This window comes from Aulostomus chinensis, chromosome 10 (assembly GCF_037954235.1).
Source record: "Aulostomus chinensis isolate RoL2024-O1b breed Wild chromosome 10, RoL_Achi_v1.0, whole genome shotgun sequence".
Classification (NCBI taxonomy): Eukaryota; Metazoa; Chordata; class Actinopteri; order Syngnathiformes; family Aulostomidae; genus Aulostomus; species Aulostomus chinensis.
Genome location: NC_141329.1, coordinates 6544952 through 6689130, shown reverse-complemented (window position 1 = coordinate 6689130; position 144179 = coordinate 6544952). Strand labels below are relative to the sequence as shown.

Here is a 144179-nt window from a genome sequence, read left to right as displayed (position 1 = left end):
GTGACCTGTCCAGGGTGAACCCCGCCTCTCGCCTGAAGGCTGCTGGGATAGGCTCCAGCCCCCCCACGACCCTTAACAGGATAAGAAGTAGAAAATGGATGGATGGATGGATGGATGGCTTTAGGAAGCAGTATGGCAACTTTCACACGTGATGTCTGTATTTTACTGGGGAGAAAATAAGCCTCAAACAAATGCTCTATTTATTAATTTAAAATCCATAAACATGTTTCGATTAATACAGACCTTCCTTTCTTCTTATTTTTGTTTTTTATTGAGTTTCTGAATCTTTGCACCTTTTTACTCTCACTGAGAAAATGTGATTTAAAAAAAAAATTGGATTATTGTGATACGACATGATTAGAAGTTTAATCTTGAGAAGACTGGAATTTGGTGCTCTGCCACGGCAAGTAAGTCATGTAATACTGTTCACTACTTATTCTTTTTATTCTTTTCTTTTTGTATTTGAAAGCTACTTTTTCCCAAAAGAGCAGATAACCAGACCAATTCAAATGCACACGAGAGAGAATGTTGCTTACTGGGGAATATATGAGGAAGAGGAGGAAAAGAGCCGTGGTGATTTATTAGAGGTCCAACGCTTGAGGTTCTTGAACCAGTTTCCCCTCATATATCATGTTGCTATATCATGACCTGGATCACTGAAGTAATGCGCTGTAGTCATAACAATAATACAAGGGTGGAGTTTGAGCAACTGAGGAAAGACCTTGCAGATGTTCCTGTAATACCTGACAGTGTAGATCCAGGGGTCCTGACAGGGTTCCAGAGGTGTGTAGACATGCAGCACTGTGAAATGGACATTCACTTAATACAGTATAATGTGTGAAAATACACCGCAAAGTATTTAAAAAGTATGTGAAGTAAGTTATAAGAAACTCTTTTTTTAAAATATATTTAACATGTCTTCACTCCCAGCGGCTAAGACGGAGCCTTCCTCCGGGATTGCTGAGGAGAATCTCATCCACCTGGACCACCACCACCTCGGCCACTGGGCTACCCACCATCGAGCCAGGCCCCGTACGCAGAGACCGCTCAGCCAGCATCAAACACACCCCAGACAGGTACTGGCTCATTACACACACACACACACACACACACACACACACACACACACACACACACGGTTTAAGGTTACAGTGATTAATTTATCTAAACTGTTTCCTGGCATCCATCTAGTGAATCATGGAAGAACTCGGTGATGACAACCATCTCAAAGAGCCGCTCCATGTCTGCTTCCTGTGCTGCCTCCGTCACCTCGAACCACCTCTACAGCAAACCACTGGGAAGACCCGGTGGGTGCAAAAATCACAACAAAGATGGATCTCATTTAAAGTGTACAATGAGCTCAGTATGTTGAGTAAAACTTTGATGAGTTACAAACTAGATTATTCAGAGTTGATCTTTACAAATTTTTTATGAATCATGTGAGTCATAACTGCACATAAACTCTTAACTTCCTCTCCAGGTTTCCCCCCCTCAAACATCTCACCTCTGGGCTCTCCATGCCCGTCACCTCCTGTCCAGGGTACTCCCGTCTCCAGCCCCACCATCAAGACATGTCCTGTGCAGCTTCCTGAGTTGGCCGGGCCCCTAACAGAGCGGACATCTGGCTCTGTGGCCCCCAAGAGCCACCACAGAGCCTTAACTCACAGCCAGAGTGCTCCAAGCTCTACCACCCCTCACTGGCGGCCTCCTTCACTCTGTGGCAGGTACGCAACATGCCACAAGAATAATTTTTCATAACAGTTCTAAAAATACCATAAAATCCACAAATGTTAGAACAAGGCTTCAGAAGCGTTTGTGTCTTGAGTGTCTATTTGCATGGAAATGAGGGAAATAAGTCACTGAGAGGACAGGAGCTGTTTTGGTTATCAGATGAGAGAGAATGATCAGGGCAGTCCAGCATTCATCTCTGCCTTCTTCCCACCAGCTGTGGCAGGCCGTTCAACAATCGACTAAACCACGGGGTGGAATCTGTCGACAAAGGCGACAGAATAACCCACCCAGGTAAACAGCAGCTCTCCTCCCGCAAGCATCTCAGGTTCTGTTTGGTATTCTGAACGCTCCTCCAGCAGCAAGACCGCCCAATCAAAAAAAAAAGCGAAGAAAACAGAATGATGGCCAAGTTTTTCTAACTTTTTTTTATACAGATCGCAGAAACACTACAAATCTAAATACTAATCAAGACGGGTTACACTTCAGCCTCTGTGTTCCTCTTTTGCCCTTCGCATGGACTGGTTAGCTGCCTGGAGCTCGTTCAGATGTAATCAGTCAATACTGCTGAAGGAATTTTTCACTCAATAGTTGAGTGATTATAATCATTTCTACCCAAACATATGGGCAAACAGGTTAAAGAATACAAACATGACCCTTTAGTCAAATTCTTTGTTTCTAACATGTATTGTTTCCCCTCAGATGAGCGTGCAGTAGCCTCATCAGACTATGACAGCACCTACGACAGCACCTATGAGACCAACCACAGTGACAGCAGTGACTTTGCACAGAATGAAGAGGAGGGAGAAGGAGGCAAGAAGCCACCTGAAGCAAGGGAAGGTTGCAGGGAGTATCCAGCAGAGGGCATTGTTCTGCACCCGCTCCTGCCATCGCCTGAGGTTGGCAAATTCACAGGTTTAGAAATGTTTAAGGGAACATTATATTCAGTTTCATTTTTTTTAAGCCTCAAATTTCATCTGCAAAAGATCTTAACTGCTTCTTTCCTTAGCGGTCATTACAGTAGATATCAGAAAATAACAAGTTGTACCTTGGTTTTGTGTGTGATGGGGCTGTTTAGTAGAAAATGTGTAAAACACTAATTAAACATGAGATTTTCTTTTTGGGGGGTATTAATAGTCAGTAAGAACACTGGACTTCTCATAGCGACAGCAGCAAATAGGATAATTTCAGTAAAAACTTCTCACATCACTTTGAACCAAGATTTTTCTGTTTTTGACAGCTTGGACACACTGACAAATCATGGAACATAAACAGACCTAAATACCCATCTGAGAACTCAAGATTTAATACTTCAGAAACCCTCATCACATATGACATTTATTGAAAAAATTGAATTTCTTCTGTGATTTTTATTGTCAGCTAATTAAAGTATAAACTGTCTTTGACTTCTGCTATTTCCCCTCTGTATTTCTGCCTTGAACCCACAGGACAAGGTGATCTTGGCCCCGGAGCCTCTCGTGATGCCGGGCCTGGAGCCTCTCATAAGTCAACTCAACAACTGGAACTTTCCAATTTTTAATCTAATGGAGAAGACACATGGCAAAACAGGTTGCATCCTCAGCCAGGTGAAGAAGACTGATTAAGACAGAAATGTCAGACTCATATGAAAAATAACCTAACAAGATGCAAACAAATAAGATGAACACGACCTGAAAAATCAAATCTGTACATGCAAACATACCAGAGAAGCACGAATCGGCAATGTCAAAATTTGTATCTGCTAAAACATGCTTCTAGGTTGGAATACCTACTATAACAACAGCATTGGGTTTCTCTGGGTCACTTAAATAAATTATTTGAGAAACTAATCAAAAAAAGGTTGGATGGTTCTTATCGGGCGTGACTAAACATCGAATCCCCTGCTGAGGAGAGTATGACACCTCATTTGATCTCTTTAGGTTTCCTACAGGCTCTTTGAAGACACGGGTCTGTTTGAGACCTTCAGGATTCCTGTACAAGAGTTCATGAACTACTTTCACGCTTTAGAGAACGGATACAGAGACATCCCTTGTGAGTAGAAGGTTCCACATGCTTGACAAATTGTTCTTGTGAAAACTGTTCTGCCGGCATTGCTTTCATCTGCCACCAGATGGATGTATTTCCTTTTCAGAGAAATAAAACTCCAGTCACAGTGCTGCTCTCTGCTTCACCAGCTTCAGCTGTCTGGCTACATGGAATATCTTTCCAGTTAATGACATTATAGTATGAAACATCAAAAGAGAACCATATCCTGTCAATCTCATTGATTTCATACATGAATTTTCTGACATATGACATATGGTTGTAGGCTATATATATATATATATATATATATATATATGTATATATATGTATATATATATATACACATATATATACATATATACATATATATACACATATATATGTATATATATATGTATATATGTGTGTGTGTGTGTGTGTGTGTGTATATATATATATATGTATATATATGTATATATATATATACACATATATATACATATATACATATATATACACATATATATGTATATATATATGTATATATGTGTGTGTGTGTGTGTGTGTGTGTGTATATATATATATATATATATATATATATATATATATATATATATATATATATATATATACACACACACACACACATATATATATATATATATACATATATACATATATATATATATATATATAGACAATTTGGACAATAGTCTCCCATATGTTAAAAAAAACAACCAAAACAAAACAGAGATCGGTTTTAAGAAGTGCAGCACGGTGGTGCAGTGGTCAGCACTGTCGCCTCACAGCAAGAAGGTTCCGGGTTCAAGTCTCGGCTCTGTGTGGAGTCTCCATGTTCTCCCTGTTCCTGTGTGGGTTCTCTCTGGTACTCCAGCATCCTCCCACAGTCCAAAGACATCAAGAGGGGACGAGGCTGATTGATACTCTAAATTGACCGTAGGTGTGGCTGTGAGTGTGAATGGTTGTCTGTCTATATGTGTTGGTCCTGTGATGGACTGGTGACCTGTCCAGGGTGAACCCCGCCTCTCACCCTGAATAGGCTCCAGCCCCCTCCACCACCCTTAACTGGAAAAGTGTACGAAAATGCATGGATGGATGGATGGATGGGATATTCCACATTTGCTTTAACTGTATTCAATCACCATGAAATTATTTTTAATCATTATATGTACACTCCTCCCCTGCTTCAGCATGGTATTCTTGTAATAGGAGAGACTGAATGTAGATTATACCATTCTCTTACAAGAGAGACATTTGAAATTTGATCTTGTATAATGCCTAAATTAGAGCTGTAATAATTTAATATTTTTGATTTAATAACAGTCCAAATCAGTAGCACTGCAGTCCCTGGTTGTAAATCCTCTTTTATAAATAGGCTAAACTTTGGTATGATGTAGAAATAACTGGACTGCTCCCTCTCCATGACAAGTAACTAGCCTCTTCTCATCTTCTCATTCATCTGCCAATTACTGCATTTGAGACTGTTTCGATCCGTTCGCAGAAACCATGACTTCGGCATGTCCGATTTCTGTGTGGAAGGTCACAACGTTCAAACCTGCTCGGTCTGAGTAGCAGCAAGTATGAGATGGTGCACTGTGGTTTTACTGCCCTACTCTGCTTTGAGTTAGCAGTTTATTTTACTCTCATCAGATCACAACAGGATCCATGCCACTGACGTGCTGCATGCTGTTTGGTACCTCACCACTCAGCCCGTGCCAGGCCTGCCCACGCTGCTGACTGAGAACGGTATCCACACTGGTGAGCAAGTTTTAGTACACAACGAATCCTCAAGTTCATTGACTCCTCAGCAAACCAGTATGAATGTTTCCGGGTGCAAACCATTCATGTTGTAAATAGATGACTTATGTTATTATTGTACAACCTCGTTATGTCTGAATTCAACATTGAAGTTCAGCAGGGTTATAACACGTGAGTCAGTACAGTCATACCAGTGTCATGTGTTCAGAGAGACGGACAAAACAAACTGCCAGTGAGTCACAGAATGAGTTGGAACACACTCAACAAACAGCAAACACAAAATGAGCATATGGAGAAATATCGTTTGTATGTATATATTTCATTTTTTAACAGAAGATTTGAACTGTAATTATAGCTTTGTGTAGTTATTGTATCATGTATTATATTTTAAAACACAAAAATGACCCGATGCCCCAAAGTGTGGATGGATTGTTGCAGAAGTTTCAAGAAATCCTCACTAAACTTTACTTTCTGTTCTCAGATTTCACAGTGGACCAGTTTAATAGAATTACATAATCATCCATTGTTTTTAATTCTGTTGTCTTATTTACCTTTACAAAGTACCACACATCCATCTTTTTTTCACTTTTTTTTGCATATCTTTTGAATGTTCTGTGCTCCTGTAATTTCACCCTCTCTCCTTTTTTTGGGTTGTTTTTAATAATGTTATAACTCATTCTACAATAGATAGCATCATTCTAAGAGAAGCATCTGTCTTTCTGCCCGTAGACTCTGAGAACGGCATAACACCAGGTGCTACAGGCTTCCTGGTGTCCAAGATGAACTCTGCGCCGGAGGAAGGCTACGGCTCCTTGTCTGGCCTCATCCCTGGCCTGGAGCTAATGGCCTTGTATGTAGCTGCTGCCATGCATGATTATGACCATCCAGGGAGAACCAATGCCTTTCTAGTAGCAACCAGTGCACCACAGGTAAATCAGTGTTGGATTGTAGCTGAAGAAATCACTAGTTACATAGTTAAAGAGTCCCCTTCCATAATTAAACCGTTCGTGAACCTGGAAGAAAACAATAATGAACTGAGTGAAAATCTCCCAACAAAGCATTCCCAACAATAGCAGAGAGTATGTTCTCACATTTCTGCTTTGGAAAAACCTAATGAGCGTGCGCGCGTGTATGTAGCAGCATTATACAGTAAAGCGGACTAAAACAGGAGCACAGCAGCTTAGATGTAATTATAATTACACTGTGACCTGAGCTCTGCTCCTAGAACAGCATTTTCTCCAGCTAATGCCGTTGAAGCAGGAGGTCTGAGGCTCAGACTGCACCTATACTTGTAGTCTGCTGTCAACTCCGGAGGTACACTATGACACGTTCTATTTTACCCCCTAAGAGTTGTTGTTTCTGGGATAAAAGGGCGAAGCTGTAGTCTGCATACATGGACATAGTTAGGTTATAGCTATGCCAAACCAGCCAATATACTTTTTGGGTGCTGTGTCTGATACAGCTCAGAGATAAAAGCCATTGGCCCTGGCGCTGGGAACACATGATGGTTCCCGGCTCACTGTTCAACAGAAATATTGGTCACCTCACACCAGCTGGGCGACCAGCTGCGTGAACTGGTGGGAGGTTTTCTTTAAAGTCAGTACTGCACATTTCAGGTGATGATTCATGACTCATGAAAGCATGAGGGTGTGACCGCGCCACAGCAGCTCCGTGGCTGTGCCCGATGGTGCGTTGCTCTAGAATACTTGTATAGTTACATGTCCTAGTGGGAAGAATCACCCCTGCAAGGCAACATGGTTGGCTCTGGAAAGGTACCGCTGTGTTACTTCTCAGGTGTCTGTGACTAACTGTGTGACATGTAGGCCATGAGCGAGACAGAAGGCACCAGACAGAGACTAGTGTGGGCTTCTGTTGGTGGAGATGGAGGAAAGCACAAGACTAAAACCTACCTGTGAGGAGGTCCAGCTAAGTGTCTGACAAGGTGTCCACCCGGCCGGTCCATAACTGCCGCCTCTCACCCGCAACACCCCAAAGGCCCCCCACCCATGCAGGAATGTCAGCACACAACTAGCATAGCATTAAACATGTTTGCAGATGCATTCGCATATCGTTTGCTTATGCAGGAAAAAAAAAAAAGTGCAAAAGGGTGCAAAAGAAAATCTTTCATGGCTGCACAAGTGCTCAAAGTATAAACAGTTCTTAGAAGGCAAATCCTATACAAACTCCCAACTTTAGGTTCATTCACAGTAGTACGACACCATGGTATGAAAATCCATTATACCGTGCATATCTGTTTATCTATGGTTTTGAATTCCGCTGAATGAGTTTTTTTGAACTGTTATGTTCAGTTTTGTAGCAACCAGCCTCTGTTGACCAGACCCATTTTCTTCTTTCTGTATTATTTCTTTCTTTGTCACTATTGCATGTTAGATTTTTCTTCTATTTAGCTATTGTCAGTACGAATATTACTCAGTCTTTTATTCATATGTTCGTCATCAGAGAGCTACTCATTCATGTTGATATTGATTTTTCTCATTTTCTCTTTGTTTTTTATACATGCAATGTTAAGATCTTGAGTTTTTTTTCTCTTATTTTTTGGTTTGATTTTGCCTGTTTTGTTTTTGCCTCTGTCCTTAAGTTGTCGTAAAAGTATCTTCTGTAAACTGTATAACTATAATTTGAAGAATAGCAATGAAAACAAGCACAACCATTGCTTTGAATTGAAGTATTTGAGTAATACTTTCCTGAGAGAGAAATGTGTCCATTCCAATGGCAGAATGCGTGAAACGGTCAGTTGTAGACCTAACACTGTCAAGTCTGCTGTTAAAGCTGTTAGGTTTAGAACCTAAGACTGAGTTTGAGTGTTCTTCCCACATTCTTTTCTTTGTTCACCAATGCAGGCTCTTCTATACAATGACCGTTCGGTCCTGGAGAACCACCATGCAGCTTCAGCGTGGAATCTCTTCATGTCTCGTCCTGAGTATAACTTCCTGGTCAACCTCGAACACGTGGAGTTCAAGCGTTTCCGCTTCCTTGTCATTGAAGCCATCCTGGCCACCGACCTGAAAAAGCATTTTGACTTCTTAGCCGAATTTAATGCGAAGGTAAACAAAAAGTGACCAAATGTCACCGAATTGCAATCATTTTAGCAAATTGTATTTGGATGTTTGCTGGATGGCGCAACAATGAAGAATTGCACCTGAATTATCATTTCGATGTCACATCATGGGCTTGAATTCATTCTTATAGCCACATTTCAAAACATACTGAAATGTTTTCACACACATTTCTCTGTGACTAACCTCCAGCTGCTCCCATGGAGGGAAACATGGTGAAGAGGCAAAGCAGGGCTCTGCCTCATCTACCTTTTGCTGTAGATGATGACAAATTTGTCAACTCTACATCTATTCACACACCTGGTTTGACATCATTCCTGCTGAGACCATGATGTGTACAGTCGTGGAACGCTGAAACCCAAACAATGAGTTTTTGTTCTAATGCTCTCTATCAGCACTTCCCCTGCTGGCATGTTTCACTTCTGGTCAAAGCAGTTATCTCGCTGGTTGGGTTTTGAAAGGTCAGCAGCAACTGAGGTCAAAGTTGAAATAATTTCGACCTTGAGCGCAGCGCTCGGGTCTATCGCCATGGCAACCTCTAAATCCAGCTGAAGACTGTTGATGTCTTTGGTATTTGCTCAACGTTTTTTGTCAATCTTACTCTTATTTTCACATACCTTATTCTTTTAAACTATTTTTTTGTGATATTTTGTATGCAAGTAATGTATACAAAGACGTTGTTGCTGCTCTTTATAACATTTATATTTATGACAAGGTGTACTGAAAAGACAGAAATATTTTGATAAGAAAGCGGGTCAGCATTTGTCAGTTTCTATAAGAATATTCAGCATGAGGTGTTTCTGTATGTTTTTCCTTGATGCACTTGAGATTGGCAGAGATCTACACGTAATAAGGGGGCTTTAGTTGAACATGTCCTCTGTTGTTGTGATAAAACTTCCTGGTTGTCAGTCAAGTTTTCACAAATCTCATGAACCTCCCTTACAAATCTTCCCAGGTGGGAGATGAAGGAGTCTCCAGTATTGACTGGACTAATGAAAATGACCGAATGCTGGTGTGTCAGATGTGCATCAAGCTGGCTGACGTCAACGGACCGCTGAAGTGTAAGGAGCTACACTTGCAGTGGACTGAGGGGATTGTCAACGAGTTCTATGAACAAGTATGTTGGACATTATAATCTTGAGGAACCCCTCAAAAAGGTGTTTTATTTGTAATTTAGAGATTACCCTGAGTAATGTATAACATTTTGAATTGTTGCTTTTTTATATATTTCTTTACTTTCCTCATGAAGTTATCAGTGTTCCCTGATCAGAAGTAGTGCAGCGACCTGCATATTAATTTATGCGTAGACTGACTCCTGGCAACAAATCCTGCTGTTAACCAACAATGTCTCTGATTGGTCGACTCAGGAAGAACAGAGCCTAAGTGATGGAGATAACATCTGGTTAGCCAGAGACGTATCATTACCTGCCTAGCAACGGCAGGTAGGGAGTAGAGGCACTAATGTAAGACTGACGGGTAGAATGGTGTTTTTCCTAGAAAGTATCAATTATTCTAAATGAACGATTTATGTATTTGATGGCAAATGTTAAGGCTTATTACATACAGTCCCTCAGGCAATCAGCAAACTCATAATCAGCTTCTTTTTAGTTTATCTTCTTTTAACCTGTATTCAAAGAAAAGAACATTATGCAGTAACAACAAATCTGCAATCAGGACAGTGCTGATTTCTGAAGGAGATATCCCCCGACCGATTGGTATGTTGTCTACTTTATTAGCTCGTCGCAGAATTATGTATGTCCATTGAGCCAAGAGTAGGTGGGAGACTAAAGGTGACTGTGTTTGCCCCCTCAGAAGAGAGGCAGAAGACCCACGTAAATCATATTTGACAGCGTTTATTGAGTATCTTAGAAATAGACACCACACCGCATACACACCACATGCACCCTTGAACTCATATTCTATTCTGCATCACACCATTTTAATATTCAGATGTTAATAAGAAAAAAAAAACTCTCACTCTGACTGCTACTCTGTCTGCCTTACTTACTTTATTTACAGTACACACACACACACACACACACACACACACACAAATCCCTTTTATGAATCATTAGTGCAGTGTACTGACGCATCCAGGTTGCATGTTGCCATAGCAATAGGAACACTTGCCCCTCTGTCCTCCTGCTGAACTGCTTTGAAATCCCTGACATCAGAAAGCAGTATACGGCCGTCACGATATATGAAAGAACCCTAATCAGACACAATGAAACGCAAACTACATCCACTTTGAGCTATAAGTGATTCTTTAAAAAAAATCCCCTAAAGTAAATTTAATACTGGAGATGAAATAATAAAATAAAAATATTTATTCCACCATTCTTTTTTATTTTTCTGGGCAACAGTGTGTTTTGAAAGTGGTGAATTTTATAGTAACTGATGGCTTTTATCTTTGTGTGGAGAAATACAGTAACATCAAGAATGAGATCCAGACATGAGATTCCATCCATCTTAGATCATTCATATATGCCCATCATATCTCCACCTTTTCGGCTGAAAATAACAAAATAGAGGAAAGGCATGAATAACAAGCATTCTGAGGACGAGGACGGAACAGCATGGCTCCACTTTGCTTTCTATTCAGCTGGCCTTGTTTCAAGTCTCTCATACAGATGAGTCCTTCAGCATCTGTGGTTTCATACATCTGATCTGGTGTGGAAAGTGCGCATAAGCTCAGCACATGCTGTGGTCAAGGATGGTCGCTCAGACTAATGAAATGAAATACACAGACTGTAGCCACCATCACCCATGCGCCAATACTGAGGGTAATTAATTCACCGAAATATAGGGAAATCTAAATACGATGGAATTATTCTTTTTATTAGAATCATTATTGTTATTATTATAGATATTGTGATAAGATAGTCGGTGGCACGTTGGTGCAGTAGTTCGACCTTTCCCCTCACAGCAAGAAAGTTCTGGGCTTAAGCCCCGGCTCGGGCACGGGATCTTTCTGTGTGGAGTCTCCATGTTCTCCCTGTTTCTGTGTGGGTTCTCTCTGGTACTCCAGCTTCCTCCCACAGTCCAAAGACATCAAGTGGGGACGAGGCTGATTGACACTCTAAATTGACCGTAGGTGTGGCTGTGAGTGTGAATGGTTGTCTGTCTCTATGTGTTGGCCCTGTGATGGACTGGTGACCCATCCAGGGTTAACCCCGCCTCTTGCCCAAAGGCTGCTGGGATAGGCTCCAGCCTCTCATGACCCTTAACAGGATAAGTGGAAGAAAATGGATGGATGGATGGATGGATGGATGATAAGATAGTCTTTAGGCCACGATAAATGTTTCCAAATTGCAGTGTCGTGACAGTCCTAACTGATGCCAAAAAAAATCAGCCGTAAAGTTTGAAAGGATGTTTGTCTATTTATGGACTTGTTGGCCTACTTTCAGGGGAGCTTCACTTCTATGTGAAAGCCTGAAATGATTGTAAAATGTTGAGTGCTTGCATTTTGTAATGTCAATATTTTTCATATAATTCCGTGCTTTCCTTCATTACATTGAAAATTGTTTTTATGAAGCCTGGAGGGAAATACATTCAAAAACAGTTGATGAAACATTATTTTATTTTTATTTTATGAAATGTGTATTTTTTTGTTTTTTGTTTTTTTTTCCTTACATTTAAAATAAGTGAAAGATTTTGTTTTTGAAATGAAATTGATCTGCAGGCTTTAACCTTTCGTTCTGTCAGTGATTATAAAATTCAATTTAGTTGCATGTTTGACCATTGGAAAAGGAGTAATTGTGCCATGTTCTTAGAAACAAGCAACAAAAAAGGCTGAATGAATGAAAGCATAAATAAACATAACGATCTGCTTAAATAGTTTTTTTTTTCTATTATGATAATGACTTTCAACTAGACAGAAAAGGAAATTGGTTTAATCTCCTCTTTATCCTCTACCATTTTGGATTTAACAAAAAAAGCAGACAGTTGAGGAAATTGCTCTCTCAAAGGTAAAGGTTACATTTCTACTGTTTTTGTGTGTGTCCACCTAACATGAAGTATTTGTTATGCGTGGACCTTTCTAGGGTGACGAGGAAGCCAGCCTGGGCCTTCCCATCAGCCCATTCATGGACCGCTCTGCTCCACAGCTCGCTAAACTGCAGGAGTCTTTCATCACTCATATAGTGGGACCTCTGTGCTCCTCCTATGACTCAGCTGCTCTCATGCCAGGACGTTGGGTGGACGCCCCTGAGGGACAAGACGAGCCAGAAGATGTAAAGGAGGGTCACGATACAGAGGAAGAAGAGGAAGATATGGAAGAAGAAGATGAATCTACGAGTTCTGACACCTCACGTATGTAAACCTCTTGATTATCGGTGCAGTTACATTGTTGCATCTTGATTTATCTGCTCCACCAGCTCAGTGTGTGTGTGTGCACTCGCGTGTTTTCCGAGGAGATATTAAGCAGGATACTCAGTGTTCTCCTGCTGTTTACGTCACTAGTATTTTCCAGACATGTCAGCTGCTCTGCATGCAAACCGACTGTCGTTTTAATTACAGGATCATGGACGCACATGGATTTGATTGATCTATTTTAATGTACACATATAATGTATTGTCACATCGCCCCTGACACTGTGTTCATTTTAATCATTTCTAAACACTGTGTCCATCTTTTACGTCACTCTGTGTGGTTTCCGTTATTTTATACGCCAAAAGGCACAAAGAGGGGAAAAAAAAGGAGACCAACCGTGTAAAAATACAGTAAAAGTAATGTCCACAAAATAGCGCGGCTTCTCTAACTGTGTCCATGATGTTTTTCCTGGACTGGTGTTGTACAGAGAGCCAAGCAAAAAGGAAGGATAGCAGGAGGAAAGTGTTCTGCCAAATCACACAGCATCTTCTGGAGAACCATGAAATGTGGAAAAGAGTCATTGCAGCAGAAGTCCAGGAGGAGGCCCAGAAAGAGGAGGCCAACTGCATCGGCAGCCCCACTGACCCGATCACAGCCATTCACGAGGAAGAGGAGGATCAAGCAAGCAAAGAGGAGGAGTTGACTGACTGCCTTGATGAAAGGGAAGAGGTGCCGGCAATAGAAGACGAGGAAACTCTTCCACAATCAGAGACTTCAGGGGAAAAAGAGGAGGAACCAGAGTGATAGTATGAACTTCGACCTCCTCTAAATAAGAGTCTGAACATTGTCTAAAAATGTTTGTTACTTTCCTAACTAAAATCTTGATATGGTAGCCAGCACATCACTTTGACACAACACTGTAGAAGATGTTTTGGGTAATATGTGCCTAATAAAAACAGGGTTAAGGACAGGGAGGATGCATGCCCAGTGCATCAAACGAGGGTAGAAGAGCGAGAAGCGCACTGGAGGTGACCAGAAGTAGAACAAGAAGGAGCTGAAAAAGAAATTAACATTTTTTGTAGTATTAGTGGTAGTAGTAGTACTAGTAGTAGTTATGGTAGTATAATAGTCTGGATCTGGTGCCCTGTCCCAACCTAAGCTTCCCATTCTGCTGTAGGGGCACGACCATGATGATTCACAGAGTCCCTCCACCAGTGTGTAACACACTGTCCCACGCCCTCCTGTTCTTCTTGTTGCTCCCATGCTTGCAGTGCACAGCGGAGCCTGTTGAGGATGTGCAACAAGCCCTTTCTCCGTGAAGACAATGGGATGAAAGCCAGGGAAAAGGCTGTATCCACTGAGGCTCGGCCTTGTGGATTTCAGAGGAAGACGGAAACAAGAGCCAGTTGTAGTACACTGCAGACACACACTTGCACAGACACACATAACATTATAGGAGGAACACATTCCATTCTTGGAACAAAATAGGAAGTTTAACAAAGAACCCTGTTGCTCTGAAAGCTTTATTCTTGCTCAAGGAAAAACATGCAAAACAAAGTTTTGTTCGTGTCTAACAATGATTGTCTTTAGTTGCATGTTTTCTCCTGGTTTATATTTCAGACACCTAAACATTTCAAAGCCACACCTCAGGAAGGCAGACACTTGTAGAGAAAAATGACAAAGGGACTTGCAGTGTCCTTGTTCTTTTCATTTCCACTGCCTCAATTGTCTTTCTGTGCTGGGAGATGGACACACTGATGTCATCAGAGACTCGTTCTCTTTGTGCATCGCAAAGGAACCACAAGGGAAGCAAGGTTATTGATCATGTTATGTTCTGTATACAACTTGATTTAATTTTGCCTGCTCTCTGTGTCAGCATCCCTCTGGTTCCCACACCACAACACAGCAGGGCTTTTGACTTATTACATTCAAACTAATGTGACATTTTTGATACATAATATGTTTCTTCCCAGCTTGTTTTTTTAAAAACAATGTCTCACCAAAAAAAGTGTATTGTGCCTTTTTAAGTACTCACAAATGAGTGTCTTGATCTCACAAATACTATTTTTCCTGGTGCATTACTTGTGTGTGATTCAAGAATGCAGAAAGAGACGGCCATGTTAATTTAGCTTGAGGCTAATAGCACCGCAACCCTGTCTAAACGTGTCTGTGTACAAACTCAGCGTCCAGCATCATCCATGTCTTTTTCGTCCATCCGGATGCTCAGTTAACACTTCCAGTCTGGAGATGCTGTGAACAAGCACCGACCAGAGACATGCTAATTTGTTTGTTTTAGTCTTTGTGGATTATAATGGGTGGATGAAGAAGATGTAAATTGTACCTGATGATGAGTTTGAGAGTTTTGTAGATTTACATTTTTGGAAAGTTTTTGTAGTTGCTACAAGCTAAAAATACGGTGGCTGGCTCTTTCTGCATTCTGGTTTCACAAAGAAATGATTTAAAGAAATCTTTGTGAGTTCAAGGTACCTATTCATGAGTACTTGAAAGACAAAATACAGTTTCTGAGTGAAGAATTGCTTTAATTTTTCAATATTACGTAATTAAAATAGTACCTGCTTCTGTGCAATATAATGGTTAGACTAATATGTAGGCCATGGTTTTCAGAAAGTAATCCAGTAAGTCATTGTGGCCAAGGCCAGAGCTGACTCACTACTCCAGATCACCCAAGAAAAACATATGAAAACAAAACAAAAACTAGACAGACTGACACAAACGCGCGCACGCACACACACACACACACACACACAGGGGTTTTTCCTTAGACTTACAAAGCATTGAGCGCCTCATTGACCTATCTCAAGCATGTCAGGGCTTCAAGTAAGTCAGTTGTTCCTGGTGAGCTAGTCGGCAACTTAAATGGCAGCCTGTGCCATCTGTGTATGATTGTGTGTGTGTGTGTGTGTGTGTGTGTGTGTGTGTGTCTGTGTCTGTGTCTGTGTCTGTGTGTGCGTGTGCGTGTGCGTGTGTCTGTTTGTGTGAGAATGGGTGAATGAGGGAACTCTGTAAAGCACTTTTGGTACAGCGAAGATTAAAAAAAGCGAGCTAGATGCTGTATGTTCATTTTATTGATCTAAAGTCTGGTTTGTGAAAGTGGCCTAACTCACATTGAACAATCTAAACTAAAAGAGTGGACATGTCTTACACAAGCAGAGGAGAATCTCAGATGCTGGGTTATTCTCTGTGACACTGTACGGTGGTATTTCACCTGTATAAAGGAAATCAGATCATGTTGCATTAGTAAACCCTCATTAGGAACAAGTAAAAAAGAAATGAAACCTCTGTGTAGAAACTAAAGATTACTGAAAACATCTGCATGCTGCATCTCCTTTTGATTTTAAAGGAACACATTTGAGTTGATGAACTTTTTTGGCCACATGTGCCGTTGACTGCAGGCAGGTTTCATTGAAATCAGCTCATTCTGGACAGACTGTAGTGTGTAGCCTACCAGGTTGTGTCGTCGCTCTTCTTTGATGCCCTGGAGAAACAGATTTGCTGTGACGGGAAAGTGTGAACAAGGTGACCGGACTCAGTAATGAGGCTTAGTCAAGAAAAGGACAAAGGGGAAGGAGAGACCTTTAAATTTGACTTTTAACAGCTCAGGAAGGGTCAGCTCATAGTTCATCAGATTCAGTTGGATTGTTTGAAGAGATGCCAGTTTGGTTGGATTCAAAATCATGTGACTATCTCGTTGTCTGCGGTACAGGGATTTAGGCTTAGTGTAAGATTGGAAAAGCAGCAGGACAACATAGTGGATTGATATCCTGAGATATAAGGACACTTGGTGTCTGTTGATCTGTAACAGGTATTTGCACACAGAATGTCTGAATGCAACTGAAAGTCATTCTTGCATTTTGACAGCGCTTGTATTTTTGGAGTATAGCTGCTTAGACTTAAGCTGGCTCGGGGGGGGATTGACCTGGAAACGTGTTAGATATGTTCAATCTTGGTAGCTTTGTGGCCTGGTTGAAGCATTTAAGTCACACTGAGCTGTATTGCTCCAGCTATGTAACAGGTAGACAGAAAGCTGTGATTTGGTTTCCAAATTCCCATTGCTAAAATAAGGCACATGCAAAATCCCCCTCAACGCTGAGATGCATTTATCCGAGATTTGTACTGCAGCACTAGGGATTGCTAATCATGCGCTGCATGTCTTTATGTATGGAAGCTTGTTTATGCCAGTAGAATGGAAAAAAAAAACCCTCTCTGTTCATCATATTTAATCATAATCCAGTTAATCTATCAGTTTTAGGGATATCCTGCTAGCAAAAAAAAAAAAACAAGCAAATATATGTGATTTATAATTATTTTGATACAATAAAAGAAACTACCCATCCTACCCCAAGAGATTGGTTAGATAGTTTTTCATAATCCATCCAACAGACAAAAAAAGTAAATCTTACCTCTTTTGCAAAATGAATAAGATCTAAGATAATACAAATATTCCCATGGTAAATCATAATTATGGGACAAAAATCAAAATGATAAAATGAAAAATAATATCTGCAACTAATCCTTTTTTACGACTTTTTATCTCATAATTAAAACTTTGGAAAATGTTTTTTTTATTTTTAAGGTTGTTATATTTTCTTTTCTTTTACTGGAAAGAAACGTGCTTCCATTTTTATGTCATCACTTCTTATTAACTCAGCTACACATACCCTCTCAAGCGAAGCAAGTCAAAAATGATCCATTATTACAATGTTAACTGGGGGAGAAAATATCCGGGGGGGGGGGGTGGTTGTTTAAAAAAAATAATCTGATATATCATGACAGCAAGAGAGGAGCATATGATAGAAATACAAACAACGTCTTGGATTTAATCCCTTTATGCAACTCGTCATGAGGCTCAATACATTATACACACATGCTGGATAAAAACACGCTAATCAGTCTGTTAAACAGACTTGTATGCAGACACTGTTTTTACAGGCTGAACCTGCCCTAGTGTGACCCAACTACTTAACTCAATTAGAGTTTTGCTAAGGTTAATACCATCTAAATCCTCAGCTGTATCCATTGCACTGTTATCAAAATGCCCATTGTGCAAAAGAGGGCTAAACTGTGCAACTCAATGCCCATGATGCTTGTTCGAGTGCAATGGTAGATTGTTTTTACTTTGATAAAGAAAGTCTGTGTATGAGCTTACTGTTTGTTTCAGTCGAGGGCTGCAAATGGGTCACAAAAGACTGCATATTATTTTTCTATCAAGATTATTGCATAAGGAAAAAAAAAACTGTTGAAATTATCTTAACTGATTTCCTCTTTACCAGCTTCAATTCTGAATAATGTGTTAATTTTAAGTGAAGTTACCTCCAGTGTTGATATTTTTTTCCTAAGACAGAGAATGTTGCTTAGCAACAAGGAGAAAAAAAGGAAAGATAAAATGGTGTCTGGGCCCTGAAAATGTGCCAAAACGAGTGGCAGCAGTGTATTTCTAACATATGCAACAAGCAGCAGCACCCTCTGTGGACCAAATGTCTTCCAGTAGCATCTCCTTACATCGGCTTGTCATGACACCTGTAGACATGTGAACACACCAGCTAGCATGCCAGAGACCTACCTAGCTGTTGGTCGTGTCAGGCATAGAATGAATGAGCATTTCTGAAGCTCATTACAGCAACATACTTCTGAAACTTTTGGTGGTTCTAAAAATAACCAAGACTGTAGAGAGCTGTGCAAGTCGACTGCCTGTAAACAACACACAAATGAGCATGAGCTCTTTGTTCTGTAAATATCCTCCTCACCACACAGTATATTAGTGGCTCACTTGTGCATATTATTGCAATTGATATTTCTGGCGTCTCACTCTTTTATCATCCCATGACCCACTTCCAAGTTATGGGATTTTATATATTTCACAGTCCCTTTTCTCTTTGTGATCAAAAAATTCAAAGCTCTTAAGGATTTGAGTTTGTCAAAAAAAAAAAAAAGTTGCTTCCCTCTCCTCCTTTTTTTCCATCCCTGCCCCACAAACTTTGTACGCCAGCAATCAAAGCAAACGATCCCAAAAATTCAAGCGTGTGCGCGCGCGTGCGTGTGTGTGTGTGTGTGTGTGTGTGTGTGTGTGTGTGTGTGTGTGTGTGTGTGTGTGTGTGTGTGTGTGTTGTCAGGTTACTCATATGGTCCTGAGTGAACCACCTGGGACAGCTTTTCAAGTTGTTTCTACAGTTTCGGCCAGCCAGTGATTTCCATTCATTTGTCTACATTTGTAGCTCACTTTTGAAAGGTGATCGTGCAATTCTTTAAAGTCTCCTTTCCAATGCGACATTTGATAATGTGTGATTGTTCTTCTTTTTTTATTCCAATTGTGATATATTTCATGTTTGCTTGATAGCAGATGTCAAGTGGCTGTGCTCAAGCTTTGAACATGTTGGGTTGAGCGGAAACCAGTGGTTACCTGGAACAAAAGAACAAAAAAAAACAGGTTCACCTTACCAGCTGTCATGAAATTCTTGTTGATTTCACATGAAACTGCTTGGAGGATCAAGTGAAATGACCATTCCTCACTTTTATATGATGATAACAAACAAGGTCACATGCCTCTCTGACCGCCAACCGAATTATTTTATAGGCAATGGACACTGAGAATATCCTTTGTCCAGCATAGCAGACATGTTCTCCCACACACGAGCACCATGTCTCCCACATTTCCCACTTTTAAGCAAATATGCTCAATTGACATCTTCCGTAGTCAGACATGCAGATAGATACTCTCATCAGTGCATGCAGGGGGGGGAGCCACAGAACACGGCTGAATACTAGTTAGCTTAGCGTAGTGAAAGGTAGTGTAGCATAGAGGTGTAACATAGAAGTGTAGCCTAGCTTGTCTGCTCAGCTTCCAAAGCCTGTAGTTATTCCTCTGTGTATTCTTGTTCAAATAAATCAGAATTATATTTTTTGTTTTTATGTATCCGACTCTAAAATTACAGTATATCATAATTTTAAAACTGCTATTTCAGAGCTATTTTTATACACAATCCTGGTTACATAAATGCACCATTTTGGTGAAAAGTGTATTTGATAACTTGTGAAGGTAAGATATTCACTGGGCGAAGCTAACCAGCATTCAGCCAAGCTCTGTGGGACTCAGCTCCCTACAGCATAAACAGATTTTTTGAATTTTATTTTATTTTATATTCTGGCTCTGGCATCTGTATATTCCCTGAAATATTTGCATGGTCCTTTAAATATATATAGCAACCCAAATGGGAACATTAATATACATAATAGCCCTGAGAGAGTCATGACCTGGTACAAGAACCAAACAAGGCCCAATAAATTCTACCTCACATCTGGTTTGGTCCCTTAAAAAGCAATTTAACACCAGCCTGTAGCCTGTAACACAATAAATGTTTGAATTCTTCAACCACATTCTGCATCAGCAACAGTTAAAACCCAAATTTTGCTCAGTTGCAGTAGCAACAACATCTAAAAACGGTGTACTGACACTTCACTGTAGCAAGGTGAAAGGTTAAACCCCTGCCGGTCAAATATAAAAACCTAGATGTAGGCAAGAAAAGGTATTAAATGTTAGATATATTAAGTATAGTGTCTTGACACATCCATTTTCTTTACCACTTATCTGTTAAAGATTGCAGGGGGGCTGGTCCTATCGCACATCCCGCTGACATTGGACGAGAGGCGGGGTTCCCCCTGGATGGACAGGTTGCAGTGCCATCAGTAGCAATTAGGTCTTCAGTATCTTGCACAAGGATACTTCGACAAGGTCACCGGGGGAAGTGAGGATTGAACCAGCAACCCTTCGGTTGCTGGACAGTCACTCTACCTCTGAGCCATGCTGCTGTCTTGGCAACAATGTCATATAAACTCATTTCATCCGTTACTTTTGGTCTAGAAATTTATCAAAAACCTACTATTCAGTTGAAGGCTGTCATAGTAAACTGAACCAGAATGGGAGAATGAAATTACAGGGTCTGTGACTCCAACTGTCTGTTTATAAAAGTCAGGCTTTCTTTGAAATGACGAGAAGAGGGGGATTGCTGCACACTGGTTTACTTTGTGCAAACCAAAGAACTTTTTGAACTGTGTTTTTGTGTGTGTGTGTGTGTGTGTGTGTGTGTGCGTGCACGTGTGTGTGTGTGTGCGTGTGATTTGCACAGCCCTAAATGAGCCCTAAAAAAAGGAGCGTGTCCCTTGCATCTTCTTTTCTGTCAGTGTTCTAGAAACTGTCGAGGACATGCATACGCTTTGTAACAGCTCTTTTGTGAAGAGAGGACAATAACATAAAAAGCACGTTTCATTCATCTAACAGACCTGAGCTCACTGTCATGTACACATCTATTCTTTTTTATCACTGCCATGTCAACAGGCAGCAGCAGCACGACAATGGAAGCGACAAACTGTTCTGTTCTCAGACCGAAGCCCTTGTAGTTTCTTTTGATGGTTCAAACCAAAAACATTCCTTTTTATTGTTTGTTGTTTCAGCCATTTTGAAGGGGGACTATGCTCCTGTGCCATACCATTTTCATATGTATTCATTGTTTGAATGCTACATTCATACGCTTTCATTGTTTGTCACAGAGGAAACCAAAACAAACTTTTTTTTCTTCACCTTAAAAACAAGACAAACAAATGGTATGTTGTTGTTTTGTTGTTTTGTTTTTGTTTTGATTTTTTTTTTTTACCCTAGTATACAGGCGCTTCACAGACTCTGTTCTTTTCTTCTCTCCAGTATCTTGCACTTAACACATGTAGCAATACCTACAGGATGGGGAAGTTGTGTGATTCACCAGTATTTGTTCAAGTGGAATATGACATTTTATTTCTTGATATCGTTTGACTTTGTATAAAAAATATATACTGTACAGATTCAAAAGTATATTATAACAAAAAAAACTTTTAGAAAAATATTTATTTTTACTGTTTTGTAATTTAGACACAATACTGTAGCTCCTCTATTGCCAGATTTACTGGAAGTGCCTCTTGATAATGTATTACAAAGTAACTATACAATATATTGGGATTATTAGAACCTGTCACTAGCAGAGCAGTGTTGATGTTGTAATGTGAATATTGTTGAATAATCAGATTTATAAATGCTGTGCATGTGTCCGTCTTCTTCTTTTAGTATTTTTGAAACTATTCTGGGACTTAATGCTACAACATAATCCTGAGCAATGGAGCATACTGCTTGCCACAGTATGCACTATGACTCTGTTAAAGCTATAGTGCAGCACTTGAAGATTTGAATAAGCATCCCTTACATTTACACTCTCATCAATCCAGGTAACAAAATGCTGTTAAGCTCATCACAGGCAGATTCATCTCTCTGTTTTTGTCAGGTGGTGCGACTTGCGAAAGAAAAAAAAAAGAAAAAACCTCCCCCAAAAAAGGTTTGCTGAAGACTCAGACACACTTGACATGCAACTGCCGTGCCGGCTACCTCCAGTTAGCCCTCCGCTAACTTGAATGTGGATAAACCCTTTTATCCTGGGGGTGTCGGGGGAGGGGGGGGGGGGGGAGTGTGGTACGATGCTCAGAATAATGTCTCCAGATTTTTACAGCCAAAATGGTAACAACTGAATAAGCTACTGCTGTGTGTGTGTTGAACGTTGTACTGAATAACTCTCAGTGCCTGCAGACGGTTTCAGTTTAAATTGCAAGGCTTTTATGGTTTGGAAAACAGAGAGGCTTGAAACTTGTCCTCCCAAAATAATAATACGAATAATCATCATCATTTAATGTGACGGCCTTTTCATGATAATAAAATGTTTTCATTTGCCTTTAATTTTTTGAGCACATTAAACATGCGGGCTGTTATAAATGAACACTGTTTTGAGGACACTCAGGTATTATAACAATAATAACAAAGAGGATGACTTGAATTTTTAATGTTCATTAAATTGTTGAAACAACTCCAATGCTCTTGGTGCTCATCTTCCTCAGTCAATTATGAGTACAATTTCCAAACATATAAAAATATAATCAAGTATTGGTTTGATGCTTCCCAACTATTTTCATTTGAGTTATTTTTTATTGCAGAGCATTTATTGAGTGCTATCTTTGTCTAATATGGACTGAGAGTAATCCCTTTTGTAATCTTTCTCAAAAATAATCAATTAGACAACTGGACTCACCTCTTGTAAGTGAAGACGTTTGCCACCACCCACCTGGGATGTTATATACCTGATACTTCCCACCAGAAATTTAGAACTGAAGAAGCTCCTCGGATGAGAGGCGAGACGTCATCGCTTACAAGAGGTGAGTCCAGTTGCCTGATTGATTATTTTTGAGAATTACGATGACCCGGATGACTGAGAATATACACAAATATATTTTGTAATCTTGTTTTTAATTGAGGCTGCTTCTGTTTCAAGGGCCCTCCTTGTTAGAACAGTTTTGTCCCAGCGTTTGGCAATGACCATCGGCTGTGTAAACTATCAATTATTATCTGCTCCTTTAACCACTAGTCTTAGTAAGAATGAGAATTATTTGCTTTTTGATCCTGATTTTGTTTTTTTTCTTTGACACACATTCACTTAGGTTTGATGGATATGAATGATAATTTCAGCACTGCTGGGTAAGATTTGGTACATTCAGTATCAGATATTTCCCTCAGGGAAATAATCATGCATAGAATTGGAGCCATGTGAGACAACAGGAGGGATCAGGATTCAACACCAGTCACATCTGGTCAAGAATCCGCATGGCAGAACGTTACCATTCTCTAGGCACTTTTGACGTTGTCAAAGCCATGTTGACTCAAGCTGAGATAGAAAATTCCTCATTTTTTGTCTCTAATGATGAGTCATTTGTGAAGTACATGACATTTTCAGCTCATGCTTACAGTGAGCACAGGGTCCATCCATCCATCGTCATCTTCCGCTTATTCCTACACATTAAGGGTCGCGGGGGGGCTGGAGCCTATCCCAGCGTCAACGGGCGAGAGGTGGGGTTCACCCTGGACAGGTCGCCAGTCCATCACAGGGCCGACATAGAGAGACGAACAACCATTCACACTCACATTCATACCTACAGTCAGTTTAGAGTATCAATCAGCCTAGTCCCCAATTGCATGTTTTTGGATTGTGGGAGGAAGCCGGAGTACCAGAGAGAACCCACGCAGACACGGGGAGAACATGGAGACTCCACACAGAAAGATCCCGCGCCCGAGCCGGGACTCGAACCCGTAACCTTCTTGCTGTGAGGCCACAGTGCTAACCACTGTACCACCGTGCAGCGTGAGCACAGGGTCATTTTTGTAATTGTTAACAAAGAATTCACTGACAAAACTAAAATGCTGTATATAAGTAGGTTTATGTGCTGTCGTGAGATCAAAGTTACAGAATCAATCCATCATTTAATCAATTATTGAGATAAAGGCATAAAAAAATTCATTCTCAGCTGCTGCATCATCAAGATTGTTTCAGGTCTTCATATCTGCTTCCTCACAGTGACTCACAAGAGTGACACCACTGAGTGTCTCGTACTATGCTGGAGTGAGCGAGATGAAACCGACTGTGAAACCAATCACTTTATTTTTATCAATGACACCCGTTATATCCGCCTGTACAGTCACCCTTGTTTGACCAGATGAAATTAACCTAAAAAGAAAAAAACAAAAAAATTAGAATTCTTTTTTATTGGATTCAGTTTGAATGGCAATCAGTGAAATCAAATCCCCAAAGGTTCAGGGAGTTAGATTCTCCTGGTCCTTTCTTGTTGGCACAGTGGAGTGAATGAAGTATTATCTCAAAATCTTATGAACAGTACTTTTCATTGCTCGTTTTTTTTTTTTTTTTAAGATCAAACAAAAACAAATATCCCCGCTTGTTCTTTGTTATTTGCTAAATCACAGTGTTATTCAGTTGGATGTGAGTTCATATCTCACTGGTTCCATTTTCTAATTCTTTTTAGAGGTGACTTGTTTCTCCTAATCGGTGGCCTCTTTTGACTGTATTTTGATTCTGCCATGTAAGTTATCTAAGTTTCCAGCAACCAAAAATAAGTCATTTAACCATTTCTCTCTCTCTCTCTTCTGTTCTTCCTGTTGTTTTTCAGTCTCTGTTTAAAAGTGACACCGATATTCTGCGATGAAAGCTCTGCTTCCTTTCTCTTCTCTGGCAGCCTGTTGCTCCATCCAACCATTATTCTTCATCAGCTGACTTGGTGTTTGTTTCTGTCACTCTAACTAGAATGATGTCACTGTCTCAGGTTGTAAGAAAGTGTGTGGACATGTCTTCTCAGTGGCGGCTTTTCCTTATTCGATGCCGCAAAGGTCCAGGATTCACGTCCATATTATACTTTATACGTGTGGCATGTTTCCAAAATCCTTTTTAATCATTTAAAGTTTGGTCACTTATATCTGTCCTTACTGGTCTAGGATCAGATCCTAATAAAACCAACATGTCAGCCTTCTTATGGGGTTGGTAAAAAATATTTTTTGTAATTACTATAACATTTTCATTGCATGCATTCCATTTATTTGAAAACACACACACACACACACTCTCTCACACACACACAAAAGAATGGTAATTTTGAGTTATTTAGAATCAGTTTTCAGCTTCTGGAAATAATTTTCTGTCTCCTGAGTGTGATGATGTATGAACAAAATAACAATGTCTCAGGTATGTTCTGCAACCACGTGTGATGCTTCATGAGAGTAAAACACTACGATTAGTGTCATTGGTATCGTGAAATCGCATGAAGGCTTTTCTGACACACTTCCATTGTGCAGTTTGAACATTATTGCGTATTACAGAAATGGGTCATATCGATTGCTGCCGTGTAAGCGCTGCTGCGGCCTCCATCCATCCATTTTCCATCCCGCTTATCCGTTTAGGGTTGCGGGGGGACTGGAGCCTATCTTAGCTGACATTGGGAGAGAGGCGGGGTTGACCCTGGACAGGTCGCCAGTCTGTCGCAGGGGCAGCGTCCATCCTTCCATTGGAATTACCTCAACACACTATAAACACTCTTGTAGTTCTGTTTGTTCAGCTCACAAAAACAAGTAGGAAAAAGGAAAAACTGTTTTCCCGGTAGCACAGGACAATGATTATTTACATCAGTGTAAAGCAGCATTCTATGTCTAATGGAATGACGTCAATATTTACATGCAGCACAGGCCAAAGCTGTGGTTACGCCACAGAATGCCTCTGAGGAATTATGACAGCAAACTACCCTTGATCCCTCCTGACTCATGCCTGATAACTCTGTTCCCTCAGCATCTCCTCCAGTGAGAATATGCTTTAAATCTAACAAGAAAAAACAGTAAATTTTACTTCTGGTTAGCACTGTCGCCTCACAGCAAGAAGGTTCCGGGTTTGAGCCCCGGCTCGGGCGCGGGATCTTTCTGTGTGGACTCTGCTTGTTCTCCCTGTGCCTGCATGGGTTCTCTCCGGGTACTCCGGCTTCCTTCCACAGTCCAAAAAAATCTTGGACATGTCTACAGTAATGAACCCCTGGTTTTAACCACCACACACTCATGCCTGGGTGATCCAGAGGGATCTTACTCTGACTGGTGTCCAAGTGGCTCACTCATCCACCCCCCCCCCCCCCCCCCCCCTGGATCCATAGCCACCTCCAGAATATTCTTAGTGGCGTTGCTGTATTCTTCTTGAGGAGTTTTATTGTTTAGTGAGCTGTTGCACCTGCGATATAATGCAAGGTCCATATACTTGCTTTGAAATGTCTGACATCAGCAGCATATGTGGGTGAAGCTGATGTTCTGATGTTCTCTGACAACTTGAGCTATCTTCCATTGTCCACTTTGAGCTGACGAGCCACATTGATGGTAAGCCCTCCATAACAGCTTAGCTGATTTTTCTTTTTCCCATCCCTAATGAATTAGATGGATCACTTTGGGGCATGCAGGTTCTTACCGTTTTGAGTCACTATACTTGATTGTGACGCTATCTGTATCATCATGTTTGTATATTGAATTTAGTCAAAATATCATCTTGAGATTAAAGTTGAGTCATCTGGTCTACAGGACCACTTGTAGGGACCAGGTAGCTTGGAGTGAGCAGCTTTATGGAATCAGAATGTTGGCTAAAGCTTCTTCCTTTTGCAGATGAATTACTGACATTTCAGCTCTATTCTTGACATACACAATTGGACAAAAAAAAGAATCTTCCACAAATCAATTATTCTCAATTATTAACTCAATGTGCCTTATAGAACTCCTTGCTCAGTGGGATCATGTCACAAGATCATGTGTTCATCTTCTCAGGCTTAACTTGATGTGCTTGTGTCCTGATGGCAGTGGTCAGGACCTCTGAGGAGATGCAGGCGTGGTTTTGATGTAATTTCACTGAGCAAAAAGCAGCTGCTCAGGACAGTGACGGTGCCTGAAGAGGTTAGCTGAGATGCTGCGATAGCATCAGATATATCAGAACTGATGAGCCTTTCTTCTCTGAAAGGACAGCAAAGAATGCCAGTGAAGGTTTTTCTCCAAGGAGATGCTTTTGCTCTGTTGACTGACCGAAGATAACAGCAATACTGTAGTGGCTCAAGTCCTTAACAATAAATTATGGTTACACAAATCACATTTAAATACAAAACCCTGAAAAACTGCACCCAATACCTCACAAACTGGAGCACAAGAAACAGGACAAGTATCAGATTTATAGTGAGCAGGAATAGACGCTTGCCAATGGTAGACTCAGGCAGGCAAAAATGCTACCCAAAGGGGGTACACAGCTAGCAAGAGCAAAACTAAATGGGTACCATAGTGACAAAAATACACAGTTACTAAAATGTAGTGTCACATGGCTGAGCCAGCTGCTAACGACATATCCCAGCTGCCATGAGTGAGTGTCTCCATGTCATTTTAAAGAAAAAAATGGTGCAGATGGACAATCAGCCTGATAAGCAGCTGACATAGAGGAAGCCAGGGGGCAGAGGCCAGCTGTGATTGGGCAATAAATGAACCAATCAGCTGTCTGAGATGGGACTCTCTGATTTACATAATCACACCCAGAGCAGTTACAGTTTACAAGTCCACCCATTTTCTACCACTTGTCCTGTTGAGGGTCACGGGGGGGGGGGGGGGGGGGGCTGGAGCCTATCCCAGCAGCCTTCGGGTGAGAGGCGGGGTTCACCCTGAACAGGTCGCCAGTCCATCGCAGGGCCAACACATAGAGACAGACAACCATTCACACTCACACCTACAGTCAATTGGAAGCTGGAGTACCAGAGAGAACCCACACAGGTACAGAGAGAACAAGCAGACTCCACACAGAAAGATCCTGTGCCAAGCCAGGACTCGAACCCGGAACCTTCTAGCTGTGAAGCGACAGTGCTGACCACTGCACCACCAAACAAAGCTTAAATGGCAAGTGAAGCCCTAATACTCTTGTGAACAAATAAATGCTCTCCATTGAGTTACATGAATGTAATTTTACAAATTTAGATGAAGCATATACAGCCAAGCCTTTTCTGTTTCACAACACTGTTGAATGTTCACTGTGTTCATTACAAAAAGGTTTTCATTATTTTTTTCTGTGACAGATTTTGTAGATGGAGTTTCTACATTTGTGCAACATCTTATGACGGGTGATATACAGTTGAGAGGCCTGGTGTTATGTAGAACCTTCATATATCGTGGATCCCATGTTACCATAGCAACAGAGAAACATGCAAGCAAATCTACTATGTATCCTCACTGGAGCAGCTGTAAACAAAGTGGGCCAACCAGTATTTGCTTATGCAGTTCTCTCTTACAACAGGCTGGTCACACAAAAAGGCTAATGAATAAGGCACCAGTTCTCAAGTCATTTGGTGTGCTATGACGGGGCATTTTGTGTTTTCCGCTTGCCATTTAACACTGTTCAGTCCTATCAATTTTTGTGAAACATTGGGGATTTCTGACTTAAATAATTCATTCTTATTTTAATCCAAACCCTGGTCTTTTGCTTTCCCTAACAACATGTTTTGTTTTGTTTTTGTTTTTTTGGTGCCAGAACCTAACCAGACCTTAAACACAGCACTATCAAACAGCTCATAAGATAATGGATTTTAAGCCGAAACCAAAAATAATGACTGAATTCATATTCCATTGCAGTGATTGCAGGTCCGACCAATGTTCTGTGTTGTGTAGGCTGACTCTGGCTCTATCTCATTATCACTGAGTGGGATTCAGACGCAGTGGCCAAGGCCTTAAACATACTTGTACCTTTAAGTTTTCTCCAGTACGTATCTTAAAGTTCAGCCAAAACTGAAGCTATCGCAACGTGACCAGTTTGTTAGACTTTTGTAAAACTGTCCAAAAATCTATCAGTGAAGATGTTACTGTCTGCGTGGCCTATTTCTCACATAATGCATCTTCAGAAGCGCACTTTAGTACACTGTTTGGTTGTACAATTAGATTGTTTGTATTCTTCTTTCATGTTGAAACAATTGCCACCAGTGATGTCAATGTGCAGGCATGACATGACACACCATCTCTTCACAATGGAGGTCTCTGGAGCTTTAAATGACACGGGAAACAAAGAATGCTTAGATACGGCATGAAAGATGTCCTTAGAATTCCCATCTTGTCTATACACATCCAATTAGTTCACGTTGCTCAAGAGTGTATTTACCGTAAAACTATTTTTTTAGATTAGTCACTGAAATCTTTCATGATATCGTCACAGAATACCACATTGGTATTGGATAAAAAAACAACAAAAAAAACAGGTCAAGTCCCCAAGTCAAAGAAATACATTCTCCAGATTTCATCAGGACTAGATAACTTCATTTTCTGGTAAGGAAATTAATACCTTTTTTGGCTGTGATATAAAACATTTGGGTCAAACAGCGTTAACTGAGGAGGACTTTTAGTTCTCAGACATTGTTCGAGCCATTAAAAGCTTTCTAAATGAAGTTAGATCTGGAAGAAATGCCTCTGCTGCCTGGGAGCTGGAAACAAGCAACATTAGCCTGGGCTGAGAGGACATTTAGTTTGGTTTAGTTTTCAAGATAGTTTTTTTGTTGTTGTTTTATTTAGTTTAGTAGGAAGCCCCGCTTGCTGACACAGCTGAGATGACAATACAACATCTGAACTTCATTTGCAAATAACAATCATTTCAACTGTCTTCTAATGAATATCAGACAATGTCCAAAAACAACTAAAACCGAGCTTTTGTTCTTGAGTATCAGCTTTTCTTTCATTTTATCTCTGGACATCGTCTTTCATCAAAGTTCACATTACCCAGAATATCTGAAACAATACGGGTCAGGTATCCACAGCCCCTCCTCCTAAAAAAATGATATCAAAAGAATTTGTTATGAAAGAGGACAAGTGGGGATGGATGATAAAAAAAAAAAAAAATATATATATATATATATATATATATATATATATATATATATATATATATATATATATCCCCGTTCTCAAAAATTAATTGAATCAAGAGAAGGAATGGAAGCTGTGCAATGTTGCCAAGTAGAAAATATGTCCACTTAATCACTGGGGAACGTCACAGAACATACCTGAGGTACAGAGACAGTCCTGCCTATGTGGAGGGGAAAGACTTTTGTTCTCAATGAGAAAATAATCTTTCATGTTCAGGCCAAAAACTGCTGCTGTGCGGAGGGATACACCACCTAAAGAACCCTTGGTAATGTAATTATATTTGCAGGCAGCGTAATTAACTTAACCCACTAACACAGAGCTGCACTAAGTGAACCCTGGCCTGAGTTGCTCCCGAAAGGAGGGCCAACTCCTCGCACAGCAACTGTGTTTGACGTGTGTGTGTCAGGGTGAGTGGGAGGCAATATTGTAATGTGCCTTAAAAGAACTAAGCTATGCAGTACTTTTACTTTTCTAACAGCTTACAATATGAGCAGTAGCCAATTGACATGAAATTTAACGATTTCAGCTATCTGCAATCATTTGGGTTATTTCCCCCTCCAGTAGGCCTGGTTTTCTAGAGTATGACACGGGACACACTGTCTGTACACCACGTAAATTAATGTATATTCACATTGTTTCAAGCTGATCATACTGAAGTTGGCCGTTCTGGTGACCACAGTAACGTCATCCCTTCAGGCACGAGAACACACAGAGCTGGAACAAAGAGCTGGGTTCAGACAACAGAGACCAATGGAGCGGAGATTCAAACCAAACCTTCCTTCTATCATTCTGGGCAATGTGACCTTGCTGATGAGCTTAGAGGGATTGAAGTAAATGTGTTCCATAGAGACACTGTGATAGGAAGCTGCTTAGAGTCCCACCTCTGCAGCTTCCAGAAGGTTCAGGTGGGCAGGGATAGCAAAGAAAGAAGGGTGCGACATGCATAGATTAATGCTGTTAGAACTGAAGTTACTTTTTTTCCATTCAAAGCGTTGCCATGAAGGAAGACTTCTGTTACCCAGACATAGAACTGCTAGCAAGATGTTGTGCTTTTCAATGCCGCTTCTGCCAATCCAGAATCTTTGTGCAGCGTGATGTCACCGTGGGAACCCCGACTCTGCAGCAACTCATTCTAGACCTGGAGGCTGTATTTTCAGTTGTTTTACATTTAAATAGTAACTTCCCTGTCGGAATCTATTGCTGATCTGGATAAATGGGCCTTGCCTCTTCACTACTATATGTCACAAGACCCTACACGCTGTCCCTTCAAAGTATTGCAATCCTAATAGGACCTTAATAGGAAATCACCATTTCCTGTTTGTCTCTGTGTCAGGCTGCTTTCTCAGGATTTCAGCTTCACTTTCACGACAGAATAGTTGATTTCAAAAGGCGGTTACAATGCAAATTCAATAATAATAATAAAAAAAAAAAATAAACCAACTCAGTTCCAAGTACAGAATTATATGTAACTTCTGTAATAACTGAGCATCAACAACACGAAGAACAACAACCCATTAAATGACTGCTTCTTCTGAATGGTCGTGATTGTTGTTCTATTCGCGGCATCACTGTCAGAATGGGACATACTGTGACATAAATTTAGCAAACAAACAAACTGACAGAAACTTTCCTAATTCAGAGCTTAAACATACAATCCTATCACATGACTGGTTCAAACAGGGGCATTATATTAGGGCCACTGAGTTCATAGAGAGCAACCACATATGAATCATTTCACTAACACTTTTTATGAACAGAACACATGGTCCAGATCTAGGAAGTCTAGATAATTACAAACCCAAGGTTTGGTAGAGACCAAGACTGAAAGATTAAGAGGGAAAGTCGAAGAATACATGAAAACAGTAGAGTATATGTAATATATGCCAACTAAGAACAATAGCGGAAGCAGGGAGTTGCACGACTCCAGCAGACCTCGGTTGAATAGTATATAATGGGGGGGGGGGGGGAGAGAGAGAGAGAGAGAGAGAGAGAGAGAGAGAGAGAGAGAGAGAGAGAGAGAGTAGTCTTCTATAACTGCGGAGTCATTCCAAGAAACCGAGGCAGTCAGGACACTTTACGAGCGCATCTAACGCGTCGCCTCCCCCGACAGCGACTCTCTTGATATGAACCGGAGAACACTCGTCTCACCATTCCTGTCTGATTCTGGATTAGTCTGCGGAGAGTTACACCGTCAAGTCGGCTGGAAATGAACTCTGTAGACACTCGTCGGTCTCAGAGCTTTCCTGATAAGACTCGGTGTCCGTCCTCGTCTCTCATCCAAATGAGAAGTTTGACCGGAGCTGGCTGAGGGGAGAGGGTACCTTTGTTGAACTCGACCAGCTGGCCGACTGTTGCGTAAAACATTGAGGTGAGTGGATTGTTTTTAAGGAACCTGATGTTCCTGCTGGATATCCCAGCTGCGCAGAGAGGCGTGACTGTAATGTGTGATAAAAACGTGGTCTGACCGTCCCGACTTTAGTGTCATTGTTTCAGTGCCTTTAGTGCCTTGGATCTCTAGTATTCATTTGGTGTTGGCTCTCTCTGAACCGTACTGTTTCTGCTGCAGCGTTCTCCGGGAAATGTCAAAATCATTGTTCTCAGTTCTGCTGCTGCGCCAATATAAACAGAAAAAAAACGCTTGTCTCCACACCTCCAGTGGCAGGGATACCAGACCCCAGTCAAAGGTGCAAGAAGAAGAATATTAAAATATATTAATAAATAATAATAAAAAAAACAGCCAACATGGTCACAGTATAGTCTCATTTAAGAAGACTAGCTCAATGTCTTGTGTCTTGTTGCACACTGTGGGGCTCTGCCTCACAGGTTCACACACACACACACACACACACACACACACACACACACACACACACACACACACACACACACATTCTCAATGCCTGTCAATCATCTTAATTGGTTGCAAATTTGGAGAAATCCTTCAAGCTGGCATCTGTAACACCTGTTTGCTAAATGTGGTCAGTATTAGGAAGAAATGAGGGTGTTCTTTGTGGGAGGATGTGTGTGTGTGTGTGTGTGTGTGTGGGTGGGTGGGTGGGTGTGTGTGTGTGTGTGTGTGTGTGTGTGTGTGTGTGTTTCAGTGCACATTTAACCAACCTCTTGCGATTAACACATTCAAGAGAACCTTGGTGCATTTGTTGCCTTAGTTAAAGAGCAGGTCCGTCTCCTCAAACGGGCTCTTGACTTTATCTTCAAGTTGACGTGTCCAAACCAATTTGCTGAATGTGTTTTGCTGCTAAAGCTCATGAAGCTGTCTGTGTCACTCCTGCTTTTTTGTTAAAATGCAGCTGGATGAATGTAAAAGTGGGTACTGTCCCTTTAATGGAATGTCAAAGATTCAGCAGGAAGTGTATTCTCAACACATATCTGCCTGAAGATATACAATCTAAAAGAGAAGTTGCTTACCATTCAGTGAACATGAAGCAACCAGAGACAAGGAGGGGGGTGGGTGTCAAGCACAACCAGACGCGGCTGAACAGAGGGCTGAAAATCTTTATATGATGTTACTGATTTTTAAATGTACAGATTTCCAACTTAGAATATCCTCCAGCAATGCAGTGACCATGAAAGGAGTGTGTGCATCAGTTCACCTTGGGTCCAGTGCTTCAGTTTCAATGAACATACTGCACGGTCCTTTATGATTATGGATTTCAAACAGCTTTGTGTCACTCATGATGTAGAGTGGTTCGTCTAGTAATCTGAAGGTTCCTCCGTCCTGGTTGAAGTGTCCTTGAGCAAGAAACTGAAGCCCCTAACTGTTCTGTTACCTTCACTGTCAATGTGCTTGTTAAAACGAAAGGGTTATCTTTAGAATCCACAGTGCTGAAATTGAATGTATTAAACATAACAGGACAGACCAGTGCTGAGGTCTGAGGGTCTGAGGTGACGGTCAGGATTCTGGATCGCTGTTTGAAGTTGCTTGTCTGTTGGTGGCATTGTGATTGGAAGAATCCATTCAAACAGAAACCCATACAAAGAATTTCTGCAATGCACTGACGCTGAGATCAAAATCAAAGATTGCCAGAGAGATTTTGGATGTCACACAGAGCCTGTAGTACAGCCTGTAGTAATGACATCACATACTGTATGTATGTTTAATGTTTTCTAATATGCAACAGCCCACAACGCCACCCATAAAACAATGGAATTTGGATATAATCAACACAGAAATGTCATAAAATACATTTGCAGGTAGGGCGGCACAGTGGTGCAGTGGTTCGCCCTGTCGCCTCACAGCAAGAAGGTTCTGGGTTCGAGCCCTGGCTGGAGCACGGGATCTTTCTGTGTGGAGTCTCCATGTTCTCCCTGTTCCTGTGTGGGTTCTCTCTGGTACTCCAGCTTCCTCCCACAGTCCAAAGACATCAAGAGGGGACGAGGCTGATTGATACTCTAAATTGACCATAGGCGTGGCTGTGAGTGTGAATGGTTGTCTGTCTCTATGTGTTGGCCCTGTGATGGACTGGTGACCTGTCCAGGGTGGACCCTGCCTCTCGCCTGAAAGCTGCTGAGATAGACTCCACCCCCTGTGACTCTTAACAGGACAAGCGGTAGAAAATGGATGGATGGATGGACATTTGCAGGTAATTTATTCCAGTTAGAAGGAGCCTGAAGTGTATACTAAGACAGCCACAAAGAGGATCAGAGTGTTGATGAACAAAAAATAGTTCTAGATAATACGGAGAGATACAGTATGTTTCATGACTGCAGAGAAACTGAGGGATGTTATGTTCGTAATAACAAGGGGTGTGCCGAAATGACATCACTGGCTCTGATACCTGAAATGCAGTACAGCCTAAATAAATAAAATTTAATCCGATACATTCGCCCAAATTCCCACATTACTGACATGCGGTAAAGAGGGACTTGTCAGCAGCGACACAGAAGGACGGTGTGTGTCAAGTGTTGCATAACTGAGTCAGACTGCGTGCATGTCTTATTTTATGGGGGTATAGTGAAATATTTGTTTTAGATTTGAATATTTTTTCTAGATGGCAGGTGAAACATAATACAACTTCTGTCATAGAGCGCAAGAAAGAGTGTATCGATTAATGTCGGCAGATAATGCAGTGTCTGCATCAGTGTCATCTCCGCCAGTAACAGAAAACTGTCCCCATTGCACTCAGATGTCTGTGTGGAGCAGGCAACACGGAGGGGAGTTAAACACTTTACATTTGCACTGATTTCAATGACAAAAATGCTGGTTGAAAATCTTAATATTTGTTAGAGCCATTCAGTTAGAGTGAGAATATACATATCACGAGATTCAGCCTTGCTAATCAAGCATGAAGTGACCACCTGTGTTGGAGAGCGCTGCTGATGTGGCTTCTTATACTGCGGTGCATTTATGTGCAACTCAGAACTGGGAAACTTCCAACCGCCGAGGCTGGAGAACACACAGAACGCCTGTGGAGGGAGGAATGGAGGAGGCAGCTGGGGGGTTTATGACAGCTCAGACTTTGACATCATGCAGCATGGCAATATTTGGGTTGCATCTTCAGAAATGTAGCCTACTTGCTACATGCGCACACAAATCATATTTTTTTCATTTAGGTCATCAGGATAAGAACAAGTTATTGTTATTTAAATCACAAATTTGTCTTTGTCAAGTTGCTAGTTTCCGTGTGGCTAATATGTTAGCCATCTAGCTAGGTACTTAATGTGACAACAACATACGATCCCTCTGAGCATCATGTCTTCTTTTTAATATTAATATTGATATTTTTGATATTTTTCTGTGTTCTGACAGCAGAGATATATCGTCAGTCTGAAAAAATAGCGTAGCAGTCGCAGCCTGATGCAGGTAAAAGATTATGAATGAAAGAGAGTTTCTAAGTATTTTTCATTTTATTTTCTTGCTTCTTTTGTAGACATAATATTAGACTCTCCATAAACTTATATTTATTGTCTCATTTGAATGTTTAACTCCTTTCCTGCCATGATGACAGTTTCTTTCATCTATGACATGTTTCCACACCAGGCAACGTGTGAATGCTGTCACGGATTATTTGTTAAAATTAGGTCACTTTAATAAGAACAGGAACACTCATATACATCAGACGAAATGATTCATGACACGTGCTTATAATGTTAGCCGCTCTGGTGAGCAATATAATAGAAGTGGAAAGATAATGTTCTTAAAACTGTAAAAATCACTGTTTTATCAGCTTTTTGTCCAAGAAGTCAGTTTCTAAATGAAAATCAGCAGATGATAAGAATTTCCGAAAATGAACAGATTAATCCAACAAAGCCTTGTGTGTCAAGTTATTTATTTTGTTGTGTATTGGCTAAACATAACACTGGAACTAAGTTTTCTCAGGCTGTTGAAAGAGTGTTCTGTCAAAACGTGCTTGTGTTCATTGCCAAAAAAAAAGAAAAAAATAAACAAGGAAAATCAGAAATTATCTAGCGATAATAATTCAGAAATTACCTGACAATCTAGGAAATTAAATGGTCCACTTTCCGCCCTGCCCTCCCTTACATGACTTTGTGAGGAGACTTTTTTTATGACTTTTCATAACAGTAAATAAATGTTGTTTGATGCAGTGCTGCCTGATTACAAAAAAGTGTTTGTGTAAATGATGAAATTATTTCTAAGTATAATTGTTGCTGGTCCTCAAGAAATAAGTGTCTAAACTATTGCATTGGCCTACTTAAAGCTGCCGTTGGTCTAATACCTTGAATGTAGGTCAAACCTGTTGTGATTAGCAAACTCTCTGAGTTTTCCTGAGAGCGAAACACATTTCAGTCAGAAATGAGACTTGTTACACGTGGTTTTCATGGGAGTTTTACTGACAGTGACGGTGATGGTATTGTGTTAGTGTTCTGTCTGTGCTGCATTGAGCTCACTGGCTCTACCCCCTGGAGCAATCACATTCGCTGCTTCACATGACTTCTGCGGAAGTCTGAGGGGGGGCGGGGGGGGGGGGGCATGACGAGGCTAATGAAAGAAGCGAGGCCAATGTGGGCAGATAGTGGGAATTCATATTGAACCATTTTATCCTAGATCCACTTTCTTCTGCCCTAATCTGTCATCCTGCCTTCAAAGTGATGCGTCACATTTTCTACAGATCAACCATTTCTACTTATAAGCAAGCCTTCGCCGTCAACCGTCAATGACTAACTAAACTGTTCCTCCAGATGTTTCAAATTAAAAGCCTTTGTGATGGTTAATTATAAGCAATTCTGTTGCAAATAAATATGAAATTTTGTTGCAAAACTGCATGGGAATTACTTTTAGAGCCTTAATTAAAAAAAAAAAAAATTTTATGCAAGCATAACAACCACAAAAAAATTGCCAGATATATTTATCTAATTTCTAGTCAAATGATTTCATTAGACTTAATATAAAACATAATCACTTAATAGGAAGTGTTTCAGGAAGATAAAGAGGCTTATTATGAAGACAATAGTCTTTTTCTGAGAAATATTAATGAGAAAATATTGCTCATTCCATTGGCAGTTGATTTTCCTTTATTAAAAGCAAGAAACAAACACACCTATTGTTGTGTATTTTTTGCTTGTAAGACACAAAGTGAAATATTCTGTCAATGGAACAATTCTTGAAAAAGAAAAAAGACAAGATAACCGAAGCGGTCAAATGCTGTTCCTCAAAGGGCCAAAACAACAACAAACACAACAACATAGTTTGTTGTTAAAATATTAAATGCCACAATTCCATGTTCCCTTCACTGAATTGAAGAACCATATTGAGAGGCATTTTTTGTCCTACAGGCCCCACTTTGGTCTGTAATCAAACCTCTCTACTTGCTAATTGATTCTGTTTTATATTAAGTGCAACAAGATTATCTGGCTAGAAATTAGATAAATTCACTGTGAAAGATCTGACATTTTTACTGTGCAGAGCAAAGTTGTGAGACTGCATATGTGTTCCCAAGCGCACATGCTATTTTGGTTCATGTATGTGCTGGAGTGCAAAGTGTAAAAGGGTTGTGTGAAACTGAATAAGGTGTGATGATGAATAAATAACGCTCATCACTTGTCTCGTAGCTCTGAAACAAGTATATAAATCACAGCAAACCATAGCAACAAACATTGACTGTCAAATGGACTCACATCATATCAGTTCACTGGCTGCTACCCAAGCTGATAACTAATAAGTTAGCATCCTATGTCCTGGGTTATTCAGGAAGAAACACTGTGTTTTGCAGTCTTAACAAATATTACTGTAACTGCTGTTACTCTCTTAGCATGAATAGAATCGAGGCACAAAGACGTTGAGTAGTATGTAGCAGAGGAACAAAAAGTTCAGTGCAAGAAAAAGGCTGAGTCACTGAGCATTTAATTTGCCTGGAAGCATATAGCCGAGCAGCAGGGCTCGCAAACATGGAGATGCACAAAGGAGTGAAATTGTGGCCTGAAAACCAGCTCTGTCTCAAAGCACATTTGATGTGAAGTGCTTTATAGTTTAAGTTCGTTGACTCTCCTTGCATACGATGATGCTTTTACCTCACAACACCATTTATTGACTTAACAATATATCAAAGTTGTGACAGTAGTTTTTGATGTGTGAGGCTTCTATTCTCAATATTTGTTCTTTTTTTGCAACTTATGTGTTAACATGGGATTTAAGATCTGCAGAACAAATATAGTTTATAAAGTGTGTGTGTGTGTGTGTGTGTGTGTGTGTGTGTGTGTGTGTATGTTCACTGCCAGCTGCTGTAGACATGTTTCTGTTTTTGTTCCGAGAATGAGAAGTGGGTCACATGCTTGAATTATCCATTTGCAGGGTTGCATGCATCAGTGCCAAGAGATTGCATTACGTGGTCGACTACTGCTAAGGAGAGTCTGTGATATTCCTTGAGGATGGAGGTGGGAGCCGAGCGAGACCGCGCACAGGAGAACGGACGCAGTGACGCCGCGGCTGGAGAACCGCGCTCCTCTCCGTGCTCCAGCCTGAAGGTAAGTCAACTATCAGGTCACGTTAGAAGGAATAGTATGAAATAATGACACTTCTCTCTTTCATAGCCGGTGTGTACTTGTGTGTGTGTGTGTGTGTGTGTGTGTGTGTGTGTGTGTCAGTCACATGTTTGCTTAAGCCAAATTCACACGACATGGCTTTTAAAGTTGCCAGATCGCTGTACTGTTCACACTACACAGCTGTCCAGAGTCATGAATGTCAACCTTCCACCAAACAAGGTTTCTAAAGATTTTTCTGCTGAAGACAAATTTCCAATGATGGAATAAAATCATGAGAGTCCCCTCTGCGTCCAAGCCCCTGCCATCTTGATTAGTTTGTTCAAGATTGCTTTTTTTTTTTCCTTGGTCCTGACAGTTATCATAAGAGGCGTCCTGCAAATAATGATGGCTAAGCTACAACCTAATAACCAACGAGCTTTCTTTCCCACGCCAAGCAGGAAGCAGAACCCCCAGATGATAAAGAAGTCAAGCACTCAGCAGTGTTGGAAATAATTATGACATCATTAATAGAGAAAGAGAGCAGCAGGGCACTGGAGAGTTGAGGTAATCCATGTGTGTGATTGAAAAAAACTCCGTCCGTCGTGTCTGCGTCTTGTAACAACCACAGAATATCTCTCGCTGTGCAAGCCAAGAGAAGAGAATGTGCGATTGTCTACTTTGGTTTAACTGATGGACCACAGTGTGATTGTCAGCAATAAGATTGTGCACCACTCATAAATGATAGAAAATGATGTCATTCTCTCAATGAATAATGATTATAACGATCACGTTTTTCAAAATCCGGACAGGGATTACCAGTTTGACTTGGACCAGCCAAAGACGGAATCTGGGCATCTGCAATTGGAAGTCCCCAAGGTTTATACCCAGTTTCCAAATTTCTTTTTCACCCAAAAATGTATGCGTATATCATTTGCAAGTCTGTCTGAAAGCTTCCACTATTTATGGCTCCCTGCCCAAACAGCAACATTTGACTGTGTTGCAAATGCACATATAGAATAGACACTCCCCGTTGTTGCAGACATCCCTTCACGCCCTGCTGTCCCATTGGCTCTCACGGCTGAAGCTAGTAGCTGATGGGCTGCAAATATCAAGCAAGCAAGATGCGTGGGATCATCTTTGAAGACTTTTTGAGCACTTCATACTTGAGTGCTGTTTTATGAGCACATAACAGATGCCAAGTTGTCTCTGATCTGGGTCTTTTATTGGTGAGCTCCAAAGAATGTTGGCCAGGGGAAAGATGAGGGTTAAATCTGCACCGGGTGAACAAGGTTTTAGTATGTATGCCTGCAAATGTTTGTGTGTGAGCAGGGAGGCCAGTACTAACTGAATAACTGAATTACAGCAACAGACTAACAGTTCACTTCCAGAAAGTAAGTGTGTGTGTGTATGCATGTATGCGTGCATGTGTGCGTGCATGTGTGTGTGTGTGTGTGTGTGTGTGTGTGTGTGTGTGTGTGTGTGTTAGGGATACTATATACTGTACATTATGACTCAACTATCCTGGCAGAATGTAAAAGCATGCACAGTCAGAGGAAATGAAATCAAGCCTTTTAATCTCATATTCATCTATTCACTCTTCTGGCATTCTCACTACTTTAAATTTTAAAGGAATCTTGAGAGTGACATAATTTCCCTTCTGCCCTGTTGGTTGAAACTTCTTTCAATTTTTTAGTGGCAGAAAGATATTGTGGGTACTGCGGGCACTCAGTCAACACTCAGATCATCATCTTATTGATTTTTCAAAGCATCTACGCTCCTTTATCACACTTGGAAGAGAGACAAATCTGTATCGTTGGTCCTGACCAAGCAGCTGACCTGAGGGTCGGCTTCGTGGCCTTTCTGGAGATTTAGAGCTCTCTTTAAGAAATTGCATTTTCCAACAGGGACCCTTTGATATCTCATCTGAAGCTGTTAATGATGATTTTTATTCGTTGATATATTGTACCATTGCCAGACTTTCAAATAGGATGAATGGATACATGCAGAGGCTGCAGCCTTTGGGAGAAAGAAGTTCAACTTTTTGAAATACAGAGAAAATGTTGGTCCAGCAGTTTTGCTGTGAGCAAAAATGGAGGTTAACTGTACACACGCGCACACAACACACAGGCACATGATTGCACACACACTAACAGATCCATACTGTAAGTAACAAAAGCAGCTGGCAGTTATTCATTATCAGCACTCCAGACACCTTGGTGGCAGCAGTGAGCAGCAACCAGGGAGAAGAGTTGTGATTGAGCACTTTAACTTCATGCAATTAGCAGCGACTCTGCTGAGGCAGCAAACAAGCGCAGATGGAGATTTGATTCTCTTCCAAGCAAACATTAGGTCTCCTCCAGATTGATAATGGAGGAGAAGCTGCTTATTGCGTTTTCCACTCACAGACTTACACAATTCATTGCTGCTTGTAAAAAACTGAATGACACACGGAGGAAAGTGGCAGAGATGTTAGAAGTCTCTGGGATGGACCTAGATAGTGACATAATGACATAATGACATAAATATGCACCATAGGCCCCTTTTTTGTCAGAGTGGAAAACTCTGCTGACCCACTGAATTGCTCGTCTTAAAGGCTGATATGGGGCACTACTGAACTGGTGTCAGTGGAGGACCCCCAACCTCCCCCCCCACCCCCGCTGACGACTGTGAGAGGCCTGACAGTGTGATGCCTGATCGCCCGCGGCAGCTCATGAATCTTTCTGTATGAGTGCAGTTAAAACACAGCAACACATATTCACACTGAACTATCACCTGATCTACTTGATCAGAATAAATTAAAGATCATTTAGAGATAAAGACCCTCAAATCAGGAATATGTAGGCTAATGATTTAGCCACTACATCTTTTTTTTTTTTTTTTTACAGCTATGATTGCCTGGGTTCCTCTTGTTGCCATAGTGAAAATGTCATAGTAGTTATTAACAATTCTCTCAGAGGAAAGATCTGAAAAAGAGGCAGAACATAATATGAATGTCACGTCATTATTATTAGACCACCCCAGGCTTTCTGTCTCTCGTCTTTCTTCCGCCTCAAACAACCTCAAGAATCGTCTGAGAGTCTTCTGCCAACGACATGAAAGTTAGTAAAGCCTTAAAAAGAGATCAGACGCTCGTGTGCTTTTTCCCACATAAAAGCGAAGTGAGACAACAGTGCTCAAGCATCTAATCATAATACCGACGGCTGTAGTAGGACAGACTTGTATTTCCTCTGTGAATTATTTGGTTCTCTGACAAGCTGGGCAGGTTGGACGTGGAACAGCCAGTTGCCATTCTAATCCTACGCTTTGTGTTCCTCTCTACTTTTTTTTTTAATTCCACCAATGAGACTAGAATTTTGATGGCACAGTGTTCCAGTGTTTGTATTATTTATTTATTTGTTTGTATTAAATTTGGCTCAGATCATCCCAGTTGTCTTGTAAAATGAAAGTGTAAGGATTCTATCAAGTGTATAATCGCTGTGTTCCTTCTATTGGACTCCTGATTGAATGCTCCCTCCATGTGCATGTGTGGCAGTCATTTGTGTTAGTCTAAAGCGTATTAATACGGGTGACATCAGCGTGCTGAGAACAAATGCAGGTCACAAGGAGACTTTGTTTAAACATTCACACAGTCTGAATATGAATTACTTGGTGGTGAACTCTAATCACACTGAGGCTGCAGCTTATTTGGTGCTTGCTAAAGAACCAATTAACAGCTATAAATGAAAACATCACAATGCCCACCATTGTTGCAAATCTTGAAACTTGACATTCTGAGAACGATAATTTAACATTCAATATCTGCAGCAACCTGTGAATTCTTGTTCAGCCACTGTTTTTGAAACTCATTAAAGCTTTAAGATGGATGAGCGTGATATTCCAAGATGTGTTTATGTCATGTAACAAAATATGAAAACATATTAATATTTTACCCGTTTTCTGAGTTGAAGAAACCAGGTGTTCAACAACACTAACAATAACTTTCCTATTTCATTATGACATGGAAGAAAGCCCTCTTTGAAAAGAAAGAAAAACCTTTATTGCTTTTACTCTTAATATTATTTACAGCAGGATGTAGTGAGTAAACCTTTTTTTTTTAAATAAAAAGAATTTGTCAGCCAAAATCACATTTGTAGACGCTGGAGTCTGATTCTGTTAGAGCTTGGTTTGAATTACAAGTGACACTATTTTAAGTGGGCCAGCACCTTTAATGTGATTACTGAATATTAAATAAAAGAACATTACACTTTCAAAGGCTATTATCAAAAGAGATTTTTCTTCCGAGAGAAAAGAGAGAATTAAAAATAGAGCATTTGGAACATTGTTACTTCACTCTTGCGCCACTCTTTTAATGAAGACTAAGGTTCTTAATGACAACGATAATGATAAGCATAAGCAAACAGGATAAAAAAGGCGAGTGGCACGGTGGTGCAGTGGTCAGCACTGTCGCCTCACAGCAAGAAGGTTCCAAGTTTGAGCCCCAGCTTGGGCACGGGGTCTTTCTGTGTGGAGTCTGCATGTTCTCCCTGTGCCTGTGTGGGTTCTCCCACAGCTTCCTCCCACAGTCCAAAGACATGCAAATGGGGCTTCGGCTGATTGGATACTCGGCTGTGAATGTGAATGGTTGTCTGTCTCTATGTGTTGGCCCTATGATGGACTGGCGACCTCTCCAGGGTGAACCCCACCTCTCACGTGAAAGCTGCTGGGATAGGCTTCACCCCACTGCGACCCTTAACAGGATAAGCGAAAGAAAATGGATGGATGGATGGATAAAAAAGGCATCATGTTAGAGTGTTTTGTGCAGACCATTTGACTGGTAAAGTCTTTTACTTTGACAATACTGGAAGACAGTTTTTCCTTTATTCAGATTGCTCCAAAGAGAACAACTGTTCTGACACATGAAGAAAAAAAGTGAAAAGAGTCGTTGTCAGAGTTATTGTGCAGAACACTGAGATCCATGCATCTTTCACATTTTTCAGGTGTGTGTTAAAGGTTTCCACCTGCTGTGTCCTTTCAGCTGCCGGCCTGACAGTATACCTATCACTCACTCCACCACTGGGGAGTGCACATTTTTTTTCTTGTTATAGATCAGGAGGATTTTCCTCTGTGCTTTCAGAACGTAAATTGATTTTTCATTGTCATAACTATTAATATTTTATAACATCAAATGCAAGCTGGCTTATGTGGGTTTTGGGTTATGACAGGCCAAGGACACTCCTTAGTTTTCAGCTTCAACTATTCAGGTTTATGATCCGTCTTTGTCTCTGCCCTGCCCTCCTGCTCTCTTTCCCCCCAACCGGTCAAAGCAGACGGCCGTTCCCATTGAGCCTGGGTCTGCTCGACGTTCCTGCCTATCAAAAGGAAGTTTTTCGCAGGATGTGCTTGCTTATGGAGAACTGCTGGATGTAAAATCATTGAAGGAGTGTGGTACTAAACCTGCTCTACTTGTAAAGTGTCATGAGATAACTTTTGGTGTGATTTGGCGCCATACAAATAAAATTGACTTGACTCAGGTTTGACAGTCATTAAATGACTGAACTTTGTTTTCCATTTGCAATTTTAAATAGCTTAAATACATATTGTTTGAATATGGCAAACACGTCCACCAACCAACAGTATGATTGCTGTTATTACAAGATTACAAATACCTGAGTGGATCTCTCAGAAACTCCCAGGCACACTATTTTTCTCACATGTTGTTTGCTCAAGAAGAAGCAGGTTGCAGCGCAATAAGCATGACCAGAGTTGCTTATTTACAATCACTCAGTGAGACAAAGACATACAGATAGACAACACAAGAGTTTCTCTCTTCCTTCCTCCTCTAAGTGCTTCTCTAACAAATATAAGAAGAAAAAAAACAGAACATTATTTTCTTGACAAAATGGCAAGAAAAGGGGAATTTAATGAATAATGATAATAATTACTAGAAATGCATACAGAAACACAAAAGAGTGAAGCATATATTTTAGAGTAATGACTATACCCTGTTTAGTCTGAGAAGTCAAATATATAGAAATGGTTTTGGTGAACTGGAGCAGTAAGGACCATGAGATCGAAGACGGTGAATTGAGCGTAATGTGTGAGGCTGAATAAAAAAATTAAAACTTCCCGTCAGATTTTTTTGTGACAGATCAGACATCATCACTCTTGTCCAGCATGATGGGGTGTGATTGCCACAATGAGGTGGTTTAAGCAGGGTCGGAGCCGTGTCTGCCGACTCTACTGGGAAGCTTCACTTTTTGTTGTGTAGCTGGTTGCCAGGCAACAGACAGCAAGGTGTCTTAGCTGACTTTGTCTTTCATTAGGTAAGAGAATTTCCTTGATTCTCAGTCAAGAGTTGCTGCTGACTTCGGATCTGTCATCGGATGTCTGATTATGTCTTTTAATGTCTTGAGTGAGATTCATTGACAGCAGGAAATATCGTCTTCATACGGGGCAAGAATATGATTTGATGAACGAATTGTTTCGCTGATACTGAATTATGAGGTTTGTTGTTTGTTGCCTATTGTTAGGCATAATGATTTTAGTGAGGAGAAGAGATAATACATCTATTAAAATTTTCTTGGTGAGGACCGAAAGGACTGAAAAGACAATGACAGCTTACAACTTTGGCAAAACTTTATAGCCCCTGTCAAACATCACAACGACTATACAATGGAGAATAAATAGGTAAGGATCAAAGCTATTCAAAATAATTGAAGTAGTAGAAGGTCCTCAGCAGCAGAGTCCTAGGTGAGAGGTACATGTATTTTCAGAAAATCTGAGGTTTAGTTGCATAAGAGTCTCAATATTTCTGTGTGAATAAGAATGGTCCAAGGACATAGCCCTGGGGTATCCCGGATCAGTTTCACAGTGGACGGCGGTGACTTCACTAAAACTATTTTTTTTAAGGATTTTCATACATTTGTGGATTTGGCGACAGTCACTTGAATGTGACACAGTTAATCCCATGTTGCTGCTGAACTTGGCAATGGGTTCTTCTCATCCTTTCCTTTCCTGGTTCTCCCCCTTCACTCGTATGAACCCTTCTACTCCAGTGATGCTGACACTTAATTCCTTATTCATGTATAAAAGATCTTTTGTATATTAATGTAATGTCTTTGTTTCTGTCTATTTCCTTTTCTCTCCCAGATGTTTCTGGTTGCCTTGTCCTTTGCCTATTTTGCAAAGGCTCTGTCGGGGAGCTACATGAAGAGCACAATAACTCAGCTGGAGAGGCGCTTCGACATCCCCAGTTACCTAATAGGAGTCATTGACGGGAGCTTTGAGATAGGTGAGTCGGCCTGCCAGTCACCGCTGTTATTTTGTTGTTCTGTTTGCATCGTCAATGTCATGAGCAAGTCATTCCCTCCCTTCTCTCATGGTGTTTTTGCAATGGAAATATGAATGGGTCACAGAGATATTCAAGCTGCAGATAAGGGATTCATCAGGTTTCATAGAAGAGGACAGAGCTGGGGTTGTGTGTGTTTGTGTGTGTGTTTGTGTGTGTGTGTGTGTGTGTGTGTGTGTGTGTGTGTGTGTGTGTGTGTGTGTGTCCGTACATGCATAGTTAGTCATAATGTCGAGCAGGGACATTGCAGACTGTGATCTGTCTTTCTGCTGGGGACAGTGAAGATTTTTCATGCAATAAATTCTCTGCAGAACTTGTTTGATTTCATCTCATTTCCTAGAAAGAAACCAGGAATTACTGTAACAAGTATTAGTCAGCCTGACACTTGTATCAGCTAATAGAAGATTAACTCCAAATCCAAAAGTAATTTTTGCAACTTAAACTATCCCGTTTTATTAGAGAAAATGCAATAAATCAGTGAACAGAAATATCTCAGAAACAGTAGATTAATACCAGCACCAGCAGAAATAACAAGACAAACCTGTGAAACACTTATTGCTAATAAAACAAAGGCATTCAAAGAGTGTGTGAGTTTTATGGAATACCAAAAGAAGAAAAAAAAACTTCCAAGGCTGACAGAAATTTTTAGAAATCAGTGAGACCAATAACTGATATTTGGAATGACATTGCAGTAAAAATGACAAGTTTGGTGTCAAAATTCAGAACATATTAATTGACAGTTAAACAAGCAAAATAGCTATTTTATGTCCTTTTTCATTGTTTTTGTCCGCAATTTTAAACATAAAAACAATGTTGCGATTATTCTAAAAAAAAAAATGCTGAATAGTGGATCAGTCCTGTTGATGAGTAGTCTAAACTAAAAGAATGTTAACAATTTAATATAAATTATACCATTAATCGTGGTGTGGTTAGTTTTCAGTTTTAATTTTACCCCCTGCGAAATGCAGTCAATGAAAACATACTTTGAAATTTGTTTGAGGAAGGACATTGAAGCTGCATTTGGTGAGCAGAAAAAGCCTTTTTAGGTTTTGATTCATAGGGTTTACAGACATCACGTGCTGGCCCTGCAACTTGTTCTGGTAGCTACAGAAAACTGAAATGGCCTTGAAGTAAATAGTCTTGGTTGTGATATGACTTAAATTTAAATTATTAGACGAGCAGCTAGTTAGTCGATCTGTTTGAAGCCCACCTGCACACACACGCACAGCATTTGTAGTGGTTTCTTGTCTTGATTCATCAGATACGCGTGTTCTCAGATCGTACCCCTGAATGGTTTCTAGGTCAGATATGTAAAGATTCAACTCAAGTGTCTCCTGTAGGTTATAAATCATGGCCTGTAAAATGGGAAGACACCCAGACATGCATCAGCCAAACGAGATAAAAGTTGTCATCCCCTTTCAGGCATTCTGCTTGTGTTATTTTGCCATCAGGCAGGCAGTTTTGAGATCATAGCTGATACGGTAGTAGTGAAGAATAAGAATGCATCTCTTTGTTAAGTGTGCCTGCCGTGACTCTCATGGAGACTTGGTGCATCTGCAGGAGGAAAAGGTGAGAATGACACCTTCAGCTCAGTGAGTACTGTATACCCTAGATTTTCCGCTTTCCATTTCCTGTGAAAGCTGCCTCTCTCGTGTGGCTACGGCAACAAGCTTTTTCTATAGGACCGTTGCCAGGGCAACACAGAGGCAGAGCAGGACAGCATTAAAGAAGAAAGGCGAGGGAAGTACAAGAAACAAGGGAAGAGGACAGAGCGAGGGGAGATAATGGAAAAGAAGAGTAAAGAAGATGAAGCAGAGTGCTACTGATAAATGTTGATCTTTATGGAAATCGTGTCAGCGAGATGAGCTCCGCTGATATACTGAAATATACATATACAGGATGTCTCCTTAAGTGCACCATGCCTTCTCTGCAGCATCGAATACAAGTTGCTGTACTGTTAAAGAAGCTGTAATCTGAATTTAAGTGCTGCTGAATTTCATTATCGCAAATGATGTCGTCAATTTTCTGCAATACTATGTGGGATAGAATCTCTACCAAAAATTTCTTCGAGGCTGCACACACTCACATTTACATATAGTTCTTGACATTTCTGAATGCTGGACTCCCTCCTCTCTCTTTCTCTCTCTCACACCCTGGGGTTGACAATTGCTGCAGAATTGTTGGAGGGTTTGACATCATCCAATCAAATTAGCTTTTTGAATAGAAAATGATCTGGTGGCCTGGAAGAAATGTACATGTCTCTTGCCTCACAATGCCTCTTTTTTTCCACCTTTTTTTACAGTCTTAACGTTTCAGAGAAAAAAAAAATTAATACTGTGGCGTACAGGTTGCTTCTCATATTTTTATTTCATTTAGCATTAAAAAATATATTATACTTAAAAGCTGAGTTGTTTCATTCTGTTTTGAAATCAAAGCCTTATCTACAGTAGCTACATGAATTACATTAAAAATCTGAATTATTTACAGTGCTTAAAGAGGTAGCTTTAAATTCATGAAATAATAATAATAATAATAACAATATATCAGTTGGCATGTTCCATACACTTTCTAATGTTTTTGTCACTTTCTTTCCATTCTCCCAGGCAACCTGTTTGTGATAGCCTTCGTCAGTTACTTTGGTGCCAAACTCCATCGGCCAAAGATCATTGCAGTCGGTTGTGTATTAATGTCTATTGGCACCTTTATCATCGCTCTGCCTCACTTCGTCATCGGACGGTAAGTTAGAAAAAAAAAAAAAGAGAGAGAGAGAGACTGTGGGTCTGACTATTATGTGACTTTTTATTTACCGCAGTACTCTCCAGCTCATTTTATAAAGCCTGTTAAAACATGTTGTAACACCTTTGTGAGCCAGTTGAATGACAGCCTTGAAGTAGTAGAAAAAAAACGAACTGAAATTGGAACGTGAAAGAAATTGCAAAAGTTGTCACTCACATCTTTTCAAATGTATCAGATTCCAACAAAGGTAGTAATTTTATGACAACACTCACCTTCACAGTCAGTGAAGTTGTCAAAAGAGAGGCGTAGGAGTATTAAAACAGGATGGGAATGTAAGACCACGATGGAAAAAAGTCTTGGACTTTATCATTTTATCCCTGAAGAGAAGCTGGACCACCTTAAAGGTCAGCCCACCTTAAATGAGCCTTTGAGATGGGGTCAAAGTTGTCACTACTGAACCTTTGGGCTGAGCACATAGTTGCCGACAAAAACAGGAACTTAAGTTGTTTTCTCTTGAGGGGTTTTAGTATTTACTCACCCACAAATAAGCTACACTGTATACATCCAGGTCTGTGTATGGCGGGGGCGTCACTCGATCCATAGTCATTTTATTTTAGACTGCAGCTCCAGAAATGTTCAGTCTGACACACACACATACACACACACACACACACACACACACACACACACACACACACACACACACACACACACACACACACACACACACACTTTCTCCTTTGGCTAGACTCGCTATGTGATGCTGGTTGAAACCCTGCTGTCTCTATTGTCTATCTGGGTTTTTCTTCCCACGAATCCACAAGGAGACATGATTTCATAGTGGTTTCAGATCAGCATTCAAGACCAGGGTTGGGTGACTTCCCTTTCTTTTTGCGGCTGTTATGTCTGAATCATTTTGACATCGACATTTGTCCGTACGTGTGACAACTACAGTGTCAAATACTTGGCATTCCTGGAGTTTATCCTGTATCAGCACATTTCTGGTGTTCCCACCTGTGTTTTAGTTGTCAACTTTCTCTGCTGAAATGAAACAACATGAGATACTGTAGATACGTTTGACATCTTCTTCTTTTTTCCCCACTCTATAAAAGTGGCTGTAAACTTGAAGGCATATGTCTTTGATTGTATAATTGGCCACTTGATGACCACGTGATGCAGAAAGTGTGTTTCAGGGCACACTGTTGTTCTTGTATCAATAGAGCTGGTAAACATCGACTGGTGCTATTTTCAGTTTATCTGATATGTATAAAATATTGAAGGTCAGAGCGAATATTGATTGAAGATACAAGACTAACTTTTCACTGCCCCTGAAACTATAGCCAAGAAACAATCTTTATCTCTGCTGCTCAGTTTTTCTCCAACTGTGTCTCACGTACAGCTATGAATTTGAAACATCTGTGCGGTGGGTGGTGAATTCAACCCTTAACCCCTCTCCGTGTCCTGTGGGCTCAACCGTTGATCTCACGCAGAACGATAAACTGCCTGAAGTCCCCACTACAGGTGTGCGGTAACGCTGATAAATTCACACACACACACACACACACACACACACACACACACACAGATAAACATTTTAATACAGACATGTCTGTGTGGATAGACTCATCTTCTCCGCCAGGTTGTGAGGGCGACTCCAACCTGTCTATGTGGATCTACGTGCTCCTGGGAAATGTCCTGCGGGGGATCGGTGAAACTCCTGTCCAGCCTCTTGGCATCTCTTATATTGATGACTTTGCCACGGAGGAGAACGCCGCCCTATATGTTGGTAAGTAAATAGTACTGTTCCTCCTGATGATATCACTTATCTACTGTTTTACTTGTGCACCAAATGTAATAGCATGTCACTGACTAGAGAACAGCTTTGCTCATCTTCCCACAGCTCTAACAATGTGTCATTGCCAAAAGAGCCCGTTGATGCACTGCTGCTTTCACTCTTACTGATGAGCAGCTTATCCACCCTCAGCATCACAGGCAAAGCAATTGAAATCAAAACACAGTGTCAAATCATCCTGTAAACAGTGTCAAAATTACAAATAACAAATGCAGTGAAGAATCCCTGGAAATGTTTGATGATGATTGATAACTGAATTGCTGTGTTGTTGATTGATGATGATGAAACGTAAATATACGACAGGAAATAATCGTCTTTTTACCACCAATCCTCCATCATATGATGTACATTTTCAGGGCGCACAGTAGATCGTTTTGTCTATGTGATGCAACTCCTTTAATTGAAGCTGTAGTGTGGAACATGACGCCATAGGCTCGGCTGTAGGCTATTCTGTCTGTACTGTTTTAGCTGTTAAAAACAGAGGATAAATTGTGTTGAACGTCACGTAACCTCTGTAATATGACTCATGCGGCGTCACAATTGGATCCATTTGACATGTAACATTTAGAATGTTACGAGAGCCACATGCAAAAACTGCGCTGAGATATTGTGAGTTAACTATTGTGATGATCAAACTGGTGCAATTTTAGACGGACAGAGTTTTCTGTGGTGTATTTGTTTGATGGTATCACATACATCAAGGTACTAGTGACTACTTAACCAGCATCCTTGTAAGATAGAGGTCATGATGAGGCAATGGTTGATCTAAGAGAGCTATGAAATATGACCTGTTACAGGGTTGTTGCCTCGACTCAAGCGCACAGTGGAAGTCCACAACACTTTCAGCTGTTGCGGTGGCAGGAAGGAGCTCCTGCTGAACCTGATGTCCTCTGGGACAGAGGGTTTATTGCAACGCTGTATTATGCAGCCTCTCCCTGTCAAAAAACATCTCTCATGCTACGGATGTTGTGATACAGTTTCAAGCTCAGTTTTATTGCTATGCTATTAAAAGGCAGCGTTATAATCGTTATCAGATGAAGACGGGACGTTCTCCCATTTGGATGCCGATCACAGTATAGATTTTAACAACTTCTGGCAATTTAGGGAATATTTTGCTCAGCATGGCCTCTTTCTGAATAAAGCTGGAGCTCAAATGTCTGACAACGTATCATTTGAAGTCTTCCCCTCAGGTAATCCTTACAGTCTCCAGCCATGCCATCCCACAGCCTGCATGACCGAAAAAACCCGTCTGTTAAATAATGAAGTTCTTAGGGTCAGAGTATCTGTTTGGTTCCACTGACTCTGATCAGATACTGACAGAGACACTTGCAGTATGTGTGGGAAAATCCTCAATCAAAAGAGAATTCATCATGTCCCAGAATATGGTGATGTGCCCTCTGCAGTCGACGCCATCACGCTTTCATGTATGTAGTGCGTCTGTTGTACCAGATGCAATAAACATGAGATGGCTGTCTCATGAGATTTTTCATATCCGGTCCACAGAGTGGAGGCCACAACCCAAGTCCAGCCTGGTTCATTACAGTCTGGCTACATCTGGCTTACGCAAAACCTTCTTGTGCCATAACTGAGCCCCAACCATCAAAAGTGGTCCAGATTATACCTCAAATGTGCCTGCAATCTTGGACAAAGTTAAACGGCCTCCACTAAGAAAAGTCACTGTTTCTCAAGTATGTGTGAATGCGTGACCCAGTCAACCTATTTTTAAGCCCCTCATTAGCCTCTTACAGTCTCCTTGACATCTCTTTTCAGAAAGAAAATAATTCTGTCCACTTGACATCAGCCCCATTGGTCTCTTTACAGGAGACCTTTGACTGCATCGGTCCCCATTTCCATTAGAAACAGCTCTCGCCTTTGTCCACCCCTTGCTAAAAAAAAGAAAAAAAAGTCTGACCTAGACCCTGTGGAGGTTCCAAACAATGTCAACTTTACCTCATTTGGACCTAAACAACGTCCTGGATTCAAAACGGGTGGGAATTATTTTGTCCATATGGCTCCCATTAATGCTGTATTTCTCCTCTGTTTTCCTGGTTTTATGAATATATATAAAGTTTTCTATTGTGTTGATAGATTTAATGTCGTAAAGAGGCCCTGGGAGGTTTTGAGGCAGACCTGAGGATGGCTCTGATTACCGGTAGCCACCTTTGTGCAGCTGCTGATAGAAAGCTGACTAACACTTGTTGGGGGAAATGGATTCAGCGATATATGTATGAACCACTAGAGGTGGAACGGAGACGTCTCTGCTATTCATAGCACTGAAGAACACAAAAATAATAATCTCATTTCTATTGAGTGCAAAAATAAAGAAGTATAAGGATTTTAATTTTTTTTCTGAATTACAGAGACAAGTTAAACATTTTAAGAGAGGCTCTCAGCAGCTGAGAGCTTAAAATCAACGAAGCAAACATGCTCACCAGTTTACATTAATCCTGGTTTGTTTTAGTTCAGGTTTGAGAGATACTTGTCGGTTGAAATAACAAAAGTTTATTTGTGTTCGTCAGTTTTATGTGTCGAGACTGAATTCCCCAATTGACAGAGAGCCCAGTCTGATCAGCAGAACCAATATTTCACACCTCATGATGACACAGCCTGCCATCATTGTCCAGTGAGAGGAGATGTGATGCAGCTGGCTCAAAACACAATACCTGCAAACTCCAGTTGTCTGTTCGTCCCTTGACTCACCACATAGCCGGCCTGAAATCCTTTCAGATGCATCATCTTTTATCAGTGAAGCATGCCACATCAGTTCAACTGATCCTGGATCGTATTATCCTCTGAATGTAGTTCTCAGTTTGCCAAGTCCTTAGCGATGCATGCAGAGTTGAGAAACTGTTAATACCAACAGGAGCCAATAGAGGTCAATAGAGGGGGAATTAAATTTTTTTAACCAATTAACATTTTCAAAATAGACAACAAGGGCTGCACGGTGGTGCAGTGGTCAGCACTGTGGCCTCACAGCAAGAAGGTTCCGGGTTTGAGTCCCGGCTCGGGCGCGGGATCTTTCTGTGTGGAGTCTCCATGTTCTCCCCGTGCCTGCGTGGGTTCTCTCTGGTACTCCAGCATCTTCCCACAGTCCAAAGACATGCAATTTGGGAACTAGGCTGATTGGATACTCTAAATTGACCGTAGGTATGAATGTCAGTGTGAGTGGTTGTTCGTCTCTGTATGTTGGCCCTGCGATGGACTGGCGACTTGTCCAGGGTGAACCCCGCCTCTCGCCCGTAGATGCTGGGATAGGCTCCAGCCCCCCCGCGACCCTTACTAGTAAGGAATAAGCGGAAGACGACGATGGACGACGATGGAAAATAGACAACAGCCACTTGTATTGAATATAATGTAAATCATTATGTTTGGGAATTTCTGTTCATCTTTTTGTGACAAAAACATCATCTGGTCAATGCGGCAACGCAAACAGTTGAAAAGGAGAATCAAAGGCCAGAGCACTGGTATCCTGCCGTCTATGGTAAATTGTACTGGGATGTTTACTTAATCTGACAGACCATCTCAAATGTTTCACCAGCCGCCACTGAATAATACCATTTATATGAGACGCTCTAAGTGTCTCCAGCCCAAACTAAAATAAAATGAGGTTAAATTAAACAGACATGGCATGTTTCCTTTCAGCTTTAAAGTTCTAAATGAGAGCTTCTGTTAGGATTTTTAGATTTCTCATTATCCATCCATCCATCCATTTTCTATACCTCTTATCCATGAAGGGTCGCGGGGGGCTGGAGCCTATGCCAGCTGACATTGGGCACAGCCATTGGGGGCAAGTAGGGGTTCAGTATCTTGCTCAAGGATACTTCGACATGGTCACCTGGGGAAGGGAGGATTGAACCAGCGACCCTTGGTTGCTAGACGGCCACGTTACCACTGAACAATGCTAACTCTGATTTCTCATTATTCAGAGGAATAAACGTGATTTTTTTTCATGGAAAACCTTTTTGTAGAATTCGGAGACAAAATTCTTGTAATCTCAGAGGACCAGACCGTTTTTTTTTTCCATATTTCATTGTGTCAACAGCTACCTTCAACATAGTCCCCGCATGTTTATTCTTACACAATATTAATACATGCACAGCTGCATTTTTCAACATGTGACTCAATTTTTAACCTTTTTCCTCCTTCATTCCCCATATGGAAAAATAACTTTGCATACCAATAGAGTGGGCATCAGTAGTGGTGTTACTGAGTTGCCTATTCATAACCATTTCCACATTTGTACCTAGTATACACACTTAAGTACATAGAGTAGATTCTACATAGGCATACCTTGGAGCACATGTGTAAATGCATGTGCAGTTACATTCTTGTACACGTGTGCCAAAAACAATAAAAAAATCAAACTATAGAGATTGTTTGCAGAAGCAAAGATTATTTAAATCGTCTTCCCAACACATGATCAGGCAGGCTCATTTGAGCCAAATGAGCATGGGACGCATTTATATTATGTAGTCCATGTGAAGACCAGCAATGTAATGTATGATCAGCTGTTGAAGTAAAACATTCCAATATGGTGAATATTCAGCGATGCTGTGTTCTATCAAACAGGCAGTTACTCCAGTGATTGATTCATGATTGTTTTTTTGAAGGTGTTAGCAGCTTCTGTGCAAGGATTGTTACAGCATGGTTTCCTGAAATGATTATGGAGTTTTTCACCCTCTATATTTTCATGATGTCAAATTTCTTTCGAAATGATAAGTTCTTGTTCTCTTCGTTATCCACACCACTGCTGCTTGAAAATACAGTGTCTGTGTGTGTATGTCTGTTTCTGTGTGTGTGTGTGTGTGTGTGCGCGCGCGTGTCTTTGTTTTCTAGGCTGTGTGCAGACCATTTCAGTAGTTGGCCCTGTCTTCGGCTACCTGTTAGGCTCCCTCTGTGCCAAAATTTATGTTGACATTGGATTTGTAAAAATGGGTAAGTTAACCCATTAGCCCTCCTCACGTGTCATCCCATTCAAACTTCAGTACTCCTCATTCGTGTTTCCAGTGTGTAGTGTGTTCTTCCCTGTGTTCAGGCCGAGGCTGAACACAGGGATGTAATATTATAAAGGAACCTTATATGTAGTTCCTAGTCTTATCTTATTCAGGTCTCCTATTTTATGTCCTTATTGTCATTACTACTTTTAATGCAGTGCTAGTGTCGTAAAGCAAGTCATGCTGTGAATGTTTCAACACGCATTATGTTCTGAAAGGATTATTATTTTAATATATGACACAGTATTTTTTATTCACTTAACCACTGGATCATGCCAAAGATACTGAACTCTTCAGATTCGGATATAACTGAGGAAACATGCACTCAAGGCCAAAAATCTGGAGCTTTTTCATAAAACTGAGGTTTGACGTTATCAGATAGAAGAGATGTAGAGCTGAGTGGGTCAGGACAGGTGCGCAAGATTACCATCAATTAGCTAATGAAAAAGTGGCAGGTTACAATCAAATAGAGTGCTGTGGAGGGAAAAGGAGAAAAATGAAAAGATAAAATAAGGATTATGGAAGATAGAAGATGAGGGAGTGGAAGGAAAAACGGTACAGAGACAGAAATGAGGGAGGAAGGAGGAGAATGGAAAGACTAAAGTAACCTGTTCCCTATATTGATGTAATTAAATACACCAAAAACATTTCACTTTGTCTCTTTAATTCACACAAATAAAAATGGAATGTATGGATGTTAAAAAAAAGATCTACCAGTTTAACAGTTGTCACATGATCTGTGTTACCCTGCTAGTATATTAACGCAGAATAACTCTACACCTTCTGTACCCCCCAACACAGAGACCATCACCATCACCCCAGCAGATTCCCGCTGGGTGGGAGCCTGGTGGCTGGGTTACCTCATAGCTGGGGTCATCACCCTGCTGTCTGCCATCCCATTCTGGTTTCTGCCCCGCTCTCTGCCCATTTCAGGGCCCAGGGGCCCAGAAAGAGCAACTCCCCTTATGAAGCACAAGTATCCAGCGGACGAACATGCTAGTTTCATTGAGATGGCCAAAGGTGAGGATAACTCGAGAGAACAGAGAGGAAAATCTCCCATTAATAATGGGAGAGCCAGCCAGAACTCTCACTGGATGAAATTCTACATGTAACATTCCTGGACAGGTGTGTGTTTTATTTGTGTCTTTGTCTCTTCAAAGACTTTATCCCAACCCTGCGGACTCTGCTGGGACACCCAGTGTATTTGATCTACTTGTGTGTGACAATCATCCAGCTCAATTCTCTCATTGGCATGGTCACCTACAAGCCCAAGTACATCGAGCAGCACTTTAGGCAGTCTGCCTCAAAGGCCAACTTCCTGATGGGTAAGGAACCGCTGTTATGAACATTGCAATGCATGTTAATTATTTCGGTACAACGACCTAAAAAAAAAAAAATCAGTATGCAATACACCGTGGGACAAGTTTTCCTGCTTCCACGTGAGAGGGAAAAAAAGGCTTTTGCATTTTGCTGCTTTGCAAACATAATAGTCAAACGAATTTATGATATTACACTTAGAGTTGAGATGACATATTTCACATTGTTATCTTTTCAAAGATTTTTGGTCTAATCTTTCCTTTCTCAGTCTGTCCCTCTGTTTACTGTGGTCAGTATTTTGTCACAGTTCAATTTGGGATTGGATTGGATTTACAGAATGCTTTGCAGTATTAATCCTCCAGGGGCAAAAGTCTGTTGTTGCGCCCCCATTTCTCCCCAGTATTCTTGGTAGTACTGCAATACATTAGTCCACTTCAAAAAAATGAACTTGAAAAAAGTACAACAAGCATTTACAGTTACCAGATTCTAAAATTTGACTTTGCCAGATACAAATGTGAGTAAATTATTACCTTTGGATACATATAAGAGTAAGGAAGTATAATTAGATCGAATAAATTGTAATACTGTATTTTTTTTCCTACTAAAGTATAAATAAGTGCCCCTAGTTCTGGGTATTTTGTATGTTTATTGTAATAATGAAAAATGTTAAATAAAGAGTATAAAAAAAATGATTACCTATGGGTTTTTTGACTGTTGGTCAAAAGAAATCATCCAAAAATATTTTAATTACCTGCATTCCGCTGTGTTTTTTTTTATACTGAGATTCAAATAATTGACAGTGACATTGCAACTGAAATTCATCTGATGTAGCCTTGATTTCAGGTATAATGTAATGTGATAACTACTCAACTAAAACAATCCTCAGGTCATAAAAGTATAATAAGACATGTCATCACTAACAGGTCTCGGTAGTTAGTCCGATTGTACAATGCTAGTTAACAAACCTGAGGCTCTTGGGACTCATGAAGGTCTTGGGACCTTTGGCACTTGTGTAATCCAGTCACAGCTGAATGAATCAGAAAACAGCTCCTTTAAAGAGAGGATTTGTCCAAGAAAGGATTAGGTTGGTTGTTGCAGCTGCAGGGGTCGGAGCTTTGTGAATCTGAAAAATAGTTAAAGTAATAATCTAATGAAGTAGATGGAACACAGAGTGAAAGAACGCATGCTTACATCAAGGAAGACGCCTGCATTGACCAGACGGGCTGTGCATGAAAGAGAAGGCAGTATTAGGACTAATGACACAGGAAGAGATAAAAGACCGGGTCTTCCACGGCGATGCTGAATGACTCCTCTTGTTTCTACCTGCAGCCTGTCATTTGAGTTAATTTCAATCCTGTGTTCTACTCCTCAGGTGTGATCAATATCCCAGCTGTAGCTCTGGGGATTTTTTCTGGTGGTCTATTAATGAAGAGACTGAAACTGAACATCATGGGAGCAGCAAAGTTTGCCTTCGGAACATCTCTGATAGGTTACATCCTGTCCTTGTTCTTCTTCACTATGAGCTGTGAGAATGCCAAGATAGCTGGGGTGACGCTTTCATACAACAGGTGAGCCACAAATAATCAGCCGGCATGTCAGGGTTCTATGTGAGGGTTCTACAGGGTTCTAAATCCCTTGATGCCTCCTTGGAAATGTAACTGTTACTGCACCTGTTCAGTCTTGATTGTATATAGAAGTATGTCTGGTATTCATTTTGTAAATATAGAAATGACAGCTGTATTAATCCAAGAGGAAGACTTGATTCCATGAGGGTAGCCCATATATAAAAGAACAGAACTGGCATTAGAACAAAGAGGAACATGCAGTCAGGGGGCATGTACGTCAATGACAACATGCATATGCTGCTTTCCACCCATAAAGTATGTGTTCAGAAATAAGAACGTGCAGTGAGAACGTCCACACATACTTCACACCATGCATTTACACGGTTATTGGCTGCAGGCTGATGGAGAGGTGGCAGAAAATAATGATGCTTTTATTGTCACATATTTATTTCATTATGCTCCGAAAATGGTCTTTAATATCCAGCTGCATGATGAGTGAGTACGTCTATTTTAGATTGTGAATTAAAATATTTATTTAATTATTTGATATATATATATATATATATGTGTGTGTGTGTGTGTGTGTTGAACTGTGTCACATCATTTACGGTTGATCATGGGAGTGATCATACATACGGTTTTAGTCCTTAATCTGTGCAAACCAGAACACAGAGTTTGCAAATGTGTCTTAGAATTTCACAACCAGAAAAATGTGCTTCTACCCAACAAAGACAGCAGAAGACGTTTAGAAGCTCAAAGATTTAGTAGGTTTGAATGCTAATGCTCACTAGGTTTTTATTTATTTCAGCTTCCATTTTTTCTAATTTTAAACACAGCAGTACTTTGATGGTGTGAGTGGTTTTGACATAGTTTTCAAGTTGCGCAGTCTAATGAGAAACAAATGGTGTCACTGGTCTAGCAGATTAGTTAGCAGATCTCCATGACCACTCCTCATTATTATTTAAGCAACCTTTAGGGAATAAAAACAAAGTTTGGACTTTCTAATACTTCTAATTCACACCTATACTCCTAAATACACTTTACCATTCACACTCTTCTATTTGTAGCCCCAATTGTTAATGAAACACTCACTCTGTTATGCTCGATGTGCTAATTAACCTACACAGGCGACTCACACCACCCAGACAGAGCCGCCTGCTTCCGTTTCCTCGTGCTTATTAGCTCTGTATTTACTTTCATATTTAAGTGAGCATCTATCTATGAACTTGACTTTTCTACATGAGAGTAATGAGACGGGTCACAGCAGCCAATTAGGGAGGGGTCAGAACCCCATGCCCCCCCCCCCACCCCATTCTGACACCCATAATAGGAAATGCTAATGTGCCTAAAGGTCAATTTTCTTTTTAAATCCTGCCAAATGTGTTTTAACGGGCACTCTAGGCTGCACTTTACAAATGTCTCATGGTATAATTTGAAGACCCACACATTTAATTGATGCCAAAGCATAGCGACACACACACATGCACACACAAAATGATGTGATTGATAAGATAAATAATGCAAGTAATGCACACTAAGTACAGTAAACATAGTGCTTTGCTTTCATGTGTACTTTTATCTCCCTCCCTTCCCTGCAGCAGCGAGGGGATATCTTATGATAAACACTCAGTCTTCACTGCCTGCAACTCCGACTGTTTTTGTTCAGCCAATAATTGGGACCCGATCTGTGGGGAGGACGGCATCACCTACGTGTCTCCATGTCTCGCCGGCTGTACCAGCTCTGTTGGTTCAGGGAAAAACACAGTAAGTTGACCAAGTATATATTTATATAAACATACATGGGAAATGAATTACTGAGGCTGCAGTGATTTAAAGAATCTGTTGCTTTTACGATGAATAAATCATCTCTTTTGCTTTGGCTACATTTTCTGCGTAGGCTTTCCTCACAGAGGACACATTGATAGTAGGAGACAGAACATATGCAGCTAATAAAATGAATGATGACTGAATTCCATTTTAACTGCTTCAGTTTGAAATACTTGGTATTGTGCGAGCTAGTTTAGTGTCACATGTCATGGCTGTCTGGAACACTGAGACATTATTAATTTTATTAGTGACGCTTTCCTAATCATAAAGAACCTGGACATTTTGAGAAGGTGTATATTGAATACTCGAGAGGTTAATTACCGTGTCTAATTACTGTGTCTTCATTGTTTGGCTGAATGGAGTAAAGTGTTCATGCACAATCATGCAGGAGGCCATTTTCAATATATATAGTATCAATTTATAACAGAAGTTATGTCAGGGCATACATTTTCATACCAAACAGGGCTAGACCACATTAATTATAGTTAATTAATGTATTTGTTTATGCAGAAATTAGCACTCCAAGTATTTCACACACTGTTGTCCAGGTGTGTCTGCATCATGAAGGCTTTGTTTGCTGGCGTCCTCAGTTCCCAGCAATCGAGCTTTACTGGCATGTCTGTAGTGCAGCAGTGGGTCAGCTTGCATTTTAATGATATCGCCCTCTGCTGGATCTTAAGGAAAACTACAACAAATGCTGACATCCTTATCAACTGACTGAGCAATTACAGTTTGTATGTTTAATAACAATGAGAAGTGATCGCACTGCTTCACTTTTCTTTTTTTTTATTTTCATGGTAGCAACAAAGCTAACCTTTGATGTTCCTCAGGCTTTGTTTATTCTTTGGTGTGTTTGGGAACATGAACAATATGTTCAGCCAGTGCAGCAAGGAAGCCGTCATACCTGAGGGATGGGTGTTGCTCGGAAAAGTGCGTTTGTTTCATGTGAAACAATGCATACACATACAAGCAAGACACACAATCTTTGACCTGCAACAATTTCCACTTGTGCACACGTGTTTTGCATATGAAGCCCGTGTAGTGTTATTGTCGAGTGTGTCTGTACTTCCATACATGGTCACATGAGTGCCGCTATACATGTCTCTCCAGGTCTTCTCAAACTGCAGCTGCGTCGGTGCGGCTGGTAACCTTACCGCCAGTACAGGTCAGTGCCCCAACAAGGACGACTGTGACAGGATGTTCCCGTACTTCTTGGCGCTCTCTGTCATCACTTCCTTCATCATCTCCCTTGGGGGAACACCTGGTTACATGTTTCTCATCAGGTCAGATTTGATGGAAAAACAAACAGCTTGAAAGAACTCTGAAATGGAAGCAACTTAATGAACACGCTGCTTCAAAGGGTCATATTATCTTTAATGCCATCGTCTTCATTTATCTGTTCAGCATATTAGATAAAGTCACATTTCATTTACTTGTGCATCTTAAAAAGATGATCTGGAACATCTGGTGAAGCTAAAAGCACTTCTTTTAAGAGGCATTCAGCATGATATGACCCAGATTTGTAGCAGTGTTTGGGAGAAGTTAGCAAACTTGGTGACATGTTTCCATTTTTTCCATTTCCCAATGTATTATTTTATTTCACCTATTATACTGATTTAGTAAAGATAAGAAAAAGAGAGCTCTGCACTTTGGAGTTGTTAGTAATTGTTGAATCATTGAAAGAGAATATTTCCATGTTGCTCCCTCTGGGATCAAAGCATTCTGAAACAATGAACCGAGCCATTTATAGACGCACTGTGGAGCTTTGAGCCTGGAAATCACACAGCGGCTCTTTAGACAAACTAAGGGTTTAAAAATAGTCACTTTCTTCTCATATGATCTCACTTTGCTCACTAATGAGGTCAGGGTGACTCTTGACTTAGATGCATCTTTTGCCTGGTTGATAAAACTTAATAACTGGTAATGTTTAAGTCATGATGCTGTGAAGTCGCAGCAGAATAATGAATCGGTGGTGTCGCCTTTTTTTAATATTGAGTATTAAGAATTAATTAAGTAGATATGACTATTAAAGGTTATCGTGTTTAAATTAGCTCTATTAATATTAAAATGCCACTCATGAGTACATGTCAATGAAGTAATTTTGTTTAAAAAAAAAACTACATTATAGAGTTTATATGCAAAGAGGATACAATTTTCCATTTACAGCACTCAAAATAGGTGTTTTGAACCTACAAGATACCCCCCATCCCTTCGTCATGGCTCCAGATTAAAGAAAGGGCCAAACACGCGTATTTAGCTTGATGCGTTTAGCGACTGATAAACAGCTACAGAGAAAACTGTCCAAAAATATCTGTTTACAGTCTCCATGTCTTCTCGATCCAGCTATAGGCCCCGTAACGCACAGACGCTATGGCTTCAGCTCCACACAAACAGTTACACTTCTGGTTCAACGCTACCGTGAACAAGCATGGATGAGCAGGAGCGAGTTAACAGAATGGATCAGCTGCTTGCGGCTTGGTATAATAGTTTGTTTGTGTTTAGCTCAAATCAAAGTGTTTGTGCATTACTGAGCATACAGTTTTGCTGATGTTAGCTGTCATTCGCTTGTAGCTTCAGGCCAAACGAACGCGACTGGCTCTTTCTGGAGTCACACTGAAGTATTGCATGAGGGGAAAATATGTTTTTCTCAGCTCAAGACCTACTTACGTACTTTTATTTAAAGATCGCCTCTACGTAGGTTCTGCTGAACATAAGTTGTCTCCTACTTTACTGCAAACTTTACCGGAAGCTTCAAAGTACTACATCATACCCGTGTATCCTGAATATTGGACAAAGAGCAGCTTTCAACGTATTTGTAATGTCAACAGTCATGTTTGTCTTGGCCCGTCCTCCAAATGGATTGACGCAAAGCACAGAGAAAATTTACGCTTTCAACTCTGAATATGAAAACAGCCTTAGAGTGTCAAACTCTGCTCATACGTCATTTCCTGAAGCTCAGGAAATGCCCTTTAGAGGGCACCTTTAATTCTGACAGACTTCTGCGTCTGCCCCAAAAATGCAGTGTCATCAGCCCCCCCGTGTTTGCCTTGATAAAGGTTCAGGTGACATAAACTGCAACATTGGCTTCACTGCTGATGTACATTAGGGAGAGCTGAAAGTTTCAAGCCCTGACACATCAGCGATCAGCAAAACTGATGGATAAAGATTCTGACTGGTGCACCAAAGGCCTGCTGCTCTGTGCTTGGCTGCTCAAATGACCTGAGATCCTTTTGTTTCTCCTCCTCAGTCGCATTGATTCTTCAAAAAGGAACACTGGCAAATACAGTGGAAATATGAGCCCGATAATCAGTGTGACCGGTATATTGAATGAGCCCGAATAAACTCCTGGGAAATGAAGCTGGTTGGCTGAAAGATTTCAAACCCACTCGTGTTACTTAGAGTTGAAGTTGTAGAGAAGCAGAGAAACACACACTCCCAGGCTCCTCTTAGACCAGGAGCATGCAAACACAGAGAGGTGAGAAGATGCTTTATGAGGTGACAGCATGTCTGTTCAAGAAGGGAAGGATCAGTTGCTGTTGTGTTTTTTTCTTCTACACTTAACATTTTCTGCCTAAAAGACATTTTATATGTTGATACCAGACAGCGACTGTGACTTCCATCTCAGAATGTTTGTCTCCCGGGTTGGAACATAGGAAATGATTGAACTAACTTGGTATTGATTACTTAGTGTGAATCTTTCTGATGTACTGTTACTCAAACTTCCCCTCGTGAAGGTGTATCAAACCGCAGCTGAAGTCGTTTGCCTTGGGTTTCCACGCTCTGGCAACACGCACACTGGGTAAGTCTCCTCCTACATCCTTTCATCATCTTTCCCATCTTTCCTCCCAGCTTTTCAAGTTGTCACGCCTAACTTTTGTCACCCTCCACTAAAGTTGAGAGTTATCACAACATCACAGAGTGCAGAGGTGGTGTTGGTAGCTTTGTAATTGGAGAGACACGAAGATCAAAGTTGCCACATACGCAACATTAAAAAAACAACAACAACTCAATACTGTGAAACAGATAGCGACTCACTTGGAGGTGATGAGCTTAATGACAACTGCATCAGCTTGTATGGCAAAGGCTTCAATGTAAGGGATTTAAAAGTTCCACGTAAGTCACTGTATTCAAGACTCCCCTTTTTAATGCTTCTGAGTCATAAACAGGGATGTTCTCTCCACTGGAGGAGCTGATTTTTAATGTTATGTTTACGGTTTTTGCAGCGGGAATCCCAGCACCCATCTACTTCGGAGCCATCATTGATACCACGTGTCTAAAATGGGGTCAGAAGAGGTGCGGTGGCATCGGGGCTTGTCGGATCTACAACACCACTGCATACAGGTACAACTCACTTTGTGACAGTCTTGGAGAGATCATTTAGGAAGCAATAATGTAGTATCTTAGGCGAGTTATGGCTGCTTTTCATCCTTGCCTCTAACTGATTATGTAGGGGGGTAAACAGTATTGAATTTGAAATAAATTCTAACTTGGATCATTTTAGGACCAGTGGGTACTTGTCATCCACCTTCCTCCCAAGTCCTATTATCCCGTTTGGTAACAGCATCTTTTGCTGGTAAATCATGTTGTGATTTATTATCATGATCATCATAACTCCACCTTTTCACATATATGTGTGTGAAGAGTTTGGAGCGCTCTTGCTGCTTTGAAAAGGTCTTAAATTCATTCATTAGTATTGTTTCAAAACAGCCTCAACTCCCTCTCTGACTCTTTGCTTGTGTGAAGAGTTTCCCTCCCCAGAATTTTCACCACGTGCGTCCTTCCTCTTCAGGATAGCATACCTGGGTCTGACTCTAAGCCTGAGGACCATCTCCTTTATCATCTGCATCCCTGGCTTCATTCTGCTCAGCAGGCAGCTGAAGAAAGAGGAAAGAAACGCCATGCATGGATCTCTGGCCAACGGCGGGGCAGAGCTAGAGGCGCTCCGAAAGGAAGAGTTTGTCATCTCCAATTCTGACCAATTACAGCGAACGTCGGACAACAGCACAGACAGAGAGACGAGGCTGTGACGGATCCAGCAGAGACTGTCCATGCTGACTGCCATCTCATTCACACACACACACACACACACACACACACACCCCCACATAGACGAACAAATGCATCCATAAACACATGTACAAACACGCACACAGATACTAATGAGATTTGCAGGGAATCATTTATCTGATCATCTCATATGAAGCAGAAATTCTATATTTGTACTACTGGACTTGTGAGGGTTTTGTGAATTTGACAGCAATTTGTTATAGCAGAGATTTTTCTCTTGAATGTACATGCCAATATTTTCCTTACAAAGTATATCACTATTTTTCATTTTTAATGGTGACACAAGTGATTCGATGGGAATTGTGACTTGTACAGACTACTGTGAGAACAGTATCTTTCTGAACACCAGCACTTAGCAAGCTGCCTTTTTATCATTTTCTTTTTTTTCCTTTCTTTTTTTTCATTTTAATGCTGTCCTGATATCAGTGGCCTTACAAAAAAGAAGTGAGACACATTTACACTAAAAAAACTGGTGGAGAATTCGACCGGGACTATGAAATAGATGGAAAAGCAGAGCAGGGAGTTTGAACCCGGCTTGTTTGAACACAGACCCTCAGAGGGCTCAGTATGACAGATGTGTCTCATTCATCATCCGTGTCTCATCGCTGTCTCTAAAACAGATAATACATCGTCTGAGCTTTTTGACAAGACGCAAATCAGATGTTTCATTTTATACTTTGACATTTGGGCTGAATTGAAGTTGTTAAACTGCAAAAAAAAAAAAACTCACGCCAAGTATATTACCCTAATTGCTCGTCTCATATGAAGTGAGAGTTATTTCTTCAGAAAGTTGACTGATGTACCTGGTAACGCTTTTTTTTTGTTTTGTTTCTTTTTGGGGATTTTTTTGCAGCGTACACTCAGACTAGCTATATCAGTTTTTTAATTTTGACATGGTTGCATAGATCTGAATGCATTATATGTTGTGCTTTTTACACTCCATTAAACAACAAATCAGAAACACACTCACACAATGTAAAATTTTTAGTGATCTCAACCATTCCACGCTGATGGTGTCCACACGGGGGAAGTAACCAATTTTTGTACCAAAAATTTAGCACCAATCCCATTGAAGTATTTTTTTTTTTTTAATGTTTGGTGTAAGTATACAGTAAGTAAATATTTACTAAATTCTGCACACAAATTTTCTTCAATTATTTCATTGTGCCTTATCAGACTCTGAAGCACTATTTCAGACTGAAATGGAACAGTGGCAGTGAAGGCCTGCTCAGTCTCACTGTAGTTACTGAGTGTTGTGCCTTGGATGAGGCGGAATTTCAGCTGGATTCTGACAGATACTGATTTTTGCAATTCAAACGATATACTGTAAGAAAAATGTCCCTGATGTATCAAAGTAAACACTTAATGTTGAAGTAAAAGCTTTTATTGTGAAAAATTGCCAGAATCAGTTATATTCATCACATAAAGGCTATGTATTACCTCAATGAGATGTGCATGTGAGCAGCATTTTAAAGTTCTCATAAAAAGACTGTTTAAGCGTTTAACCTGAATATAACAAGTTGATCATTTATTTTACATATAAAATAGAAGTCAGAAAAGTTTTCATATTGGCCAGCATCTACACCTGGACATCAGCGATCAGCCAATATTGGGCTCTACTTTGGACTTTTGCATTGATACATTCGATGTCACCCTAATTTTTGGACAAATAAGCTCATGGTGCTCCAAGTTCATCTCCAGATGTCACTGCATCGCTTTTCTTTTCATCGGTCAGTTTGTTCTGTTACACTTCTGGAAGGTTCGTGTATTTTTGTTTCCTACATGAACTGGAGAATGAAAACCCACCCGAACAGAAACCCTGTGGTCTGATCTCTGGTGGTCACGTGTGAGCGGCTCCTCACATCTGGTTACACGAATCAATCAGCTACTGTATTTTAAGACAATACTTTTTGTCTTTGTAAGTGTATAGAATATAATTGTTTTGTAAGTCTCTATTGGCAAAGTGAATTATTTATCATTTTGGCAAGTTAGCGTCTGTTGTGACTGTATTGTCTTTTGAATTAAAGGTTTTTTTCAGGCACCGGCAGCCAAGGACAGACTCATCGAGAGCAGAACCGAAAGTAACCAGGCAGGAAGTCATGATCTCAATAATGTAAGGCATTTAACTTGCATTGAAGTAAACAGAATGTACATAATTTTCTTGGATTATTTTTGTAAAATTTCAAAGAATATCATAAATGTAATACTAAAAATAAAACTTTTAATATCCAATCAAGTTATGTGTGGCATTTATTTATTGGAGCTGCTGAATAAAGTACATGCAAATATTCAAAACAAGACAGAATAGCGTACCTTTACTTGAAAAAAAAAAAAAAAAAAAAAAAAGCATATTATGTCCACTTGAGAGGCACTTTGGGGTGGATTTTTCAGGCTTCCATAGCTACTAAACTCAAATGACCATTTTGGAGTTACATGCTTCCACCAGCCAGTCTATCAGCAGTTTACATCCACGTTTGTCTTCAAATCCTGTACGTAGTTCAGATAAGAGGAATTTCAGTTTTATGTGGGGTTTATGTATATGGAATGCACATCATAATAATATCCTCAGGGTGGAACTGAAACGCTGCTGAATAAGCCAGAAACGTGCTTTTACAGAACACGATGATGTCATACAAGCTGAACATGACCTAGGAATTCTAATCATAGCCAAACTTTTTGTTTTGTTTTGGTTTTTTTGCATGTGACCGCCAAAATCTTGATTTAATAAATTCCTTCAACCGCATTCACAAGATGCACAAGCCTCCCAAAAACATAGGAGGCTTTCACCATCCCGATAATTTGAACAGAAAATGTGTTCAATAAAAAAACAAAACAATTCCATGTTAAATTTGGAAACACTGGACATTTGCTGATGACACTATAAACTCCTGTAACGATTCTAACAAAATACAAGCCACAGAACTCCCAGTGCAACTGTCACCTGAACCCTTTGTAGCTCAGAAATCTAGGGGGAAAAAACCAAGCACACTTCATCTATTTTAAGACTTTGAATCTCAAAAAAAAAGAAAAGGAAAAAAAGACTAAATTAGAATTCCAATTTTCTCTAAATCTACAGACGGTTGTGGCAGATTATCTTTGACACGTAAATGTTCATAAAAGTAAAAACTGCTCGCACTTGGGAATGTCCAGCTACTTCTCATTCAAGTCAAACACAAAATGGAATACACCGAGACCGTGAGGGTTTGTACGTACAGCGTGTGAACTAACGGCCAGCGCTGCAGCCCTGACGCGTGTGACAGCAGCGAGTGTCACTACTGCAGACAGAAGTGAAGAAGCAAATTGTACAAAAATACATTCATAGCTGTTCATCGTGTTAAAGTTTGGAGTTTTGTAGGTTTCCAGAATTCCTCTGAAGCCAACTAAGCTGCCATACAGGGACAGTTCCCCTGAGGGCTTGGGGGGGCTACACAATGGTGGTGCCGAAATGCAAATTAAATGAACAAAAACACAGGTGAAAACAAAAATGTACAAAAAATACCCACAGAATTATAAAAAAAAAAAAAAAATTTAATGAAAAAAATTTTGGCTCACACTTTTCTTGTGAGTGTTTTTCTGCAAATCTTGATTGCAACTTCTGGTTGTTTTCATGTGGGTTTTTTGTTGTTGTTTTTTCCTCCTTTCTGTTCTTTCTAATGTTTTAGTTGCAATGTGTTCTGTCCATCAAGACTGCGAGTTTTAGTTGTTTGTGTTTTACACCTCAGGACCACGATTGTTTTTACCTTTGAATCACGCAAAGATGCTCTTGTGAATCCAACAAAATAATACATCTGTAAATGAGCACAATAGGTCGGCTTTCAGCTTTGGATTTAGAACTCTATGGAGAACCTTAAACTCAACAGTACTTAACCAAGAAAAATGACACAAACCATAAAAAACAGCCCCCGTGACGCTTTTCAACAAATTAAGTGTTCAGTGATCAAACCTGGCTCCTATACTGACTTAATTCTCTTCGATGGCTTCGCCCAATTAATCTGCCAGTCAGAGAGTTCACTGACACACACACACACACACACACACACGCACACTCCTCTTAGTCCCACTGCGACAGGCAGAAACCAAAAATACTCCTTCCATTTAAACCAGTCAGGTAAAAATCTTTAAAACCAAGCGTGACATCAGCCTGTGTCATATGCACTGCGACACACATGTTAAGTGAAGGTGCTGCGGTGACTGTGTCTCTCTCACATGTCTTGATGCTCCTCTAGTTAGTCCTCCTTCTTATTTCCACTATCTTGAAGATTCTAGAAAGACAAAAAAGAACGATGAGTGAAAAAAGTACGCATGAAGAGCCTCATAAATGCATTTTCATTTAACTTAAAAAAAAATGACACAAATCCAAAAAATAAATATTTTCATAATTAGAGTTGCAAAGGTGATTTGTTTGATGACTTGTGTGGGCAAAGACCCGATGATGAACATGGCTTCGTCAACACCTGTGGGTGCCTGCCAAATGTGGACTACATCCGTGTAGGGGATGACCTAACAGCAAGTGCCTCTGCTGCGTTCCAGACCAAGCATCACCTGGAGCTCCTGGTGTTCTTTCAACAGTCGGTCGTACTCTCTGGCGAGGCCGTCCATCTGCTTCTTCATGACATCACCCTCTGACTGGGAGCTGCTCAGGGCTGCCACACAGATTGAAAAAGTTCCATTAAAACAAACTATAACACACATGTTAAAAGAACCATGCTACAGCAAAAGGGTCCCTGACCCCCTTCTCCAAACAGGTTCTTGAGTAACTTCTGATTCTCTGGTCTAAAATTCCATTGCTCTCCTGTGTCTGTTCTAATTTTCTGTTAAGTACCCATTTTATTTTACTGCTTTATGTTTAAAAAATGAAAATCCGGTTGTTCCTGATTTTGCTGCTTCACAACAAAAGCTTTTCAATTACAAAATAAAGGGGGACTGCCGAGAGTCGATTCATAAGTGGAGATCCCTGCTGTGCTGATCCAAACTGGTTGGGGGCGTGTCCGCTTAGCTACGGTGGGTGCTCAGATAAATGAACCCTCACCCTCTCCTGAGGTCTTCACTTCCTCCTTCAGTCTCTCCACCTCCTTCCTCAGCAACTCCATGCCCTCCACAGTAGCCTTGTCACCCTTCCCTTCCATCAGAGTCTGAAACACAGCCAATGACATCATCCTGAAGTGCACAAAATTAAACACACACAGCTTTATTTTTTTAAAGATCCACAATCCTGGACAGGTTTCTAACATCGGCAGTTCTAGAAAATGCATGTGGCGATGTTAGAGTTGTGCTTGTGTTCACACCCGTGTGTGTGTGTGTGTGTGTGTGTGTGTGTGACCGACCTGTTTCAGCAGCTCGTTGTCCTCTATGTACTTCTTGGCAGCCCGGTTAGCATTTTCCAGCTGCAGCTGAAGAGCAGCAGTGGTGCCAGACACCGATGCGAGCTGGTTGATCAGAGTCACCACTCGCTTCATGACCCTGCGCAAGCGACAGGAGGAAAGAGGGGAGAGGATGGCTCCAGGGCTGCAAATAACACGATTCTCATGTATTTATCGATTCGCTATACATCAGAAAGACTCACAGCCAGAGGAAGACAGCAAAGCCAGAAATGTAAAGGTTGCGCTGGGCTCTGAAAAGCTTCATGTGCATGTGGTCAAACATGTTTGGCTGCAGTTTGGATTCTGTGCGAAGATCCGTTGCAGAATATTTCCTCACCTCACGAATTGCATCTGAAGACAAAGAGGAAGTTTTAGACCAAAGAGCCGTCCTCCTCATGTGGTCACACAGTTCAAATGGGGTATAATTGTTGTGTGTGTGAACACAACCAAAACTAAATACAGTAACCTTTCTACATTTTCATGTTTAAATATAAACCTGTAGCCTGGTTTGAATGGAACTGACTGGAAATGATGTAAACATTAGTAAATAAATGAAACCAATTGATTGAACATCATTTGAGAGACAGTCCTTTCCCACCTTTGACAATCTATATTATACAGTAGAGGGCACTGATGTACTTCCAAGTCCAAAAAGATGAGGTAAAACCTAATTTAAGTCTTCATGCACAATCAGAGGGACAAAATACTGCACAGATGAATCAGCGTAACACACAACATGGTTCAGCTAGAGATGTTTTAATGGAGCTGGAAGAACACAACTGGTGTATTATAGCTGAGCTTTCAAAGAATTTTTAAATAGAGTAGTAAAAGCTCTGTCTTTTTCTTTTGGATATGTTCAGTTTTGAAAGATTAGTGAAAACATTCAAAAATGCTTCCGGGGAACTGATCAGGAATTTAATCTAGTATCCTTTATTTTAACTTTCTTGGTCTCATCCTCATAATTTGTCTGTAAGGATAAGAGCTGATCTGACCCCGGGCCTTGACCCTGGGCTGGGAGTAAACCTGTGGCGTCTTCCATAGGTTCTTTTATAATCGTAAATTCGTTGTTAGCATACTTACTCATAGTCAAGCTGACACCTATGACGCCAGCGTTATCCTGACGCATAGCTGTGTTCAGTGTGTGTCCAATTCCATTCAACTAGGTGTTACTGGTAGTGTCTGACATTACCAGTATGACTGTTTACGAGGGGTGGAACTGACTGGGGGAGCTGACTCAACCTCATCTCATAGCGAATCTTGTACATCAGTTATGGACATCCATTTAAGTGTTCTTGTGTCTGACGAATTCCTTCATCACACAAAATTCCTCTACAGGAGCGAGTGAGAAGGAACCATGTGTTCTACCGGTGCTGCTCGTCTGTCACTTACCGAGGAAGAGAACAATCAGTATTATGATCATAGTGAGAAACACTTTGTTCCAGAACCTCGCCAAACTGCTCCAGATCCGCAATTGGAAAATGCTCTGCCATCTGTGCACGCACACAGTCACACATACACACACACACACACACACACACACACACACACACACACACACACACACACACAAAACTATATTTTACACCGACTCTCACAGATCCACATTTTAAACCAAGGATAAACAAAATGAAATAATGCTACAGTACTTTTATTTAGCACAAGTAAAAATAATGTTTAATAAGTGGGCCTCTGTCCAGAGTTGCACAATATTCATGATTAAGCACAAACGATTATGAGGAAGTTTTGTAACACGATATTACAATTAGGATAGGGAATACAACAGATTCATGAGATTAATTATGGAAAAAATTAACACATTTATTTGTGCTCTTGACACAATGTGAACATTTAGCTTGTAAATGGAGACTGTGAGTATCCAGTGGAGGGCAGCAATACATCATCACTGCATCTAGTCTGACAGACATTAAAGGAAGAAGAAGAAGAAGAAGCCAAAGAAAAAGAAGAAGACGAAGAAGAAGAAGACCCCATGAACACTGTCTGTCATTTTGTAAATAAGAAAGATGGATTACTAGTAAGGAATAAGTGGAAGACGACGATGGATGGAAAGATGGAAAGGATGGAAAAACATTGATGGGCCTTGTTGTTACTGACTGTAACTATGATTACAGTTGAGATGACTTACTGTCATGGCTGAAAACTGATATATGTAATTCATCTGAATTGTAATTAATTAGATTACCTTTTAACAATAATTAAAATATGTATGAGGCCCTGGATACAATTCCCAGAATCTCCAACTGTCTCTCAAGTTGACCCACAAAAAATAAAGTTTTTAAGGGCCAACTACCTGAAGAAGAAGAGCCAGTGTAGGTGGAGCGGTGTGACTACATCATGGATGCTACAGAAAGGCGCAGCCCAAACACACAGGATTTTGACTTATACTACGTCCTAGTTGCCCATGAGGGTACCATTACCTCTTAGCTGAGATGAATGGTATACACAGGAGGACAAGGATGCCCATCTCCACATAGAGGAAGAGGGCCACGGCGGTCCACTGTAGCCCCATCTCCTGGTAGAACCTTTGAGGAGAACCTGACAAAGGCAGAACAAAGTGACATAACAGGAAGATGACGACATCCAGGTGGCCAGGATTACAAGCAGGTTAGCAAGTTTCTCTGTCTTGTTAGCTGTGTATGTATAACAACTGGAAACCTCAATAGGAGGCATAGCTCGCCCATGTGTTCTCACTAACCTTACCCGTTTGACAACAGTTGGGCTTCTGTGGTGAAGAATAAGAACTTAAGCTCCTTGTTAGTCTGTCCACAGTTCACATACCATGACGTAGAAGGCTTGACTTGCTTTAACAGCTACAACACCCAGTGCTGTGCTAACACATGAGAATGCAATTCCTATTATAACATAAGCATCCGGTTTAAGAGATGTTTTACTATTTTTACATTGTTACTACATGATGATGACTCTGAAAGTACGTCCCTTGCTGCCTGAACTAAAAGCTAACTTTAGGTTAAGCAGACGCAGCAATTTACAGACACGCAGGACAAATTACGTGCTAAATGTATCCGGTAGTTCATTTAAAAAAACCTACCGGTGAGGAAGTCACCTATAAAAGGAGGCAAACTTTTGACGGTAACTGATTATCAGCCACAACGAAGCTTCCTGTCTGTTGCATCTGCTTGAAAGCCTTCTCGACTTCCTGCCGTTTAACCACCAACACGCCTCCGTTTGAAGGCGACTTCCGCTTTTAACCTTCAAAATAAAACCCCTTTGAAATGTCGGATGGTAGTTAACGATGGTGAATTGCGAGAAATAATTCCCCAGTATTGCAACTGCTCCCAGTCACTACGGTAAATTCGTGTTTGACCATTTCACCTTCTACTTTTTGACGGCATACTTCCAGTACTAGTAGCATGTTCACTTGACGTTCAATTGAAGAAAAATTCTTTGACAACTTTTAATGGCAAACCCACAATTTACAATAATTTTCCAAATGTTGTTGGAATGGCTACTTTGCCACTCTTACATATTTTCTATCTTTTTAAGACTACATTACAAACAGCATTTGCTACACTTTAAGTTGATTCAACTCTTGTGAAGGAAGCTTGCCTTTCCAATGTGTCAGTGAGAAGCATCAAAAATTGTCTTATGCCTCAATGTGTAATTACACATTATTAACTAATATGTAATCAGTTTTGTTAACGTTGAATTGAAAAATAACGGTGAGACAGGCAGTTATCAAACTGTAGCTTTTTTGTTTATTTTAATAGGCACAAAACAGGATAAAATGGATGCAGACATGTCTCATGTAAAAAAAACAACAACAAAAAAAACAGATAAAAGCTTATATCCCCTGATCATGCGCGGAGCCATATGTGTTCTGGAGGTAGTCTATTACAGCTGAGGTGCTGGATAGAGAGTTGAAGACTTTTCTCTCAGGCTGGGAGCTAACCCTCTCCAGCATGTAGATCAGATGGTGGTGGAAGCAGGTAAATGGCGTTCCCTGCTCTATGGACAAGTCCACCCAGTCCCATATACACTCCAAAGGTGTATCCTCATAGCCGGCGAACATGGCAGGATTAGCAAGTAAACCTCGTGCAGCCATCACACCTTCAATCCAAACAGATCGGAAATTAAAAGATGATAAATGAATAGACTCATTTTGACACCAAGAACTACTTACCGTCCACGCCAGTGAACTGGTGAGTGGACTCCACATCACGGAGGTACTTTATGTCCCCATTGGCAATGACAGGGATGGACAAACTGTCTTTGATTGTCTTTATGGCATCATAGTGAACTGGCTGGTGACGCTCCTCCGCGGTGCGTCCATGGACCGTTATCCAAGACACGCCGGCCGACTCCGCCTTCTGACACAGATCAACTGTCCGTCTCAGGTCCTTGTGAATTCTATGGAGGAATCCACTTTTTTAAAATCATTATTACTATTCATATTATTATGACATCCTGCCTGTGATTTTAAAACAGGACACAACATTAAAAAAAATGGCCCACGTTATTTTTTTTGCACCTGCTGCTGCATTTCCTAGCTGTCCACACTAGGTGGGAGCAGAGTGTCCACAGCGTGCTCACAACTTCATCTTTTTCTAATGCATATTGTTTGTAAATATTGTGCTCTACAATCTGGTGGAAAATTGTACGATTATTATCACCAATGTTGCACTTTGAAATTGTGGTATAATAAACGAATGGTGTCAGGAGTCTACTTTATTGGTGATCACACCAATTGGTGATATTAATGAAATGCATATTTCTCAACTCAAATACATATATACTAAACAAAAAATATATCAGCGGCACATTTGTGTTTTACTATGGATCAATAGTCCTTCAATAACAGAGTGTAAACAGGCTTTTTACCTGATTTTGATGGAAGCCGTATAGTTGGGATTGTCCACTTGGTTCTTGACATGTCGAACCATGTCTTTCACCAGGTCAGGCTTGTTGATGAGGCATGCACCATACCCTTCTGACATGGCCCATCTGAACACACAACAACAACTTCGGTTAATCTATGAAAACAAGGCACTTAAATGCAGAATTCCAGGGCAGACAGAGTTGGCAAGGATTCTGTCCTCTTGGAAAACAAGGAATTGTTTTGGATTGAAAAGGAATGGGGGGGGGGAGGGTGTCATCATCATTGAAATTAAAATGGTGTAATCACCAAGAAATAACACGTGACTTGAGGCCAAAATGTATCGGGGCCAACTGTTAGTAGTTGCACCTCTGGGGACAGCCACAGTTGAGATCGACTCCATCTGAGAAAGGTGCAACGACACAGGCAGCATCAGCCAGAATCTGGGCCTCATTGGCAGCAAACTGCACTATCAGAGGTCTGTCACCTGATGAGGAGAAAGAAACAAAAATATAAATTACAAACAAAAGGGGGAAAAAATAGTTAATTTGCATATCAAATGATGGTGCGGTCAGTACTTCAGTGTCATCATTAGGTCTGTTGAATTTTGCATTTCTTACTGTCGTTGGTGGTGAATTCACTGTCTCTGGCTTTGATGGATCGCATGAAGTCAGCGGCAACTATCATGGGGGTGAAGCAAATATCACAGCTGTACTTCCTCACCAGGGATCTGAAGGCCAGCCTGAGGAGACAGCACGGTAACACGTCACTGAGTAGCAGCTGTGGGACTCCTGGTGCGGGCAGCGTGGGGCATGCGTGTTGACTCATTGATAACTCAGTTAAGAAAAGCTACACAAATGACTCGTATTATAGGAACAACGACTGAACTTACTTTGAATAACGAACCATCGGAGCACAAATTTTAAGAACTTTCCCCTTTTCAAACATCTCCATAACGCTGTGTCCGTTTGTAGTCTTCATCCCTTTCGAGCTGTAAGCTAGTTTAGCCAACGTTGCCTGTTAGCATAACAAGCTAACACACTCGCTAACCAAGCGTTCGCCCCGCCGCCTGGCCGCTATTTTATTGTTTCACGCAGAGCCAGTTCGATATTTATCTAAACACACACACACATACACATACACGATACATTCACATTCACAGTGTTTCCTTCAAAACAACACAAAACATTACAACACAACAACCCGACTGTGCCAGAACAAAGTGGGCGTGTCCTGACGACCTCTGAACCTTTACGTCATTCTACATAAAGAGTGTGTTATTTTAAATCACGGTTATTGCAACAACAGTAATAATTATTTCAACAATCCATTGAAAAATAATCATAACTACTACTTTATGGAAAGAAATTAAGAAAATGAAAAAAACGTGGAAAATTGTTTTAATCGCCTAGTGCTGCGTTTAAGAGTCGTGGGAAATTGAAGTTCTTTTAAAGACGCAACGTGTGTATTGACGGACAAACCGTTATATTCTGCAATTAAATATACCGCTAAAACAAGAGTATAAACTAAGTGTTTTTGTCCGGTCTACTAATAATATCACATGATATCAAATCTATTGAAAAATGTATTCATTTATGTATATCAAATAAGTCAATGCCATAATACGTAGCAACAAATGGTATTTTAAACATTTGATTTTTACTAATATGCGCATTAAGGTATCAAAACCATGCTTTTAATTCAAGTAATGTCATGGTACTTCAATATTATCCTGTATAAAACGAAGTAGACATAAATTGAAAGTGACACGTGCTGAAAATCATAAATGAAGTAGACTAAATTCGAGTTCGAATAAAAGCAGGATTTCCGCGACCTGTTGTGATTTCCCCCCCTGACCACTAAGGGGGGCCCACGCTGCACAAAATACAAACTCCCTCATTAAAAAGGGACAGTTCACCCAAAAATGAATTGTCTTACCATAAAAGGTACTTTGATGTGACCAACTACACAACAGACCACTCTTTCAATAGGATGAAGCTCAAATTACTTAAAGTTGGTGCAATGAGATTTTGCACATTGAAAACAAACAATTTTGTGCAAAAAAAATGTTGAATAACTTTATTAAAACTGGCACAAATACATGACACAAACAGATACATCAACAAGACAAATACTGAGGAGACCCGTTAATCAGATGATAAAATCTCGACTTTAAAAAAACGCCAATAGAATAAATACATTTTTTCAACCCAAAGCAAGCTGAAGAAAGTGAACGCAGTGGAATGCAGCTTGTTATTTATCACTAGTAAGCCAGTGAGTGACATCACAATTAATATCCACTTTCAGTAAACTCCACACTCAATGTTCCATCCCTCTGCCTCCTTTAAAAAAAAAAAAAAAAAAAAAGCTTGTATGAGCTTAATCTAATCAACACAATACATTAGTAATCCATCAAATGGCGGCTAGCATGAAAACTCGTGAGAGCTTAGTCTGTGCAGAAATACTCAAGACCCAGTGAAGTGAAAAAAAGAGTAATACTTTCACCACATCCTTTGTAGAGTGGATTACACTTAAGTGACTTAGAGTGCACCCAAACACCACCACAGCCACATCAACTTGCTCTTCCACTCCCTTACTAGCCACCATGAACCACATCCAAAGTTCAAAATCAGTCACTTGTGGCCTTTTTGACCACCTTGGTGTTTGACTGGCTTTGGACAAACTGACACCAGGCTTCTGTAAAACTGTAACACCACAGCAGGTCATTGGCAACCATCCTCAGAGGAGCTACTGTATAAGAGACCTGCACCCACCCTACCCTCTCACTGTGGTAGCTTTCTGCTGCCAGCCGCCTCCAGTTCCACGCTGGAGAGGAAACGCTTGGTTCTCCGGCTGTCGTCGTAGCGCAGCTCTGTGGTGTACATGGTGCTGGTTTTCTTGGGGTAGATGATGATGGTGCTTTTGAAGCGCTGTGGCCGATGGCGGGACTGGAAATCCAGCTGTGTTTTGTAGTGGCGCCAGGTACTGTGGGACACGACAATGACGGTCTGTCTGCAGAGTTCCAGTCCCTGGCCCCACGGCTGTAGGGCCACATCCTGTATGAAGTGGCGGTCCGAGTTATAGTTCATGGACGAGGTGTATCTGTGGATGAGGGACAGTGCTACAGTTTTATTCTGAACAAAACATGGACGTGCATCATTTACACTGTCATCCTGTGTAGCCAAATCTAGATCTGGGTCCTCTTGTGTAAGAGGCCATCCTCACAGTGCTGCCAATAAGCACCAATATTCTTGTTCCCAGTCACATCACACCTTATTTCTTTTGCAGGTAATGGATCAAGCGCAATACCCTCTCCATAGGATGATGGTTGCAGGAAAGATCTAGTGGGTAGAACTGGAACCTGCAAAGAAAAAAAAAGCACTAACATGATAATTGGAGCCCAGGAACTTGTCACTGGCCCAGTTCAAGCATACTGAAGTGACCCACTTTCCCCCTCTTAACCAGAACATGCAGCAAGCTGTTGCTAGGATGCCTAATGAGTTACATTTACACCCTTAATTCATACATTTAAGCACTTGGTTCATTCAACGAAGTGAAAAACACCAGCAGCAACACTTACTGACGATAAGTGCAACAGTGTTGGAACCTTATGCCCCCCTTTTTTATTAATGCCTTTATGGAGTATTTTAAATGTCTTCAGCTGCCTCGTTGTGCTGAGGTGGTAGTATTTCATTTAAATTTCAAATCAGATGTTGTTATCAGCGGTTACCCACCACAGAGCCTCGTCCCTCGTCCTCAGTCACCGGGCTCACGCCTCCGGTTTTCTCCGCACACACGGGCAGCAGCCAGGCGCTGGGGCTCGGGGGTAACCCGGAGTCCGGGCTGTCTAGTCCTCTCTCAGCCCTGCAGCTCATATCCAGTGGGTCCTCTTCACATGGCAAGTTCAACCTGCCGACCATTTCTGGTGAAAAGTTACTAAACCCAAGTGAGGAAGAAGTTTATTACAACAGTATTTCCCGAATTTAGTTCCTCTTGTGCTTTTTGTTGTTTGCTTCCGTCCTCCGGTGAGTGCTGAACTCTTCCCGGAGCAGCATCCACAGCTACCCGCTACAACTACCGTCAAAAGAGGGTGGGTGATTCCCTAACTCCAACCACCTCAAAATTAGACCCCAAAACCGCTTTAAAAAAACTTCAAACTGTCTTTAACTTTGTCGCTGACATCGAAAGTACAACCACACTCCTCCGCGCAGGAGTAAAAAGGAGTTCGTTCTGCAGAGCGAGAAGGGACGCGAGGAGCTCCACCAACTCCCCGCTACTCGCCTTCAAACTTTTCCCTCGACAGAACCTTCAGAACACAGCACAGGAAACGCCTTTTGAAGTATTTCCTGGCTGCTGATTGGCTGAGAGATAAGCAGCGACCAAAAGAAAAAAAAGAAAAAATACAGAACGCTTTCCCAGCCCCCCCCCCCCCCCCCCCACACACACACACACACACACTTCCAATATTGGCAAGGATTGGCGTTTTTACCTGGTAGCGCGTAAACTGAGCAGACCGAGGCATTGAGTGCACGCATAGGACGAGTCTGCGGCAAAGATTTAATAGTGTTCAACAACTGCACAACTCAGACAATGTGGACAGCTGACGTGTTGGACCTGATGACTGAAATGTCTTGATTGATTCATCTAATTAAGAGACAACAAGGGAATACCAGTTTGAATAAATGGTAAATGTCATTTTCATTTCATGACAATGGAAGGCAACTTCACAAAGGCTACAAAGACCTGAAAATAAGCTCGATCTTGCTTCATTTTTTTTTTAAATTGCAAGACATTCTGCAACGTGAAATCACAACAACAACAACAAAAACATACTGTAAATGTACATCCTGAAACCATAACTTATGTCAGACTTTATGGGCAGTTTAAATTTAGGGCTGGGAGGATATATTAATGCTGCAATATTACAATATGTCCTCTAGGGACACAGAATCAATACATTTGTGACATATGTTTTTGAAAATATCAGTAGAGGTATATAAGCAGATCTCCTGTTTATAAAAGCTCCTACATGTGTTAAAGAGGCACAAGCAAACTAAACCTCTGATCTTGGTTGTACATTGTTTCATCTCAGTTGCAAAATCTGGGAAAACTACCATCTACCTTCCATTTTTTTTGGGGGGGGGGGGGGTCTTCTGTTACACAGAGGTTGTTAGATGACTTCTCCTGCAATATATTTGCAGAATCTGTGTATTTTTTTTAAAGTAATGTGATTTACCAAAATTTAAATTGCCAAGACAATCCCAACCAAAGATGTAGTTCCACTCAGACCACCTTTCCCACAAACCTAAACACCCCTCCACCACACATCCCCCCACCTAGAATAAAATTAGCTGAGCAGAGCCATGGTTATCCTGGAAATGCATTAGAGTCAGAAAACATCAACTTTAATTAAGATCAAGCTGCCTGTAATCATCCAGGATTAGACGTGTCCCAGAGAGGCAGCCAGTGGCTCTCTAGCATTTAGTCAACGGCCTACACAGGGGTACAAACACACTGTGGAACAATGCAGCGATGTTTCAAAAGGTCAGACGTTAGTGTCCTGAAAAGATGGATAGGAAATTACAGAAATCAATGACATGTGTGCCAACAGCAAGCAGCAGCTGAGGAAGTTTCTTCATGATCCAGCTTCAGTTTGGGTTCATTTTACTGTGAGTGAGGAAATGCTGTACTTCTCCACAGCGACTGAACGGAGCAGAGTCGATTCTTTGAGAGGAATAACTGAGAGAGATGAAGATCATCCCAGCATGCAGCATTTTTTAAAAAAGTTTTAATAAGTTCACAGTCTCTTCTTGATGAGTTTCTCTAGTTTGCGTATACGGGAGGACTCCTGTTCAGGGGTGGGGGCACTGAAAGAGAGAGACGGGCCACCGTCGGCCCCGGAGGGCGGAGTGGGTAACCGCTGTCTGAAGAGCTCCAGCATGCTGCTCTGTTCGCTGCGCTTCAAGCCCTGCACACATAAGCACATGCAGGAAGATAAAACATGAATAGACTTCTGAGAACTTATGAACTATCCTGTTAATAGTTCCGAAATCCAAACTAATGAGGAACAACGCTAGACAACATTTAAAAGTGCATTATAAGTCATGATAACCGATGAGATCAAAGAAACATGTTAGAAGGAACCCAGCAATGTTCTGTGCACATCTGATGTCTTGCTGAGTTACATCTGACATACAGTTAAAGACAGGCAACCGTCACGCCTGGCACAGTTTGAACGTAAACATCTATGCTACACTAAGTGCACCTCTGCGTCTCATTAGCAACTTTTTATGATGTTCCCCTCAGTCATTGTAGAACATGTGACTTACTGAGGTCTAGTTGTCACTGAGGTTGTCAGGAAATCACATTCAAAACAAACTGGTCAGCAGTCTGGGTCCGACATAGACATCATTCTATGCAGTAGTTCAGTTCTCGTCTGTTTCCTATTACCTCTTCCGAGAAGTTTGTGTTTTCATTCCCGTCTGTCTTTTTGTCTTCAGAGTTACGCAAAAACTACCGGGATGATTTTCATCAATCTCAGTGGAGGGGAGGCACACTGGGACAAACCCTTTTCAGGAACTCTTACACAGACGGGGATTTTTTTATTTATTTATTTTTTTGTCTTCAGTCTGTTCTCCCATTGTAGGACTGTGCAACATCTCATCGCCCATAACAACACTGTTACAAATCCCCTTAAAGATAAGAATTCCTATTATCAATGCACTCGAGCAGAGATGAGCAACAGTCTTTGCTGTCCTAGATGTCAGTCCTCACAAACTCTGAGGTTGAGTGGGATTTGGTATGTTTGGCATTTACAGAAAATGGATCCTTTCTCATCTTTTACCTGCGGTGTTGCTGCCCTCATTTCAAGTCCTGTAACTCGCCAGGTGGCACCAAGCAGCAAGGTCAGGTCTGGGAGCATTTTTGAGCCCAGTTTGTGTCAACAGCCAGTTAAGGGAGTTACTAAATTGCTCATCCTGCATGTAATCTCTTGAAAAACCACAGCGCGTTGTTTTGACACTTGCCGAGGTGCTGATGGGTGGATCTCGTACCCTTCAGACAGAGCCCGTCCTCAGCTGTTTCCAGTCTTTAAGCTAACCAGCTGCTTTGTATTGAACATACAAGCAACTATTTCTTCCAATTACTGGTGGAGCCAAACCAACTGACCTTCATATCCAGAATCTTCTGGAAAGTCTCAGGATTGCCGTCAGCCAGGAGCTTGATGTAGTTATCAACAAACACCACGGGTGGTTCATGCGGGGCCATCACCACCTGTGGAAAAGCAGTTTAATGTTGGTTTCAACCACCCCCGCTTTCCTGTGAACCATCGTGGGACGACCCAAGAGATGCTTAAATGATCCCACATGGGCTAGCTATGGCCCAAATGAGGCGGGGGGGGGGGGGGGGGCGCTCCATCTGACAGAACCAATAGCTTGAGCTGCAAACAAAACTGCTATAATTAGTATCCCACTCTGCACTTTTTTTCATCCATTTTTTACACACCAATTATTCCACGCATGAGCGGGTAAGAATTAGCCTCACCGGTAATTATTTTGGGGGTATAATGAGTCTTGGCAAAAATCAGTGTTAGTAAAAAACTGGCAAAAAAAAAATTAAAAAAAATCAGATTCTCAAGTTTTGTTTTGTTTTTTTTAAACAATCAAAATTCTATGGAAAATGTGGATGTGGTAGCATTTCTCCCAGCCTCTACAGAGCAGACAGAGCAACACATGGCTGGCAGACTTCCCATCTCAAGCAAACACATGCAAACAGAGAATTTATTCACTATTTAAATATCTAATCAGCATTTTCAAAGCCATTTTTGTTCAGGGTGCAGCAACGCATGAGAAGGTGAGATGCAGAGAGAAAGAAAGAGAAAGGGAGAGAAAGAAAGAGGGAGGGAGAGAAAGAGACAGAGAGAGAATGAGCATGTGGTGGAATTAGAAACAGGAACGAATTTCAGAGATGAGCAAGCATGAAAAGTTCAAGATTTTGTGGAATTCTTTGCTTTCTTACTAGCCCTGCTGACGGAGTGATTTACTTAGCAACTGTCCTGGAGCCAGGCCAAGGGGAAAGGCCTGTGGGGACCTTGTAAAACAAAAAAAAGGGGGGGGGGTTTTAAGAATGAAAATGAGCATAAAAAAGGGGAGAAAGAAATAGGGTTGGGGGTGTTGCTTTTTGACACACTTCTCAGCAGAGAAGTTAAGAGGTGGGAGAGAGTGCAGCAGCTATGGTGGGCTGGGTTGCAAGAGCGTGGAAAAAAGCCACGTCTCACAGTCATCGCACCGGACAGGAGAGGCAACAAACAGACACAAAGAATCGTAAATACTTTGAACATAACTGTCATATAACAGCCTAAATTTATTCCCGACTATCATTCACTTCGATACTCACGACGATACTTGCCCAAAGATTTAAGAGGCCTAAAATATAAATGTTGAAAAGTCTCCTCTTCTGTCAGCCAAGGGAAATGCTGGAAGCTGTTTTAAGGGAACCAGGTCAGAGAAACCTGCTGTACTTTCCCTGCCCTGCACCAAAGTTAGCAGCTAGCCAGCGAAGAGGAGCCACACGTTAGTATGGCAGCGGAGACAAGACCCTTTCATGAGAAACAACACACACAAGAATGTATAAACAGGCAACTGTTTGCTGACCAATTTGTAATGAGAAATTTCTAAAATGAATGATATGCTAATAATATATGCTGCAACCACGATAAACTCTTTTTTTTTTAAATCTCAAAGTGAACATTGAAACTTTAAGCACTCCAATTCTCCCAATGAGCTGCCTTTTCTTGGTGGGGGTATGCCAGAGTCAGATTTAATTTCAAGTTGCAGCATCAGAGTGTAATTTGAAACTACTCTTGAGGCAACTTAGATGAATTCTTGCATTGACCCCCTCTTTCTACAGGTTTTGTCTTTCAGAAGCTTCAGTTTCGGCTCAGGATGGAAGCAATTACCTGTTGAGAACCTTGATGTTGTATGAAGTCGATGGCTAAAATGCTTGGCTCCATTTGTTTTTTTTTTTTGTAATATCAGGGCTTTCTGTTGCCAAGGCCAAAGACCCTCATGGAAGAAATTGCTTATATCATTAAAAGTATTTTAGAAATCCCAGGAGATCCATTTCCGGAAAACTTCAATTCCTTATGTCAAACAGAGTCAGAATGTTATGCTGGATATATTTATATTCTGTAACTGGGTTTTTCTTTTCATGTTAAGTCTAGTATCAAATGTCCACCTTTAACAAAAATGATACCCTCTCCTGCTGTCGTATGTGAATCAGACAAATTTATTCAATGTCAACGATGACTATGAGAGTTCTTTAGAAGCCATATGCCAGCAGACCGGGCCTGCTGACTGTGAGGACGAGACAGTGGGGGGCTGATCTGAATGCAGTCTCTACTGTGAAAGTACCTTTAATGTGAGGCAGATGAGTGGGGATTCATGTACATACAGCGAACTGAGGAACAAAAACAGGTTTTTAACAACGGCCATATGGAGCAGTGAAAACAGGCCAATCAGGTATGAAATGATGAGAGCTTTTCGCAGAACCCTCAAGTTCTAAGACAAGACCAAGTAACAGTTGTTGAAAACTAAACATATTTTACTGGTTGCCATTGACCCCCATTGTTCCGGAGAGAGGGCAGGGCTAGCATAGCGCGAATAAAGCAGGTCACGCTGACATCAAGACAGCGCAATCACAATAACTTTAGGAAGGAAAGGGGGGCTCCTGGGAGTCCAAGGAAAAAGGACAGGCAGGCAGTGTGTGTGAGCATTTTTCCACAGTGCAGGGACTCTTAATTAGGGTGGGGTCAATCTATGGCACTCACATACCAGTGTCCTCAAGGGTCCCATGAGGTAATTGTGAGACAAGGCTAACCCTCTCAGCTTTTTGCAGTGAAAACAACATTCAACATCTGAGGGGTGGTGATGAGTGTTTGCGTGAGCAGACGCAAGGTTGCATGCATTTCCTGATTTACCCCCTCACACCTTTTCTCTGGCTGAATGTCGACCACATACTGTGTAAAAGTGTGTGTTTGTGTGAGTGTGTGTTGTGTTGGTCTGTCTCACTCATTAAACCAATGGCGCATGGGATCCATTCCTATGTTAGGAAGGGAATAAAGTGCAATTGAGAGGTTGAAGACACAATTAAAGGGCTATTCTGCCCCAAAATACACGCTGAGTAGATAATCTCCTCGAATAACTCTTGACAAACATTTAAATCCTGGCTGCTGAGACAAACCACCAACACTTACAGAGAAATGTTTGTTCAGTCTGCGGCTTATTACAATGGAGCAACCAGTGGAAAAAGCAGTTATCTGCAAGCCATTGTTGGTCAAGCATTAGTATTAACACCATGTTTGACTGGATGTATCAGAGTTTGTACACTAAATCTGTTAAAAGCAAACAAGAGATAAAGGGCACTCATTCAAACCACTTACACAAAAGAGGTCCATCTAAGGTTTGCAAGCCTTTAAAGGTCAGAAACTGAATCTTTGGTTGTTAAAGTGGCCAGCATGAATGTGGCCACACAAGCAAATGCCACAAACCCCTAAGTGTGTCATAAAAGCTGAGCAGCTCTGATAATACGTTTAAGTCAACTGTTTACATTTATCTCCACAGTCCTCATGAACAAGGATGAGGGTTTTTCCTACGGCCCCAGTCTTCCTTACCTTAAGGATCATCTCTGCGCGGGTCATGCCCTTCACGACAATCTTTGTGTAGCTCGCCGGTGCCTTGCGGAGAACCTGGGAACCTATGGAGGGCAGATCCAGCAAGACTGTCTTCAGAGAGTGGGTGTCCAGGAGGAGCTGGTGGTGGTTGACAGAAGAGTTCATTCCAATCATGTGTGTCTTTTGTGCAGTTGCAAATAGAAGTGAAAACATCCTAGCATGAATGAAACTTACTTGTTCGGCTCCCACCATGCTGATGGGCTTACATCGGAACAGGTGGTTGATAAATTTGGGGATAAAAGAGCTAAGAAAGACAGAGAAGTGGAAAACATGAACTTTATGAATCTTTAATGATGGCTAATGCATATTGAGGATGACTGGCGTGTATTGTACTTTGTGAATTTGATGCAGAATTGTGTGAAGTATTTGCGTGTGGAGGCCAGATTGTCTCTGATGATGGGAACGTTCTGTTTAATATGCATGATGATTGAAGTCACGTAAGGACTCTGGTCACCCACGTGCTCCACACTCTGCCACGGCATCTGAAAAACACGAGTAACACAGCTTGTCTGAATACTGTTCACCTTCCAATTTATGTCAAATCATTTCAAAGGCATCCCGTAGCATTGAAGCTAAATTGCTGGACATTCTAAAAAACCAGCAGGTCATAAGGCCTCTTCATTAACTTTTCAGTCAATATTCATAAAGTTTATGTCAGTGTTGTATGCGTTTGTGTCCAACCTTGCTCATAGCAGTAAGAGCAGGATCACAGGCTGCATCAAGATCCTGAACAAGTAGCTGGATACTGTTTGAGATCACACTGAGAAAAAAAAAAAAGTGAAAGAAAACAAATTTGTAGAGATTCTTTATAAAATAGATGCCTTCATCTACTGTATATTTTTAGTGGTTTGCATTTGTCACTTACGTGCTGAATGTATCCATCTCCCCAGTCAAATTAATCCTCTCCACCAGGATTTTATCGACTTTCTCTTTTAGCTTGTCTTCCAGCTATAAGGTGTACAAATGACAACATGAATACGCACTCCTTCATGTATTACAACAGAGGGTGTTCTGCCTTCAAAACTGTAGGAGTACTAAAGAATGTGTGGGTGTGTGACAGAAAAACAGCACGCTTACAACTCTCACCGGTTGTATTAATATCTTAACTCGAGTCTCCTAATGTGCACCGACACCTGACTGAATTCTCTGCTCCAAATATTGTAATTGCAAAGAAATGTTTAGTGTGTTTCTGCCATGGCAGATAAAACAAGTCATCACACTTGAGTTCGACTTGTTTGTAAGTTGTGTTCGCGTACGTGCCTGTTGTGTGGTAGCTAGGCAGTACTCGGCGGTGCTAAGGATGCTACAGATCAGACACAGCTCGTCGACGGTGAACTTGGCTGCTTCCGAACCTTCCTTTTCCTTCAGCAGGCTGCTGATGGTGAGACCCCCGCTGTTACTGCTAGACCTGGAGAAGGAGAGAGATCGACTGAGGGGGAGAAAAATCAGGAATAATAATAAAAAAATTAAAAAAAAAACATCAGGTGCACACAGGTGGATACAGGGAGCAAACATAAGATAAAAGGTTCAAACAGTTAATGACTGTTTATACAAAAATATGTACATCAAATGTGACTCTTCTGATAATTGCTGGTGGTATGATGTTGTTGGTACTTGTATATCTTCATTTTGGAAAGACAGCTGGTTTCAGTCTTTTGCGGTAGACCTCCCCTTTGTTTAGGTTTGGGTCATAGGTCCTGGTATGCCTTTCAATTATACTTGGAATTAAGGGGAGCAGAGGCTGGGATGAACCACAACATACTGCGCATTGTTATTTTGCCAAGACTGGCAGATATCTTCCTCTGGAGCTTTTCTTTTGAGACTGCAGGTAAAGAAAGTCATTTCACTGCAAGCCCATACAAGCGCAAGGATGCTGTCATTGATAGATGCAGGAGTCGTGGCTAAGACCACAACCTATTTCAAGTTTCTTCTCGGGGACTTTCAAAAACAATCAACTTGGAGCTTACTGACACTAGACGTGAGTGTCTGCATGTATATGTGAGGGAACACACTTCATGGATGTGAATACGCCATAGGCTAGTTAGTGAAAGCAAGTGTGTAAGCATGGCCGCAAATGTGAAACAGACTGTGCCCGTGTGTATCCCAGTCAGTGATGAGATCTCATGCAGCCAATCATATTTTTTTGCTGGTGGCGTTTTCGGTTTTGCCACGACTTAACCAGGTCCAGGGTCCACACTGTGTGCTATCCCAGTTCATCAAACACAGCAAAGACTGAAGACAATCGGCTTCAGACTGAAGTACTGAACAGCTCCATCTCCATACTAGAAGAATGACCAAATACGGGTGTCATGTTTGGTTGTTACCCCAAAATCATCTTTGAGGATCGAAAGAGTCCAAATTTTAGTCTGAGTCTACAGGCAGACCCTGCTCTCTGCACGTTTTACAGCACTACTTGGTCAGTATAATGTTGCTCTACAGGAAAATCTTGTAAATAAGGTTTTCAGATCACCTACAGTAGCAAACCAACCTGGGAAATTACTGGATATCAGTTGAGATAGATGAAAAAATGAATGCCTTTGGACACCAGAACTAAACATGTCTTACTTAGGCAGATTGCCGGAGAGGATCTTCCAGGCGTACTCCCTCAGGAACTTCTGAAAGATGGTTGTGAGGGCAATCATGGGCTCTCCAGTGCTCAGCTGGGAGCACTGCACCATGCACTTCTTGTAATAGACAAACAGGTCAGCACAGCTGGGCAGTACCGCTCCCCCCTCCTCCGTGCCCGCTTTGGGTGGGCCCTGTGCTCGGAAGTCAGCCACAAACCGGTCAATCAGTTCGCCGAGGTTCCTGCAGGTGCCGCGCACACATGCAGACAAGCACATGGGTGGTTGAATTAAGGTACATTAGAGGAATTACATTGATTAAATAAAACCTAAAATCAAATTAAAATCTAAACTGTTTGCCTTCCTCAACCTCAACAAACAAATGGGCAGACAGAAAACCAGATGGGGAAATTTGCAAAAGAATATTATAAGCAGAACAAAATCCTCTGGTAGTGTCCAGAGTCAGCTGGTGTCTCTGGACGAACCCCAATGAATCTTGCAGCCACATCCAAGGACTCAGAGGGTCGCAAAGAGGTGAAAACATGACGGTGAATTTCTGGAAACTTCTCAGAAAGTTTCCATTGGTAGTAGGAGAAGCTTGACTAAATGCTTTTATTTTACAATCTGCAAGGGACTCTTTTTTGAGTGGGGTGTGTGTGTGTGTGTTTGTGTATTTCAACATTTCCATACATTTTATACATTCACGGTTTTCAGTTTTTTTCATTTAAGTGCTTCTCACAAATCGATGGAGTCAAGACTGTTATTTTTCAAATGCGCATTATAAATGTTTGCGTGCACATCTGCTAATGAGAAATCAAAATGTTTACATTTATAATCCGTCTATACACGAGTTAGTATAAATCGCCTCAAAATTTTCAGTTCATTTCCATTTATTCCCAAGGAAAGTTTCCAACTTTGAATATACCTGAATTTTACAACCCTCGCTGACAAGTTGTTCTAGCCATTTCCTGCAGAAAGGCCTCTAGACTGAATGGAAACCACACTGTAGGAGTAGAAAAGGTCAATCCTATTCCCTCTAGAAGACAATTAATACCCCAGAGAGCCAAAAGCCAGGGGCCATATGCAGGCGCAGCCCTGTAAAACTATATTCAGCTTCTGGGGTATTCACCATTTAAATGAGGCGGTGAGGTACAGACAAGAGGAATGGAGGTGAATAATCAGGCAGAAAGCAAATACATAGAGATGCTGAGAGAGAAATAAAAAAGATAAAGAACAAGAGAAGGCAGACAGTAGATGGAAAAATGACAGAAGAAGTGAAAGACTAGGGAAGGGGCACCAAAAGAGAAAAAAAGGTGGGAATGAAAATAGAGTAGATCTGCTGAGGCAGCACTTATTCAACCCCTCTTTCTCTCAGCGTCTGTGGTCATACAGCTAATGGGAAACATTTCTGCCACAGTGGAGACGGAGGCATGTACAGGAACAAGAGAAGGGAAGACAGAAGAGGCAGTGAAGTAAATGGGAGCTGGGGGATCTGATTGATGTGTTTAAAATGGAAAAAAGATGCATATGCCAACTTTACACACACAACCTGTTCCTGATTCTGGGTCTGGCTGTATGTATGAGTGTGTGCTTCTCACTTGTCTTGGGATTCTATGTAGACGTATAGATGAGGTTCAAAGCACTTGGACACAATGCCATGGAAAGGGTTGTCAGGAGCTTTGGGTTTCCTGGGCTACAAGAATGAAAGAAAAGTGAGGAATTAGTTCAAATCACATTTTTTAAAGAGTTTTATTTCGTCTTTTAAACACCCATCAGTGAATATTTCTTTGGCCAGTATAAGTAAGGAAAATGCAAATACAACACTGACAACAGAAACAGATAAGGCTGTATGTTCAATTCCAGAAAAAGTGAAATATGTTAGAAACTAGTGGTTGACTGATGTTTTTCAGTCAGGAACCATATTCAGTTGCGCAAAATTTATAATAATATACGATTCTGATTCCTTCATCTGATCTGTGGTGCTGTGGAGTAATCTGGCTGCACATGTAGAAAAACAAGGACCATCTACAGTTGAAGAATGCAGAGCCAAGAATCACATCGTAGACATTTAGGGCTTGGGGGAGTGTATGAGGATGTACAGGGAGACTCTGCCGTCTGCAACCGGCGGGGCTCCCATGCCTTGGGTGCCTCTCCCAATTTTAACTACGTTCTTGTCATCCACATCATCACATCTACATTCCCACGCACAACATGCATCCTGCACCCATGTTGGGATGGGGGGGGGGGTTGCTGCTCCTATGCTTTCCTGCGGGTCCTGGCATGGGCTGGGCCTGTGGCTGTTTCCTTGGTGGCCTGGGGCTCCCCGTGTTCTGGGGGTTTCTGGGTGCCCTGCGTGATGTCCTGGTCCCCCACATCAGCTACAGCCAGCTAACCACAGCATCCAAGACAAACCGTAGCACACACATACACACGCGCACACACACATACACACATGCGGTGCACAACTGATCCATAATCACACACTCAGATATTTATTTGAAAAATTATATTAAACCAAATGGTAAACCTGCACTGGAAATTCTGCAACCAATGGTTTTTCTTTTTTTTTTCTCTCTGTTGTTATTGTTGTTACTGTTTTTTTGTTTGTTTGTTTGTTTTTCTGCTATTGTTGTTGTCCCCCCCCCCCCGTCTTCCCTATCCTGTCCCTGTTCTCTCTTCCTATCCACTCCTGAGCCTCAGTCCGGTAGCTTTATCAATGAACCAATACCATTCCAAATAAAATTAAGTACAAATGGCGCTAGGAGGAGTTTATCAGGTTCCTCCTTTGCAGAGTAAAACTGCTTCAGTACAACAAGGCACCAGGAACATCGATACTGCTTGCCCCAGCTACTGAACAGGAGAGGTTTAAAAAAAAAAAAGAAAAAAGAATGCAGAGCCAAGATAAAGGACTGTCTCGCACTGACCCACATCTGCTGAGTATAAGAATCTAACTATGGACAACTACCTCCCACAGCCCCGCCTCAAATAAATATCCATTTAAGAGAGTGAGAATTTAGTTGGCGGGCAATATCAGACAGTCCCTTTGTGTTGCTGAAGGTCATCTCACCTGTGCCAGATCTTCATCCTTCTCAGAGCCCACATCATCACCTGGCTCATCCTCCAGGAAAGGGTTAGTGGGTTCAAGAGGGCTCTCAGTCTTCTTCTGCTGAATAGACACAGATACCACACAAGGGTTTTGTTTTTTTTTTTCCCCTACAGCTCAATCCATACTGACAGTACTGGTACATTCTAATTGTCTGTCACATAAAACCTCATTTTCTGAGTTTGTGCCGATTGTTTCTCCCAATTATAGAGTTCCACCGAGCCGAAGTCCTGATTTTACAGAACCAAACGCTCTGATATACACTGAATGGGAGACAAAAGGGGCCTCTGTCCAGCCACTACATTCTAAACTTGCATAAACACGACCTCATTGTAGCACAGTAAAATGTGGTAATCTGTCCTTCCTGGTTATCCTGCGTCCACCTCCGCATGCTAAATGACCTGGATGGGAAGGGGTCCAAGAGAAACCAAGAGTATTGTGTTTGTTTGTGTGTGACAATGTTGCTGCGCTAATTAAACAACACTTGAATATATTATTGGTGGAGGTTTGACGTTCTAACGCTCCCTGAGGAAATTAGACAAGCCTTGAGACGTTTTCTCTCACTCCCTCTCTTTTTTTCTCCCACATTTAGTCATGTGTGACTCATCGTGCATGTGCATGTTGTCCTTACTCCAGGGGCATCGGTCAAGGTGCATCCTGTGAAGCGTTTGGCCAGCAGACCTTCAAAGTTCGTGGTCCTCTGAATTGCAAACAGAAGCAGCTTCACCTCAATCTCCTTCGCTCGTGTACGCATGACTTTGGCCAGCTCGGCTCTAAACAGGCGCATATACGTGGACATAATCAGTGTGGGGACATTACTATTAACATGGCATATTTTTTAAAATGAAACATTGTAAATAAATAAACACAGTATGCATAAGTCAGTTCTAATGCTTCTGGTTCAACCTTCATGATATATTGGTTGTATTATATCTGTGAAATTGACATTTCTGGGATATTTGGCAGATGTTCTGATATTGACACACAAACTTTATGCGCCTGTTCTGTCTCCTGTGTAGCGGAGGGGTTGAGACTGATGCACATCAACACTAGGTCACTGCTCATGTAGGTCACCTACGTCAATTCGACTGAAACGTGCACCGAGCCACAGTTGTGACACTGAGGTCCAATTCATAACATTTCACTACAAGTGCTCATTTGCGGCAAAATCGAATTCTATGTATGGCCTCTTTTATTCTCTCCATGAGACATAGGCTAAAATATCTTTTCAATAAACCCCAACATTCAAAGTCTGGGATCGTTTTTAACGCTTCTACAAACTGTAGTCCCTTTAGTGTCTTTTGTTACAGGCACAAATTTTGGGTGTATTTACAGGGATGCCAAGGGCAAATCTTTACCTTTTATCATTTTTAATATGATTTAAACTGTGGATACACAATTTTTTCTGCCATGAAGATATCAAGAACTCATTCGACTGATACAAAAGGGTACAGACACAGTACCCATGGTTCACGGAACCAAATAAACCTGTGTTGAAAGAGTTAGAATGAGCCAGGACCAAAAGAGTGTTTTGGTGGAACGAGTCTATCCTGTTCTTTTTTTAGCCTGCACCAGTTTTTGGTTTCCAACCATCCTGCATTTATATAAACAGAACGTCTCTGACAATTAAGGGTATCATAAGGCTAGCATTACTGTCAGAGATTCTTAACTTTATCTGTCAAAAACTGCTCCATACTTGCTGTCTGGGTCTTAACGAAACCCTAAAATGACCCATTTGGGTCTCAGAATAGCATATTTCTACCAAAGGCCTGAACTCCTGGTTTACCTGGTGATGTGACAAAACTCCACAGCGATACGCTCCGTCATGCACCACTCCTCAGGAAACATGCGGCCATATTTTTCTTCATAGTCTACCAGCTGACGCTTGATCCAGGCGTAACGACGGTCAATCTTGTCCAGCCACGCTACCTAAACAACATTGCAGGCTGTTTATTCACAAATATCTACAAGCGTGTTGTCATTAATAAAAGAACTCCCACTGGACGCTGGCTTATAGCCAGATTACTGTACTCACATCTTGGTTTTCTTGGAAGAGCACCAGGTACTCAGAGAGATGCTGCCTGATGAACTTTTTGATAATTTCCTGTTTGATGCGTGGATCAAGGACGTTTGCCACCAGACAGGCATCTCTCAGTACGTTACTGGGCCCACCTGGTCTCTGTGTGATAGAATGGAAATATACCAAAGTCAATACTCACAAAAAGATAATGCCTTTTTTAAGATTTTTCTTTTTATGTGTACAAAAGTAATGTCTTATCAAAAAAAAAAAAAATGGCACCTCCAAGTCTGGATTATTAAACAACTTATTTACCTTGGAGCCCTGAGAGGGGAAGGCCTCTTCAAAGTCTGCCAGGATTTGAGTCCCCAGCTCACTCTGAGCTGCTTTCACTCTGCACAGGACAAAGTCAAAGACAAAATGGGTGCTTGACTGTTTTCAAAATAAGTCAAAAACGATATTGCAATAATGGTGTTTTTTCCACCTGAAAGCTTCAATACACATGGCAATTTAGCTTCCTACAACTTTTGAATGTTTACGCCCGTAAGCTATTGTGGCCATCTCAGCTTGCCATCATCCTGTCTGTGTATTGAGTAGAAATTGCAGATAAAGGAGCAACAAGCATTTCATTAACTTGGGCAAAACGTTGTTTATCCTAATCTATAATATGTCTGTCTTTGTTTGTTTCTTATATTGTCCTAAAGCGATGAACTGTTGCTACTTTAAACAAATGATTCCCAGTTAGCAGCAGATTTTTACAAATTCATATCAGTAACAAGAATGAACAGGTTTGCTGGTATGTGTGAAAGGTACAAAAGTGTCTCCCTGAAAGAAGAAGCAGGCTGCTGGTCAAAGAGGAGACCAGAAGAAGAAGAGACAGGGAGGCCTTTATTTAATACTATGTGAGACCACTCGTCAGACAGTTGATCCCGAGGCCCCCCCTCAGCTGGGTAAACCAAGGACAGCATCCAAAGCTATGACAATCATTCAGGATAAACAGGAGATGCTGGACAGATACTATCATGGACAGATGCCAACGAAACTGAACAGCTTTCTTTTCAAGCACATGCTGGCAGCTAAATAGCAAGCTACCTACCTACATCTGGCCAGCTGCTGAACATGAGACAGACTGCAAGCTTGCGTCACACATCTGAACTCTAAAGAGCTTGTTTCACCTCTGTCTCTGGCACTTACAATCTGATGTCATGTTGATGTTTAAGTCTGAGTCTGGAAGAATCTGAAGACGTTTGAGCCCAAACTGTCAGCAGCAGGTCAGACTGAGGTCAGTTCTTCCCCACATCTTGTCCAGTTGTGTATTTGTACTGTATTTACGAAGTGCAGCTGAAGGGAAATCATCACTGTATCTCTTGTTGGGACAGCATGTGATGATGAGGAAAAGGCTGATTAAAAAATAATCATAGTTGATCCTGGTCAGAGGTGACTGCTGCGCTGCATTCCTTCAGCCATGGCTCATGTTACCATCAGGAAAAAAAAGGCTTATTTTCATGACAGCATTGGATAATTAAAAGGCAGCCAAAGACAAATATCAGAGGGATGCATATATTTCTGATTGAGAGAATCATCAAGATGAGACTGAAGAGGGAAACGTGCATCAGCATTTTTTGTTCCAGAGCAGTTGTTTGTGGTATTGTTGAACACCGTGACTTAACAGCAGTCGTTAACCTGTTAAACTGCAGTTGCTAATGGCTAGCGTTACCTTGACGGGGTGATCAGAAGGTACAGGTCTAGTTCTTTCCTGTTTATAAACATATTGTTCTGAAAATGCCAGCGGGTGTTTAGTTCAGCTCAAGTCATCTGCAGGAACAGGTGTGATGACGGTGATGGATAGGACTTCATCAAGATCCATTCTTGATTGATTTTTAGATTGAAAAACAGTAGGCTGCTTGCAACAGTGTAGAAACGCTTTAGGTGGATAAAAGGTGTGCGTGCCTCTGCTTATGTTTGTCACATGTTTAAATAAATTGCATTGCTCCTTCTCCTTCCTTTTCCCTTTCCAAAAGCATAAACGCGTAACACTACTGTTTGGAAATGAGCAACCATCAAAAATCAAAAACATGTCATTGACAAGCTTGGAGACACACAAGATGCACTGTGCTAACAAGACAGACTCAGCCTGTGTTTCTCGATTCTCATCCCCCCTCAACATTAGAATTATACACAGGTCAATGTACCATCAAAATGATGTTGAAACTGTTAATTAAAGCTAAAAATACTGCATAATCTTGCTGTTAAAACCCCAAAACCTCAAAAGCAGGAATCCAGCGGTGTTTAGCTCATAATGTGGAGTCAAAACTTGTTGACTCTTAAGACTTTAGTTCAACTTCCAGATGAAAACAATCTGCGTTCCAAGTATCTAAAATTTGTCAGGTTTCAAAACGAGGATGTGAGAGGATAGTGATGCTGTAAAAATGTGTTTGAGTGTTTCACTTGAACTATATTTACATTTTATAGCTTTGATAAAGATGGAGCAGATAAAGAACAGATATGATTTTATTTTCATACAGTGGGGGATAATCTGAAATCTTAAGGGGACATAAATACGTTTGCACGGCGAGTGTTTGCTTTGTCTGGCCACTGCAAACATTCACTGGCAACTTTTCCCAATCTCCTAGGTACCTAAAAATGTTGGGAAACTCCCCATCAGATCTTTCATCCTGTCTCCATGTCCGTATTGCTACCTATGTTTTTCTGATCTATTGCTTGTCTGCGCATCTGTTTCTTGTCAGCTCCTGCTATATGTAGCCTTGATACACGTTCTATTTACTGTTCAGCTGCTCTGCCTTCATAACTTCCCCTTCCCCATCTTCTCTTTCATGCGATTCTCCTGCAGAGTCACTTCTTCCACGCAGCTGTTATTTGGTATGAACATCGTCTGCCACACCTCAGTCAAAGCAGAACAGATGGTCATCCTCGCTTGTTTAGGGATATCAACACTGCAATTGAACCTGAACATTAAGCTGGCCAGCGGGTCCCAACTGAGTCTGGTTTTGTTGGAAAACTTTAGCAAAAAATGGACAGTTATTCCATCAGAGCTGTGGGAAACAACTGCTTAACAATGCGCTTTGTTCTGTGTGTTTGCACTTTTAAACAAAAGATTACATTTGGGTATTTGAATAAGACTCACCAGAGAGAAGAAACATTCATATTCTGTGTTAGATGAAATTGTCTCCCAATCAACACTACATAAAGTGAAATGTTGCAAGCAAAAGCAAGAATGTCATACATCAGGTGGGTGCTGAAATAAAATCATCTGCTACACACAAGAGTGGAAGCTTACACACCAAAGAAAAGTGTCTCTAAGCTCTAACAATTGAAGAAATCCAGGCATAATAGAACCCTTTACAATGTGGTTCCTTCCTGTGTGTTCCTGTTTGAGTGTGTGTGCAAATGTGCATAAACAGGATGTAATACACGAAGTACCTCCAGCCAAATACTGTAACCACTTTTCAGGAGCTCAGCTGACAAGCTGTGGAAGATTTCAGCTATTAGGAGAGATCCAGCATTGAAATGGCTGCTGGAAATGAGTTGTTCTTATAAAACCGTCCATGTGCAGCAGAACAAGACACTGAACCCTAAAGCGCTCTGCATCACTCAAAGACCGGCTGGTGAGGGACTGTGTGTGTATTTGCTCGCACGTGTGTGTGTGTGTGTGTGTGTGCTTATTAGTTACCTCTCAGAGAGCTGTCTGATCTGGGGTATGCCCATGTACTTATGGAAATGCTCCAGCACATTCACCACTCCCTGCAGGAGGTTGGCCACTTCACCGTACTGCCTTTTTCTAGTCATGGCTCTGGAACACACGCACGCACGCACACACGCACACACACACACACACACACGCACGCACGCACACAGGATTTTTTACTTTCTGTCACTGTAGCAGTCAAACGAAGCAACACCCCCTCTATATTCATGTTAGGTGACAAGTGTCCATCTGGCCCTCATTAACATAAATACAATCGCAACACACTACACACTGGTAGCTGCGCTATTACAGGAATATATCAGCTGTCTGTGATTGGTCAGTGAGTCTGTGGCTGGTTATTTTCATTGGGGATGGGTAACTCTTTAATTTGGTCTGCTTCCTCTTCCTCAACATTTTATAGAGGGTGCAAATAGGAACAGTCAGTCGGAGGCAGGCCATTTTATGCACATTCTAGTTGCACCAAGTGCAAGTGTTTTAGAGAACAGAGCAGCGATAAAGCTAAAATTATAATTTGGACATTTTGTATACGTAAGTGGATATAAATTAAAAAAAAACACATCAGCATTTTAGACAACAATTGTTCATGAAAACAGAAATGCACTGCACAAAATGTTTGACATGAAGACTAATTGCCCCCAAAAGCCCATCAGTTTGCCGGTGAAATCTGGATTAAAACCAAAATATTCCAAAATACTGACACAGCAAAATTGGTTTCTCATTTTTTAAACATTTCAAAACAAAATAGTCACTCCATTGCATAGATGCTCACAGCCCTTTTACTCGCTGACCTTTGATCTCACAATCCCTAACATGGAGAGGAGGCGATCTATGACTAATAATGTTTAAAACTGGCACACTAAAAACCAGGCACGAGGAAGAATCCCCCCCCCCCCCCAGCAGCTGCAAATATATTTGCAATCACTGGTTGTTGGGCAGATGCCTGCCAGAGATTTGATACTTTAGAATATGATGGTTAAAACCATCAGTTTAGTTTTGCTTAGGTTGCATTAGTGGCAGCTTCGAAGCCTGAGCAGGATGCTTTGACAGCATTACTGACAACAGACTGGACTGCCAGTGTGGCCTGGGCTGTGCAAAGGTGATGCAAGACACAGAATGTACATGGCCATTCACATATACACTTAACTCGCAAGTCTACAAAAAGTCAACGTTAACCTTTGTAGATGTATTTTTGGCCAACCTGAAGTTAGCATTGTTAGCATTGCCACGGGTTCCCCCAGGCAAAAGTCAATGGAATTTTTATATTGGACTTTTGAAAATTGCAAGAAAACTCCTCTGTAGCGAACTAAAGCTTTACGGGTTTTTTTCAGCACTTCTAGGATTTTTAAAGCATAAATGCAATCATTAGAAGTAAAAAGTTCATGTTGCGCTGTGAACGAACTTTATCAAGGACACGTGGCTTCAGCGTAACCACAACTCACTTCATGCCTCTAAATCAAACCCTTCTGTTCCCAGTGAGGTGACTTTTAATGCCTGTGACAACTTCTGCAGTCTTCAAGAAGTCTCCGAGGTCAACTGTGGCCACTTGTTACCAATCACTGCTTTTACGACATATACACACTTTGAAATACATATGTGAGGTATTTTATCCCATGAACAAAATCTTGAAATATTTTAAGCAAGTGTATGTCACCCATGTCACAAACACGACAGCTGACACTTCATTTTGAACGCTTAAGTTTTAAGCTCAAATGTGATGGTTTACATGTGTCATATATGTAAATATACCCACTCTAAAGAGTCCACGCCACCTGCCAGCATATGCAGGTGGTTCAGGGTGGTGATGGACGTAGTGAGGTGGCGCTTGGCGTGGTCCAGCTGCTTTATGTCTCTTGTAATCTCCTTGACCTTTTGAAGGAAGAGGAATAAGCCAGACAGGTTGTTTCAGATAAGAAAAAAACAAAGGCAAAAGGAGAAGAAAACATGGAGCAAATGTAAGATTGTGGAGAAAAATGGTTCACTGGTTGGTGCAACACAACAGACAAAGAGGAAGATTAGCGGCACACATCCACTGGTCTGAGAACTAACTGCTCTGACATGCCCCTTGAGAGGGGGTCTGCATGCCAACCCCCCACCCCCACCCCCTCCATCATTCTTCCTTTAGTGACCCCACCTACTATCCTTCCTCTGACTCCCACTGACACACACACATGGAAGGTGCATTACCTCAACTTTAACTCTCTCCTATTGTAATAGAGGGAAGATCCAGATGGTATCTATCCTGTGCTACGGTCAGATCCCCAATCAGCTTCAACAAGCTATTTTTGTGTGTGCGTGTGTGTGTGTGCGTGTGTGTGTGTGTGTGTATGTGTGTGTGTGTGTGTGTGTGAGTACACATACCATTTGTTCAGACTTCTCCGCCTTGTCCTTGATGTCTTTGATTTTACCGAAAAGCTGCTGGATGGCAATCTGAGCCTCTTCCAATGCCTGCAAAAATCAAACACAGCAATGATGAAATTTAAAAAAGAAGAAAGGACACATTTTAAAGAATGCGAGAGGGCTTTTTTTAAGTCAGTAAAAAGACCGTTAAGAGGTCTGAGGCGACTGAAAACAAACAAGTCACAGAAAGCCGAGACCTTGTCGTAAAAAACACTTCAAACTGCAGGAAAGTGGAGGTGAAGAACACCCCCCACCTTCAGTCCTCATGTTCTGCTCCCATCAATGTTGTACTGACTGCCCCGACTCTTCTAATGAATCTTCAGGTTGAGTGTGATAATACAAATATAGTGAAGATATTCAGCTGTTTGGAACTTCTTCATGGAAGGAATAAATTTGTGTGAATGAACGGATGCGTTCCTCCTCAAGCACTACAGCATTTACAATGTTCCGCAAAGTCAACACAACAAACACCCATTACAACTACTTTCGTTCCCAATTAGAAATATCAAAAATAGAAAGAGCCAGGAGAAGAAACAATGTACGCTTGGATTGTCTTTGTTCAAAAATTAATAGGCAGCGAACAAAGGAACCCTGTCAAGAGCTGCTTGTAAATGATTCATTTCTTATTACACTTTAAATGAAAGCCTATCAACCTATGTGTAGAAAAACAACCTACCACTCAAGATTTACTGACAAAAAAAGCTTCACATCTAATAATCCTTTGTTGTGTGAAACAGGGTGGTGGGTGGAATATGTGTGTCAGTTGTGGTGCTGGGCTGTGCTGGTCCGGCTATGTTCTGACTTCAGGGTCACAAGTGGCCTTGGATCCATGGGAAAATGATCCTGCTAATCCTGCCTGCATGTCAGACTCCTCTAAGTGGGCTTCTAACTGATAAACCATGTGAATATCTCCCATTGTTAGGGCTTAATTTGAGACATGAGCCATACCCAAACAACAACAAAAAAAAAGTTGTTCCTTATGGAATATAATTTATTTTCCATTCAGATACCATCACCTCGTCATCATTTGACTAAATGTTAACTTTGTGTTCCGTCATTTTGCTAGCGAGTTTAGCAATGAAAACATTTTATATTTGTATATGAAAATTATACATTATGAGTGTTTTTAATAGTTACATTAGCATTGTTGTAACCAGCACCACAGTGAACCAGTTTGTTGATTTGCAATGGTGAGCTAGGAAAGCTAGTGGTACGGATGTAATTGCTAGCTAGTGTATGGAGACTGGGATCAATTCGCTTTGCATGTAGTCGTTCCAGTCTAGAGCAGATATGGAAACGGCAACTGTGTTTGCATGTATGTGGATGGCCGTGTCCTCACATATGCATTTGGTGGTTGGAAGTTCCATCCACTCCCATTATACATACACTCGTCCCTCAACAGGGCTATCTGTAGTGTTGCTATTGGATAGCAGAACAGGTATTTTATCACTGCAGCTGGAAAGTCCTTGCGACACACAGAGGGGAAATAATTTTTTGTCTTTTTTATCTTTTTCTTTTTAAATTAAAAGATTGTAAAATGTTTTAAAATGTGTTGAAAGAACTTGAACAATTAATAAGGATAATTTGGCTGATATACATATATATATATATATATATATATATATATATATATATATATACACACATATATATTTATATATATACACATATATACATACATACATATATATACATATATATACATACATATATACATACATATATACATATATACATATACATATATATACACACACACATATATACACACACACACATATATACACATATATACACATATATACACACATATATATATACACATACATATATATATATATATATATATATATATACACATACATACATACATATATACACACACACACACACACATACATATATACACACACATATATACATATACACATACATACACACACACATACACACACACATATATACACACACACATACACACACACATATATACACACACACATACACACACACATATATACACACACACATACACACACACATACACACACACACATACATATATATATATATATATATATATATATATATACATACACACTCCATAAATAGATAAATAAAATGATTGTTTTTAATGAGCCATATTAAAAAAAAACATACAGAGGAAGGTTGAAAAGTGTTGAAATGACCCTTTAATAATAACCTTCTTTCGATGCATAGCGCAATGTACTTATCAAGTTGAATCAATGCTTATGCAGTTCTACATTCTTTCAATGTTGATCATATCATAGTTGAATCAAGGTTGATTCATTGTCAGATTTGACTGGAAATTTAAAGAGATGTCAATGTTGATCATAGCAACCACTTTCAATGTTTTTTTTTCAATATCTGGCACTGATGTTGATTGCAATCTTCAGCCTGACAATATCTCAAATTTGATTCAATCACTTTTTGCTAACTAGGTGTGGACATGTCTGCCACTGTCAAGGCTGAGGAGATCATTAGTAGTTTAGAAACCATTACCACTGGAAGAGACAGTTGAAGGGCTACTCGAATATTTCAGCCTCATCTCACATGGCAGCTGTTCTTAGATGGTCCCAAACAGGGATTTTACTATGACATCTGATTCCAAGGTAATTGGCTTCCCTTGGCCCAATGCTGCAGCATCACCGCAGACACAACTCTGACTCCTAAGCCTCACACACTTTAGCTATCTTGAGGACAGTCGATGACATATTACATCGACTAGCGACTTACACCAAAACATGACCCCAATCTGAACCAAGTCTCAAATGCTTCTCTGTTAAGTGAGGAGTGACCAAAACGTCCTCACAAATATGGCTTAAAGCCACAATTGGTTCTCTCAAAGACAGTAATACAAATACACTCGTGTTTGCGTGCGCACACACGCACACACACACACAGAGTGTGCCAACAGCTGGCAACAGCTGTGAAAGGAATTCACCACTTTAACAAGCACCTCAAAGAAAAGATGGGAAAACCTGTAAGCAAACACAAAATCTGTGCATGTAATCACACACACACAAGCAAAAATATAACTGGCATCAATCGCATAGAATTCATTCTGCTCCGGTCTCACAGAGTAAAGCTCCGTGGTGGTGACAGTGCTGTGGAGACTCAGTCACAGGACGGTGAGAGATGAACTTGAAATCATATTAAAACATTTTTATTCACCTTAAATCTTAAACTAAACTGAAACATGCAGGATCTTATGACCTAAAACCCAGAGGATGTTCCCACCTCAAGCGAGGAGGTCTTGTTTACCTCCACTGAGGTGCTAACGTGATCCACAGCACTGGATTAACAGTTAGCAGCAGATTTCACAAACATGTGGATGGATTTTGATTAAACCTGGAAGGAGACAGCACTTCCACCAGATGATTAAACAATCTGTTTGACTTTGGAATTGATCCAGAACCAGAACTGCTGATGTCATATACCCCCTCACCCCCAACCCCCACCAAATTGGCTGGGTTTGGCTTAGTCACCTCTGCAAAGTGTTTTTGTTGGAATGTGTTTGTCAGCAGGATTATGTAGATTTATAAAAAACAAAACTAGATTAACAACTGTGCCCAGAAAGAATGCGTTAAGTTTTGGTTCACATCCAGACATTCTCATTAATGTCTAAGAGACTATTCCAACAACAGGGTTTGCACTCTCCGTGTGCTCTTCAGGCTAGCTCATATTCCTACTGGTACTCTATAAGCAAAAAAGGTGTAATCTAGAAAGCACCCCTCTTTCCTTTGCTTGTTAGGTGACTGCAGAAATAAATTGAAGAAATTAAGGCAGGGTACATGGCCACTCTCTGATCGGAGGAGGGGAGCGCCAATGAATTTTTAAAGAGGCTCCCAGGGGGAGATCTTGAACAAACCAAGTACATCCATAGGCGGCCAGACGCTCTCAGGCTGCAATTGTTGCTCAGCTGAGTCAATGTGGCTTGTTTCCTAGTGCTTGTTTCCTGTATTTAGCTCTGAGGAAAGTGAGAGAGACTACTGCCCAGCAGGCGCCTTCATGCCAAAGATGTTATCTGCTTTCACACACACACACACACACACACACACACACTTGTGTATGTCTATAACATACAATAAGCAGCACATGTTCCATGGCACATAGTCTATATTAAGGGGTTTAAAAAGGAGCAGGGATCTTCTTCACGAAGCTTGAGATGTAATCAAATCCCCTTTCACACAAACAGAGTTTAACTCTGTAAAATGGGGACTATATAAAATACTTGTGAGTTAGAGCCAAACCCAATAAATCAGATCAACCTATCAGCATCACTTTCAAGGCTGGAACACTGCCCCAGCACAGCAGATCGAGCACCCCCCACCCCACCCCCCGAGGGAAACAATTTAGTTTCAGTCAACAGAAGGAAGAAAAGTTGCTGAAATGCTTTGTACATGATCACTCTTTGAGAACGTTGTTTTCTCATTTGCTAAACGTGGCAGAAAACTCAATCCAAATCAGCAACTGGGTTGGATTAAGAACAGAAATGTGCTACTGCAGCACACTGTTGCTACGCTTCCTTAATTGTTTTTCCTCCGACTTAGGTCCTCAACGACAAAGATCAGCTCAGGTGAAGGAGAAGGAAGATTCAGGTTTGACAGGCTAAACAGAAGAAGTCACAACACATAATTGAGGGAGAGAGGGAGAGATTATGCAGAGTGTGGCCCAGATTTTTTTTTTTAAAGACATAAATGCAGAGAGCAGAATCTTATAAACACTACAAAGAGCTAATTAGCAGAGAGAAAGAAATGGATCAGAGGGAGATAGAGCTGGGGAACATGAAAGTGTGGAAACTAAAACAGGCTGTGAACTGCCTTTTATGGCTTAACATTAAATATTTACATTAAGCCCATTCCATAGGAGGACCACCCAACATTTTATGTTGCAGGACTTTCGATGCCACAGCAGAGGGCACACAAGCTGGAGAAAACAAACACAATCCAGGGGAAGAGCAAGAACAGCCGGCGAAAGGAAACAGGAACGCATCGCTTCTCCATTGCACACAATCAAATAACAGGAATGTTTATGGCAAGCAATGATTGTTAACAAATGGTTGGTATTGTCAATAAGCTTTTTCCATTTTACCACTCACCCTTCCGTGGATTCCAACCAAAATATTTTAACAGCCTTGTTTTTTTTATTTAAAAAAAATGCAAATAAACCCTTTTATTAGCACTATGATAACTGTCTGTGGAGCAGGTGTGCAGGTGGCAAAGTGTTGGCACACAGACCAGAAGCAGATGAAGATACCATGTTTGTGTGTTTGTACGGGCAACCGGAGCCGCTTTCCGACGCTCACAGCAGATTTAAGACCAATTAAAGGGGGACTACATGTGACAACTGGGGACAAAAGCCGTCTTCCCAACTGATAAAAGGCTGATTTCTGGGTCAATGGTAAAGTGAAGGGCTAGACAAATTGTGGTGTGGGTAAGTCTGCAGGAAATGAATGTTGGTCTATGTAAATACCCCAAATGTAACGTGCGTGTGTGCGTGTGTGTGTGTGTTTGCATGCTTTGTTTAATTACTTTAATGTGATGGGAGACGGAGGCCTAGGGTACTTGCGGGGTCTTCAAAGCTGAAATCATTCAGTAGAAGCGCAACATCATCATTTCCATGGAGAATAGCATTCAGTGTTGTTCTGCACTCTTCTTTCAAAGCAGAAATGCTCTCCAGTTCTGATGTGACAGAGCCGCCATTGTTGTTATGAACCACTGGTCTCGCTATTGTCACAGAGATTCTTCTAAGGAGGTCTTGGTGAGCTACGCATAACCCCTGACTGCATGTCAGCTAAATGACACTTCTCATCATTGTAATCAAGCTTGTCTCTGTCTGCCTGCTATGTCATAGACAGTAACTGTTGCCAGTTTAGCTCGTGTGTGTGTGAGTGAGTGTGTAAATGTGATGCAGTGTTCTCTAATTATTCGCTCACTGCAATCACCCGTGCAGTGATTTGATGGACCCACAGGGAATAAACATATTTGAATCGAGCTAATATTGAAATAAGGTAAGCCATTTATCGTGCCATACCATTAAAATGTGTTTCCTCACCTTCTTGTTTATGAATTTAGTAAATAAGAAACTTCTGCATTTTTTAACAACAGGGACTAAAACTGAGGCTGATCTGGATCCAGCTTTCATATCAGTACCAAGCAGCTGTTACCAAAAAAAAAAAAAAAAAAAGCTGGACAAACAAGGCGTGAAAAATCATTTCAATACAATCCAGGAGAGAAAAACAGTAGCATGTTAGCTATAATAGAGTCATTAAAGCTCTAAATAGCAGCAGAGAGCGTCACATCTCCACCCTGAGACCTGCAGCACATTACTGGTTCATTCCCTGCAGGAGTTAGAGAAGTACCCCCACCCCCCAAATCTTCCTGACTCCATCCTTCTCTGGTTTCAACCTGTGGACTGCATTTAGTGAAGCCACTTCAGTCAGAAGCAGAAATGACTAAATTGCTGATCTGGTTGCTTTTATTCTATTGCTGTCTCTCGGTCTCAATCACCATCTTGAAATGAACACCTCTCCCTCTTTCCGTCTGCAGAAAGGATTTTCCCTCTGGAAATGTTGGAATGGCTCTGTGGCCTTGGAAAAACAAACTAAAATTATTGTGTGTGACTCTATAATGTTATTGGTCTGGTGGGGATTTGGAGTGTTCCAGCTACTAAACGGTAGCTCACTGGAAAAGACGGGGCCACCAGGCCAGACACCCCAAAGACAACACACACCTAATCATGTCAACTTGTCAGAAACACACATAGTTCAGCCATCAGGAGTCATGTTCCCTCTAAACCACCACTGCTTGACAGAGCGAGGACCTGGATTAAATCAGCCGCGGCTGTTCTTTTGATCCTATAAGAAACAGCAAAAGTGCAAAAGCCTGGGTTTAAACGAAAAGTATTTACATAGGGGAATCTATTTCCCAGACACGCTTTCCGTAAAGAGGGGCAGTTTGAGAGGAGGGGATGGATCTGAGTCATCCTGTCCTTTTCCATGGACAGCAGTGTGCAGAGAGGAAAGAGCAGGCGAGGGGGAGGAACGTGTTTTTCTGGGCTGGGAAACTTCAGGGGAAGGATGATGATGATCAGAATACTGTAACTCTGCTGGTGGGATGAATGTGCCAATGTGTCTGTTAATCTAAGCACCAAGTATTTGTACTAAAGTCTCAGAAAACAAAGTATATCTGCGCACCTTTAGGGGCTTGCCAATGGGGCAGCCCCATCTTAAGTTACAGCTTTTGCACCCTTTTTGCTGTCAATAATGTAGATAAAGCAACGTTTAGGTCCAGTATTCCGAGGTACATCAGTGTAGCTCCGGCTAAACTCCTACTTTTGAGAAAGAAAGATGAGTGAAAATACAAGGAATCACTTGGATTTCTTTCAAAGCATTTGAACCTGACATACATCAAAGAACATAGAGCCACTTTTCTGTCTGCTGACACAAATTTACCCAGATGATCAAATATCTTTTACTTCTTTAGTATCAAAATATATATGACCAGTGTAAAATAAAACTCAAACAAAAGCAACTTTTTCACATCTTTTTTTTTCTATGTCATAGATTAAAGCAGACCTTGGCATTTTACAGCCCGCGGGCTACATTGGCCCTCTGGGCATCCCTGTCCGGCCGGTGGTACGTCAGTCACAAACACAAATGAACAAGTATTAATGCTGCGCATGCAATACAACTATGTTGCTTTTATTTTGAAAACCCTAGCATTTTTAGTATTTACATATGGAAGCACATATCTGTGTCTGTCCACCTGCCTAGCCACGGGTGATGCTCGCCAGCTACCCCTGGCCCCCTAAAAATGTTGGCTCACGTTAAAAAAAGAGAAGTTGATACCGGATTCGTTTTCATGGACATGGACTGCTAAATATTTCTTTGCAGAAGTCAAAGGTAAAGCCGCGCTCTTCGTTTGTGGTCAACAAGTCGCTGAGTTTAAGAATTACAATCTTAATCGCCACAGTGGCACAGACCAGACTTTTCTCACTTAACAAGTAAACTGAACTGAAAACATCAGAAGCACTTGTTGCTTTTTGTATGAAGTTGATCAGCTGCTTATCTTTAACATACAGCAAAACACCATATACCACAATTCATGAATTTATATAAATATTTACAGAATATTATTATAATTCTGATTACCAGTAGCAGCTAATCAAAATATTTAATTAACTGCTTTTCACAATAGGAGGAAATTAATACTGGGCAGAATTAAGTTCAAGTTATCGTTGGTTCGGCCCCCCAACATAGTTCAGATTTTTCATGTGACCTCCTGAACAAATTAATTGCCCAGGCCTGGATTAAAGAATACTCCTAAAATAGTCAATTCTTAACACTTTCCTACCCGTAGTTTGACTCACCTGTCGGCCATCTTGGCCAACATTGGTCTGGCCTCTCACCACGGTCCTAATATTGTCGTCCAGACGCCTGTTGAATGTGACACAACATGGCTTTCGGTCACTTTGTGCAGAACCAATATGAAAGTAATAACTCGTTTCATCGCTGAGACCGACTCACCGGATCTTCAGACGAATCTTGTTCACCACATCATCGATGTTAGCCAGTGACTGAGAAGGACAAAGAAAGACTGTCAGGAAGACATGAGACAAACCGATGTCCAGTTTAAAGTGGACAATTTTGTGTTGTGTCTTGCAGGTGTTTGAGATTCACATCATCGGGCATGCTATCTTTTTCTCAAGATTAAACTTATCATTGCGTAAATGCGTAGTTTACCACGCTGCATTTCACGCATCCTTTTGACCCAATTTTTGAACAAAACAAAAGTTGGAAAACCAATTAAAACAAAGCAGGATTTAACTGATGACTTCTGTAAATTATGCAAATCTCTTCTATTACATCCACTTGTTATGCACAGTGAATAACCTGTTGAAAAACTCCACACACAACTAACTGGGTGAAAGTGCATGCATAGCAAGGCCTCCTCCATGACAAATGATTGGGTTACAGTGACCCCTGATGGAGATGAAGTAGACATACATACACATGTCCAGTTAGTGGACTATCTTGAAGTAGGACTTGCTTAATGCAGTCTTTTATAGACAAATTCCTTTTCAATTCACAATAAACACACATGATTCCATTCATAAAATTGAGCATAAACAGATAAAATAATCACACAAAGTGAAACCTAAATGTAAATACAGTACAAACACACACAAACAAATTATCTGTTTTTCAGTATTGGTTCTGAATCTGCTGGCTTCCTCTGTTTGTTTTGGTGTTTGAACTTGTGAATTTAATTGTGTGCTGGAGAGCAGAAAATAAAATTCAGAATTATATCCTACAGTCATGAGATTTTATTTTAAGCTACGTAACAATGTTTACCAGTATTTTCATTATAAATGGACTATGAATAAACCTGCAATTCAAGAGGGACAAACTCATCAAATAAAATCTAACTGTACAAATGTAACCATTACGAGAAAACGTGACTTGTTTAATCCATGAACTTCATTAAGTTTTACAAAATAAATGAAAGGCCTTTTCACATGAGATACTCTGACATGTCACAGTAGGAGAGAAAGAAAAAAAAAAAGCAGAGTTGTAAATAACCAAATTGCTTCAAGCCACTGATCTGTTTGGGTTCCGGGGTCTTTGATACCCCTGCAGCCAACATGCATGCACAGCCAGAGTTTACGCGACGCTACCTGCTCGGTCGGGAACAGTGTGTTGATGTATTCAACTGCATTGAAGTCTGCTCTGTCCAGCGGGTCTTGACTGGGGAAAACCTTGAAAACAGACCAACTGTATTTAGTCTTAGGGCTCATGATGGACCACCTGCTCACATTCAGTGGGGTTACTTGTTGTTTTAAGCGGGGTCTGACACTGTAGGATAGCTACCAAATACTAGCACGCACATAGAACAGCAAAGACAGCTGGAGCAAAAGCTTACGTTAACGTTTATACAGCTAAAAAACGTGTCAGGAATTAATATCCATTGAGCTTTGTATTGACAATGTCGTGGGAAAATGAAGTCAACAAGCTAAGTTAGCGGTAGTGCTAGTAATAGGGCAGTGTCACATCGTTGTTGTGTTTGTCAGCAAGAGCAGCAACAACGCCGCCAAAACTGCACCGGTAAAATTCTCAGTCTGCTACCTGCTCGATAGCCAGCTGCACCTCTGGGGTGAGATGCAGTATAGCCTCCAAATCATCGGCAAATTCAAATTCTTCCTCCTCCATCATTGTGAAAACAACACCACATAGATCTGCAGCATCTCACTTCCTGGTGTCAGGGTTTCTGGGATAGCCGATAACGTCATATGATGCGTTCACAACCCGTCGGAAATCCTTTGAAACTTAGCCGCCGCCGCACTCACACCTGCTAATTCTTCTGACAATAGTGTATGTCATTATAGTCAACGTCATCAGCACATATACACATATGTTATGTTAATCAGAACACAACATTTCGTTAGAGATTTCAACGCAGGGTTCTGGATTAAACAAAAAAAATGCAAGTCGTGCTTCTGCCTCTCTCCTATTTTTGCTTCTAATAACTGCGTTGTTATTCCCGACTGATGCTGTGCCTCTTGATCAGGATCATGAACCTCAAAGTGCAGAGGAGCAGTTAACAGCAGGAACTCAGGAGGAACATGTGGAGGCAGCAACAAGACCTAAACGCCTCATCGCTCCTCTTGACAACATTAGCATGCGAGCGTGTTCATGGGCAAAAAAAAAGTAAAATGTGATATTGGATGAATTCCCAACAGTTTAAACTCATGTTGAGACGACTGAATCAGCACAAACATTTTTTTTTTCTGTTCAGTAATTTTGAGAAAATAAGAAAGGTGAATTTTTTTGGTTTTGTTTTTACATTTGACACAATTATTTATTCAAATCAACTACATTATCTAATTTTGACTCAATGTAAGTCTTCAACCCTGTGCCTCTGTTCCTCCTTCACCTGTATTTCAGCTGGGTGCGATTATGCAAATAAGAGTGTTTCATCTCCAACAGCTGATTGGCTCACCCGCCGTCCAATCATGACTTGCTTCCTCATCCTCAGCTTCAGTCTAACTGGGCTAGCTGTCCTAGCTCAGAGCAAAGCACAACAGCCTCCTTGCAGCTGCACTCACTATTGTTGTAAATTAAGTAGTTTTAGCTAATTTAACTTACTGTCTTGCTTAGTTTCCCTTTGTTTGTTTTAGTTTTGTTAGGTTCAGTGAGGTTGTTCCTTGTGTTTTACATCCATTAGGTTAATTTTGGAGCAGGATTGTCTTCATTGACTTAAATCTCAGTATAGATACATTTAAATCAGCTTGTGTTTTATTTTAACTGCATCTTTGGCATATTTTGCCATGATATCTGTTGTGTCATTTTAAGTCGTCATTTTATCATTAAACATTATTCATTCACAACATCCACTCCATCTTGGTTAAGTTAGTTCCGTCCGTCACGCCGACCAAGTTGGGGTCATAACAGTAGGCTACTAATGCATTTTACAGTTCCTGTTCCCAGTCAAAGGTCTTAACTACCTTAAATACATTATACTGCTGAGTTGTTCAATCCAGGCGTTCCATACCAATTTGACTTTTTTGTCCTTCCTCTGTGTAGCTCTCCTTTTGAATAATGCTTCATCTATGAACCTCTCACAGCCGACCCAATGTGAGAAAAGTAGAGATGAAAAGTATTTAAAAGAGCTGTTCCACATGTCAAATCGTAGATAATAGCTTTTGTGTGAAGCCACAAACCTAACAGGTTGTAAACCTTGTTTAAGAGAGTGGTGCAGGAATGAGTTCTGAAACTTGGAAATAAGTACCTTTGAATGTTTGGGTCACTCATGTCAAAGTCTTTTTTTTTTTTGGAATGGGTTTTTATATAAATCCCTGAAAGAAGATGAGAAAATATTTGTATATCTTAGATTTATAGTCTCTGAAGTCATGCTTCCACAGTATAGTTTGTTGATGGCCTAACAACATTAGCTGTTGTATTTTGATTGCTATGATGCTTCAAAAATCTAAAAAAGTGGAGTTTATTTACCCTCTGTAATAAACAATTTATTTTAATGAATAACTTACCAAATGTCAGATAAATGTAGTTGATGAAATCTCCACTATTTCATTCTGAAAATGTGTGGGTGTAGAAATAGGGAGCATTAACTTAAGAACAAACTCTTGTCATTAACTGCTTTTTTATTCTTTGCTGGTTGCTGGGCAGTGACTTCAGGTCAAACTAAAAATGAGTAGATCAGCAATACTGCAGCCTGCAGGGATGAAAAGAGAGGCAGATGAGGTAAGTGCAAGTGAGGATGTGCAACATCTTAGATTTATTTATGGCTTTCAGGGTAGTGGAGAGTCTCGATTTAGAGCAGGCGTGAGAGCAGCTCTTTCATCGTCCCAAACAGGGGAGACGTACCTCTACGTTGAGCTACAAAACGTAATGTCTGAAGATAAAAAACTGTATGTGGAGTGGTTTTGAACGTCTATCTGGCCCGCCACACAAAGACATTTATATGAGGACATCAAGGAATGCATGTGAATATCAAGCACTCATATAAATATCTTTATCCAAGAATGGGACACTGACATAAGAGTCAGTGGTGCTTTCTACAGTACATGAAAGTTTTGCTGAGAGGCTTTCACCCAAAATCAGCAGCTTGGGGGATAATTCACAATTTGGGAAGGTGCTGCAGATTTAGAAAGTGGATGCAGCAGTCAGGACTTGGAATGTGTTGCAGGGGTTTAACTACTCCTGGAAGTGAAGAAGAGGTGTAAGCTAAACCAAACTTCCCTAAACGTCAAATCCGAAATGTCTCACATGACAAGATTTCCAGGTATGGTCGCATCTATTTGTTTGTTTGATACAACCGGTGGAACTATGCTGAATTAATGGGCGAATAATGCGAGACAAAAAGCACATAATGGGTTATTTTAGTTGTGTAATCTAACAGTGACATAAAAGGCAGCTGGGCAGCAAAGAAGATCAAACAACTCAACCCTTGAGGACTCATGTAATGTGCTCAAGTCTCACAAAGCTTTTCTTTATTCTCCGGCTGCTGAGGCCTGTTTGCCAATCAGTAAGAAGCCTCACAGCAGCTTACTGACTCCAGAGGAGGCAAAAGTATACATATTCATTACTCAAGAAGTACAGATACTCTGTTAAAAGTAGAAGTACTGATTCCTCCTATTTCTTAAAGTAAAGGGAAAGAAGTACAGGCTCTTAAATGTACTTTAAGGTGTTGACTCTTGTTTCTGCAGCAGTGTTTTGTGGGTGTCTTCCACAAGTTCACATGTAGCAGATGTCATCTCTTTCGAAGACAATCACCACATGCACAACCAGAAGCCCTGGGTGGCATCCATGCTCTGCTCAAAGTACAGAATGCCGCCTTTAAAACACGAGATGAGATGGCCATCAGGTCAGCAAGAGCTAGGCTTTCCATGGCTATCAGGAAAGTCAAGCATCAGTATGCACAGTAAATCAAGAGCTACTTCTGTGCTACAAGGGACACCAGGTGCATGTGGCATGGCGTTCAGGCCATCGCCGATTCCAAGTCCACACATCAGGCCTGCAACAGTAGCTCTTTTTAGACACAGAATGTGCCAAATTTGCAGCAAGGTAGAGGCGGGAATTTGACGTCATGTCTGTGTGAAATGGAGGCGTAATATATCACTTGTGTGGGCGTAAACATGTGACGTGACGTGCAGTACGAAGTTGCGCATGAACAATGACGTCCACCCTTTAAGTCAGAAAAATATTCAGCCCCATGACAGTCTGGCAAACCTTGTAGTGTCCCAGTCCAACCTCCCTCTGGCGCTACTGCCGTTGTGGTCACAGACCTGGTGGTACTTTTTTCGTAAGTTTTTCAAGTTGCTGGTGATCTGTTTCTTCATCCGACAATAGCCATGTTGACCGAGCTCCTCCGTGACCTTTTTACACAACAAGCCATCCTTCACAGTCCTGTGAGGTGGTTATCAACGGTCCCCTCGGCAGTGACGGTCAGCACCTCCCTGATCTCGGTGGCTCCCCAGGTGCTCATCTTGTTGAAGTGATGATGCATCGGAAGAATATTTAGACCCATGACAGTCTGTAAGTTTCAAAACAGCAGTTCGCTGCTCTGGCTTCCAGCAGTGTCGATGTTGACATTCTGGGAGGTATTTGATGTGCGAGAACCGGCGAGCGCTATGTTTACGAGTTTGTGTCATTTTCAACACCTCCGCCCACCTCACACCGAGCCGGCACATTGACGGCTTGGATTTACATAGCAATGGAGATGGCAATAAGTGTACACTCGAAGGAGGAATATTGCCAGATTAAAACTGACCCCCAATTTGCCGCACTCTGTCTGAAACTTCAGACCAAGCCGCAAAACAACGGGCGAATTAGGGGATCAGTGGCCAGTGTGAAAGCGCTTAGTAACACTTGCCTCCCTGACAGACTCAACGACTTCTACGCACAGTTTGAAGCTGCAAACAACACGTCAGCCAGGAAAACACCACCCCCTCCTGGGGACCAGGTACTTTGTCTGGATACTGCTGACACGAGAAAGACTATCCAGAGTTAACCCATGGAAATCTACTAGCCCAGACAACATCCCAGGGAGAGTGCTCAGAGACTCTGTGACCTAGGTTGCAGATGTCCTCACAGACATCTTTAACATCTCTCTGAGCCAGGCTGTTGTCCCTTCAAGCTTCAAAAAAAATCTACCATCCAAGGATCAAGTCAGGATCCAACATTATCATCAAGTTTGCAGATGACGCAACAATTGTGGGCCTCATCAGCAACGATGATGAAACATCCTACAGAGAAGATGTGAAACAACTGGTGAGATGGTGCCATGACACCGACTTGTCTTCTTTTCCAGAGCCTTCGGGCTCCACACAACCCAGATCCGTGTGCTGCTGGAGGAGGCTACAGACCTGGAGAGGCTCAAGCTGCCACCCGTAGCACCACCTGTTCACGTCCTTGTCTGTCCATCAGTCTATTCCCTTTCTCTCCCTCTTTATCTCTGTCCCTCTCTTTCTTTCTGTATATTTGTCTTCCTCCATTCTCTGTCTTTGTCTCTGCCCTGCTCTCCTGCTCTCTTTCCCCCCAACTGGTCAAAGCAGAAGGCCGTCCCCATTGAGCTTGGATCTGCCCAACATTCCTGCCTGTTAGAAGGGAGGTTTTTGTCACCGCTTTTGCAGGATGTGCTTGCTCATGGAGAATTGCTGGGTGTAAACTCATTGAAGGAGTGTGGTACTAGACCTGCTCTACTTTTAAAGTGTCATGAGATAACTTTTGCTGTGATTTGGCGCCTTACAAATAAAATTGACTTGACTTGTCTCTTCATGTGGAATGAAAAGAGACGGTTGCTGACTTCATACGGATATCAGCCAGCAACTCACCACTGCTCATTGAGGGATCTGCAGTGACAAGACATAGCAGCACCAGATTCTTGGGAATGACCATTACTGATGGCCTCACTTGGTCCCTCAACGTTACCACCATGACCAAGAAGGCACAACAACACCTCCACTGCCAGCAGGCAGATGACTCCACAGCATCAGAAGCAGCACAGCCAGATTCTGAAACAGCTTCTCCCCTCAAGCCGTCAGAATCCTGAATTTTGAAGCTGAAGATCACATAAAAAACCTTCACTGACTCCAACTGCAAACAATATGAACACCCACTGCGCCTTAACGGAATATTTTATTCTATGTATAAATTCAATCTAATGGAGCACATTCGACTGTATTTATTTGATTCATACTTACATGTGTTTATGAGTGTGTTTTTATGTACGTGTTCTTTTCTTTTCTCTATTTTGATTCCATATTCCATACCTATTTTACACCAGAAAAACAGAGTTGAGAGGAATTACACTTTGTTTACATGTACACTGTATATGGAAGTGACAATAAAGGATCTTGAAATCTTAAGTGAACAAATGATCTGTTTCTTTTATTACATCTTTTACACTGTTTGTCTATTGTGCATCAAAACTAAAGCAACAAACCCATTTTTAAAATGTTGAAAGTAAAGATTTTTATGTTAGAATGTAACAGTAATGGGTTGTCAGCAAAAACAATTTATCAGCATCCCAGCCTCATCAAAGATGTTTTCACTGACTTGAACATCTCATTTTAGAAAACCCCATTCTCTTTATGTTTCTGTATCAACGACGCATGAACATTTACCGCATCTCCTTGTGTTCTGGGTGCTCACTCATCTGTAAGAAAAAGCCATCTGCACACACATGTAAAAATAGCTAATGTAAGCATCTACAAACATGCATCTTAAACACAATACTCCCTTATAAGTGATTTTTTTGGACTAAGTCCAGGGGAGACCATGGATGAATGTCGATTTGATCTCTTGTTCCAAATGCCTGGCCTTTTTAAGTTGATTCCAACACTGAGAGAAGTGGGAAACAGCATGAAACAAATAGCAATACACCTCCAGTGTGACAGCAGGTGAGGAGCTGCTGCAGAGGAGAACAACCAAAAAGGCAGAGATCCAAAGCTGGCAGAGGAAAATACACGGCACTGGAGGAAAAGCTTCAAGCAGCAAGCGGGAGGCTTTCTGATCAAGCTTGAAAACTCATCAGCTGAACATGATCCTGCCATGTATGAGCTCTATTTCCTCTCATCTAGAAATAGATTATTTCCAGAGTTGCATCCCATAAAGACCTGAACTAAGACAAAACCACGGAAAAAGCATATTACATAAGGAAAGAGTCCTATAATGCAGCAAAATGCAAATGAATTGGTGTGACAGAGGGTCTAAAAGAGAAATAAAAGTAAATTTTGTATTACTTTATTAATTTCTTTAACTGAGAAAAGTGAACATATCATATCAATTCATCCCTGCATCATATCCAGCTTAAGCAAGATTAAGCTAAGCCAAATGTCATCTTGAAATAGAAGATCCAACTATTAGCTTTTTGTGGTACAGTACCTACATGCTCTGTGAGGCATTAAGCTTATCAGGAGCGAACGGTTGGAAACCTCCCTTTATCAGTTAAAATTAACATGCAGATTTAAATGTCAAGGTTAAATTTAATATGAAAATTTGAAGAGCGCTGTAGTCATCTTATTTTGCCAAGATTATCTGTCACGCTGGATTTGGAGCTTTATTTGTTTTCAAGCTGGGAGGGGGGGTGGTGGCGAAATAGAATCAGAATGCTAGTTAATTTTAACTAAAATAAATTCTACTGTAGGGATTGCAGCTTTGTAATTATCACAGTGTGGCAGGTAAATTCAAGATGATTGCCTGTGTTTATGTGCAGATATGGGGTGCTGCAGGATGACTCTCACACTGATACAATTGATTTAATTACTCAGGTTTAACCAGAACATTAAGTGTCGGTGTTTTGGCTCAATATTACATGTGAGTTAAACAGTTTTCAAATTCAAATTTAAAATAAAATCTAAAACTTCCTCAGCAACCAAGTAAATGCTTAATCAGCAAAAAGCTATCCGTCCATTTTCTACTTCTGAGGAAGCCAGAGTAACTGGAGAGAACCCATGGAGGCACAGGGAGAACATACAAACTCCACACAGAAAGATCCCATGGTCGAGCCGGGGCTCGAACCCAGAACCTTCTTGCTGTGAGGCAATGGTGCTAACCACTGTACCACGGTGCCGCCCACAGCACAAAGCTAACAATGTAGAAATGTCATCGAATAGGAATTAGTAATTAGCCTGCATCTGCCCATTTGTGTGACAGTGTTCCCACTCCCTTGTGTACCATTCACTGATCAGAACCTAATATAGCATTTACTGCATGTTCATTGAGTGTTTAATCATCCTGAAAGGCAATATCACACCTACACACACTTTCATAGCTATGACTGCATAACCATGATGTCCAAAGGGTGCTGTACTGGAAATAGTAAATATAAATACAAAATCAAGCCTTCTGGTTTGTGCACATGCATATTTGTAAGCATCTCTGCATGTTATTGTGTGCATGCTTGTGCGTGTGTTTGTTAAGACAGTCCATTAACAACCTTGCTAACATGGTCACACGTGGGTTTGGCATGCTCAAGATGTGGGGAGCGACCATGTTTTCTACGACCACACAGAGAGCAACCTTTTCCAACTGGGACTGTTACAATGACAAGCACTAGACCTCACAACAGCCAACCAGAGACTACAGTTAGAGTCTCATTTGCATGAAGGTGTGTCACACTTGATGCAAGGAATCGAGACAAAGTGAGTTTGCTGTTCATTTGCTGTTTACAGATGGGACTTTTTTCAGATTTCAGATTTTCAGATAACTTTGTTTATCCCCGAGGGATAAATGTCAAATGCCACCATAATTACCAACAATGAGGTGCCCCAAAGCGAGGCACTTAACCCTAAGCATTCCAGGGGGAACAGCTCAGTGACAGCACATCAGACTGTGGGATGCTTCCAGGTGTGAATATGATCAGGGCGTTCCTGCAGAAGAGAGCACTGATATGTAGTTCTATCCATTAATTAAGAAATGCAGTTCCTCGTGTAAAATAGCAGGAAGCATCATCCGTGTGTTTAATTAATCGACGGACACCAGACAAAACTGTGGGGATAAAAAGCACGATAGTGAGAAGTTTCACTCAAGGAACGGGACATGTTAGAGGAACACACGGCTTCCGACAAGGACCTTCATCCCACCATCAGATGTGTCCAAGATCTACCCGTACAAAAGTACATTAAGCTGTAAGTGGCTCCATTTTCACCATCCAGATATGAGAGTCTAGTTTATCAATGGAGCCTCGCCCTCAATACTTGATCGTCCGCAGCAAGGAGGCTAATAGAAAACACTGGCTGAAACAATCAGAAATACATCACACAACCAAACCGAGAGAAGGAAAGGGGTGAGTCGAATAAAGCTGAGAAAATCTATCCAATAACAACAATTTCATTCACAAGTTGAGGGACAATGACAACAACAAACACAGGTCATTTGACCTTTACACCTTAAGGATGTACCAATCCTCCCTCTGGCAAAGTAAAAAAGAATGTGTTTTGTCAAAGTAAATGCTTTCAGGATTTTGTTTGTCCCAAGTCTCGCCTTCATTTTGCATTACTTATTTTTTATACCCGTGTTTTTCTTTGTAACTGCATAACTGAGCTGAAAAAAATCTTATAATAACCCTGAGAATCACTGCATGTGGGGTTGTTTTCATGCATGTATGCAGGTGGAGGTGTAATTGACCATGAAGCGGTGTGTGTGTGTGTGTGTGTGTGTGTGTGTGTGTGTGTGTGTGTGTGTGTGTGAGTGTGTGTATGCGTGCATGCAAGTAATCTTATTTAAGTAATGACTCTTCATCTCAACATCGTAATTATACGCATGATTCTTTTGCACCCTTCCAATCTGTCTCTCTGGTATTACGATATCTTTTTTTTCTCGGGGTATTTTTATGCGTGAGAGCAGCTTCGTGCTGACATTCTTTTCATGGAATCGAGGCAGAGAACATGAGAAGTACGGAGATGATGTGGAGGAGAGGACAGCATGAGACAATGAATCATATGTGGAGGCAGAGAGACTAGAGAGGGAGAATAAGAGATCAAAATACAATGAGAGAAACAAAAATAAAGTAAGAAATATAATGTCACAAAAGCAATCCTCAACACAAACCTTTGATATATGCTTTCAAATCTGTCATTTGGAAAAAAGGATTTTTCAGAGTTTGTTTCCCCAGATTCTATCTGGTACATATGGTACCTTCCACCTCAGGTTGTCAAATAGCACCACTGGAGTTGTCACAGCCCCCCGAGTGTGATACTATGATAGGAGGCATCCCCCCCCCCCCCCGCGACTCCACGAGACTTAGTGGGCTGTCAATTGACTCCAGGTTGAAGCCTCTCACGTCTCTAAAATGCACTCACTTGCATAAACTGAAGCATCAACTATCAGCTTTCTACTTCTCATCATTTGTTCCTGTACCCTTACCCAATCAGACTTTAACCATAAAATGAATGCATCATTAAAAAAAAAAAAAACTGTGCTGATGCTGCAAGCCATCACAGCCTCACTTTTTTTCTCCTCAGTTGTACACTGTGACCTCTCTATCAAGCTCTCCTGGTCGTTATTCCTCCACATGCTCTCTCTGTCACACATGGACTTGTCCGCCATGTCTCCTCACCTGATGGGAGGAGTTTCACACAGAGAATAATGCTGCCCCCCCCCCCCCCCATCTCCGTTCCCTCTTACAGGAGCCCTTACAGACCAGAGGAGGCACTAGTGCAGCAACCAGGACACACACCACACGCATGGATGCACAACCAAGCCAGGGGCAAAATAAGAAACTGAACCAGCAGCCCCTATGTTGGTAGGTAACCTAATAGACCTCTGCACTACCTGGGTGCCCCTTTGCAATGGCTGTTACAGTCTCAGCTCACTGCGGGTCATCAGACATCGTTCTTTAATGTCTTATGCTTGTGGAAGACACCTGATATAGATACCAATCTAGGTTCACACTGACATTAGTGGAGAGGCTGCTGTGCCTCATGCACACATTAGAATGTGCATACACCTCTGCATCAAACACAGTTGAAGTATGCTGAGCTGCTTGATGTGCACCTCCCTACAGAAATGTAACTGTACGTCATGCACACTGCCACTGCTGTGCCTGGTCTGCTGCACAGCATCGTATTTCCTGCTACTCTTTACCACGCATCTACTCGTCCGGCCTGAGAACTTTTTTGGTGTTGCAGTTATTTCAGCTCAATGCCTATTAAATATTCGCTGTTTCAGCCACCTTTTTGTTATGTTTTGTTTTTCTTAAGAAATACACAAAAAAATTAAACACAGTGGCATCAAAGTCCCTCCACCAGCTAGTGATTTTACAAAGTAATCACAGTGTGACAGCCACACCAGAAAGCAGCACTATTTGATAAGCTGGGTGTGAAATTTGACTCCGTGCGATGATAATGGATTGAACGTTCTAATCATAAAATGAATCAAATTTAGCACTCAGATTTGAGCTTTGAGAGGGATTTATTTATTCCTAAACATTAGCTGCTGGATTATTATCGATCTAAAGAAAGGGTTTTTCCTGCTTTCCGAATCATGGAAGATCCTCTTTGAAGACCAGTAGTGCACCCCTTCATATTGTTATACTGTCAGTACCCTTGTTGGAAATACGATGGTGAAATCTCTTCTCTTCTCTTCTCTTCTCTGAGGACGTCAGGACTGTGATTACCCCTAAATATTGATGAGTACATTACAGCTGTGTAATTAGTTCACAGGGCTCATCCATTTCTCTTACCAGATAAATCTGCCTTCAAGCCGTTGCATTGACACACAGCCACACTGACGCGCAGGCAAACACACACTTCATCAGACCGGATTTCTAGGATTTTAAAGGAAATCCACTCCTGGAATTGAATGCAAATAAACCTCAGTGGGAGCCCTGGCAAGTTAAACCATTCTTAACATGTCAAATAGTACACCTCTTAAACAACTTGAGTATGCCCCCACATTGTGTCTGATGTAGTTTTTCCTCAATTGCTTGCACAAGCGTAGATGGAAAGCATGGCCAGGGCATGACCCTAGGCATAAGCACAAAAAAGTAAAAAAAAAAAAATCCCCTCAGACCCCAAAAAGTGTCGCACATGTATTCAGAACAATGTGACGCCATCAACATCTCTTCAGGCTTTAATCCAAGCAGTTGGATTTTAAGTGTCATTCAGCAAAGAATTGAAAAAAAACAACAAAAACAACAAAAACCTACAAGACTCCGTTGTGTTCACTGTCATCAACGGAGCAATATACTTTCAGATGCACTCTACAGGAGGAGAGGAAGTTTAGGATGCTAAAAAGGAAAGCAACCAACCATGTCATTAATAACTAAGATAAATTTTAATAGGTTTGCATTACTTTCACAAGTAAGTAAGACCTTTTGCTTTTGTTTACTGAAAATAATGCTGAAGGGTAATTTTGTGTGTGTGTATGTGTGTGTGTGTGTGTGTGTGTATGTGTATGTGTGTGTGTGGGGTGACAGGTGAAATAAAAAGGACAGAGGAAAAGGAAAAATAATCCAGTTTTTCTTTTCTGCGGCATGCTGAGAAAAATCAATGTGTTAAGTCAAAGTGTAAACCATGACAGTGCATCCTACTCTGAAAATTGGAGAGATGTTTGTGTGCCCCACCAAAGACCCAGGAACCAGAGGCAGGATCATGGCCACCTGTATTGCCTTGAATGAACAGGCTGTGCAAGACTTACCTCTGAGTCTAGTTTTTCTGCCAGCTACAGTTTTAAATACTAGTAGAGCAGTTCTAGAACCCATTCTTTGAATTCATTTAGACCTGAAAATTCCCCATGGGCAGGCACATTGACAGGCTTTTAATTTGAAAGTGCATATTTGCAAAATCCTTTCTAATGTAGCAACTGATGGGTTTGAATTTATTTAGAAGAGTAAAAAAGTACAGTGTTGCTTTCAAAATGTTGTGGATTAAAAGTAAAAAGAAAGACCGAATATAAATAATTCAAGTACAGATACTTTGACAGTGTATTTAAACAGAATTGTGTGAGTTGCTTTGTTGTCTTGTTAGACTCACACACACATTATCAGTTCAATCACAGGTTCATTCTCCTCCTTGTTCCAGTGTGCTTTTTGTCTTTATTGTACAAACAAAAAAAAAAATGTAGAGCAAAAAATGGAACGAGAGTAAAGCCCTGCTTTGCTGTTTCGTGCCCTGTGTTGTCGCAGCTTTTGAGGGTGTGTATCCTGCTAGTTGGTGTTAATCTTGCCTTCATAAAATGTGTTAATGCCCAGTGTTAATCAGGGTTTTTACTGAATATGTCCGTGTGAACAACAGGCTGCTAAATGTCAACTGTTACCGGATTATCTGCTGCCTGGAACCCAGTGATAATGATATAGGGAGTATGTGCTCCTGTGTGGGTGCTTTCCTAACGATGTCTGTGTGTGTGTGTGTGTGTGTGTATGTGTGTGTGTGTGTGTGTGTGTGTGTGTGTGTGTGTGTGTGTGTGTGTGTGTGTGTGTGTGAACGTGCGTGAGGTGATTAAGTCAGGCTATTTCTATTTTCCTGGCTCCGTGAATGATTTCCTTTTGAGTGTAAACCCTTTATTCTGCTGCTTTTATTAAATCAGGGGTAGAGAGAAATCGCGGTGGGAGAAAGAAAGAGAGCGTGAAAGGAAGAAATACACTAAGCCAAAGAGAAAGGAAACTAAAAGAGAGGGAAAGAATGCAAAAACGAGAGACAGAGAGACGTAAGGCAGAGAGGGCGTTTTAGAGGGGTGTATAATCCCTGGAGTTTTTGTTGTTGTTCCTGTCTGCGGGGTGGTAGATTTGAAACCCTTCATAAAAACCTGGATTCGGCTCAGTTATCCCAAACCGTACAGCAGAGCGTTTCATTCATTGTTTTGACAAACTGGAAACAAAACAACGGAAAATGCACAAAATCCAACGCAAACATAAAATGACGAACATACCGTGACAAGTTCCTGCATCAAAACATTTGGTCTTCCACACATCATGCAAGAATAAGGAAGTTAAAACACACGCCGACATTGGTTCCAGTGATCAGTGCATCTCATTAATTCAGGCTATTAGACCTCCGACTTAATTGAGTCATTCTGCAAGATAATAAGGTCGCTTTAATTCCCACTTCAGCCGATCTTCATTTTTTTAACCTCTTCTTTTTTGCTGCTTCTAAACATGACTTTTTTTCTTCCTTTTTGTGTTTTTGTGTCTCCTCTTTCGATGCCTCTCCAACCTTCAACTCTTTCCCTTTTTCCACTAATCCCAGCCCCTGTGCCCTCGCCTTCATGCCTTTTCTCTTTCATTCTCTTCTGTTTGTTGGACTTTGTAACCTTCCCTCTGTAGCTGGATGGTATTTGGCAAGAATAAAAGAGTGTCCTTGGTGCAACTGGGGTCTAATCTGGTACAGGGTGCTCTAGGATGTTAACATTACTATGTTTGGAGGATGCTGGATTTTGACGTATTAGAGCTCTCCTGCAGACATTGTTGTCTCTCGTACTCATTTAGGCACAAACACATGGAGAAACGGGACCTACATTCAGATCTGCTGTCATCAGTGACTGAATGAACATATCTATATCCTCCAGGTAAAGAATGAACCTCTTTCACTCTCATTTAAACATTCACAGGTACATCCAGGTCATAAATCATTCATTGATTGTTGAATTGATACCAAAACAGCATGTTTTATGAATTCATCTCTCTTTTTCTATATCTGTTTTCATACAGGAACTTGTCAATTCCTGTCTGGAAAGTTTTGAACCTCCATCTTTTGTCCCACATAAAAAAAAAAAAGATTAAAAAAATGATGTGGTTTGTTAAATTGTGGCGGTTTACAGAGCTTCTAGGTTGGCACAAGCAGAAGAATAAATAAAATAGAAAAATATCTATTGCAAACTATTATTGAACAGGTTTAAGTCAGATTTAACAGCTCAAGTTGGCATTTTTTTTTTTTCCAGCACTAAATTTGACTGTCCTTACTTTGTCTAAACTAATAACCTGAGAAGCTCTGGTGTATGACATCACATCAGGCAACCTTTTACCTGTTGTGCTTGTGTGTAATTTTCACATTCTTGGCATTACATTTGTTTTACAATGTCACTTGCTTTCCCCGAACCACAGAGGTCAACATGCCCTGCGAATTCCAGATGTCGTCACATCTATAAATAATCGCTTTCGCATCACTGGCACTCAACAAATCAATCAGCTGCCGGATGATGAACTTTAAATGTTGTCGTCGAATCATCTGCACAGCCGACTTCCTGTTTGATCAGCCGGCACAGATTTGCCAGTGTCCTCAAATCTAATTTGAACCATTTTAATTTAAAATGAAAGGAAATATTCTTTATCTCACATTTGAAGCACGCCTGTTACAAATCTAACTCGCCGGATTATGAAGTACGTTTTGTCAAGTGGTTCTAATTATGCTCTTAAGAGTGATAGCAATTTCATAGATGGACAAATTATAGCGTACATTGGTTCCTAAACATCGCCAAGTAAAGGCTGACGGCTTCTCTACAGCTTTCTTTTTATTTCATTTGTTTTACAGTGCACTCATGAGATGATGAAACACTAACATCTGCCGTAACCTAGAATCCCAGAAGTGCCAAGGAAGGCCTTGTTTTATGAAGCTTAATGAAAACTGCTGCAGAAGCACTGAAAAAAGAGCGTTATTTCATGTCATTGCTGAGGCCTGGATGATACCTACGCTGTCAGCATCCCGCCACACACTCACACCTGCCCCAGTAACATCCTGTACGTAAATATTCTCAAAATCAATCTGGTAATACCGGGAATGATTTGCTTACTTCCACAAACTGCTGCAACACATTAGATAGAGCTCAGCTATAAAATATTAAGATGGCACCTCGGCGTTTTTTTATACTGATGTTGACTTTGAACAACAACAATGTTGTTCATCAGAGCCACAAAGGGGGGGCTGATAATGGCACTGTTACTTCCCAGGCAAGTGTGCGTGTGTGTGTGTGTGTGTGTGTGTGTGTGTGTGTGTGTGTGAGAGAGAGAGAGATACTCTGGTGCTTTCTAGGTAGGGATACAACTGCCAATGTCATGAAGTGTGATGTATTCTTTCTATCAGTCTTACACACTCTCCCATACACACACACATGCACAAACACACACATTATTGAAGAGATTTCCCTGGTGTAGTTTATCCTTCAACTGCCTTGCTCTCATCTGGTCCACTATAGCCGTTTCTCCGTCCTCCGCATGATGTTCTCTCTCTATTCCTCTTGTTCTCTCTTATTTAAATTTTGTTCTCCTTCTCTTTGTTGAATTTCTTTTTTTTTTTGTTGGCAGAGCTCTGTTCTGATCTCTATTTTTTCTGTTTCACTTTAATGTCTGTTTCATCAACAGACAACAGAAGAAATGGCTGTTTTAAATTGAATTCTTAAGCCTCTTGTAAATTTTGTAATTTTTTTGTGAGACACTGATGTGTATTCAGCAGCACATGATCTGATGTTAGTCGTCACAGCGGTCGATGGGGATCAATCGCAGCGCGCAGTATAAAGTCAATATGCAATTACATCAATCGAACAACTACTATGTAAAAAGGGTTTTTGAAAATTGTTTTAATGGGATTGGGGTTTCTTTGCGATATTGGCGATTGGGTATGAATATATTTTCTTCATGTATAGTCAAAATGTTGATTAGCCGTGCAGCTGCGTTCTGTCGAAAACATAAAGGAGGCTCTTCAAGTGGAGCACTGATGGCTCTCTAATAAAGAGCTTGATGTGAACACTGGTTTCTTGTGTTTTTCTTTACTGGGAAATATATAACCTTTTCTATGGTCTCCAGTGTATGAACATTGCAGAGATACTGATATACTTTGATCTGCGCTGTTTATTTATTCATTTTGAGGGATTCATTTATTTGATGTTTCTGTTTTGGTCTTTTAGACTTTTAATTAGTATTAATGTTCTTTATAAAAAAAACCTGGATAAAAATGTAAATTAAAAATAAAGATGAGTGCTTTGTCAAATAATGTGTTATTTCAGGAGAACTGGATACTGTGTTCTAAGACAGCCCTAATTATTACAAGGGAAGTTGCAGCTGACAGCTTGTGTCATGCTCCAGGGTTTCACACAAGAGCTTCATGTTCCACAGTCGTTCTTCGGTCCCGTTTGGAGCCTGTGAGATTGCTCCTGGCAGAACTTCCTGTTCGCTTCCAGCGCACAAAGTTGTATAATTGTAGATTTGGTTGTCTAACAATGGATTGGAACTAATTAAACAAACTAAAGGGTCATTTCGGGGTGTTTCTGCTGCTGAGAAAAATTCATGTTCTGATCTTTACTTCTGTAATGACAGAAATGAATCTGTGCATCGTGCGGTCCTGGAATAACATCTGTAGCCCAGCATGGAGGCGTGGCCCTAGGAATAAGCAGTAAGTGATTGGGCCCTAATGTCATGTGCAGACGCAGAATGCATCTCAACCACCTGTCAGTCCTCCTCCTTGCTGATTCTTCTCTCCATGCTGCCTTCTACACACACACACACACACACACACACACACACACACCACGCAACAGTTCATGTTTCAACCTGAAGCAAATTTCATGCGGTACTACAGTGATTGTGTGCTATGCTCGGAGCGCTAAAGCACATGCGACCTATACTGTGCCTGAATGCATTCATACTGCTGCTTCTGCCAACATGCAACTCAGGCTTTACACAGCCCACAGTAAAACAGCAGGAATCCGTGGAAATGGAGAACAGAAACATTCTCCAATTTTGGAGAGAGAGCAGAGTTGTTGAGTTTGTGTTCTGTTTCTGCACTGGCAGCATACAGAAGCTGAGTCTAGTTTAGCTCCTGATCAGCATGTAGGCTGAGAATATGTGCTGCTGTGGCTCTTCATAGAATCTGATTGTTGGTAAATTATTTGTCAAAACCTTCAAACACTTCACACCTAAATACACCCTTGTGGAAGTCACGACCGGCATAATTATCCTGTGTGCTGTGAGTGTTGAATTTGTAATTAATTTCATCTAATGACTCATTTTAAAAGAACTGTCATTTGCACAAAAATCTCTTCATTTTCCATCTGTCCCCTTTCACTTCTCTCTGTCACTGCTTTCCCTTTTTGTGTTTCTCACTCCATCTCATCCCCCCACATCCTCCTTTCTGTCAACGGTAATTTCTCCATCTTCAGCTCCCTGACATTTGTCCTCTTCACCTTATCCTGTTTCCCTGACTGGCTGTCAGTTGCTCCCTTCCCTGCAGGCACAGCCTGCGTCTAAAGAGAAACAATTTTAGACGACAGACGATAACGCCATGAAAAGCTAAAGACACAGAGGAAGATCAACATGTTTATCCTGCAGGTGGGAAAAAAAAAATAAATAAAGATAAGGTTCAGGAGATGCTGACAGAGAGAAGGGTGGATAAGGATAAAAAGGATCAGAGGGCAAGGGGGGGATGAGGTAAATGTGGGTAAAATAAGGTTATATAAGGAAATAACCCTCCACTCATAGCTGCTAGCAATGATGTTACAACTCTATTTATGTAATTTTCCCATTTTTTATTAACTTACGTTCACCTACTTACTGTATATGACTATTACAGTCTGTTTTGTGATCTCACATTTACTCCAAAGCTGTAAAATACAGCTAACAAGAACTGAGCTACAGCAGAAAAATAATCATCATCACAAACCTTTACTTGAGCATTTTTGCAACATGTTTAGTGGATGTGAGGGACTCAGAAGTCAGTCGAAAATCTCAGAATACCATAAATGTGTGAAGACGGTTCCTTCCCAGTTGTGAATAATCCTATTTATGATTAATTTGTGGTTCAATAGTTCACTACGTTGCTTCCTTGTCACTTCAAATGGTTGGCAAGCTGAGTCTAGTAGCCTATTAAAAACACTTGTTCCTTTTTCACATAAGCCTGTTAAAACATTTTCCACACTTTTTACCCCCTTCAATTATCGTTCACATGTACCCTTTTAGGTTGAAGCCATGAATTAAACAATGTGTTATCAGAATAAACAGTGCACACATTCAACTTTGATGGTTAGTTGAGGGTGGTGTGGCAGTGCAGTGATGAGCGTCATTGCCTTACAGCAAGTGTGTTTCCAACATGTAAGCCAGCTGGCTGTGTGGAGTTGGCATGTTCTTCACATGCCTGCGTGGGTTTCCTCTGCACGCTCCATCTTCCTCCCACACACACTGAAAAAACTTGAAGGTTAGGTTAAGTGGTGACTCTAAATTACCGGTAGTGCTCGTTGCTCGTGTCTCTGTGTTCATGGCCAGATGTTGACAGGTGACCAGCTGCTGCCGCTCAAAATATCAATATGAGTAGAAGGGGGCGGGTGTGTGTGTGTGTGTGTGTGTGTGTGGGGGGGGGGGGGGGGGTATTACATGAGGTTACTGCTATTATTGATTTTCAAATTATAGTAAATATGCAAAATCTCTCATGCTCAAGATCTCTTGTGTTTATTTTTATTTTGGCACATGGAGCCTGTATTTTATGTCACTCAATTTCTAACAGCGTTCTGAGTCGATTCAGATAAACCGTGTAAGTCAAGAATATGTGGAAGAGGATGTTTTCAATCAACCGACCTGGCGTGACTGTCCAATATACTGCATGATGAGAGAAGCAAGGATATTTTCCAGAATGTTCTCCCACTTTCAGCTGAAGCACACAGAAATCCAAGAAACTCAACATGCCAACTTCATCTTGCCCTTATGCGACTTGTATCGCTGACATCAAAGTCAGAGTAAGGCTGTGAGTATTCTGGGGGATGCACACCCGGCAGGCATATGCCCATTTTCTATTGGGTTCAGAAAAAAAGAAGGCCCTTTAGCACCCATACATGGCCTGTTGAAACAATGTCACCCTGCGACCACCGGAGCAGCAGAAACTGTTTGAGGACGCAGTGACTGTTTTAGAAGTGCCGTCTGTGGTGGTAGAGGGGCTCCCCAGCAGGAGGTAGAACACGTTACTTGTTCAGAAAAATTCAGATTATATGCATCCCCAGTGTGCAGAGACATCCTGTACAAATCTAATATTTCTTTCTAGCAACTGAACAGCAATCATTACTTTATTTCCAGTGGATAATTGGAATTCAACAAGTGCAATCTGATCATGTATTTAAAAACCGAATAAAATCTGCTTGTGTGTGCATCTAAATCTGGTTTATTTCAGGGTTTTTGTTAGTGTGTGTGTGTGTGTGTGTGTGCATCTGTGTTGACTGTAGCTGAAGGTCACTGTGAGTGGAAGCAAATAAATGAAGCGGAGCGCCAACATGCTTATTACTGCAGAGCTCGTGCACACAAATGCACTGACGTGCACGCTAGCACAGATTCCGTCTCCCAGCTCCTCTCTTCTCTGTAACCTCTCATGGAGTGGCTGTTAACAATAATGGCTAAAAAAAAAACATTAAATTAAAATCCATTTTGTGACCAATCCAGATATTTAGCCTGCTAGATGTCTGGGGTTATCAGCTCTTACGTAGTTTACTTCTTTCAATTTGGCTCTGGTTTGGGTTTTTTGGTAGAGAGTTTACAGCAGATTTGCTGTTGCAGAAGTCCATGCTCATATGGAATGTTTGCATCTTTTTCAAATATTTTAAAGAGTGTGGTTGTAGACCTACTCTATTTGTAAAGTGTGATCATGACCCTTGTTGTAATTTGGCACCATATAACCAAAAGTGACTACAACAAACACAGGTTAACGTCAGGGCTGAAATTATGCAGTTTGAATTCCACACAAGCTATTATGCAGAATCCTAATCTCCCAGGCCTCTGCTAAAATATTATTTACTTGCAAAGTTATTGACTTATTTCAACGATAATTTATGATGGCAGGAAACATTTTTTCCACATCAGAAGTCCAGTTATGCGTGGGTTTACACTCAGTGAACTCCAAATGACACACTGTGCAAGCACGAGCATGCCTGTTTTTGGAAATCTCCTCCAAAGAACTTCTATTGAAACATGATTCCTTGTAGACCTTGTTCATTCACCCATATGTCAGGTCTTTGTTATCAGTTTGGCAGTGTTGAAGCAAGTGCACTATTGAATGTCTCCAGTAGTTAATGGAATGAAACAGACAGTGAGTGACAAGACAAAAAGTGATATCTGGATTGAGTGTGAAAACTGTCTGGTCCAGCTGAGGTTTCTCCTGTCTGTTCTTGTAATTGACAGGCTGAGCTGGGCGGATGATTCAGCTATCAGAATTATCAGGAGTGGTTTGGTTTTATTTATGTCTTCTCAATGTCTCCTCACATTGCTACTGTGGCTGTTGAGGAGACAAACACTCATGGACACAGAAATGTATTCCCCACCAAGGTCAAATGCATCCATGAAATGAATGTAATTGAAAGAAAGACAGCTTCTTGTCTCTAATATTGAACATTTCTCCACTGAACTCGCGAGCGTGGCGGCACTTTGGTGCAGTGGTCAGCACTGTTGCCTCACAGCAAGAAGGTTCTGGGTCCAAGCCCCGGCTGGAGCACAGGATCTTCCTGTGTGGAGTCTCCATGTTCTCCCTGTGCCTGCGTGGGTTCTCTCTGGTACTCCAGCTTCCTCCCACAGTCCAAAGACATCAAGAGGGGACGAGGCTGATTGATACTCTAAATTGACCGTAGGTGTGACTGTGAGTGTGAATGTTGTCTGTCTAAATGTGTTGGCCCTGTGATGGACTGGTGACCCTTCCAGGGTGAACCCCGCCTCACGTCCAAAGGCTGCTGGGATAGGCTCCACCCCCCTGTGATGCTTAACAGGATAAGAAGTAGAAAATGGATGGATGGACTGTTGAGCTTTTGATGGGGATTGGTTTACTCACCAAGATCAGTGTGTAGAATCTTATAGGATAAGTGGACCATGCATAGCTTAGCCAAGCTCAAGGACTCATGAAAAGGTTGATTGCCCAAGAATGCTTGATATCGGGGACTCTTACCTGGATGGCACTCATTCTGTAGAACTCAGGAGTGCACGGACAAAAGTGGCTGTGACACGTTATGAGAATGACTGTCTATTTTGTAGATTTGAGGAAGGAGGTGGTTTCACGTGATGAATCTCTGTAGGAAGTAAACTGTCTCTTCAAGACACCAAGCTCAGGTTCTTCAACATACCAGGACTTGAAAGGGCAACTTTTTGTGAGGGCTTTATGAGAAATATTGAAAATGTTAATCGTTTTTTTAAAAAAAGTTGTTTGTTTTTTTTCTCGTAGTGGCATCGATTAGCATTTCCACATGCTGGCATATTTAGCAGATGCAACGCAAGCCTGTGATTCCAAGTCACTGTCGGCATTAATGAGATATCAGCAGACCATCTGTTGGATTGAGGGTGAAAAAATAACATTTTCCATACGTTTTAAAGTATTTAGAAAAAGTAGTTGGTGAGTGAGAGTGGGTGAAAAGCAAGACGGAGCAAACACAAGGGAGAGTGAAATGGAGGGATGGACAACGTGGAAGGAGACAGAATTATTGGAAACTCAATTTTCATTGCCTTTTGGGGGGGGGGGGGGGGGATGACAAATTATCCGGAAAGTTCGACCATCACCCGCCTTGAAATGATTGTTGTAAGTTAGTAAATGAGTAACAGAGGCATTTTCAAGATAGCAGCAACAGCCTCAATATGTGGTTGACTGGCAGCTACAGTGGCTGTCTGTGGCTAATGGGCAGCTTGCACATCAACACATTGTAAATTACTGCTAAGATTGTAGCCTTGGGCGCTGGCAGAGTAAAAGATTTAATCATTTGAGCTGCTCGCTAAAGGAGCTGTGAAACATCAGGCTACCACTGGACAGCTGCTGTCTTTCTGACAACATTTGGAGAAACACTTGTTGACCTGCCGCTTGAGCGAGAGATAGCGAGAGAGGACCGCGAGTGTGGAGCGAAATGTCACCAGAAACTTATTGTGATTCGTCGATATTTAAATTGCTCAACTTTTAGTTAAATTCCGAAACAAAGGTTGTCATGGTCATGCGTGGTTTAGACCACAGATGCATTGAAAATCTGTCAAAAAGTTGGTTCTGATCATTTGAGACTGTTGCTACAAGTTGGTGCTGTAAGCAGTGAATGTAGCTGGATGTTACTTTACGTGTAAATCATCTGCAACATGATGTGATAAAAGTAAATCAAGTTTGTGCATTTTTTTGCTGATTGTTGTGGTACAAATTTGAGCCATAATTTTATCCAAGGTGCTGAAAAAAGTGTTTCTCACTGCAATAAAATGTTATACCTATTTTTCTATTATTTATTTTTGACTATTAACTTACTGTTGTTGAAATGTTGTGGGGGGAGCCCTCCATGATTTATGCCACATTTTGCAACTACCTGACCTTCATCTTACAGCTGTAAGAGACTGGAGAAATATATTCACAACCTCAATCAGGATCTCGATTCTACTTTGGTAGCAATGGTTCTAACATCATGTACTCTGCAGAGGGAATAATTGCAGTAATTTGGGTGTAAATTGTGTAATTAAGTGTGGAACACTATTCACTTCATCCATCAAACGGAGTTAGGAGTATCTCAGAGCGCCAGTCAACATGGCAGCAAAGATTCCTCCAAGGACAAGTGCCAGCATGCCATTAATGAAAGCTTCTCAAACCAGCGCTGGAAGAAGACCAGCTTCTTCTCTCAGGAGTCTTGTAGATGGAAATCTTCATACTACAGTATCTCCTCCGTCCTGGACATGCAAGCTGTGCAAACAAATTTACCATTTTGAGATAATTAAGCACGTGTTGAATCTGTTCTCACATCTTGGTGCCCAGACTGTCAATAGTGGCCACTACTGCAGCTGCTCAAACACGAGCCCTCACTGGCCCCCCACCCACCAAAACTAATTGTGTTGACCAAAGCATCCAGCAAAGTCCAGAGACATGACTGCCTCAGACAGGAGAAGCCTGAAGGTGGCAGCAGTGTTTAGCCGCTGTACCATCTGGTTTAATCGTTGAAAGCTGCTAAGCAGTTTAAAAATGAACAAATAACTGAGGCTTAATATCATTTCAGACCCTAAAATGATACTTTACCTTTGAAGTGTTTTGCATTTTAACCAAAATTGATCAGTTGAGCTCACAATGCTAATTTTTCCATCTTACATTATGTGTTTTTGGCGGCGCGGTGGTGCCGTGGTCAGCACTGACGCCTCACAGCAAGGAGGTTCTGGGTTCGCATCCCAGTTCGGGCACGGGGTCTCTCTGTGTGGAGTCTGCATGTTCTCCCTGTTCCTGTGTGGGTTCTCTCTGGTACTCCAGCTTCCTCCCACAGTCCAAAGACATCAAGAGGGGACGAGGCTGATTGATACTCTAAATTGACTGTAGGTGTGAATACTTGTCTGTCTCTATGTGTTGTCCTTGTGATGGACTGGCGACCTGTCCAGGGTAAACCCTGCCTCACGCCTGAAAGCTGCTGGGATAGGCTCCAGCCCCCCCGTAACCCTTAAAAGGATAAGTGGTAGAAGATGGATAGAAGAATGGATGGATGGATTATGTCTTTGTTGATCCAGAATGCAGAGTGAGCCAGCCATTTATATTTAGCTTGAGGCAAGTAGCACCCAACTACTAACAGCTGCGAAACTGTTCCAAAATGTCTGTTTACAATTTCTCAAGTGCATCATCTGGTATAATCCACATCTTCTTTACTCAGCTGTATATTCGTTAATCCACAAACACTTTGAGTTGAGCTCAAATCAAACCAACTATAACAGTTGAACGAGTGTGAGTGTGTTGGGTCAGCTGAATGTGACAGCTGGTCTTGCTCTGAAAGGTTATGGATTAAGAATCTGCTGATTGTAGAAAATGAGCTTGAAATTTTGTGAATGGACATTTTTTGGACAGTTGAGCTGTTGTTGCTAATTGGGTGGCTTTTAGCTTGAGGCTAAATATACTCTTTCCTCATTCTGGAGTCACAAAGGAGTTAAAATGATTTTCACAAACCAAAGACATCTATTTGTGAGTACTCGAAAGGCAAAATATACTTGCTGAGATACAGTATGTCTTCAGCTTTTTCCTTTTTTTTTGTTTGAATGAATCCAAACTTTTCAAGCTGTGAACGACCATGTGACATCACTTGTTGAGTCTGTGAGGTGATCTTGAGTTGAAACTAATACAAAGAGACAGGAAACAAATAACGAACTTGTATTTTACATTTCTAAATCTATCTCACAAAACCTTAATTTGGAATCTGTTTTAGGGAACACGATGATCTGAATTGTGTTGTTTTCCTCCCAGCTCTTTGGGTGGACTTGCACACAACCCTTCATGGCCAAGCACCAACCACCACAGTATGAAAGAGGTTAGGCGACATTTTTTTTTACAGCTGTAATGAAATCTGATAAGCGGATATGTTTATTTTCTTTTCTGCTTAAGAAAATGAATACTGCAACCCCCAGAGAGTGTTTTATAAAACAACAAAAATCTTTTTGTGAAGAAAGTAAAAGATGTCACTTTAAATAAAGTGAATACAGGTTTCCTTCTCATGTAGTTTCTTCCAAATGTTGTCTTTCCTCCTGACCACAGGCACTCCCCTGTCTTCCTCTTACTTGCATTTGAGAGAAAAAATCTTAAAAGGAGCTGTCTTTCTTCTCAGACCCCTAATCCCTTGTCTATTCATCTTCTTTTCTCCCATCTTCTCTCTTTCACCAGACTCTGAAATGTCAAACACATGATTATCTGCCTCGCTCTTCCTTATCCCCCCCTCTTGCCCTTCTCTTCCAAAAAACTGGAAGGGAAGGGCTTTTTCCTGCTATCTTTTATTTTCTGGATCGGCTACATCTCTGATGTTCTCTTCATTAAACCAAAAAAAATTGAAAATGCATCAGCAATTCAATGCAAGTTTTCTCATGTTAATAAGCGTTGATTTTCACAAATTTATTTGAACATCACAAGTGCTGGAGTTTGTCCAATAATAAAGCACATGCGGCTCTGAAGTGGGTGTTGAAAACTAGGTTAGACAAATATAAACACTGGCGCTTGATTGATACCATTTTATTACAGCCCAAAAGTTCAATTAAATTGATTTTAACATAAAGAGAAAGAAGAAAAAAACAGGATTCGGTCCAAGTCCTTGCAATGATGACTCTTACACACTGTTGGCTAATAAAATCTGTGTTGGTGGCATTGAGATGTGGACTCCAATCAGAGGACTTGTACTAATACACAAGAGGTGTATTTGATGATAATATTTCTGAGAAGTTGATCCTTGCTTTTATCACATCGCACTACAACTAACTTTGGTGCAGTTTGAGTCAATACGACTTCAGATCTCAAGACATCAGAACGCACCTTGTCCCGTCGACATCTCTGCATTGGTTTATTATATCTTTTTAAGGGATTGGACAAACTGCCCACAATCTCTGATCCAGAGTGCAGCCTTAAATCCTTTGGTAGGACTCTGTTAGTCGTTCCAAGGCTGATTCTGAAATCCAGGGGAGACCCTTTTTGGAGTTAGGGCCAAAGACCTGCATTATTTTACAATTGCATTCTCTTGCATCATTTTATTGTTTTATATTTTTCTCTGTTCTCTTGGTATTTAAATACAATTTTGGACTGTTCCTGTTGAAGTCGTCTTTCACCTCATGATGAAAAGTGATTAAATGCTCTAAAAATGGTGTTAAACAGTGGCACACACATCGTAACTCAATGCGCTTCACAAATCACAGGGCAAAAACAAAATGGTCAAAGTGCAAAGAAAGCACTAAAAACAACACAAATACACATTCACACATATTGATGCAACTCTTTTGAAAGGCTTGTCTTGTACTTAGTTAAAGAGTAAAGTTCTAGACCTGCTCTTTGTATAAAGTGCCGTGAGATGTCTTTTGTTGTGATTTGCTATTAGTTAATAAAGACTGATTGATTGACTTTCCAAGTCGTGAGTCCAGCCAGCAGGTGGAGTGGCTCTGGTTGATATTTCCAACTGGGAACTTGGAAATCCTGACTTCCACGTGAAGCTCAGGCCAAGCTAAGGGCCATAATTTGTTGAATTCTGGGTGAGTTGCAGAAATTTTGCAGTTGAATCCTCCAGATATCTGGAGCCAATGCAGTGGTCTGAGGACTGAGTTATGTGCTGGCCTTTTTGTTCTTACGACCTTGGCAACAGCTTTCTGCACTGCGCTGTACTGCAGTGCGATACTGCATGCACATGCTTTTGAGGAGGAGATAAAAACATTCGGGAACAAAGTGAACTGATTTTATATTGCTACAGTAAATCAGAACAGCTGGAACTCCCTCAGGTTGATTCCTACAGATCACATCACAATACTATTGGGAAGGACAATTTTCACCAAATCCTTGACCATAAAATCCCAGACCTGAACCAGCATGCTTACGTGTCATTAGAAGGACTTGTGCAGTGTTACGTCAGGACTTAAACCGGCAATCACACACTGCACAAAGCAATGAAGACCAACCTGTGAGTGCCGTTCACAGTCTTACTGTAATTTGCAGTCAATCAAAAAACCTGGTCATATCCTGCACAATATATACAGTACTGACAGTTGCTCGATGGTGGATGTTTTATAAGTTAGATTATTAGTGATGCAAGATCAAATCAAATCGCTTATCCCAAATAAAACTTAATAAATCATTAAATCAGTGCTCCACAATTTACCATCAGGATGAAGGGAAGAGCAACACACGACCTCTCAACACAGAGGGACAGCTCAACTGTTTCTAATAAATATCACATGTCAGAACAGTAATGCCTTCAGACAAAATACTGACAAAAGGATGAGAAGTTAGGGAGTGGTGAAGAATAGTTAAACACAGAAAAAGAACATAACACAGGTATAGCGGTAACTTTTAAGGCTGACATTTTTGTGATTATGGTTTTAAATTGACTATAAATTAGAAAAAAAGAGTTCATTCCAAGTATCTGGCCACTAATGTAAAACTCTTGGAACCTCAAGTATAACTAGCCAGTCGTTGAAGCTGGTCTGGTAAGATATCAGACTGCCATTACAGCTTGTCTGTGACATAAAGGGGTATCTTTCCAACAATGGCTTTACAGATAAACACAGATAGTTAATTCACCTCTCTATCAGAGAAGGCCAGTCCTCTTTACCATACAGAATACAGCAGTGCGTACCAAGCTATCACTAGTAATAAATCTGAGGGCGGTGATAGAGTGTGTCTTGGGGTTTAAGGGTGTAAGGAGCTGCAGTTCTATAAATTACGTCCCTATTCACTGATAGAAAAACATTGGAATGTTAGGGAAGCCGTGTATGTTTATGTAAAACAAGCCAATTTTTTTTCTGCTGCAGTGACAACATAATCTATATGGCATTTAAATGTAAATTTCTCATCAAGATAGAAGATATTTATATTCAGCGACTCTCAGTGTGAGAAGCATTTGTAGTGGATATATGTTATTATAATTTACATCTGTGATTCTGGTAAACATTTTGTTTTTAGTGCCGTTTTAAGATTTATGCCTTTCAGTTAAAGGAAAGGTGCAAGTTCTTAATGGCTACTCAGCAATACACAAACACTTATACAGACTTCCTGGCTTTGCACAGTAAAACCTAAATAATTCTGACAGCAATCACAACACTTGTACTTCAAACCAGCAGCCTTCTACATCATCTTTGTAGGGCAGCACACTGTTCCTCGGACTACTGTATATGGTGTCTGAAATGGTGCTGTGATTAGCTCTCAATCTAGATTGATGTGGATTTAATGCTGATTGACTCAAAACAAATTGCTCAAGTTGGCTGTTTGGGGAAGACCCCAGGATTTTAGCTAAGCAGGGCAATTTGATTATTGCAAAGTAATTAGTCAGATTATTGCGATGCTCAAGCAGTGCCATGCTTCACATACATCGTTAGGGTTGAAAGGTAAACAGACACACGCTTCGTGGACTAGGTGTAAATATCACCAATGAGAACGATTTCTTTGCAAATAATTGCCTATGCATATTAAATTTGCAATATTCATTGGTAGAGAATTACCAGTTTTCTTTTCTGCTTTTCAATGTTTGATGTTAATCGGTTCTGAAGGATAATCAGATTAGGTTTTCCTCACAGATATTTCGAAGATATCTAAATAAAGTCCAGTGTGATGATCTGGCACCTAAATGACTAGACTGGTTGAATATAGCTGATAATTTAGTTGAAAAACAGGAGTACCTTCGTGGGTATTTTCCAGTTCTCTTTCAATATCTGGGATGCTAGACCTTCATATATGCTGCTGCTGTAAAGTTATTTCTTTTAGAAGCCGTAGAACTTGTGTCTATCGTCCCTGTTGCACAGGCTGGTGTAAGGGAACAAACACTTGATGGACTCCTCCCATTGGTGATGCGTTCTCTTTACAGAAAAATCCCTGACTCCTGCGGCTTCCTCGCCAGGCGTATGCCCTTTTGAGGCTGTGTAGGACATTCTGGACCATCCATCCATCCATCGTCGTCTTCCGCTTATTCCTTACTAGTAAGGGTCGTGGGTGGCCTGGAGCCTATCCCAGCATCTACGGGTGAGAGGCGGGGTTCACCCTGGTCAGGTCGCCAGTCCATTGCAGGGCCAACATACAGAGACGAACAACCATTCACACTCACATTCATACCTACGGTCAGTTTAGAGAATCCAATCAGCCTAGTCCCCAATTGCATGTCTTTGGACGGTGAGAGGAAGCCGGAGTACCCAGAGAGAACCCACGCAGGAACAGTGAGAATATGCAAACTCCACACAGAAAGATCCCGCGCCCAACCCGGGACTCAAACCCGGAACCTTCTTGCTGTGAGGCCACAGTGCTACCACTGCACCACCGTGCAGCCCCATTCTGGACCAACAGGTTTGTTATTCCTGTGAATATCCTAACTCCACACAGCTCTTCTAGAAAAATGATATGATGTTTCACAAGTCACTTATCTCAATAATCTTCATTCTATGTGAAGGAGATGCAGTTGAGTGCAAATGATAACACACACGACTTTGTCGTGACTGCCTCTGTTTCTCTGTGTGGGAGACAGTTTTGCTCATGTAACTGTATTATTTGGTTAAATGTTTAAATGAATAAACTGTTTGAAAATCTAATTTCATGTAGCTTTAACCTGCACTCAGTTAAAAAAGGTCAACAATGAGTCAGAGAAGGTGAGTGTTGTGTTGTGTTGTGGCTACAGCCTCTGTCAGGCACTTCAGACAGGAGGCGGAGGAAGAAGTCACCTGAGACAAAGACCATGGAAACACAAGAGCATCAGCTGGGTGAATGGGAGCATCGGGTATCGAACAGTAATTCCAGATTGGGTGATCAGAGGAACAACCTAGGGGGTGTCCTCGGGCTTGTTGGGCACAAGCTGGACATACAAGGGTTACTGGAGATGAGGAAGAGCAGAGGGTGTCTGGTGTGGTGTCAAGAGCTTCAGTCAGAGTCCTGAGGGAATATTAATGGCCCTCATCAATTCAAGTGTTGTTTTTCTGAACTACTGCATTTACACCAGGTTTTATCAGCCCAAATTAAATAAATATTTGATGATTTCTTACAATAACGTGAATTCAGGATACCTCGTGAACAGAAATCGGACTCATATCCAACACTATTCCTGATGCCAAAGGCGACTTCTTTTGTTGGCAGGACACTGACATGCCCAATAAACCTCCAATAAATAGTTTGGGATTGAGTTGGAGAACTGCCCAAACTTGTATGGTAGAGCGTCAAGCACTCCAAGCTGATGAAAACTGTTAAATAAAATGTGACTGAAAAGATGATAGTTTGTATTCTGTGTGTTGCATGTTGAGGTAGACTATGCTAAACTTGAGCTCAAGGTACAGAAATATGACTTCCCTCTAGTTCCGATTTACAGGGTTATATTTCAACTTTTACCATTTCAATTGGGTACACATGGATTTATCCTCCTTATACATAATTGGTGAGGTGATTTACAAACACAGGCGGCATCCAATATATTTGGTGTTACTTTAAGTCACACACACACTTGGGTGACAAGAAAAAAAGAATCTCTTCTCCACCTCAGCAATCTGCAAGCTGGAGAAAAGCAACCATGAATGTCTATGTGATGCGTTATGGCCTCCACTGGTTAAAACTAAATTAGCCATGTGCTTGGAGTTTTGCTTCTGTGCACATCATCTGTCAGATTATACTGTGCTGGTGGCAAACACACAGAGGCAATTTAATAAGGGAGGCGTTTAAGATTGTGCTATTTTGGTTGGTATTTTGTTTCCTTTTGCTCTAATGTGCTTTTTCATGAAATAAATAATGATTTCAAATACAAATGCAACACTGCCTGATCATTTAAATGATGCTTTTAAGGCAATAATTCAAATAAACAAAACCACAGTAAAGAAGCAACTTTTATGCTTTCGGGATGGTTGAAATTATAACACAGGGTGGAGCCCTGCGGCTGTTGCTCATCTTTCCCTGCTGTATTTTCATGTTCTCTTAATGTGTCATCTAAACCTTTTTCCAGTAGAACCTGCAGTAGAACCATGGTATGAACTCTCTGTTATCGCCCAGTGTATGAGTGTGTGGCAGAAAAACCCTCTTATATCCTGTTTTTGATCTCTCGCTAGCTTTGAAGGAGGAGGGGAGGAGGACAGGGATTGCAATCTCCAACTTGACCGCTAGATGTCACTAGATCCGGCACGCTGGTGCTTTAAGCTTGCTGGCAGGTTTTTGAAAAGTAATAGTACTGTGGGTGAGTTTTTAGCCTCGTTCTGCCTCTCTCTTCCTCTCTCTCATATGCCAGACACCATTTTGCTTCAAAAGCTTTGATGTTCCTCTCCTCCTCTCTTCTCCTCTGTCCTTCATTGTAATCCACTTAGTCTCCCCTCTCTGAGTCTCTCTTCTCTCCTCAGCCCTCCCCTGTCTCTCTCCAATCCTCTTCTCCCTGTAAAATTCAGGTGAAACTTCCCAAGTTAAGAAGCTGTTCTCCTCTGTTGCCATCTTCCACCCGTCATCATTTCCTCCAATGCTCACTGATAAGCAGCTGCTCTTCTCGTCCTTTGTCCTTCTGCCTCCACCTGGGCTGAGAAAACGATCCTGCCAATGAAGGAAGCAAAATATTTTAAATAACAGCTGAGGGTGGAGAATGAGCGCCAGAGATGGAGGAGAGACTCACGGCACGAGTGCAAAGAAGAGTTAAAAGAAAAGGAAAGAAAAGAAGAAGAAGAGGAGGTGGATGGGAGGGAAGACAGGGAGCAGATTTTACATTCATAAATCAAGCTATACAGGAAACAGCAGCACAACTGTGATCAACTAAGACAAGGAAGCACTCAGACCAACGGGAAGGAAGAGAGATTTATAGTTACAGGCATATAAGGAAAAGAAACACGCTACACACAGACAATAGAACAGAAAATGGTGCAGGAAACAAGTGAGAGAAAGACATTGATATTGTACTGTTAAAAATATGATGTTATCTACATCATCTAACTTTTTGAGCACCTTAACGACAAATTGCTATTCCACAGACCAATGTGGTCTGCAGCGCCCCACCTACGAGCGGCACTGAGACAGCATCAGGACAGTTTGATATTTTAATGTCAAGCTTAAGCCCTCTAAAATGTCATATTATACATTGTGCTACCTTCCTTCAATACAGATTAGAATCAGTTTATTAATTAATTTATTTTAGGCATGTTTCTTATGGTTACACCTTTGAAGGATAACAAATTACAGGTCCATCCATCCATCTATTTTCTTCCACTTATCCTGTTAAGGGTCTGGGGGGGCTGGAGCCTATCCCAGTGGCTTTGGGGTGAGGGGCGGGGTTCACCCTGGACAGGTCGCCAGTCCATCACAGGGCCAACACATAGAGACAGACAACCATTCACACTCACAGTCACACCTACGGTCAATTTAGAGTATCAGTCAGCCTCGTCCTCTCTTGATATCTTTGGACTGTGGGAGGAAGCTGGAGTACCTGGAGAGAACCCACGCAGGCACAGGGAGAACATGGAGACTCCACACAGAAAGACCCTGTGCTGGAGATATTAAAAGTTTAGCAGAAAATCATTAAAAGCCTGGAGCACTTTCTGAATGAATAAAATGTGTTTGTAAATTTGTGTACTCATTTCTTTTTTATGGTTATTTCAAGTTTATCAATGGCCATGTTTTCCACCTGCTCTCACAATAGACAGCTATAAACTGATTTGTGTTTGGAATGCATCTTTTTGATGGGCCAAAATTTGGCCATCAAAATTTAATGAATGAATGAATGAATGAGTTGCAGTGTGGAGTGTCCTTCCCCTGCCTGTGCAAGTTCAGTAGCGGTAAATGTGGCCCAGAGTGTACCCCGCCTCACTCCATCAGCTGGGATTGGCTCCCACTCCCTGAGACCCAAGCTTTATCGATAATGGATGAATGTTAAGGTCAAAGACAAGCAGGCAGAGATACAGGAGTACTGCCATACTGTAACATAAGCAGACTAGCAGAATGACAGACAGGTGAGTGTATAAGGGAAGAGTCAGGAGTGCACGACATACAGTCAGATGTGCTTCGCAGACAGGAAATGTGCAAATATGGAGGCTGACACAAAAAAACAGAGGGGAGTAAACTTTGGAATGAAAAGGCAGAAACAAACAAGCACAATGAAAGACATGCATGCAGAGATGAAGAAGAATAATAAATATGGGAGGAATATTCACTCAGCATCTCATGATGGTATTGCACTACTTTATGATTCTCTCTCTCATCATCAGGGACTCTTCCAATGCACTTGTATGGGATGAGTGCCACCAGGAGTGAAGGGGAAGTGGCATGTGGCTTTTGAGTGCTTATGGAAAGAAAACTTAAGAGCGAGGGAGACAGCACTGACATCTGTCGCTGGCTCTAGTTTAGGCAAATCCACATACGCCAGAGAAGAATCCAAATTCCTTTCATGTCAAACTGGTTCATTCAGTTCATTTCTCAGCAAAACCGTATTCCACATCTATAAATGATGCTTCTTTTTTGAAATATAAACAGAAGTATGATATCACTTTTGAGTATTGGGGATTTGCTTTGATCTGGGGACCATCAGGTAGGGAGGCAAAAGGGACTTAACCTCCAACTTGACTAACCACCACCCAATCCTCAGCTACTGTAGTTGCATGGGGGCCCACTTTTGGTAATTGTAGTCTTGTGTACATGGCCAGTAAAAATTCAAATGGTTTCTCTTGATTGTGGTTGGACTAATGTAATCAGTAGTCCATGGGGGGCC

General features: G+C 41.1%; 6 protein-coding genes across 10 annotated transcripts in view; 2 read left to right on the top strand and 4 right to left on the bottom strand.

Annotated features, from left to right (window-relative positions):
• The window catches only part of LOC147254203 (cGMP-inhibited 3',5'-cyclic phosphodiesterase 3A-like), a 50917-nt gene extending 33288 nt beyond the window's left edge, over positions 1–17629 (top strand). The window contains exons 3-15 of the mRNA XM_086215790.1: positions 931–1076; positions 1192–1307; positions 1481–1724; positions 1946–2022; positions 2431–2627; positions 3177–3314; positions 3648–3759; positions 5404–5511; positions 6241–6440; positions 8373–8576; positions 9544–9705; positions 12632–12899; positions 13388–17629. Coding sequence (XP_086071916.1) covers positions 931–1076; positions 1192–1307; positions 1481–1724; positions 1946–2022; positions 2431–2627; positions 3177–3314; positions 3648–3759; positions 5404–5511; positions 6241–6440; positions 8373–8576; positions 9544–9705; positions 12632–12899; positions 13388–13704 — 2289 coding nt within the window. The 3' untranslated portion in view covers positions 13705–17629. The remainder of the gene's footprint in view (positions 1–930; positions 1077–1191; positions 1308–1480; positions 1725–1945; positions 2023–2430; positions 2628–3176; positions 3315–3647; positions 3760–5403; positions 5512–6240; positions 6441–8372; positions 8577–9543; positions 9706–12631; positions 12900–13387) is intronic.
• Positions 17630–32257: 14628 nt separating this feature from the next.
• On the top strand, positions 32258–68096 carry LOC147254202 (solute carrier organic anion transporter family member 1C1-like). Of its 2 annotated transcripts, none has more exons than XM_086215786.1 (15): positions 32258–32594; positions 38994–39166; positions 46292–46433; positions 49094–49226; positions 50626–50747; positions 50848–51012; positions 55915–56013; positions 56874–57092; positions 57233–57397; positions 58762–58957; positions 60556–60718; positions 61892–62064; positions 64516–64580; positions 65005–65122; positions 65571–68096. In XM_086215786.1, the coding sequence occupies exons 2-15, from the start codon at positions 39071–39073 to the stop codon at positions 65806–65808; spliced, it is 2094 nt and encodes a 697-aa protein (XP_086071912.1). In that variant the 5' UTR covers positions 32258–32594; positions 38994–39070; the 3' UTR covers positions 65809–68096. The 2 variants fall into 2 exon arrangements, with proteins under 2 accessions (XP_086071912.1, XP_086071911.1); XM_086215785.1 differs by having other exon boundaries at positions 60553–60718.
• bcap29 (B cell receptor associated protein 29) lies at positions 68086–74418 on the bottom strand. 3 transcript variants are annotated; one of them, XM_086215789.1, is made up of 9 exons: positions 74276–74418; positions 73644–73761; positions 72598–72698; positions 71412–71559; positions 71173–71308; positions 70878–70980; positions 70391–70491; positions 70055–70110; positions 68086–68335 (listed from the first exon to the last, which is right to left on the bottom strand). In XM_086215789.1, the coding sequence occupies exons 2-8, from the start codon at positions 73733–73735 to the stop codon at positions 70075–70077; spliced, it is 717 nt and encodes a 238-aa protein (XP_086071915.1). In that variant the 5' UTR covers positions 73736–73761; positions 74276–74418; the 3' UTR covers positions 68086–68335; positions 70055–70074. The 3 variants fall into 3 exon arrangements, with proteins under 3 accessions (XP_086071915.1, XP_086071914.1, XP_086071913.1); XM_086215788.1 differs by adding an exon at positions 73927–74056 and having other exon boundaries at positions 68086–70110; positions 74276–74408; XM_086215787.1 differs by having other exon boundaries at positions 68086–70110.
• Positions 74419–74902: 484 nt separating this feature from the next.
• Positions 74903–77298, bottom strand: dus4l (dihydrouridine synthase 4-like (S. cerevisiae)). The gene is made up of 6 exons (XM_086215094.1): positions 76953–77298; positions 76681–76802; positions 76430–76547; positions 76066–76188; positions 75368–75594; positions 74903–75294 (listed from the first exon to the last, which is right to left on the bottom strand). Exons 1-6 carry the CDS (start codon positions 77039–77041, stop codon positions 75029–75031), a joined length of 945 nt encoding a protein of 314 aa, XP_086071220.1. The 5' UTR covers positions 77042–77298; the 3' UTR covers positions 74903–75028.
• An 828-nt stretch (positions 77299–78126) lies between these two features.
• rflnb (refilin B) lies at positions 78127–80407 on the bottom strand. The gene is made up of 3 exons (XM_086215093.1): positions 79795–80407; positions 79333–79421; positions 78127–79162 (listed from the first exon to the last, which is right to left on the bottom strand). Exons 1-3 carry the CDS (start codon positions 79978–79980, stop codon positions 78844–78846), a joined length of 594 nt encoding a protein of 197 aa, XP_086071219.1. The 5' UTR covers positions 79981–80407; the 3' UTR covers positions 78127–78843.
• A 793-nt stretch (positions 80408–81200) lies between these two features.
• On the bottom strand, positions 81201–110882 carry vps53 (VPS53 subunit of GARP complex). 2 transcript variants are annotated; one of them, XM_086215783.1, is made up of 22 exons: positions 110748–110882; positions 110300–110380; positions 109149–109198; positions 108992–109058; positions 100559–100645; positions 99951–100066; positions 98165–98284; positions 94789–94867; positions 94492–94635; positions 94243–94385; positions 93088–93229; positions 92421–92519; positions 90952–91046; positions 89355–89597; positions 88050–88197; positions 87655–87737; positions 87471–87549; positions 87123–87271; positions 86964–87033; positions 86730–86867; positions 83228–83332; positions 81201–82028 (listed from the first exon to the last, which is right to left on the bottom strand). In XM_086215783.1, exons 1-22 carry the CDS (start codon positions 110832–110834, stop codon positions 81858–81860), a joined length of 2496 nt encoding a protein of 831 aa, XP_086071909.1. In that variant the 5' UTR covers positions 110835–110882; the 3' UTR covers positions 81201–81857. The 2 variants fall into 2 exon arrangements, with proteins under 2 accessions (XP_086071909.1, XP_086071910.1); XM_086215784.1 differs by having other exon boundaries at positions 92421–92516.
• Between the last annotated feature and the right edge of the window lie 33297 nt (positions 110883–144179).

Coding starts and splice junctions, on each gene's coding strand:
- dus4l (XM_086215094.1), bottom strand. CDS start 77,041: ATGAAGACTACAAACGGACACAGCGTTATGGAGATGTTTGAAAAGGGG. Junction 76,803..76,952: donor CCGATGGTTCGTTATTCAAA/GTAAGTTCAGTC, acceptor CTGTCTCCTCAG/GCTGGCCTTCAGATCCCTGG. Junction 76,548..76,680: donor TGAATTCACCACCAACGACA/GTAAGAAATGCA, acceptor TCTCCTCATCAG/GTGACAGACCTCTGATAGTG.
- LOC147254202 (XM_086215785.1), top strand. CDS start 39,071: ATGGAGGTGGGAGCCGAGCGAGACCGCGCACAGGAGAACGGACGCAGT. Junction 51,013..55,914: donor GAACGCCGCCCTATATGTTG/GTAAGTAAATAG, acceptor TTTGTTTTCTAG/GCTGTGTGCAGACCATTTCA. Junction 56,014..56,873: donor CATTGGATTTGTAAAAATGG/GTAAGTTAACCC, acceptor CCCCCAACACAG/AGACCATCACCATCACCCCA.
- bcap29 (XM_086215787.1), bottom strand. CDS start 73,735: ATGGGGCTACAGTGGACCGCCGTGGCCCTCTTCCTCTATGTGGAGATG. Junction 70,492..70,877: donor AGTGAAGACCTCAGGAGAGG/GTGAGGGTTCAT, acceptor TCTGTGTGGCAG/CCCTGAGCAGCTCCCAGTCA. Junction 70,111..70,390: donor AAGAACACCAGGAGCTCCAG/GTGATGCTTGGT, acceptor TTGTCTTTCTAG/AATCTTCAAGATAGTGGAAA.
- vps53 (XM_086215783.1), bottom strand. CDS start 110,834: ATGATGGAGGAGGAAGAATTTGAATTTGCCGATGATTTGGAGGCTATA. Junction 109,059..109,148: donor AAGATTCGTCTGAAGATCCG/GTGAGTCGGTCT, acceptor CACATTCAACAG/GCGTCTGGACGACAATATTA. Junction 94,386..94,491: donor TCTTCCAAGAAAACCAAGAT/GTGAGTACAGTA, acceptor AATGTTGTTTAG/GTAGCGTGGCTGGACAAGAT.
- rflnb (XM_086215093.1), bottom strand. CDS start 79,980: ATGGTCGGCAGGTTGAACTTGCCATGTGAAGAGGACCCACTGGATATG. Junction 79,422..79,794: donor ACGAGGGACGAGGCTCTGTG/GTGGGTAACCGC, acceptor TTTTCTTTGCAG/GTTCCAGTTCTACCCACTAG. Junction 79,163..79,332: donor TTACCTGCAAAAGAAATAAG/GTGTGATGTGAC, acceptor CCTCATCCACAG/ATACACCTCGTCCATGAACT.